General features: G+C 51.8%; 5 protein-coding genes and 1 non-coding gene across 23 annotated transcripts in view; 3 read left to right on the forward strand and 3 right to left on the reverse strand.

Annotated features, from left to right (window-relative positions):
- Positions 1 to 11,247: 11,247 nt before the first annotated feature.
- On the forward strand, positions 11,248 to 79,878 carry PHACTR4 (phosphatase and actin regulator 4). Of its 13 annotated transcripts, none has more exons than XM_075047611.1 (15): positions 24,789 to 24,896; positions 36,415 to 36,461; positions 37,320 to 38,341; positions 64,580 to 64,756; positions 65,201 to 65,281; positions 68,446 to 68,610; positions 68,741 to 69,100; positions 72,482 to 73,058; positions 73,753 to 73,976; positions 74,429 to 74,579; positions 75,222 to 75,277; positions 76,029 to 76,090; positions 76,913 to 77,050; positions 77,699 to 77,775; positions 78,377 to 79,878. In XM_075047611.1, the coding sequence occupies exons 4-15, from the start codon at positions 64,615 to 64,617 to the stop codon at positions 78,390 to 78,392; spliced, it is 2,049 nt and encodes a 682-aa protein (XP_074903712.1). In that variant the 5' UTR covers positions 24,789 to 24,896; positions 36,415 to 36,461; positions 37,320 to 38,341; positions 64,580 to 64,614; the 3' UTR covers positions 78,393 to 79,878. The 13 variants fall into 13 exon arrangements, with proteins under 13 accessions (XP_074903705.1, XP_074903718.1, XP_074903706.1 ...); XM_075047615.1 differs by having other exon boundaries at positions 38,271 to 38,341; XM_075047604.1 differs by lacking the exons at positions 24,789 to 24,896; positions 37,320 to 38,341 and adding an exon at positions 11,248 to 11,295.
- Positions 79,879 to 80,208: 330 nt separating this feature from the next.
- RCC1 (regulator of chromosome condensation 1) lies at positions 80,209 to 91,889 on the forward strand. 3 transcript variants are annotated; one of them, XM_075047620.1, is made up of 14 exons: positions 80,209 to 80,233; positions 80,486 to 80,534; positions 80,983 to 81,028; positions 81,619 to 81,682; positions 84,348 to 84,409; positions 86,093 to 86,177; positions 86,290 to 86,477; positions 87,224 to 87,403; positions 87,489 to 87,585; positions 88,187 to 88,309; positions 88,523 to 88,678; positions 89,047 to 89,166; positions 89,608 to 89,760; positions 90,392 to 91,889. In XM_075047620.1, exons 6-14 carry the CDS (start codon positions 86,105 to 86,107, stop codon positions 90,565 to 90,567), a joined length of 1,266 nt encoding a protein of 421 aa, XP_074903721.1. In that variant the 5' UTR covers positions 80,209 to 80,233; positions 80,486 to 80,534; positions 80,983 to 81,028; positions 81,619 to 81,682; positions 84,348 to 84,409; positions 86,093 to 86,104; the 3' UTR covers positions 90,568 to 91,889. The 3 variants fall into 3 exon arrangements, with proteins under 3 accessions (XP_074903721.1, XP_074903722.1, XP_074903723.1); XM_075047621.1 differs by lacking the exon at positions 80,209 to 80,233 and adding an exon at positions 80,240 to 80,385; XM_075047622.1 differs by lacking the exons at positions 80,209 to 80,233; positions 80,486 to 80,534; positions 80,983 to 81,028; positions 81,619 to 81,682; positions 84,348 to 84,409 and adding an exon at positions 85,547 to 85,608.
- Positions 80,641 to 80,845, forward strand: LOC142040668 (small nucleolar RNA SNORA73 family). The gene has a single exon (XR_012653264.1). It is a non-coding gene; the product is annotated as a small nucleolar RNA SNORA73 family (small nucleolar RNA).
- A 9,610-nt stretch (positions 91,890 to 101,499) lies between the features above and the next one.
- OPRD1 (opioid receptor delta 1) lies at positions 101,500 to 109,227 on the reverse strand. Of its 2 annotated transcripts, none has more exons than XM_075048738.1 (3): positions 108,995 to 109,227; positions 102,737 to 103,086; positions 101,500 to 102,032 (listed from the first exon to the last, which is right to left on the reverse strand). In XM_075048738.1, the coding sequence occupies exons 1-3, from the start codon at positions 109,225 to 109,227 to the stop codon at positions 101,500 to 101,502; spliced, it is 1,116 nt and encodes a 371-aa protein (XP_074904839.1). The 2 variants fall into 2 exon arrangements, with proteins under 2 accessions (XP_074904839.1, XP_074904840.1); XM_075048739.1 differs by having other exon boundaries at positions 109,010 to 109,041.
- Positions 109,228 to 128,015: 18,788 nt separating this feature from the next.
- On the reverse strand, positions 128,016 to 135,589 carry TCEA3 (transcription elongation factor A3). 2 transcript variants are annotated; one of them, XM_075047624.1, is made up of 14 exons: positions 135,285 to 135,589; positions 133,540 to 133,602; positions 133,308 to 133,413; positions 132,812 to 132,959; positions 132,432 to 132,500; positions 132,134 to 132,202; positions 131,923 to 132,006; positions 131,548 to 131,625; positions 131,293 to 131,447; positions 130,807 to 130,874; positions 129,743 to 129,886; positions 128,986 to 129,132; positions 128,829 to 128,900; positions 128,016 to 128,693 (listed from the first exon to the last, which is right to left on the reverse strand). In XM_075047624.1, the coding sequence occupies exons 1-14, from the start codon at positions 135,351 to 135,353 to the stop codon at positions 128,685 to 128,687; spliced, it is 1,281 nt and encodes a 426-aa protein (XP_074903725.1). In that variant the 5' UTR covers positions 135,354 to 135,589; the 3' UTR covers positions 128,016 to 128,684. The 2 variants fall into 2 exon arrangements, with proteins under 2 accessions (XP_074903725.1, XP_074903726.1); XM_075047625.1 differs by having other exon boundaries at positions 129,743 to 129,892; positions 130,813 to 130,874; positions 135,285 to 135,586.
- A 1,011-nt stretch (positions 135,590 to 136,600) lies between these two features.
- The window catches only part of ASAP3 (ArfGAP with SH3 domain, ankyrin repeat and PH domain 3), a 19,037-nt gene continuing 18,605 nt past the window's right edge, over positions 136,601 to 137,032 (reverse strand). For both annotated transcript variants that reach the window (XM_075047627.1, XM_075047626.1), the window contains exon 26: positions 136,601 to 137,032. This exon is cut by the window's right edge and continues 633 nt beyond it. The gene's annotated coding sequence lies outside the window, so the exon portion shown is untranslated.

Here is a 137,032-nt window from a genome sequence, read left to right on the forward strand (position 1 = left end):
AGCTGCCGATATGATCCCCAAGGAGGGCTTGCCTGTCCCCCTGCTCCAGCCCTGTCCCTGCAGACCGAGACACATCCTTGCACTGCGTGCCCGAAAAGCAGCAAGGAGCCAGATCCTGGCTCCGGGGGCTGTCCGGACCCTCCAGCCCCTGCAGACAGGCAGGACCTGCCGTGCTGCCCGTCTGAGTGGGGACACGGGGCTGGGGACAGCGATGCTGGATGGGGCTCGGGCACTACTGGCATGGTAAGGGTTTGCTGGGGGTTTATAGGACAGACCCTCTGTTTGCATCGTGCCCAGGGAAAAAATGCTCTTGGGGCAGCTCAAGGGCACTGGGGAAACTGAGGCAGGAGGGTCGGTCTCGGATTTGCCGGTCCTACCAAAGTCCCTGGACTGGAGTCCCCATCCAGGCGTCTGTCCAGGTCCTCTTCGCATGACGGGTGACCGCAAGCGGGTTTAGCAAATGTCTTGCAGAGGAGAGCTGCAAAAACCGCAGGTAAGGGTTAGTTTAATGCTTCCAAGGCACCAGAAACCCCCCTGGGGTGCAGGGGGGGGCCCTGCCTGTGCTTGCTGGGCTTGCAGGAGGCGTCAGCTGGGGCTGAGCAGTTTTCCTGCGCTGAGTCACAGCTTCCAAATATTTCCCAGCGTGTTTTTCCAGCCCTGGCCGAGGAGGCTGAGCCACCGATGGTGCCTTAGGGCTGCAGAGAAAAAAGCAAAGCTCCCCCCCCGCCCCAAGTGCTGTATTTTTAGGGTGTCACGCTGTAACACCCAGCCAGTGAGGGGACAACACCCTGCGGGGACCTGGGGGTGCTTGGGGACCCCCCCGGGATCCCTAGAGGAGCTCCTGCCAGGGTAAGAGCTCCCTGCCCCAGGGGGTGGTGGGTTTATTCCCCAAATATACTGAGAACGGCAACTATGAGGTTGTTTTTAAGTGAGCCTAGCATGATTTTAGGGAGGGTACTTTGAGATTTTTAATGCTAGTGGCTTTTCTACTGTATACATAGAGGCGTCTGGCTGCGGGGTCTCGGGGACCTGGTGTGGCTGGAGGTCTTGGTGGGGTGGCACCGGCAGTTCAGCTGCAAAGAGGGGAAAATTGTGTTTGTGCGTTGGTTTTTCAAAAGAAATGAGAAAATGGCATCTTTTAGAGACAGCTCAATGACAATCATTAGAGAAGGGTCAAGTCAAGGGGGAGATTCTGTCCGAGGAGGGATTTTTCCTGCTGCCTTCTGGCTCTCTTTGAGGCATGCAAAACATTTTGTTCAAATGGAAGAAATCCTCCAAGTAAAGGCGCCGTTTCTGGTCTCTAAGCCATGCTGGGAGGGGCCGAGCCTTTGGGGAAAGAAAAAAAAAAAAAGAAAAAAAAAGAAAAAATCCTTCTTTGCTGCAGTTTCACCCTGGTGCATCTGGTGAAAACAGCACCAGCGTCTCATGGGGTCACTGCTCTGCATCCCCACTCAGTCTTGCTTTTTGCCACTCAGTCTTGCTTTTCCCAGCAATATCAAATAACCAGGATGAGACTGAGTCCAACCGGGTGTCAGGACACCCAGGGAGCAGCAATGCCCCCCAGCACCCAACCTACAGCCCTGCAAACTCAGGCCAGGCTCATATTTAAACCCCAGCGCCTGGGCGATGCATCAGCAATTGCAAACCCATCAGGAATGGCGACCGGTTTACAACACCCGAGCAAGCGGTGTCCGGCGTGAGTCAGCGCCTTGCGATGATTTTCTCGGCTCTGGGTGCCGTGGGGCAGGTGGAAGGAGGGCTGCGAGCGTGGGGCTGCGCCGCGGCAGCGGCTGGGAGAGGTTTTGGCTTGGGCAAGGCTCCAAGCAGCCGGCTGGAGCTGGGTGCATTGCTCGCTTGCACGGTGCGTGATTTGCATGGTGGTTTGGTTTGGGGAGCAGAGGGCGTGAGCTCAGGTCACCTCCTCCAGTGCTTAAAAATATATATATGTACATGTATTTTTATTTTTATATATATATGTATAAATAAAGTGTATATATATACACAGAGATATATATATGTCTGTGCTTTCGGGGTGGCTGGCAGCAGCCCGAGCTCCAGCACCCCTCTGTACCAGCCCAGCATCCCCGGTGCACCAAGGTTTTCTCCCCCAGCAACGGTTTGCAGCCCAGTGCCGGTGGCATTGCCCACCCAGCAGCGAGGAAGGGACGATATCTGTTTGTGTGACTTTCTATTGTTTCTGCTGGTCTCCTGCTGTGTTTGCAAAAAGATGTGGAGTGACCCGGTCTGGGTGGGATGCCAGCTCCGTGCCCATCGTCCACCCCATCTTTGCTGCTCCTCTGCCCCTCTCCTCCGTTGAGGCCCTATTTAGACACCTCCCAGGCGGTGTCCGTGTGGATGTTACAGCCTCACGTTAACGTAGAGGGAAAAGGGTGCTCGTGGACCCGAGGGGAGAGCCCGTGGGCTGCTCGGGAGCCCCCAGCTCCCTCGTCCCCAGGGTTCAGCCCAGGAGGGAGCTGGTGCCTGGAGCCAGCGCTGCCCTGAGCCTCGCTCAGGGAGCTGCAAAGCAGGAAGGTTCTTGAAAGTGTTATTTTTAATCCCTTTTTTTCCATCCTACAGTCTTGCAAAGCTTGGCCTTAGCATCCAGTCCCGGATTAGGCTCCAAATTTTCCTCCCCGGTTGCCCCAGTTTTATTTTAAATCCACAAAGGGTTTACCATGGGCACTCAGCGCTTCTCCAGACAGATGATGGCCAGCGGCAGGAGCACCCGGGAAGGATCAGTCCCTTGCTTTATTTTTCTCTCCATTTTTCTGCTATAGCATCAAATAACTCAGGGCTGAGCCAGCGCCGTGGGCCTCCTTTAACTCATCGCCTGGGTCACTGTGTCAGTTTAACTCCCTTCCTTTTTTCAGGTGGTCACAATTACAAACCAATAAATTCCTCACCCTGTGTTTAACCAAGGCCTGCAATTTGTATGCATATATATAAATTATCGGCAGCTTTCATTGTCTGTCTTGCAGGGCAGAAAGTGTGTTAATAATCTCCCTACCTGTAGCTTATAGTTATGATCCCGATGTATGTAATCTTTTTGCACTACGCTTGCCCTCAATTTAAAAACATAACACGTTAGCTGTGTTTAAAATGCAGCAATGCAATGGGAAAATAATAATAATAATAATCATGGGCTGTGCTGAATGAGCGCTTTAGGGCTGATGGAGTCCAAAGTGCTTTGCAAAATGGGCATTACTGGGACTGAGCTGCCCTCGCCGTGCCATAACATGGGGAGGGTGCAGCGGCATCGTGCCGTGCCGAGGGTCGTCTCTCGCCGAGCCTGGTGCCCGGCCAAGCTCCGGGAGGGATTTGAGCAGTCAGGAAAGTTCCCACCCTGGAAGTTGGCCAGGATGGGGCTCAGCCTGTGCAGGGGTTCCTGCAGGGCTGGAGATGAGGAGGGATATCTGTGCCCTGAGCATTGGCAGCTCGTTGCCGTGTGGCTGCAAGCAGACACCTGGAACCACTGCATGGGCTGGAGATGGATAAATTCAGGCTGGAAAAAAAAGCAATTCTTCAAGCGTGAGGTGGATGTGGAGGTTCAGCTCAAGCGAGTGGTGGTGGCGGGTGCAGGTGTCTGCCCTGGCTTTGCCCAGCGCCTTTGTCCATAGAGCCGTGGGCAGTCCCCCGTGTCTCCCGTGGGATCGCACATTTCCCAGCGGTGAGCAGCTGCCTTGGCAAAGCCTCTGCCGTGGTCACCCCGGACTGCATGGACTTGAGCCCTGCAGCCCCAGTGCTCCCAGTCCTTCCCAGTCTCTTGCCAGCAGCGGAGCCCCAGAGCTGCCCAGGGACCCTGGTGAGGGTTTTGTGGGGTGGTGAGTGGGAGACAAGGGACCGGCCCCCAGTTGCTGCCTTAGCTCACGGGAACAGAATGTGTCCTGCCCATGGAGCCCAAAATATCCCCTGGCACCATCTGCGCCCGGCGCCAGCGCTGCTTCCTCGCGTAACCCACACCGTGCCCAGCCCTGCCGGCCTGTGGCCGTGCCAGCGGGTCACCGCCGTGGGACCGACACCGTCATCAGGGTGCACACGTGGCGTTGCAGTTTCAGGACGCTGAGCGCTGCTTTTGCAGCCAGGTTTTACCTGGCTACGCCGCTTTGCACCCGGCTGTGCGCCAAGGTGGGCACCTTTGGGTCCCTGGAGTGCCAGGAGCCATCCCACGGGTGGCTGGGAGCCAGATTTCCTCCACAAGCCCCTCCAAAACCAGCTCGATCCCTGCAGGCACAGAAGGAAAGCTTGGCAGGGTGGGAGCGGATGAGCTCCTGGCCCTCTGCTCCTTTGCAGCAGGTAATAAGCTGTTTGCTTTGGATTTAAGAGCGACAATTTGGCTGTCACCGGGAAGCCGACTTGCTGTCCTCGCTGGGGACAAACTGGGCTTATCCCGGGGGGAACTGCGGGCTCTGGGCACCGTGGGCTGTAAATTCCACCTGGCTGCTGGAGCATTTTAGTCCTTGAAAAGCAGCCAGGCAGCAGCGATGGCACGGTGGTGCGCGGGGAGGGCTGGGACGGGAGGCAGCCGAAATTCGTGACCGTGTCCCCGAGCCCTCAGCCAGGCTCTGGGGTGCCACCCAGCACCCCGAGCTCTGCTCCAGCCGGGGGGGGACGAAGCACCCCGATGGGTGCAAAGGGGGTCCCCATCACATGCCGCTGCAATAGAGGGGAACAAATCAGCTCCCCCAGGCACCGCTTGCTGCTCACCCTTCAGCCCCTCGATTTCTTTGCCCGGCATCGGATTTTTCAGCCCCAAACCACCTCCGCTCCGGCGGCCGTTCCCAGCCCCGGTCCGAGGGGAACCTTCCCACCGCCGGGCGGGACCGGCCCGCGGCTGGTGGAGCCGGGGCTGGCCGGTCCCCTCCTGGCCGGTCCCCTCCTGGCCGGTCCCCGCCGCCCCGGCTGCTCCTCCCGCCGTGCCCGGCGTTCCTGGATCGGCAGCGCCGCTCGCTGGGGGCTGGTGGCAACGCTGAGACCCAGCCCTGCTGCAAACCTGCCCCGCATCCCTGCTGCAAACCTACCCCATCGCAAACCTGCCCCGCATCCCTGCTGTAAACCTGCTCCACAAACCTGCCCCACATCCCCCCTGCAGACCTGCCCCATCGCAAATCTGCCCTGCTGCAAACCTGCCCTGCAAACCTGCCTTGCATCCCTGCTGCAAACCTGCCCCGCTGCAAACCTGCCCCATTGCAAACCTGCCCCGCATCCACGTTGCAAACCTGCCCCATCGCAAACCTGGCCCCCATCCCTGCTGCAAACCTGCCCCACTGCAAGCCTGCCTCATCACAAACCTGCCCCACACCCCTGCTGCAGACCTGCCCTGCTGCAGATCTGCCCCATCACAAATCTGCACTGCTGCAAACCTGCCCTGCAAAAATCTGCCCTGCATGCCTGCTGCAAACCTGCCCCACTGCAAACCTGCCCCATCACAAACCTGCTCTGTATCCCTGCTGCAAATGTGCCCCATTGCAAATCTGCCCTGCTGCAAACCTGCCCTGCATCCCTGCTGCAAACCTGCCCCATCACAAACATGCCCTGAATGCCTGCTGCAAACCTGCCCCATCGCAAACCTGCCCCGCATCCCCGCTGCAAACGTGCCCCATTGCAAAACTGCCCTGCTGCAAACCTGCCCTGCATCCCTGCTGCAAACCTGCCCCATCACAAACATGCCCTGAATGCCTGCTGCAAACCTGCCCCATCGCAAACCTGCCCCGCATCCCCGCTGCAAACGTGCCCCATTGCAACCCCGCCCCATCACAAACCTGCTCCGCATCCATGCTGCAAAAGTGCCCCACTGCAAATCTGCCCTGCTGCAAACCTGCCCCATCACAAACCTGCCCCATCACAAACCTGCCCCACACCCCTGCTGCAGACCTGCCCTGCTGCACACCTGCTCCACATCCCTACTGCAAAACTGCCCCATCGCAAACCTGCCCTTCTGCCAACCTGCCCTGCATCCCTGCTGCAAACCTTCCTGCTGCAAACCTTCCCACTGTAAACCTTCCCCAACTGCAAACCATCTCCCCATGTCCCTGCTGCAAACCTCCCTGCTGCAAACCTTCCTCACATCCCTGCTGCAAACCTGCCCTGCGTCCCTGCTACAAGCCCTGCTGCAAACCTTCCCCACAGCCCCACTGCCGGCCCCGCTGTCAACTCTCCCTCTGTCCCTGCTGCCAACCCCACGCAAACTGTCCCCATGTCCCTGCTGCCAGCCCCAGTGCCAACCCTGCCTGTGTTGCTGCCAGCGCTGCCGGGAAGTGCCACCCTCATCCCATTTTCTTGCTGAGTGGCTACTTCACGGGATGGCAGGGGACAAGGACCCACTCCAGCAAACAGAAAATATGACTTGCGTTCTTCCCTCTCCCACGTGGGATATGGAGCATCCTCATCCCTCCCGGGAGATCAGCAAGAGCTGGCTGCCCGCCCTCGGCGTGGGGACAGTTTGGGTCTCAGACCCCGTCCCCAGCACTCTCCCTGCTCTGCCCGTGCCGCAGCCGTTGCACAAAGCCGGGAGCAGAGCCAGGATGGTGGCTGGGACCCGAGCTTCATCCTGCCCGGTGGCTGCTCTGAGCACCGGGCAGCGATGCCCGAGCTCTGCCCACAGCCTGCCTGGATGGCCACGGAGGGAAATGCTCCGTCTTCCTCCCTTCCCACCGGGCACAGGGATTGGGGTACACCCTGGGGACGTGGGGAAAGCGTGTCCTCCAAGGGCTGAAAGCCGAATGCATGAAATGGATGCTCTTATCTAAAAACACCTGGAAGGGGAAGGGGAGGGCTGGAAAGCAAATGTGCTGGGCTCTGCAGAGTCCCAGCTGGGCTTCACCACTCCCCGCAGGGGTTGGTTGCCTTTGAGCAAGCTCTGCAGCACACAGTGCTTTACAGGAGCAAACCCTTTTCCTCTCATTATTTTCCTGACACCTTGAAGAGGTGCCTCTAACCGCCGGGCGCTTTGGGGAGGTGGGTTTGACGTCCAGAGCTGGGGTTTTTAGCAGCTCCTGTGGGCTGTCAGAGCAGCCCGTGCCTCGCTGGAGCTGGGACACAGCCCTTCAGCTCAGGTTTTGCTCCTGCAAAGATGCTGCTCAGCATCCAGGAGCTGTCACGGGGGTTTGTGCCGCATTCCCCACGGCACCTCTGCAGCGGTGGGCGGCTCACCCACGAGTCACACGGGGACGAAGACACAAGGATTTTCCCCGTGTGACGGACCAGTTTGACGTTGTCGCCAGCCATGTGTGCACGGGATGCTGCTCGTGCCGGTGCTGGGAAGGGTGCATCGCCCAGCAGCGGCTTCTCTGGCCGATAAAAACAATTATTCCTGGCTGAGATGTTAGAGGAAGCTCCATGTAAGTGCTGGCTTTGCCTTGCTAGCTCTCCAAGATGGTTTCTCCAGGGTTTAGAGGCCCTAGAACAGGAGCTGCCGCTGTCGGAGGAGGAAGGAGAGGAGTGCGGGAGCTGATGGATGTCCCTGGCTGTTCCTGCTGGGATGGACGGTGAGCTGGCGAGCATCTCACCTCGCTCCTGGCTTGGCTGAAACCAGTGGGACTCCACCATGAGCTGCTTTATCATCCCATGTGTTTAACAAGGGTGTTTTATGGCTCGACCCTCACACCCGGGTCTATCCCAGGGAAGGCTGCCCTTGGGTTTTGCTCTCCTGGGATGAGCAGGGTGGTCGCGAGCACCCAGCCGGCCCCGCTCACCCTCGCCCCGTGCCATGAAGCCGGGCTGGTGCAGACACACAACAGCCATTTCCAGCCGCCCTGGTGGCTTCTCGCTCCGTGGCTGGAATGGGAACCCCAACCGCGACTGAAGGATGAGTCACATTTCCCAGAGCCAGCTACGGAAGAAGGGAATTAAATACATATATTCATGCCAAAGAAGGGAAGAGCGAGCTCTGGGTCGCTTGGTGTGTTTCCAGAGGGGCTTAGCCAAAGCCATGATACCGAAAGCCTGAGGTTTGTCACGGAGGAAGGTGATCTGTGCGTCATGAGGGGATGGTGGGAGCTGGGACGGTGCGGTGACCCCCACCTGGATGATGCAGCCCGATGGGGAGAAGCTGCTGAGCGTCAGCAATGCACCCCCACACACCGTGGGAATGGGGTGCTGTGCCGGAGCCATGCCGGGAGCTGCGGGAGTGATTTCAGTCATGGCTCCCATCATCGCCTGCTTTCTCCTAGCATCCCAGCAGCGCATGATGCCGGCACACCACCTGCCTGGCTCCTCCGGCTCTGCCGGCAGCACCGGGATGCTCCTTGGCTTGCTCAGCAGGGAGAGGCCACCCAAATCGGGGGGGCAGGATGCTGCGGCCCCAGGGTTGCTGGGAGCACTGGTAAGACTTGAAAATAGTATCAGCGTCACCGGGAGAGTAAATGCTGTGGTTTTCCAGCTAGGAGACAGCCCTGGCGCAGCTTTCCCTGCAGAAATCCCTCACAGAGCCTTGAACATCCCAGGATTTATTTGCCAGAGAGCTGGAGGCCACCAATTAATGAGGCTGCGATGGAAATGTTGCGCAGAAGAGCCCGAAGGTGGGGGAGAGGGGGCCTGGGGAAGGGCGAAGTGGGGGGGTCGTAGGAGATCAGGAGTCCCTCGAACAAACCTGCCCTGTCCGGGTAAGCGACCTCCGCTCCCGCCCCGGCTGAGCTCCGCAGCGCGATCGATCGGGCAGGCAGCTGCCTCCTGCCTGCAGCCTTGCCAGCACCATGTCGCACGTGTGTGCAGGCGTGCCGGCAGCCCCCCCCCAGGAACGGCAGGGTTTTGGGGGCGAGATTTCCCTCGCCAGGGTGCTAAGGGCTAAATCCACCTCTCAGGTGACCCCGGGGAACATCACGTCAGGCTTCTGCGGGCAAACCCCATCCCTCTCGCCAGGGATGGGAAGGGAAATTTGGTGCCAGCCGAGGCAGAGCCGCTGCGGGGACAGGAGATTTCAGGTGGTTTTGCAATGATTTAGGATTTGCATCGAGGTGCTGGGAGGTGGGGATGATGGCCGGGTGCTGCCACAGGTCCGCGGGGTGAGGGGTGCCCACCCCGGGATGGGTCTTAATGCCAACGGGAACAAATAGCCTTTGACGTGTGCCCCCCCTTTAGGCTCAGAAAACACGTTAACAAATAAAACCAACCTATGTTTTATTATTTGAAGGTGATGTTTTGCCATAAGGGGATCTGACACATGAGCCTCACCTCTGGATGGACGCTGGGATCCTCTAACAGGGGGAAGCTGAGCGAGACCAGCCCCACCGGGACTCCCTGGAGAGGATTTAGGGCTGGGGTTTGGCGTGGGAGGGCTCAGGGTGGATGCCGGCGTGGGGAGATGCTGCGCCAGGAGGGAATGGCACAGCCAGACAAACAACCGCCCGCTGGGAATCGGACCGCGGCAAATGAGCACATGGCCGGGCTCCCTGGGCACCGGGGTCTTGCTCGCGCCGCAGCACAGCCGGTTGTTAGAAAGGTGGTGTTAAGCTCTTGGTGAGGATGAGGTGTCTGGGTTTTTTTTTCCGGTGTAGCAAGTGTTTGTTTCTGTAATTTGATGTATTACAGCGATTGAAAACTTTAATATAAATATTAATCCAAGGAGAACAGGGGTTTGTTGACATTTGAGCTTTCATCGGAGGGAATGGAAATAAATAAAAAAAATATAAAAAAAAGATATACATATATTTTTTCTTGTTTGGTCGAGGATGTTAAATACTCCCTCCCTCCAGCAGCTCAGATCTGAAGCCCCATGTGTGCCCCAGGAGTGTTTTAATCCTGATTTTCCATCCCTGGGCCAGCTGGTGGCCCCATAAAACCCCTCACCCCGTGATTTAGGGCAATCGTCCAACAGGAAAGGGAACGGGCAGTGAGGTTTTATGTCTCCTGGATGTACTGATGGCTCTGCCCGCTCCTCCCCGCGCCCCGGCTGTGCCCTGCTGCCCGAGAGCCTGTTTGGGGAATGGGGATGTGTCACCCTGTTTCCTCAGGGGCTCCCATATGAGATAACTTGAACGATTAGAGAGTCAAATCTTCACCCCAGTAATTAGACAGACTCATGTGGAGGCTGGTGACAGCGTAAACAGTGTCACGTCCCTTTGGAGCCGTGCTATAGCCCCGCCGGGGTCGGGGTGCGGGGAGGGCAGGGGGTCTGCCCCAACGCTCAGCCCAGGTGGGAGATGTCTTTTGTAGGGTTTTACTCTCGCCCAACATCCCCGGCTCACCCCACACCTCACCCCCACTCTCCCCACAGCCCCCCAACCCCCCACCCCACAGCACCCCCTTGACACATCGGCCCCAGCTTCCCCCAGCCCCGAATCCCTCTATACGATGGCCTAATTAACGCCAAGCCCCCACCCAGCAGTACCCCGTATCCCACCTGGCCCCCAATCCCCACCCCACAGCACCCTCCTATCCGACTGACCCCCAAACCCCACGTCGCCCCAAATCCCTCCATCTGCAGTGCTAGCTCAAGACCCCCACCCCACAATACCCCAGTGCCCCTGCTGACCCCAAATCCCCACCCCACAGCACCCCAACACCCAGATCCCCCAGCCCCAAGTCCCACAGCACCTGGTTACTGACCCCTAAACCTCCTAACCCCAAATCCTTCCTGTCCCCAAATTCCCCCCCCAGGGCACCCCACCATCCCCTGACCCCAAAGCCTCACTCCAATCCCCCCCAGCACCCCAGCACCCCCCACCCCAACCCCCCATGACCCCCCTCACCCCTTGGCCCCAAAATGTCACCCCCTCAGCACCCCAAACCCCACAACCCCTGTCACCCCCTGATGCCAAATCCTCACCCCCAACCCCCCATCACTCCCTACCCCAAATCCCCCCAGCACCCCGTCACCCTCCACCCCAACCCCCCACGACCCCTGTCAACCCCCTGACCCCAAATCCTCACCCCCAACCCCCCCATCACCCCACCCCAAACCCCCCCAGCACCCCAGCACCCCCCACCCCAACCCCCCATGACCCCCCTCACCCCTTGACCCCAAAATGTCACCCCTCAGCACCCCAAACCCCACGACCCCTGTCACCCCCTGACCCCAAAGCCTCACCCCAACCCCCCAGCACCCCAACCCCCCCCATCACTCCATCACCCCCCACTCCCCCCCCCCCCTTCCCCTCCCTCCCACTGCCCCTTTCCGCGGCGAGGGGGCGTGTCCTGCCGCCGGAGGCGTGGCCCGCGGCGAGGGAGGGGCGTGGCCTCCCGGCGGACGGGCGGACTACAACTCCCGGCATGCTCCGCGCGCGCCCCTTTCCCCCTCCCGAGGCTTCCGGCGGGGCCGGCCCGGGAGCGGCGGAGGGAGCCGGCGGCCGCGGGCAGCAGGTGAGGGCGGGCGGCCCGGGGGAGCCCCGCCGGGGGGTGGCCAGGCCAGGCCAGGCTAGGCCCGGCCCGGCTTGGCTCGGCTCGGCTCCTTTCCCCGACGGCAGCGCTCCGGGTGGTGGTGGGGGGGACACGACGGTGTGTGAGCGAGGGGCTGTGAGGGGCGAGAGGGCCCTGTGTGGGGATGTCGGGGGGGGCTGGTGTGGGGAGAGTGTTGGGCGGTCAGTGAGGGGAAACGGGGGACGGGGTGGAGGGGGGCGAGGGGTCACTTCGGGCCGTGCTCTGCCCGGCTGGCCCGGCGGGGACCCCCGGGGCTCCCCGGAGGCTCTGCCCGCTGGGCTGGCTCTGCGGGCCGGGCCGGGCCGGGGGCTTCCTCGGCCGGGAAACTCATCCGACAGCCGGCTCAGAGTCCAAACTCGGGCTCTAAACCCGCTTTAAAAGCAAACAAGCGGCAAGCGCGCCGGCCGGAGCTCCAATTCCTGTGCGGTGCTGTCCTCGGAAGGGCTTGGGCTGTGACTAAAAGTAAAACCTGGTTTTTCATCGGTGTTGCCGTCCCGTTGCGTTCTGTGAGAGCGCTTTCACCTTCCTTTAAGTTCTTTAGCTGAGGCAGCCCCTTTGGTATTTCTTTGTTTGATCTGTTCTCTCTTAATGTTGGCTGAAATTTGAAACGTCCCTGCTGTGCTTTCTCATTTAATTGTTCTTTCCTTCTGTTTGCGTGCAGATGAATTATTTACCTCTTTGCCTTGCACTGGGTTGTGTTTGTCCAGGTGAAGGTAGGTGAGGGCTTGGTGCCCCTCTCTGGGGCTGGAGGTACAGGAAAAAAAAAGAGTGTGATGTGAGAAGGTGCTTAATCGAGGCTGAAATGAAGTAAAAAGCCCCTCTTCTCAAACATTAGGATGTTTAACTGTTGCTTCCACAAGCCTAGAAAGGGAAGTGGGAATGCTTCTGATTGCTTCTCCAATGTGTAAAGAAACCTTGAATTGTATAGGGGTGCGTTTTAAACTTGACGCTTGCCTTTGAAAAATATGAACGTCAGCAAGTCCTAGGTTTACTCACAAAGGAAGGGGAATGATGAAGTTTTCTGTGGTCCATTCTTGGTGGGTAAAAGATTGGTTCAGCCGAATTAGCTTGATGTGCTAGTGTCGTAGAAGTTGCATGGGAGTGTAATTAAATTCATCTGCCTGCTGTGATTTCAGTATAAATGCCTGTTGCTCTTCAAACATACCGTTTGAATTAATCCAAATTACTTTTAAGAGTAGACAAGACCTAAAATTGTAACTTTACGTAGTTTAAATTCCTTTTCAAATGACAGTGCAAAAAAGGTGGAAATAAAGCCAAAATGAGGCCACTTATGAGGGAACCTGGCTGGCACACAGTTATGCCAGTTGAAGTTAATTCCTTGGATGGTGATGGTAACCTCCTTTTCCCATTCAGAGTAGGTTTAAACTTGTTTGTCCCAACAGTGCTGGAAATGACTGCGCTGGTCTGTCCTAAATTAGTGTGGTTTGAAGTGTGTCAGCTTGTACTTTCACAGGGCTGGCTTTGTTATCAGATAGTATCTCAAAGGGTGTTTTTGTAAGGAACGTTTCCTTTCTGGACTACCAAGAAATGGCTGGATGAGCTGTATCTGAGGCACAGACCATCCTCAAATCCTGGAAGATGGGGAGGGGGGAGTCCTGTTGGGAGTATGGGGCAGTGCAGAGAGGCTGCCACAAACAAGGGGAATGTGATTGCATCCTTGTTTTCATGCCGCTGGATCAGTAATCTGTGATTATACAGCCTTCTACTTCATTCAATCACTGGTTAATTTGATTTCCAGTTTAATTTGATGACAGTTTTGAGAGCCAAATCACTTGTATTTAAACAAATGGCGTCTATTTTGATCAAATTTCATTGTGTTTGGCATGTGTTGGGTCATTATATGTATTAAAAATCGCTGACACTGCAGTTCCTGCAGGTCTGTTAGTTGGTGATGAATATTCAGTTACGAGCTATACAAAACCTGTGTCTGGCGGGGAGTGGGGGGGAGGGCTTAAAGCAAAACCCACGCAATGATGGAAGTTGCACTGATACTAGTTTTTTGTCGCTGTTCTAAGAGATGCTGTGCATGAAGCAAGTTGCAGATATCCTTGGGGTCATCTGGGTCATCTCAAAACATGTTCGTTTTCCAGGCAAAACCAGAACTTTGGGCTACAGGGAGTGCAAGGAAGCTGGTACGGCTGTTGGGGGCAAAGATGTCATCTTGTTCCTGCTTCCATTAAAGGTGGGAGTGGAGCGTGCATAGTGAAGAGATGCTTCATGTCATTCAGAATTGGTTCCCTAATTTTGTTTAGTTGGGATTTTCTGCATACAAATGCTGTGTGGGTTTTTTGTGAGTGTGAGAATGCTTTTTTTGCTGGCGGGTTTGGAGCCCATGGAAAACTAATGGATGTGCAACTGCGGCAGCGTTAAGCCTCGGCTTTGTGTCGAGGGGAAAAAAGCCCTTTCAGAGATCTATTTTTATCATTTAATTAGTAGCTCTTGCTGACTTGTCAATGCTGCGGTGATAACTATTTCCAGTTCTTTTCTGCGCAGTGGGGTCACGCATTAGTCAGGCAGTGAATGCACCAGCCAGCAGTCATACCCTTGGCTGGCTCTGGCTGGGGGTTTTTAACTCCTTCCAAACTGTGCCCCCAAATCCAAGGGCAGATTCCGGGTGAGGAGTCAGCATATAGATACACAGAATTTGGGGAATCTTCAGCTGGGGCTCTCAGAGTGCTTTCCAAATGGTGACTGTCCTTAATTTTTCTCTGCCCCAGAGGACCTTTTGTATCTCATGAGGATCTGAGGTGTGGAGGTTGGTGTGATTTGCTGATGGCAGGATGACAGGCTTGGGATCGTAGGTAAAAGGCTGCAGATTTCCCGATTCTCCCTCTTATCTGCTGGTTTTGAGTGACTCAGATCAACCTTTCGGGGCTGGAAGGTGACCACGCAAAACCTCTAGCAATGACTAATTATGCATTGGTATTTATGCTCCTTGCAAATGAGGAAGTGCTGTTTTCCTGATTTCTAAATGAAGCCCTTAATCTATAGATACTGTTCTTGTGTTGCTTGTTCTAGTGCTTGTGGTGTCGACTTGTTTTTGATTATCAGCTGTGCTGTGATACGGAGGTGAGAGGCAGCTCTCTCCCCAGCTACAGCCTGGTTGTCACACTGTTTGAATTTCTTTGTTTACTGATGACTGTATGCTCTTTCCACGTTGCACTGGGGAAGAGATGGGGGAGGGAGGACTAATTATCTCCAGAGAGAGGCTTTTAATGCTATTAGTCAAAGGAACAGGCTTCATCTCCTAACTGAATGAATTGTGTGAAATAACATGAAGCACCGGTGGCAAAGATAGGAAAATTGAGAGCAATCCAAATGATTTCTCTCTGCTGAATCCTGGAAATAGATAATATTTTTTTGTTTCCTCCCAAGCCGTTGGCTAGCTGCAGCAATTGGAGGAGGGGGGAATGGGTAAACAGATTGTTAACTTTATTCTTTTGTGTTTGTGCTTTTGGCATGCTGATTACAAAACACGGTTAAGAATTGCTTACCTACCAGCTGCACAGCTAAGTTCAGAAGTCGTGATGGGCAATACATTATCACGAACTAATTAACCATGGCTGCTGAATGTCATGGGGCAAAATAAGGTGCATACTGATGAGGTTGGTTTGTGCAAGTCTGGCACTTCTCTAGCTCCTGCATTAAGCTCCTTGACTACTCCAGCTGCATGCCTTTTGAAGCAGATTTGGTAAAGATCATTGGACTTTGGTGAAGCCTCATGGCGCTGAAACTAGAGAGTTTGAACCTTTTCATTTTGCCAGCTCCAGAAAGCTTCTGCTACAAGGATGAACCTCTTTGCAGACAAGTGAGGTACTGGCGGCTGGGTTTTCCTTTAGCCAATCCACAGAAGTGAACCCCTAATTAGAGCTGTGTTGCTGTAGATTAGATTTTGTTGTCTAAAATCCATCAAGATTAATTCCCACCATTGATTTTAAACTGGAGGCAGATCCTTTTGGGCTTCCTTCATTGCCTTACACTTGTCTGCGGGAGAGCTGAATCTCTCTGAATGTGCCTGCTTTTCTCCCCTAAAGACAGTTAGATTTTAAGGGTGCAAGCAAGAAAAAATTGGCCTGGGTCCTACTGAGAAGCCTTGATTTGCAAACTTAGATCAAAGTCTGAGAGGCACTGTCTTGATTGGTGTCTGCACAGTGTTTAGCAGCCGGGCATGCTCGGGGCTCGCTCTTGGTGTTACAAACACCATGTTGCAGAGGGTGTCTTAGCAAAAAAAGGGGTTATTGCTAAACGTGGCCTTCAGGTAGGAGGTTAGGATTGCAGGCCATGTCTCAGTGGGTTTGCAGGGACTGTGCTCATGGAGGTGAAGTTTCCAGAGGTGCTTATGGACAGGGGAAAAGCCAAAGGTCATTGCCTTCAGAGAATTTGAGCTTTGAACAAAGCATGTAACTGTCTAAGCCAGTTAAGGGGACTTTGGCATTTCTGTACTCGCATGCTTTTGAAGGTTGTGTTCTGTTGTCTAAATATTCTCTCCTACTTAAAGTCAAATCAGTAGTGTTTATGTCACCGACTAAATTCACCGGTATAGGTCTGGGGTAATCGGCTGTTCTAGCAGGGCCTGCTGGAAGTGTGATTTCAATCAATATCATTTCTGCCTTGGCAAGAGCTCCCCTGCAGATGCGTAAAAGTGCTGGTGGTGGTATGTTATTGATTACTCTCATCTCCAGAGCTGTCTAAAAGTTTTTGCTGGTTTGGTGTACTGCCAAGATCCGCAGGAAACAGGTTTGCAGGTACAGCTATTACCAGCAAGCCTTTGTATCCTAGTGCAGAAGAGACTTCAGTGGGTTTACGCAGGGATAGAAGCAGGGTTAAGAGGGTTTGGACTGGTCTTTGCTGGCTGAACAGTCTGCCTCAGGTTCTGTGGGAATGCATTTTTTTTTTTTAAAGCTGTTCTGCTGCAATGTTGACAGTGGAAATCTGGATGGACCCACAGAATTTCAGTTACTGATCTGTGCTCCTGTATGGAGTGACCTTGTGCTGCCTAGGTTATCTTTCTGGGACCTAGAAGTAGGAGCATAATAATTACTGAAATAAATGATAGACTGTCTGATTTGTGCTAGCAACGGTGGTGGTCTTATTGTTGGGGATAGTAAGTCTAGTCTGTTGCAAACCAGGTGTAATTTACTACTAGGTGGGAAATGGCAGAAGTAGGAAAAGGGCTGTTAAGTCCATTTGGGTTTGTTCCCCTGTAAATGGTGTTTGCGTGATGCAGAAAGACAGAACAAATAATTAGAAGCAGAGTCTTTTTCACTTACATTTTTTGATTAGTAGCAGGCGAGAAGTGGCATGTACCCTGTAGAGTCACTGAAGCTTCATTTACATTGTGCTGAGAGTTAAATTAGTGCTTATATCCTGCTCCTAACTTGATCTGTATCCTGTTCCTCCTGGCTGTGGATCAGGGCCAGAGGTGAGCAAGGTCAAAGAATTTTTCATCTTGTACTTCCAAATCAATTTTTAACATACAGGCCCACAATTATTGACAGAAAAAACTGAGATTGCAGGCATGCTTAAACACGATTTCTCTTGGCTCAGCTGTGCCTTTTTAGAGTAATATCAGCCTTTGGGTGGAATTGTCAAATGAGTGCTGTCAAGGCTCTCTTGGCTTGTGCTGTCTTACGGCAGTTTTGAAATTAGCTATGGCTTTAGGCCATCTGGCTTTTCTGTTACCTGTTCAGAACAAAGTGAAGACAGTTAATAGAGGGCCAGCACTGGCAGAGCGAGGAAACTTGAGGAAAATTCATACCTGCTAACTCAACCTGACACCTAACATTACAAGAAGTGGGGTTTTTGCTGTTGTTATTGTTCTGTTTCACTTGTCTTATAAATACTGGAATTTTTTTTTTTTTTTTCTGAATAAGAAGATAAATAGGGTTTGCAGGGGGGGAAGTTCCTGGGCTGGAAAACTTGGCTCATGCATGGGCTGCTCAGTTGCTGTTGCTGATACCTGAGTTCAGGCTGGCTCCCTCTGTACCTTACCCAGCGAGGCTGTTACTTGGGTGCATTAAGACAGTATCCAGCTTCTCTGCGGTGTGTTGGTGGGCTTACACAGAATGCATCTGGTGGAAATAAATAAGGGAGTTTTCAGGATTAATTTATTAAGCAGGCTTTCTGAGGTGTCTTGAACACATGGCAGTGCATGCAGTCCGGTCACCAGCATTAGGCATGCAGAAACCTGTGTGAACACATCGGGCTTGGAAAGTAGAATGAGAGAGCGCTGCGAGACTGCTGGATCTCCAAAATCAGTTTGACACTAGTGATTACATTAATCAGTACTATTTCTCATCTGCTTTTAGCTTCAAAACGAAGCCTTCAATCTGTATTCTAATGACTGGGTTCTGTCTACCTATCAACTAGACTGAGTACAGGGAAAATAAGGATGCTTGGGTGGACAGGCCTAATTTAGCTTCCAGCTGTGTTGCTGCCAGGCTGTTTGATGTCAGGCAAGTCACTTTTTCCTGTACCTGTTTCATCCTCCTGTCTGTCCTCTCTAAGATTATGTGTACTTAGTGAGGGCGTAGTCATCCTTGTGTTTATAGCTAGAGGGACATATTAATGCATTTCGGCCCTAAGGGCCGTAATTAGCAGCCAGGTTATACTGGTCTGGGTCCCATCGTACTACGTGTGGTACAGTGTGTAGATGGGGCCTTTAGTAAATAGAATATGAATAACAGGAGGAAGCATTTGTCTGAGTAGCAGGTATGTGTTGGGTAAGTCCGGCAATGCAGATGGGTATTGCTGCTGTGCTCTGGTTGAATCAGCAGTGTTCAAGTAGTTGTTTCTTAATGTGCACCATGTCCTATATTTTGTGAATGTGTAATTGGAAGTTTTAGTTCTGCTTTTTTTTTTTTTATTTTATTGTTTTTCCAGGTTTCACACTGGACTTTTCTGCCTGTGGATCTTGTTTTCTGTGTTAAGTTCCTTTGCAGGGGAGGATTTTTCAGAGCTTTCCTAGTGTAATAGGAATAAGCTTGCCTTGATTTTTTGGTAAATTACTGCTGCTCTTGGAAAGTGGTATTTATAAAGCTGCTGTGCTATATTTCAGTGTGGAAAGGGAGGCAGGGGGAGAAACTAGCAGAAATCTGTTTCTCCTTTAGTGTGAAATTGTATAGGTGGTACTCTTGCATGGAGAGAGGAGCAGTCCTTGCATAAACACTGGATATATTAACATTTCTAACTAGTAAATTTATGGATAATCTCTTCTTTTGGAGGATTTATTCTGATTTGAGAGCATTAGTCTCTGGGAAAATTAAACCTCTTTTAAATCCACTTTGTTCAGACTCTAGACTGGGGAACTGCTGGTAAGCCTTGCCATCTTCCTTCAGCTTTTCTGCAGGCTTGATTGGAAATGATGTGCAGAGAGACACAGCTGGTCCAGAGGCATCTGGGGTTTGGTTTTAGGTGCTTTATCCAGTTGTGTCAAAATGGATTTGGAAACTGTTCGCTCTGTTCCTGTAATGAGTGCATGCAGCTTTGAGCACGGCCAAAAAAAAGCAAGCCCCTAAACCAAACAACCCAAAAGGTAAGAAAGATTAAATGTTCATGTGAACTGTGAAGTGTCTTGGTAAAGCTGCTTGCCTGCACGATGCTGCAGTTACGAGATGCTGGGGGGGCTGTCTTTGGTGACTGAAATGTCAGTCTGCCTGCTAGTGCTGGACACTTCGATGATTACCAAGGCATACCTCCATTTCACGTAGCTGATTCATGGCCCTGTATATTTAATCATAGTTTCTATAGCAGTTAAATCTTTAACGAGAGGGTGGAGTTCACTTTCAGTTCATTGCAGGTTTTTTGTGAATATTATGGCCGATTCATTAATGTATTCTGCTGATCAGAGTCATTTTTATAGGGGACTAATGTTGAAGGATATTCTGTGTTTGTGGTGCATGTAATGAGTACTGAAACAACTCTAGCTTTTTTAATAATTGACATGAGCATTTCTTTAGGTTGGTTTGTACCATGCTGTGCGGCTGCATTGCTAAGTAAACGCAGAGTCGATTTCCTCATATTGGTGCAAGATGTTTAGCTTACTACCTTTTGATAATCAGTTAAGATTGTAGAACTACCTGATCATATATGGGCGGATTACGGTGAGTCCTCCTATGCTCTCCACAAATCGTTCCCTCGGGGCTTGACATTATCTGTTGGCTCCGTAAGTTATTGGGACACTCTTTACAACTGCAGTTTAGTCCTGTCTTACTGAAAGCTCAAATTCTTAGGTATTTCCAAGGTGACTTTGCTGCAGGAAGCTGTTTGAGCCTTCATTCTTAATACCAGTAGCAAGGGGTTTGATTTGCATAATCAAGATAATGTGGTGGATAGTGTTTCTTTGTGTTTTTAAAGCCATGTGTTGTCTTGCTGTCATGTCCTATAAAAATATGGTGCATTCTTGAACCTAGAGCACAACATTGATCCTGGAGAAGTGCATTAGGTAAATGGGTCCTCAGTGAGCAGCACTTCTGGGATGGATGACCATGCTGCTAATGAGCCGGGCTTCAACAAAGCCTCATCTGAAGTTGGTATTAGCGGTTGCTTTTGGGAAGGCCTGTGTCGATTGTCCGTTCTGTTCATCCTTGCACCCCTTTTGAGCGTGAACGCTTTAAAAGCAAATAAAGCTTTCTCGTCCAAAATTCTGGTTCTGATATGGCACGTGACGTTCTTGTGACAATGAGGGCGGTTGAAATAGGAATCTGTTGAGAATGGATTTGTATCTGCATTAAACAGGAGGAGAATGTGTCTGTTGCCAAGAGTCTGTCGAGGAGATGCTGGTTAAAAATCATTGTGCTTAGCTTACTGTGTGCAGGGTTTACCAGCAGCAGACTGACTTTTGCCCGTGTCCCCAAGATGAATCCTGTTTGGGGTTAAACTGCTGTTCAAAAACAGCCAATAAAGCGGCTCAGTTCCATCAGTGATATTTTATTGTTTCACCCTCTATGGTGATGAGCTCCTGTATTACTGTAGGTGTCCCTTCCACGCCTGTCCATTGCAGTCGGAGATCAGAGAAGCTTTTCCTGTTACACAGAGACTTTGCAGGTGAAGTGGAGGTCCTGGATTTATTTGTCTGTTCTGTTACAGCCTTGAAGGCAGAAACAGTTTTGTCCTTGCTTTCTGACTGTGGTAGCTTGGACATGAGATCTTCCAAACCTGCATTTGTGGAGCTTTCTTGCAGTTGCAGGCTTGAGTCTTAAATTTAGGGTCCCCACAGGCTCTGTCTTCAAAAAGAATTACTTGCTAGAAAGCTGTATTTCTGATGGCTGATGCTAACCGAGCTGAGCTGTCTTGCAGTTGCTGTTTGACTGTGTTTGAAGTAGCCATTGTGGGGAGAAATATTTGCTGTCTTTTATCAGAGTGCTTGTCAAATAGTTTCATTCAGTGCACTCGGCTTTTTAACAGATGGGATAGATTTTTGTGAGCCTGGGCAACCACAGGAATTGTTTTGCAAGGTGAGACATTTCTGTTGTGATGGGCAGGAGAAATAATAACGTTGTGTGATTCATAAGAGTGATGAGACTTTGGTTTTGGATCGGTGAACCTTTTTTTTTTTTAAGGATATTAGCATTTGTCTTCAAAGAAATCTGAGTTGAAAGCCAAAAGTTAACAGAAACAGTTCCTGAGCGGTGCTGATAGGATGGGTCTTGTGGCTAGAGCTCCCAGTACGCTTGAGGGGACTGGAAGAATTGGTGCTTAGGCAACACGAGCCACACAGTACCGCGCTCACAAATTCCTTCACAAATTCCTCCCCTTGTGCTCGGGATGTGGAGAGGGAGGGTGGCACCAAGGGCAGTGCTGCGTGGGTGAATGAGGGCTCTGCCTGGGTGCAGGTTGCTGCCTTGCCGGTCACAGCTTCTCCAGGGGCCTGGGAGCTATGGCATAGCAGATCTGCTTCAGGTCTGCTGGGGTAATGATGAACCACGCAGGGAATGCAGTCCTGTCAATAGCCAGTGTTTCAAATGGAAGTGTACTGCAGATGGCCAGATTTCCTAAATGGCACATAGAGACTGCAAGTAGGGCAGAAGGGAAGGAGATTGCAGTCTCTGCTTGTTGTGCTTGGTGTGCATTGGAAAGCACTAAAGGAGCGGCCTCTTGCACTGATTTTGTGTCTTGGCAGAGGCAGCGGCAAGTATCTGTTTGAATAATCGGCAGTGGCTCTCTGGTGGCCAGGTGCTCCATTTGCCTAGTGCAGCCCTGTTCCTGCTGAGAATTCAGGTCTAGCCTAAATACCTGCAGACTTGAGGGATTATGTTGTTGGGGGCAGGTCCTGCAGGAGTGAGCAAGGCAGAAGTTAGTCTCCCATTTCAGCATTTTATTGCTGGCTCTCAGGGCTATAGCTTCCTTTGCAAAGAGGTTATTTCCTTCCTGTAACATAGCATTGAATGGGAGGAGGGTGTGCAAGAAAGTGAAAATCTGTAGTTGTTGGTGGTGATGACTGAGCCATTACATTTTAAAATTAGTCACAGTTACTATCTGGGGACATCTGGGGCAGGTAATATGTCAGGTAGATTGCAGGACCTGATCAGCCGGTTGAGAGAGACAGTCCCCAGAAGTCAGAGAGAGTGCATGTGTGTTTTAGCGGATTGCAAGTTTAATTGGCCTACATGTGAGTTTGAGCTGTTTTTGTGGCTGGAGGATTGCTGATTTATGTTGTGATCCCTTAACAAAACAGTTCTTGTGGAGGCAGACTCTGCCATTAGGCTTTGTGTCTCGGGCCGCTGCAGTACAAAGGCTTTGCTGGAAGTGGAGCGGGCTTTCTGTGCGTGCCTGTTGTGTCCATCTGTCTGCGCTGGCTGAGGGAGAGCCGGAATTTGGAAATGCTTTTAATTGTACGGGGGAGCAGGTGGCTTTCCATTGCATGGGTTTACAATGAATTGTTTATTCCGGTGTAGATTGGGGTGGGGTTTTGTTGCTGTCTGTTGTTCCAAGAAAATGGGAGGAATGAGGGGCAGAAAGGGTGGAACTTGTTGGACTGGAATTCCAGGGTCATGCCTGGCCTTGGGTTGTGAACAGCAAGGTCCTGCTCATTTCAAAACCTGGGGCTGGCAAATCCTGGTGCGTTGGGATCTGTTGGTGTTTCAGGTTTTTGCTCCTAAGTGTATCGAGGGAGTTTAATAATAGTTTTGTAGCAGAGATCTCAAATCATCTTATAAATATGAGTAAACAATCCTGTTTTATCATAATACTACCTACTCGAGAGTATCTAGCATAGGTACTCACGACTTGGGTGATCTAGCTGGCTCAAACAGCACAGAAGGGTAAGGATGGCACCTTTCTGTTGTGTTTGCTGTGGGACAGGGAATAGAGGAGTGGGCAGGATCTGATGATTCATGGCAGATCTTTCAAGCCTGTTTGTGGTGCTGGGAAGCCTGACTTGATGCCTCCCTAACCCAGTCTTATCCCTTTCTCTGTGACAGCAAGCTGTGCTCTCCAGTGTAAGACCCCTGTTTTGGGTTGCAGCTGTGTAAACACCTAAAACTGCTATAGCTGCTGAAGAAGAGGTCCTGTGTATTCAATCCCTTCCCTTCCACTGAAACAACTGTTTGTGGGCCATGTGACAAACAAATTGAGGAACTGAATTGAATTAAAACCAGCTGTTTCTGCACCAGGCTGGTTTTGACTGGGGTCAGCTGCTCGGTGAGATTCCTGATGCCAGCAGAAAGGAGGGCAGCAGAGCTGCTCTGTGTGCTGTCAAGTGCCTGTGAAACTGTGGCTCGTTGTCTTCTGCATGGAGCTGTTTTGGGGTGCAAGTGCAGTTGCTGTGATCTGTGTTTGGTGGTTGTGCCTGCATGCCCTCACCTGGTGCTTGCCACTGAATTGCTCCCTTAAGGAAGCTTTCAGATTTAGTTGTTTATCCAGTTTCCTTTTCAGTTCAAACAAACCCAAAAGAGCTGTGATGCTGCAGGCATGGAAGAGCCTCACTGAGCTCTAAATGGTTAGGATGGTTTGTTACTGGGGGGCTTTTACTCAGTCCCGTTAATTTTTGTGGGAAGCCTGTTCTTTCCTTTGGCTCACACAGATGAATGCTTTCTCCTGACAAAAAGCTTATTTTATCCCAAATGCACTACTATGTTATATTTTTGCAAGACATCAGGGAAATTGGTGTGCTTTGGTTCTTATTGTGGTGTGCTCTCTTTGCTGCAAATGCAGGTATGGGACATAGAGACCTCATTAGTTTGTGCTGTGGTAAAAGCCTACTCAAAGCGTGACTCTGCAGCAATTTAATACCCAGACCTAACCCAAGGCTGAAAGGAAGTCTTAGTGATGGGGAGGGCAGTCGAAGAAATCAGTCACTACATTCCCTTTGGCTGCTGAAACTGGGATGGAGCTAGGAAAGTGTTCGGTTGAGTGGTCTGAGCTAGTCCCTGCTGCAGAGCAGTGACAGCTCAGTCCATGGGCTGCCTTTCCCTGGAGCTCCCTGACCCATCTGGAGGGACAGGAGATGCTGCAGAGAAGGTGCAGTTACAGTTTCCAGCAAATAAATTTACAATGAAGCAAATGACTGATAGTCGGCAGAGCTCCTGCAGTTTTCTGCATGCTCAGTCCTCCTGTTGGGATGTGAGAGTGCAAACCTGTTAGCTTAAGTCCCAGTGAAAGCTGCTGCAGGTTTGTGTTCAATTGTGTGTGGGTGTTTTACAGCTCACTGTATTCTGGGGTAGCTGTTTATTGCTGTTATGCAGCTGTTGTGTATCTAAACACTGTTTTTTGTGGACACCTCTTTGTGAATTGAAATGTTCCTCAGATGAAGTCATTTAGGAAATCTCCATTTATAGGCAAACCCCCAAAATGGCTGACAGATACCCTCTGTGGCCTTCAAATGAATTACATCATCTGTCCAACTTTGACTTATGTCAAAGGGGAAAGGATACCTACCAATTCTGAAGATTGCTGTAAGCATCATTAATTTACAGTGTGACGCTGGGTCAGATTGGATCACGCTTCAGTTCCTTTTTACAACAAAATAGCTATTCCTCAATATCTTTTTTTTTATTGCAGAACTGATTTTCCCTTTAATAAACCTGTCACTGTAGGTCATTATAATCTGCACAAACACTTCCTTTCACCATCTTACTATGAGGTGTCCTTTTAGAACAGCTTGGCTTGACATTCGGAAGTGAGAAGTGATGGTGTGCTGGGCGTTCACATGCAGTGTTGCAAGCCCTACATGCAGGGACCAAGCTCCTTACCTTGTGTGGCAGATGTATGCAGCAAGTCTGTTGAATGTGTGCCGAGTCGCAGCGTACGTGCTGGAGATGACTGTCAGCAGTGGCAAAGTGGTGGGTTTTGTTCCTTAGAAGGGCATGTTGTGCTGGGGTAGGGATGGAGAGGGCGTTTGACTGTGTGGCTTTCTGTGGACGTATCTAACAGGGTTAGGTGTTGAATGTGAGTGGGTATGTGTTGTGCAGTCACTCTGTGGTTAACAACATCTCCTTGGAAGCATGGGCCGTGCTGAAAAATCTTTTCTCTCCTTAAAATGGAATATTTTACCACCTGCTACCTTCTCTAAGAACTGAACCAAGGTGTGTTTCACATGACTGATGTCAGCTTTCATTTAAAATGAGTAAGTTTTCCAGCTGTAGGTAAGGATACAATCCTAACATGATTTCAGCATATTTTTACATTTCCAGAAATGCTCTCGGCTTATACTCGTGGCTGCCTGATACGCACGCAGGTTTCTAACTCCTGGGGCTTACTCAGAGCTACCTTTGAAGTCTTAAAAGTGTAGCAAAGCACTTTTTGTTTATTTTGAGTTTACATGCCTCAGTATGGATTTAGGTCCTGCTAGTGTTAACATTTTTCTTAATATGCCTCTTCCATATTACATTGTTTAAGAGATCACATTCTCCTTCAGTTTCATTCCTTTTCATCTACTTTGTTGCTCTGATATTGTTAAGTCTGTTCTCATTTAAAATTTGCTGCAAGTGCTAGTGTGGGTGGAGGGAGTATGGGGTACTTTTGTAACCATTCTTTGTGCTGGCACCTATCAAAAGGTCTTGTTTGCTGAGCAAACCAGCAGCTTCTGGCTAGTTGATAGCTGTGCTTGGGGGAGGGGGTCATGGAGTGTTTTAATGAACCTGCTCTGATGTCCAAGGACACAGCAGTTGAACAGAACAGAAAGGCTGAATGTGGCATACAAGAGAGGTCACCAGAAAGTCATAGCTTACAGTTGAAGCTGCTCGTTTTTTAAGGATTTTTTTTTTCCTTACTGGATTTTAATTCTCTTCTGAAGCTCCTAACAGGCTCTTTCTCCTATTGGACTTCTATTATATCACCTTGTGAGGTGTATATAATTCTCACTTAGCTCTTAGATGGATTTATTCAAGGTGATCCAGAGTCAAGTGATCTGACAAACCACCCAGTTGTGCCGGTTCCCGAGGCAGGGCTATGAGGTGCTGGACGTACCCTGAGCGCTCGTGTCCGAGGCATGTCTCCTTCTGTGTGGGAGATTCTCCACTTGTGAACCAGGAGCTCACTGTGCCAGGTATGCAGACTGGAGAGCTGGCTCCAGTGAGCTTACAGTTAATAGACCCCACCTGAAGGCATTTCCTCAGCTAGCAGCTTCTGTGCCTTGGAAATGTGTTTGAGATACTTGATGCTTTCTCCTTCTGTGTCCTGTCTGTTCACTGATCTGCTCGTTGCTGTTGAAATTGATTCCTCTTGTTTAATTTTGCACAGTTGGTAGGAGAGCAGTTTTCACTGGGTTTACTTTCTTGGACCAGATCAACTTGCCTGCCTGCAGGGCGTGATGTGAGATTTGATTGTTCAGTTGGGTGTTTTTCTAGCCATTGTTATGGTAGAAGGTCCTTTTGTGGCTGAAAAGAAGCTGTGATAATTTGTTGAGCTCTTAATGCAGCTAAATGTGCTGGCTGGAAATTGTCATCTCTAAACTGAGAGTTAGTAGAATGGCAATGAGAGAATGGGAGCAGGCTGAAAGAAACATTCCTGTTCATGGTGGAGTTTCAGGAGATCACCACCGCCTTTTTTAAGATTATCCTCCCTGACGTTTGGGGGCGTGTATCAGTCCAAAACCTCCAACAGGTCTGAAAGATGAATGACTATGTGTGAATTAGCAGTGGTATTGATCCCTATCCGGAGGTGTTTGGAAGAGCCTTAGGAAAGGCACAACTTTCCCCTGAGATTAGAATCAATTTAGGGCATGTGAGGCCAAATTTCTGTAGTAAGCATGATCCTCATGCAAACTGTGTTGCTGCTTCATAAACTTGGTGCACAGCAATGGAGAATTACAAATGATTTTTTTTTTTTAAAGGAAATGTTCTTGTTCAGAAACTTTATGGGCTTGTTTTCGTGGTGGGATGCCTCACTGCCTGTACTTACGTTATAGAGTTTGCCAGATCTGCAGTGGGAATTAATTTCTCTGTTTTCCTAGTTATGGTTGGGGCACCTTTTTATTAAAGCTGGAGCTGTGGAACACAAGAAGAATAAATTGCCTGGGGAGGGCTTCTTTAAGGAAATTCGATATCTTAATCAGATGTTATTAGAAATTACTGTAGTGAAACTGTGGAAGAAAAAATAAGGCTACAACTGAATTGCAAACCCTGCCTGAACTGCATACTGTATGGCAAAATCTGAATGAAAAGATGAAATTTAAGGCTCCTGTAGACGCAGTGACGTGATTCCAGAGTGTCCATTCAGAAAGAGATTTAATTTTAAATAGCTGAGCTGTGTCCAGTTAAGGAGGTTGACTCCATACTTTAGGTTGATAAAGACACCTACACAGCACAGGTTTCCTGTATCTCGCATTTTTTTCAAGTGGGAACATTGCGTTGCCTTTCAGTATGGAATTTGATTAGAGGTGCCTGTTTTATGTACTCGAATGTGCACCAGTGAAAGCGTGGGGTTTAATCAGGTTGTGTGTACCCTGCGGTCTGTTTATCCCAGGAAGCAGTTGGACATGCGGCGGAGAACGAATGTGCGAGGTGCCTTGGGAAAGACCCACATGGCAGGACTGCAAATTTGGCCACTGCCTCAACTGCTGCTGGCTTTTTCAGAGTTCAGGTGAGCTTTCTGACAAATTGGTTTTAGTGCTTTGATAGTGGCTAAGCTCATACCTGTTGCTTCTTAAAAAGAGGCAAAAAGAAACATTTTGGCAACTGGCTTTGCAGTGGCTGTGGCAGAGTGGCCTCATTTTGGTGAGGAAATGGTGGTTGCAAATGAAATCGTCTATCGAGTCATAATTGCAGGGGCATTACCACAGCATTGCAATATGTACTCAGCTACTTTGTTTTCATTGAAAGTTTGACGAAAATGGAAACCACAAAACTAAGGCAAAGGTGGTTTGTATTTTACCCGAGAAGCCAGAGGTAAATAAGTAACCCTATTATTACGCGCCTTTTGGGTGCGTGTTGCAGTGCAATGCAGACACAGATTATATATAGCCTAGATGATATGTGCAACCCACAGTCCTCAACTGCACGCCTTAATGGTACGTTGAGGATGGAGCTTTTTGTTGCTGATACATCTGAACAAGCTCATTCTTATGCTTCATGGCAGACAACTACAAGCAGAGGACTGAGTTCATGTTTTCAGTAGCATTCATCAGGTTAAAATGGATTTTGTTCAATAGATACAGTTTTTTCTTAGGAGGTCCTGTTGGGGTGTAAAAGCAGCTTTTGCTACTTCAAAACCTGTAGGCTTCCTCGGAAACAGTAAAGCCTTTTCACTGAATCAGTGCTGTATGCAGTGCCGAGACCTAATGAATGTGATGATTATCTCTGATCAGTCTCTTGTGGCAGAGGTGTGAGATTCTTCGTTGGTCTCTGTACAAATTCAAAAAGGGTGGAAAATAGTTGTTAAAGCTGGGAAAAAAAAAAGTAACTTAATCCGTACAGTCGAGTGCAAGTCGGCAGATGCATTTATTTCTATCATGAAGTTGCTATTATGAGTCTGCTTACTTTGCAGTATTGGATCTTAGCTTCAGACGAGCTGTCCCATGCTTTTGGGCTGCTGCAGTTTCTTCACCCTGGAGTCAGTAATCCTCTCATTTCTAATCGTGTCCATGGTTCTGTACGGATGGAGTTGGTTAGAGGTTTTTCGAGTAAATTTAAATTGCCTGCGAGGTGTAGTACAAGAACAAACTGTTGTATGAGCAGGTATGTACTGATCACAAAGGAATTTTAATTTCTGACAAGCCCTATTGTGCTGAAATCAGTTGTGCAGAAAGACATGGTGGAAACATGCCAGTTCAGAGTTGAAACAAGTGTGGTACTGCTGGGGCTGGGATTTCACAGGAGCTGCAAGCTGACCTTTAGTTGCTTTTGGAAGGGAGATCTTCTGAGCCTCGTGTCTACCATGTTTTCTCCCTTAAAAAGTGCTGAGGTTAGTGTTTTTGTGGCAATGCAACAAGCTAGAAAAGATCTGGGTGAAAATGAATCCTTTTACTGGTGGTGGTTTAAGGCAATCACGTTGACTTTTGAGTTTGAATCTTAGATGCTCAGTGTTTACTATGTTGTGTGTTGTTTTATAGCCTTTAGGAAAAAAAGGCATCTCAAGACTTTCTGTTCTTAATATTTACAAGTTTGAGGAATGGGGGCCACACTCCTGAATGCTTTCCCTTTACGCTAGTATAACACTCTCTGAAAGGTGAATTGGACTCTAGGCATTTTCTGATCTCCTGTGCGTGCTTCCTATTACTGCACTAATTAATTTATACAGAACTTGCTCTGGTGTGGAGATTGGTCTGTGGTCTAGGCTTGCAGAAACTCAGCTGGTATTTTCGTAGCTAGCTAGGGATGCTCTGGTGCTATGGTGGCTCAAGCAGCAATAACGTTATTCCTAATATGGGACTTAAGTAGTCAAGAATTCAGTTTGTCATTCCATACTTTTTGGAAAGAGGGAGAAGTAGAAAGTAGAGCTTAGATTTTGGGCAAATGAGCTCTGCACTTCAAATATTCATTGTTTTTTTGCCTGCAGTATGCTGAAGCAGGTGCTGGTGGAGCCTGGTTCATTTTCTTAAGTCCCACTGTGCAAAAATGAGTTGGGTACTTGGATAACTGGGATCCTCTGTGGAAACTGCTCTACAAATACATCAGTTCTTTTCCTTCTCTCCTTTTGGTGTGCCCAGACTTTCCTGGTTAATAGCAAAATGCGTGAATTGCATTCTTCAGTATAATAATTTATTAACAATCACATTTAAGGGTTCATATGTGTTGATGGATTAAGTAGTGTGTTTCTAGAACATCTTTAATATCCTGGGTTTAATTATATCAAGCTTGCTCTTCTGGCTTTTTTAAAATGCCAGGCCTGGATTGCTTTTAGTTCTCATCTCTGATCTCCACAAATGGGCTATTTTGTTTATTCTGTGTTATAATTAAATATACATCTTCCTCTACTGAAAAGATTTCTGCAGTAAAATTGTTTTGCAGCGGTGGTGGTGGTGAGTTTTGGCTGTTGTGGTTCTAGTCTTAGGTGTTGAGCCTTCTTGCTGAGCCAAGCTAAAATCTTGTCTTTTATGAAACTTTTCCAAGCTGAAACCTGCATTGCTAAATGTTGGGCAGACAGCTGATGAAATGGAGTTTTGAGAGGATGGGGCACTAAATACCAGCTGCACACAGACGTGTGGTAACCTGCAGGTGATGAGTACATCTGTCAAGCCTTCTAGGGAAAAACTTCCAAATTTACTCAACAGTAGAGGTAAATCTAAAGTTTTACAGTCTAGCTGTCAGTCAGGAATCCAGAGGGTAAGTAGTCTCTTGTTCTTGGTGACTTAGAGCTTCCATCTTTTGGGAGGTTGATCAAGGAATAGCCATGCCTTGCTACCTCCCTTTGGATGCTCTTACTCCTGTGTCAGCTTCCATGATAATGAGAACAAGAGCATCTGTCCTCTGCATGAATCAGCCATTCTGTTTTAATTTTACCCTCTGTTTTTATCAGGAAGATAATTTTGGTAGAGGCGAGCGAGCCCTTCAGCTGCTTCAAGGACAGTGAGTAGGGAAGCTGGTTTGCTATATTCATACTGCAGGTTTTTTCCCCTGCATGCATCCACAACCTCCACAGTGGTTGATCAGCTGCCAAAAGGTCTGGAGGCGAATTTTAAGTGTTTACCGTACTGATAGCTAAATAGAAATAGCATTTGTCACTGGGAGCTGGCTTAGAAGTCATGCTCTGTTCATCTCAGTGCCATGCTTTCCTATAGGCTCTGGCTTTTTGTTTAAGGTTTGGTAAATATGGCTCATTCAATGAACTGAAACAACTTGGAGAGGCTACAGTGGCTTTTTGAGACTTGGTATGATCGTTTCAAGCAGAAATATGAAAAAAATTTGCTGTGTTTGGCTTGTTAGCCGAGTGAGGTGTCCATGTGCTACTGTGGGAGTCCTACATAAGGTAGTGGGTTCTAGGAAATAGAGTATTGCAAGTTTTAATTTGGTTTTGAATTGCTTTACAGTAGGAGTTAATCCCCTCTTGAAGAGGGGGAAACTGAGGCACAGGTAGAGAAAGGGCCTTGTCTGGGGTCCAATGTGCTGGTCAGCAGCAGAGCTGCAAGCGAAGGTGGATCTGGAGTCCCACTTCAATGTTCTGCACAGCGTGTCGATGAGCATTTAAGGTTTACTTTGCGCAAGTGATGAAAAAACCTACTTGCCTACCACATCTCACAGTCACGGAGGATGCAGCTCCCTTTTCCAGTTCCTCTCTGGTAATGTTATATTACTGTGCCACCCACAGGCAGCTACCATGCTGCTGAAAAATATTTGCTGTTTGCATGGGGAGCCAGTTATCAAATGTTAAATCTGTGACAAAAATCTGCTGGTTTCATTTGCTGCGATATCTACTGTATTTAGGTTTCTCAACCCTAGTTATTCTAGTGTTCTATTTAAATTGCATTTATAGTTGTTATACTATTTTTCTGATTTTTCCACTGTTTCCCACTTCTTCCACAAAGCCCTTTCCTTGTGCTAAACAGCTGCTGTGTTCCTGCTTGAAGTGATTGCTTTCCAACAAGTGAAGAAATGCAAGCTGTGTTCCAGTCTGAAGTGTTGGGGTCCTTGCGAAGAGAGAGAAACTGCAGGGCTGTTAATTATTGGTGCACCCTGTTCATTGTTGTGTTGCCAGATTTGGCTGTGAGAACAACTTGGTTTAATCCGTGTCATTTTATTGAGGGGGAATATTCTGATTTACCTGTAGGATGCACAGGAGTTGACCTCTCTGTTGCGCTGTGCGTGATCAGTGCAGAACAAACTGTGTCAGCAGAGGCTGCTTGGAGGATTTTGAAGCCAGCATACCATTTGTAGCAAATGATGTTCAAACCATGATAACTGAAGGACGTGAGCAAACCAAGATTTTTAGGTGGAGTTGATTTGTTATTAGATGAAGTCAGAAAAACAGAGAAGCTTCTTGGCTTCTGCTGACCTGAAGAAGGGCCTGTGCATCTCTCTCTTCCCCTCTACTGCTTGGTGCAACAACAGGTTAAGTCTGCTTTCACACCTTGTCTTGTAATTTATAGTAGTGCATTTGGCATGGTTGATTTGTTTAGGCTTTTTAAGAATCTCCCTTGTGATATTTAAACTCTCATCTGTGCACCCGTGCTATAAGCTGCCCCTTGGGAGAACTGTTCTGTGCTGTTGAGTTATTCTGCTTTGTAGAACAGAATTTTAATATTGTTTACCATGCTTTTAATCTTACGGCTGGCAGATAAATTGAGTTACTTTAGCCCTTCCCCTGGGGACTTCATGGGGCTTCATGGACAGCGTACCCATAGCATTAGGTGGAGTTATCTCAGCTTTGCAAAAATCCACTCATCTGTCTGTCTGGAATGAGTAATTGATTGGTGAGAGAATAAAATGTTGGGATTTTGGTTTTTTGAATTGCATTTATAAAAAGGGATGGACAGACAGATCTGGTGGGGCAGTTGGGAAGTTTTTATTGTGAGTCCAACCTTTCAGAAACATCTGCAGCTGGCTTTGATGCACTGAGAAGAGGCCTTCTGATGGCTTGGTTCTACCATTCGAGTAAAATTTGGTAAGCCAGGGATGAAAACTCAGAACCTCCCCAGATAACCTGTGTGATGAAGAGCAGGTTCCTCTGTGCCTGGCCTCAGCCTCCCAGCTAGCCTTATTCTTCTTGTCCACTTCTTGTTATAATTGTGAGCTCTTGCAGGCAGGAGCAGTCTCATCTGTCATGCGGTCCAGCGGGGACCTGCTCGGGATTTGGGCTTCTGGGTGATGCTGTAGTACATAACAATTTAAAAATGGTGCAAAGCAAAGGACTGAACTAGCATAATGGATTAGTATTATATTTGTTTATTGATTGACTGTTACTAGCACTGTATTAGGTCAAAATAAAATATCTTCTAGGAGGTTGTCAAGTGAGTTTGGTTTCATTTCATGGCTATGCCACTGGAGCACTCGGTAATGGTCTGTATTAATGCAGGACCTTGTTCCTCAGGCTACTGGATGTTTGTTAACACTTCCCTCTCCCTCCAACTGATGGATATAGTTCAAGACTGTTATAAGAACATCCTTTCTCTCCCCCACATGCTTTTTTTCCAAGACAGCCTCCGGTTTTGTCTCTCATTACAGTAGGAGCCCTGTAGTAGCTGCCCAGCTGCTGTTGTGTCCCCCTCTGGAATGGTGATTTAGAGCTGAGCCAGGATGGAAACTGGCTTTCCATGCCTAAGGCAAGCCTGTTAGCAGACGCTGCGGAGAAGTAATGTGCCACTTCTGTTTGGAAGAGTTGTCAGTTTTCTAGTTTAGTTGGGAAAAACAACCAACATTGGCTTGGTTTTTAGTTGGACTTTTGGAAATGTCCCTTAGTCTTTTGCAGGAAGCTGTTCAGTGTTACTGGAGGACATGAGCAGTCCTAGATCAGAAACGCCTGTGAGGACAGAGTGGTACAGCTAATGAGCTTCACTGTGGAGGAAGCTGAAAGCATAATGTTCAAGAGGTCTGGGTAAGCGTCGCTGAAAATGAGACTATGAGAAAGTGGGTAAGCTGGCAATCAGTAAAGCTTGTAGCTGAATGTGGATTGCTCGAGGCTGGAAAAAACAGTGGCACCTTAGTGTGCAGTTTCGTGGTGACTTAGTGTTTGGAGCCAGGGCTGTCAAGATCTTGCCCATCCCAACCCACTGTGTGCTCCTCTGAAAGTGCTTGGTTTGCATCTGGTCAGCTTTGGTCCCCGGGCGGCTGGATCAGTGCTGGCACAAGGAAGGGCTGGGAAGGCATGGGAGGAGGTCCAGAGTCTGGGCTTTGGTCCATTTGGGTTGCTGTGGGACCGCATCCTCAGGAGGATGCAATGGAGCTGAGCACATGCGTATAGAGCTGGGACAGATGAAATTCCATGCTTCAGCAGAGAGCATGTGAAGACTGAAGAAACAGGGTAGAAAACATTGTAGAATATACTAGAGCATGGCTGCAGAGCAGTCATTTTCTATTGTGTGTGGATTAGCTGCCTAGCTGGAAAAAAGCCATCACCTTGCTGCTGAGAGTTCAGAGACGGGTCAATGGAACAAGAATATATTCTTAGATTGGTACGAAGAGGAAAAAAAAAAAAGAGCGAAGTGTTTGAACTAACAAGCCAGACAAAGGCCATGCTTCTGCTCGCTAGGATGCTGAGCAGCAGCAAGGGGCAGGCGGCAGGGCTGCAAAGCGGCGTGTCCCGGAGCGGTGAAAGGAGCTGCGCTGGTAACAGGCGGCTCTCCGGTAACAGAGGAATTTCACACAGCTGTCAGGCCCAGGGAATGTGTGAGCACTTTGAGGACATGAATATTCAGAGGAGCTGTAGCATGTGTCATGCTAAAGGAAATGCAAAATCCGAGTTTTCTCAGGCTTACGTTGTATCTGGGAAACGTCTGACAGTAGGGGATAAAAGGAATTTTCAGTTCTGCGGGGCAGGTTATCTCAAACTGTCTGTTGCAGAATACAGCTTCCCAATTAGCCGGTCCAAGTTAACGCTGGCAGCAGGATCTGCACTACTTAATCCATTGCTTTGGTGAGAAAGTGCCTGTTTCTTAGTGCGGGCAGAGACGTGCGCTCCTGCTTTGGCAGCCTCGTGGCAATGCTGTGGGAGTCCTGACTTTGCTCCCTCTTGCTCTAACCCGGCATCGCTTTTTCTTTCTTCGATGTGCCTTTTATGCTTGTTCTATTAATAATCAGATGATTGTGTATTTAGTGTTTTGCTCAGAAGGATCCCTCCTCGTACAGGCTGAGGTGCTTCCAGCCGTGCTGTCAGGCGATGACAGATGTCCTTGGTGCGTACAGTGAGTGTCCAGCAGCGATGGGCTGCCAGGATTAGTATTCCAGGCACAAATGTGCCCCTTGTAATATGCAAAGCTCAGCGCAGCCTGTGCAGGAATGCCCTTGAAAGGCAAATTAAACCGAACTCCCTGGTGGCTCTGGAGGAGTAGGAGGGTTGCTGTCATCTATGTGAGGTTCAAGTAGGTTTTGAGGTGTCTGCTTTTGTTTCCTTTCTGCTTTCCCTTCCCAGAAGGGCTTACTGAAAGGGCAGGCAGGGAGACCTTACCTGCAAATGCCCTGTACAATAGAGTTGCTACTAACTGGGGGTTTGGGTTTGTGTGAAGATGCTGACTTTATAATGATACTTGTGAAAATCATTATGGCTCTTCCACCTTCAGTGGGGACCATTTGTTCTAGTTTTTGCAAATAGTGTCCTTGATGCAGCCTTCAGGCATGTCATGTGAATGTACCAAATCATGAATCCAAAATGCATGTGAAAGTTAGCTGCGTTTTAACAGTGTTAATGGATTAAGCTGGAGGGATTCTGAGGGTGTTTCCCAAGTAACCTCGTGGTAATCTGCCTCTGAAATGAAGACCATGTGATGTTCTTGGGTGACTGACTTGCTGCCCAGAAGTCCGCACAGATAGCGCTTCTCTTTGCTAAGCTGTTTAAATGCTGTGATTGCCAACGATGTTTTGAGAGTTTAATGGCTTTGTCAAGGTGTTCCTCCCCATCTAAGAATATTGCTGCAATGGTATTCTAGCTGCAACAGAGAGAAGTAGCCTGGAGCATGGTTGTCTGATCAAAAGAAGTGTTTCGCCCACACAGTTCAGCAAAGCAAAGCTTAAAAGCCCTGCTGGCGATAGCTTGTTCAGGCGCACTTCCAGTGATGGTGTGGTAGGGTTATCTCCTCTGACACCACAGCCCTGTGATGCTCCAATGCTGTCGCTCAAGCTGAGCATGTGCTGTAAAGTCAGCAAATTATCAGATGGAGATGATCCATCTGATCTGATGTTGCATTACAGCCAAGAAACTTTGCTGCTGGGAGGTAAGGTGATGTGCTGTCCTAGACTTAGTGGGGAAGGGTTAGGCTGAAATGGGCTATGCATAAAAGCTAGCTTTGACTTCTCAGCACTGGAAGCAAGCTTATTTTGTAGCTGTTTCTCAATCACCCCATGCTGTGCCTGTTGACATTTCCTATTGTGGTTGTCTTAGTTGGAACTGCAAGCTCTTCAGGAGAGAAGCTCCCTTTTTCTAAAATGCTGAGCATGTTTTTACTGTGCTACGTAATATATCAGAAACAAGATGTCTCCTGATTTCCCCAAACTTAGTTCCTCTTGCACCTCATTTCAGAACTTTCTCCAGAGAAAAGCTGAGTTTGCTACTAAAATCCTAGTTCCTCCTTTTTGTCTTCTCCAGTATGTTCAGAACTGTCTTGATGTTGTGTGATATCTACAATACTTCCTGTGCACATGCTATTCTGCCTTTGCTAGATAAGCAATAGCTGTTGCCTTTTACAGCAGACACATGCCTTCTTGAAGAGGCAGATGTGGAATGTTTTCCCTGGGAACAAACATTTGATGCTTTGTAATTATTACACCTTAATTTTGTTTCTCTTTTCTTTCCAACACAGCATGTGTGTGATTAGAGGCTACTGATATCTTCAAAGAGGGGTGAAGATGCCACATGCTCTTGTTCCTAGTTTGCTGGGGCAGGATTTCTACTCTAGGTTCCCTCCACGCTGGTTATGTGTAGACTGAGCAGAGCTGATAGAGAAGTGAAACTAAACCTGAGCTTTGGTCATACTTGGAAATTTAATTTGTGTGTCAATTTTGTTTCCTGTTTTTGTAGGAATTGCTCAGAAAGCTAGTGTGCAAGAGGAATGGAAGAGAACACTGGTGAGTACACTCTTGGATATCTTACTGCATGTTGTGGACTTGTTCTTTCATCCGTGGTTAAGCATCGTAAAGAACCTTATTACTTTAAACTTCATGTCTTCAATTCAAATGTAGCAGATGATTAGAAAACAAGCTAGTTTGGCAGATGAATCAGTTGCAACTGTACTGCACTAATGGTGTGGACCAGATCTGATTAAAGCTGTGTTGTACATCTGGAAGATCTTTTTTGAAATCTCCCATCTGTGAAACCTGGATTACAAGTCTATTGGCTATCCCAAACTCTTGAAAACAAGCAACATCCCCTTTCTTAATAGGTAAGAGGCTAGAAGCATTGAGCTGGTATGCGATTTGAACAAGTCACAGGGCAAGCCATGAAGAAGGATCAGCTCATGGTAGCTCCTGACTTCTCTTTCTGTATTTACTTATTTAGGCTGTTTTTTCTTGCAGAAGATACAGGAATTTTTTACTAAACAAAATTTTGGCTTTAAAGCTCTTGCTTTAGGCACTTTGTACTACTTGCCATGAGGCAAACAAACTCATCACTGTTAGGTTTAACTGATGCAAGGATATGGTTGCAACTAGAACTCATAGATTTTTGGCTTAGAGATTGCCTTGAATAGCTTTTCGATCTGTTTGCTTAAAATGGCTATGGAAGACATGAGTTAAATGGCCGTTTTTTCCCTCCCATTGAAATGAGATTTGCATGAAAGCTCTTGCCTGCACTGTGGGAAGGCAGTCTCCATTAAGCATATTGACCTCTCATCTTGTGGACCATGATGTTGCAGTTAGTGACTTTTAACTCGTAGTGAAGTGCAACTCTGTGACCGTAAATGTTATTTCTAGATTATTCCTATGCAGCTAGGTGATGCCATCCTTAAAACTTGAGAATCGATGGACTCGTCAGCAGTGCGGTGTGCTTGGTGTGGCAGATGTACCAGGCCTGTCTGCTGAAGGCCAGTTTTTGACTTCATACAAAGCTGGTCTGTTGGAGCCCAATGACCTCGCTGGAACAGCTACGAGCCAAGAGTACATGCATAAAAACATGCCATGCTTATAATCCTGGTGGCAAGAACTGCTGCTGTGCCCTCTAATTGTTAGCCTGTAAGGTGCACATTTAATTTGTGGTGATTGCTTTCCCTTATGATTTGCTTGTGGCAAACTAATCCCAAATGATGACTTTCGAGGGGCGAGGATGGGTAAAGTAAATGTGGCGCTGGCAGCTGATGTTGAAGCAGTGGCTGTGGAGATGACAGCTCCCCGCTCAACCCCAGGACAAAGCACAGACAGCAGCAGGGCGAGTTTTTCCATCTCTCCAGCCTGCATTAATGGGATGGCTTTGAGCAACACTGTGAGCTCTGCTTATTCACCAGGACTCAGCCTCTGCTGGGACTGCCAACAACCAGCTGTGTTCATATCACAAAGCTTTTTGTCCCTTTTTATGTGTAGTTGAACTCTGTTTTGGGGGTAGATCAGTGAGACATGGGGTTGGAGCCTGTTGAGGTTACCAAGAGCTTTGACTCCTGATTTGAGCAGCACTGGTGGCCTGGGATGTGAAAGGCCTTATGTTCTGTTTGCATTTTGCCAACTTAAGTAAAATTACCTCCCCTTTCCCTCTGAACAAATTCAGCTGTGCAAGTTTAGGATGGAGTACCTGCACTTGATCTTTGCATGCACAGACACCCCACACAGCTGGTTGTGAAGCTTTACGTGTTGCCTCCTTAGTGCTGGGAGCTGAGAACCCCATATTAAAGGCAGAATAAGCAGATGGGTCTTTTATTATTATTTCCTTAAAATTACTTTGCTTTTAAGGACGCTCATTCTCCAAGTGCTGCTAAGCTCAGGACTCCTGGGTTGTTCCCGGCACTGAGACTGGAGATGAGGTAAGGCGGAGCTGCGTGCAGGAGCTGAGCTGAAGTCGATGCCCTTTGTTCCCTCAAAGCCTGGTGCTTTTTGATGTATTGCTGTCCTTAACTGGTTGTATATTAACTGCATTCACAATGCTGCATGGCTGGCTTTTGTTTTAACTGCATTGGCGCGTGTTCAGAGTTGGTGTGCTTCGAATGGCCACTGGGACTGCACAGTGAAGCATAAATCCTTTTTAGCTGTCAGGCTTCACTAGCCATGGGTGGGTGGGGGAGCCCTCCTTGGCTGGCTGCCCTGGCTAATTAAAAATGAAATTTGCTGTTGTCTTCAGATTTTAATTCATGCTTATCCCTGAAGACTAGTGGAAGCATGGTCTCCAGGCAGCTGCAGTGAAGTTGCAGAGCTTTTCTATACACAGTTATTTTAGAACAGGTATGCAACTTAAAATTGCTCTCAACCCTACCCTGGGTTGTATTTCAAATATAGAAAAGAACATACAGAGTCTTCTTGCAAGCCTTGGGATGCGGCCCTGAGCAGGTGACTGTAGTTTAAGTAACCACATGTCAGTTATCTGCAGTAATTTGGATGTGCATGTGTAGTAGGCAGGGCAGCATCAGGTGGCTTAGTTTTTCACTCTAATGCTGGACTTGAGCAAAACCAAATTACTTCACTATAGGCTGTGACTGGCATTGGCTTAACGAATGTGTAAACTGCTCAAGTCGCAGCAGCTTGTGTAGCTTGTCAGCCTGAGCCCTCAGCTACTGACTCATGCCGTGAAACCTACTGGAGATGGAAGAAGTTTTGAAGTGGTGGGAACCTGCCAGGTTCTGTGTAGAAGCTGAGAGGTGGCGGCGATGGATTGTGCCTTGGTGTGAGGCCGGAGCACAGTGCTGTGTAGTCAGTGCTGGAGGGAGAGTGCTGCCCCCGAGTCGTCAGCGGAGCTGTGTGGCAGGTGGGAGGATGGAGGTTAGTGAGAGGAATAAATGAAATCTAAATATACACACATTGCTGGGCCAAGTTTCCCTGCTTTCCAAGGTCCCACCTACACAAGTGATCTGTTGAAGGGAAATGTCACTGGAATACCTTTCTTTCCCCTCTTCAGATCCTTCCTGTGGTGCGGGTGAAGGATCAAACTCTATTTTCGGAGCCTATTTCCGCTGTTCCATCTACTGCCCACACTGTTGCTGCCCAGACCCCCTTCCAAAGACCACTTATTTATCTTAGCATGATATGAGCTAGGTTTGGACCTTTTTCTTAGGCAAGGGATTGTCGTCTTAGACTTAGAAGCAGATGAAATGCTAGCCATGAGATCTTAAAAAGCAAAATATTGAAGAAGCAGGGAGCTTTGTGCTTGGCAGGGCAAATCTCACCTTGTGCCTGTCGTTCCTTGAAAGCTCTGCTGTGGTGTTGGATTGACCTAACATAGAAGCAGGCCTGCAGTTCACTTGCCTGGTAATGTTTGAGCTAATCACTCATGAACAGCTGTGGAGGGAGCATGGCAATGCCTTTCTTCATGGGAAGGGTTTGCTCTGGGGTCCTTTGACCTCCTGTACTTCAGTGCTCTGTTTACAGTTTCTGCTTGTGGCTACATGCTTCCTCTGCAGGCATTGGAATATGAACGTCTTGGTAGCTTCCCTAAAAGCTAAATCTCTGTGGGACAACTGTGAAGCATTTTGGGAAATTAGTGAAGTAGCCATTGCACACACAGGCTCTTACCCAAAGCTGCTTTTTTAGAACAGCACTTGAAATGCTAAGTTTATGGATGCTTTAAGAATCTTCTGCAGTTATTTCTTTATTCAAGGCTGACTTTCATCCCCTTTGACTTTCATCCCCTGTACCTCCTGCTGTGCTACTTTTTCCCAATTCTTTTCCTTCTAAAAATAGGAAATACTCTTTGAGTCCTTAACCTTTGTGCAAACAAAGAAGTAATTTGGTTTAGCATCTATGCTGACTTCTGGGCTGCATGCCTCATAAGGAAACCAGTGTGATATGAATCTGCTGCTTTTGGAGACTTAGGCTCCAAATATAGTGAGTAGAGGAAGCAGCTAGAAATGTGAGTACTTGCTTCTTATGCCACCAGCTCTGCTACATGCTCCTGGCAGGACACATAGCTGGCTACTTGATTCCCATTTTTATCCTTAAAAATGAGAGCATACCTTCAGATGCTCACAGGTTCAAACCATTATGGAAATGAGTGCATGATCACCACATGTGGATAGGTAACAGGTTTTCTAGATCACTTCTGGTTCAGAGCATGTCTGTAGAAGCAGTACCTTTTAGTATACATCCATTGCTGCTAACTTTCTAGCAGCCCTGCTGTCTGAAAGGAAGTTTGAGATCAGAAAGACATATCAAGCTATCATTCCAGGGCTAGATTGTCGGAGTATGTTCTGGCATTGCTGCCTTTTAAAAGACTAATGCTCAGAAGGGGAGATGGATGCAATGGTAAAGGTGCAGTGACCATGACCTGTCCAAAAGATGCTTTAACCACTGGCTTCCATCAGCCTGCTGCCTTGGGATCTGAAAATAACACTTTGTTTTCATACGGCTGCTGGCCGATGCATGGAATGTGTGTGGGATCCCTCTTGCACTTTGCCAGGACCCTTTGCTGCTGCTCTTTACCAAGGCCCACCAAGCTTGGCATCTCCTCTGGGTAGGCACCATGTACAAGTAGAGGAGAGCAGAAGACTACGGATGTGCAAAGTCTGTTATGAGAAAACAAAACCTGTTCAGGAAAACCAGTTTTCTGCTTCAAAGGTGTCTGCCAAGTGACTTTCTTCTTGATATTCCTTTGTTTATGAAGCCTTTTGTGTTTAGCAGCAGTGAAGGCTGAGGGAGTGGCTGCTAGGATATAAAATATTTTGCTTCTAGATTGTTAGTTTGAACCTAAGGAGAGGGATCACGAATTTGAGTTCCCGTCTTGTACCTCTGGAGTGGAGCGGAGACTGGTGGCAGAGACAAGGACTTTGCAAGGACCACAGCTGCCAGATGGAGCTGCCTGCATGGGAAGAAGGTCTCCACCTGCACCTCCCTCTGATCTGATGGCTACTGCCACAGGGTGTCAGGGTTGAGGAGGAAATATGTGCTGCTCTCAATGTCTTCTGTTCCTGAGAAACCTAACAAGGCTTTAGATCTCTAGGACAGTCATTCCAGTACTTTGGGTGATGCACTTCAAAAAGGAAGGGTCCAAGTAGGGGCAGGAAGGGAGACGGTGAGGTGGAGGGCACTTTGTTTTATTCTTTGCATTTGCTGACGAACTTGGATGAAAGGCCAGCCTCTGATTCATGGGTTCTTCAACTTGCTGCCAATGCTCAAGACTGGCTGTGTGGGAATCCCCTTTTGATGACTAAGTTTCAACTGGAAATCAGCTGCTTCGAGGCTGCTGCCAGGACAGGCATTCAACTAACTGTTCAGCAGCATTTAGGGAAATCTTGTCAAATGTGCACTTTTATGTTGAACTAAAGTGTTTTGATGATGTGGTTCTTAGTTTAAACTAGGCTGCTGGAGATGGCATTCGTTGTTTTCTGGTTTTGATCTGCAGAATCAAGCATGGAGCTTTGTGGTGTTGAGTGCTTCACTGTCACACAGCTCTGAAGTCTGCCGGAGAAGAACAGTTAATGCTAACTAGCCAGTGGAAATCTCTTTATAATGTCTGTTCTAGAACAAAAGAACAGGTTTTTCTTCCAGGAAGACACAGAAGCTGCGATTCCCTTATGAGATGCTGTATATTATGTATATGGCAATATAAGTGCTTTGTGCAATACAATAGAAGAGAGCCAAAGTGGTCAAAGTGCCTGAGATTAAACATTTAATTACAGTTGATGTGTGCTAATTTGCAAGCACACAGAAAGGCAAAATCCTACTGTTCCTTAGTCAGAGTTACCAGAGGGTTGAACTGATCTCAGTGGAGATAGTTTGACTTTTAAAGTGCAGTATAGAACACTTGCTTACCTGTGTGAAAGCATTATTGTAAATAAGTCCGAGTGCACTTGACAAGGTCACAGAATATTTTAGGATGTTATCCTGACAGCCTTTTGTTCTTAAATTTGCAATGGGCGTTCTAGTTGTTCTTAGTGTAATTAATGTGCTGAGCGCTGTCAGGCTGCTTGGGGCAGTTAGTTGGATGCCAGTGCTGCTGTTCTGCCTGCTGTATTTGCAAATGGTTCAGATCAGCTATCCATCTACTAGTTGGTGTGGCATTTAAGAAAATAAATACGCAGTAATTCCACCCCTGAACAAGCCCCTTATGATTTGAGTAGGTGTCTGAATTTTTGCTGCCTTTCCCTCCTGATCTGCAAGCCAAGTGTTTTACAGAGATTATTTGCTGACCTGCCAGAGACCTTGTAATTCCATGGCACCCCATTTCAAGTGACTTTTAAAGCTGTTGTAGTAAATGGCCATGCAGTTTCTACAGACAGCTCTGCCTGGAGGAAAGCAGAGGTTAATTTTGCTGGTTTTGTGGTTTAGTGGCTAAGCTGTGGATGTGCTGGGAATGAGATGCTTTGGCCTCCAGGCTGGCTGGAGCAAGATAGTAGCAAAGGCTGATGTTGAGTGAGAAATGTTGTATCTGCTGAAGTGCTTCATGATTGAATTGAATGATCTTATTCCTTGTATTAAGAGATAAGACCTTGTAGGACATGTAATCAATCCTCTGGATAATTCAGGCCGACTCACTGTAAAACAGTGAGTGTGTAGTTATTGTGGTTCAGTAAGTAGGGCACAGAGCAGAAGGGTCAGATTTCGAGAGTTTCTAGTTTTCATTTTCAACTTGTTGGACCTTAAAATCACCTTGTTCTCTGGAACATTGCTGCCTGTAAAATCTGTCAAAGGGTTTTAGTAGCTGATTTTATTGGGGTTGGGGGTAGAGGAGGAGCCTGCCTGGAACCAGAGGTAAGTGGGTTTAGCATAAATGAAGTGATTTTTGTTATTACTGTTTTTCTTAGTTCACACAGCAGCAATGTGTCCAGGCTGAATGGCAAACCTGGCTTTTTAAGAACAAATACCGAATGTTCTCATTAATGTTGCTGCCCTTGTGAGTTGTAAATAGTGTTAGCTGAGCCATTGCCTGAACAAAGCTGCCTCTCAGGCCCCGCTGGGCTGCAGGGCCGGTGCTGATCTGCAGTCCGGTTGCTAACAGTTGCATGTTGTCACTGCTGATGTCACCGCTTTATCTGTTTCTTTCTCATTTGTCTTGAAAAGGAGCCTGGCTCTGATTTTTGAAAGTGTCTTTTGTCTCCTAAAACACTTGAGTGCAACAAGAAACCAGAGATCTGGTGTGGCTTTTTTACAGGTTGGACCAATCCAGCTGTGATGGGACGAGTGATAACCATGACGTGTTTAGGAAGAATATTGCTCTTCAACCCAGCCTGGTTTTGTCTTGCTTTGTGAAGCATAGATTTTAAGATTTCTGAAGGACCTACCAGCTGGGTTATGATAAATTTGTATTCTCTTGTACAATAATATTTATAGGAGTTACTAAATTCCACTTACAGATCTGTTTAGCCTGTTGGTACTCAGGCTGTTCGGTTGCTGAGCTGAGCTTTGCAGACTCAGGATCTGCAATGGATCCTGGTTCCTATTAGCGCTTGTCTTAAGGCTGTGTAAGATGAAGCTTTGTACGCTGGTGTAACTCAGCTGTACGGTTTCCTTGCAGCGTCTCGCTCCTTTTGTCAGCATCTTCCATTTCAGCCTGGAAACCCGCTTTCGTCTCGGGTGTATGGGGCGTCACTGCTGCTAACCGGGGAGGTCGCGGCATGGTCGCTGGAGAAATCTAGAGCTGGAAATAGCAACAAAGCGTGCTAAAGTTGGCCAGAACGGGTGCAGAGATCTGTGTCTGAGACAGCACCTCTCCTCCAAGGCTTCTCCCGTGGGATGCACACGGGTGCTTGCTGCAGGACCGGCAAATTCCCCTCCCTGCCTGTTGTGGCCGCGTTTCACCCCTCCCCAGAGGGTCCCCGCCGTCCAGCGCTGCCACAGGCCCCCGTCGCGTTTCGTCCCGGGCCGTGTATCCCCACCGACCCGGGGCGGGGGGTCGCCGGCCGCGGCTCTGCTCTGCGGCCGCCAGGTGGCGGGCGGCACCGGGCCGGGCGGCGGGGGAGGACGGGGGGGGCTCGGGCTCGGCGGGGACCCCTCTCCCGCCCCGGCGTGCTGCCTCCCACGGCTTCACCCCCGAGAGGCGGAGAAGTGCGTGTCGCAACCCCTGCCAGGGTGCTTTCCCGGGAAAGCTGAGTTTCTGTAGGGCACCCCCCCCTCCAGCAAAAGCAGGGCCCTGGGGTTCCCCTTCTTTTCTTTTTTTTGGGGGGGGGGTGAGGAACAAACTGAGAAGGTGCAGCCAAGCAGTGGTCATGGATGTCGACTTTCACAGGCCACCGGTGAGCTAGCAGGGTGCTGTGAAGTGGAGGGGTGACTCAGTGGCGTGCTGCGATTGCATCAGGTTAGGGGCAGAATAGTAAGGGTGGCCTAATTGGTGTAGCGTGTCCAAACAAAAGCTGCCTCCTGTGCTTGAAAAGGTGGAATTTAATAACTTTCCGTGCTCCATATAAGAATCCCGTAGAAAAACACGGCCCGGTTCCTGTGGTTCTCCCCAGCTCTCTCCCGCAGGCTAGGAAATGGCTCTGTGTACTGTTTGCTTTGTATGTTTTCCCTGTACTTCCCCAGCACGGCTGCAGTAAGGGACTCATTTCCAAGGCTAGGTGAACAGTGAGTCATGGCTTGGCAAGGAAAATAACTCCTGAAGACTCACTCGGTGGTGATCGTCACTGGACGGATCTACTGGTATCTCTGTTCTCAAAGGGGAGATCAACACCCTCTCCCCATCTCAGGGAGGCAGATGTCTGAGGCTGACCCTTGATCGTTGAGAGAACTATAACCAGCCTCTGCGATGATTTTCGTTGAAATTCAACCGAAATGTTGAAAAAGCTGCCTCCCCACCCCCAGCCCTTTGATCTTAACCTTATATCTCAGAGATGTTAGTGGTGATTAGGAAAGTAAACATCATCCTTTCCTGGAGGGAAGGTAGAAGTTTGTTCTGCTCAAGCCTTGTGCGTTGCAGGGGTTAAGTTACATTTCGCTTTGGGGAGGAAAGGAAAATCTCTCAAAGTAATTAACTTAAGATGCTGACGCTAATGAACGGGCTTTCAAAGCTGAGGCTGGTGGGGGGGTTGATGGGAATCCCCTGTTGAATCAATGACATTAGGGCCTTAGGAGTGATTCTGCAATTATTAGGCTGAAATGATGTTGAACATTAAGTTAATCCTGTTATCTCTCAAATATTGAGCAAACTCCTTGCTCTGGATAACTCTATAATGGGATTATACCAGTCAGTCTGGCACCCTTGACACTCCCTATCTGTTCGGGGCTTTTTCTTATTTTCCTGTTCAGGATAAAGTATTGATCAGTCTTCCTAGAGTTAATTTTGGGATGTGGTGTCTGGAGCACTGTTTCCTAGTGGTGCTGGATTTTTTTTTTTTTTAAATGAGTTTGATAATGAGCACCCTGTTGCCTTATGAAGCCATTGACTCTTCCACAGCAAAGATCCCTTGAGCCCATCCCTAAATAAATGTTTAGGAACTGAAGAACAAGGACGAGTATAAAAGGAGACTTCCCTTCGTCATGCCTTCCTGGCATCAAGAGTCTGGAGTTGAGTGAGTTCCTGTGCTGGAGACTGTTCCCAGGCCATCGTATTTGCAGAATATAATCAGTTCTGGTCTGAAAGCCTGATTTTGCATCTGTGATAGCCTGTAGCAATTGTTCTAAACAAAAGTAACTGGTGGGGTTTTTAAAAACAAACTCAAGGTAATCCTTTTAAGCAGTCTGATATTGCAGGGTAACCAATGTCAGGAAAACACAACCAAAATGATGGCGTAGGGAGGAGAGAGAAAAGCCCTAATGCATGTTCTTTATAGACAGGATTGCTTTCCTGTTGGGCCCACAGACCTCCAAGTTTTAGTGGCCTGACTTTTGTGCAGGGTTTGTCATGAGCTGGAATAATGGCATTTTCGCTGCCAGGTCAAGCTATGTTCTTGGTTGCAGCAGAGCAAAACGTAGCAACTTACGGTTCTGCAGTTATGGACAGAAATCGACTACTGCGTATTGTGCAAGAGGTATAGACCTACAGCCTCGTGAGAATTAGAATTTGAGTTTCAAAGTCAGGGAAAACATTTTTTTCCTCTACTCTGTAGCCAGAGGCTCGATTAACAATAAAACAGGCCTCTTTCTTTCAGCATCACTATAGAAGTGATTTCTACAACACCCACTAAATGAGCAGATGTTTTTGTGCCAAACCAGAAATTTCCATAAATATGGGAAAGTTCCATTAAAGGGTCAGTCAGCTTTTAGTTTCCAAGCTTTGATTCTTCTTTTTTTTTTCCTAAGGCTGATCTGAATCTCGTTAGGAACTGCAGATTTTTTGGTGAGGTTTTTTTTTTTTTCTTTCTACTCCCTTGACGAAGGTGAGGATTGCTTTGGAAGCTATGAGGAGCTCCCTTACAGCAGAAATGGGCTTCAGCATTGCTAATGACTCATGTGTCCGGGCTACCTCAAAGAAGGCAGTGAGAAGACATGGGTGGGTGTAGCCAAGGGGCCATCTAGGATTTTGGACCAGCTGGAGTTTCAGTTTAAGTGCCCAGGGGCCAGCTAGCCCTGCTGTTGAAAAGGTAAAGGATTTAGATGGTGTTGTTGTAGCCTGTAATTTCAGGGACCTTGGGGGAAGCCCTGGGATGGCGTTCTTACAGCAAGGGAGCTAGCACCTGCTGCAAGCTTTTTTAGATGGGAATCCAGCACAAGAACAAACTCCCCATTTCAAACCTAAAGTACATGTAGAAATTGGTTAATGTTTATGTTTACACACCCTAAATTTTGTGCATCAATTCAAATGCTTGCTCTAATGTATCCTCGCTATAACTACTGCTTGAAGAATGTGCTTACTGGAGCCATGGTTTTCAACTTTTCATTTGTGCACCTTTGAACATCATCTGATAGGAGGCACAGACGCCCATGAAGTTAGTTAATCCAAATGTACCTGGTTTTCTCTGTGGCTTCTCTTTGCACCCCTTAAAGATAGTTCTTGCTCATTTTTCCTGCAAGCTGAAAACCCCTGAACTTGAGTTTTGATGCTGCTCTGTCTTGCCTGCTGTGGATCTTGAGGCAGGAACTCTTTGGTGGATGCCACGGTGGGGAGTTTGTACTGATACTTGCCTGTGAGATCTTTCTTCCTCATCACCAGCATTGACCTCTTTGAGCACTGGGAAGTACATTGTAACCTCATGGAGCCATGGGATGTCCCATGGAGCTCTGTGGCTGCCTAATTGCTGCCACGTCATTCTTTGATCCGAGCCCCTATCTCGACGTGTTTAACGTAGGTGTGAGGCTTACAAAGGCTGCCATGGGCAGGAGCAAGGTGAATCACGCTGCTCTGTCTAGCCCACTGACTTGGGGGTTATCTGCGTTGCAAGTGAACGTAGGACTACGGCTCACATAAGCCTTCCTGGGTTGGCTGTAAGCTTGTTAGCTTATGTACTTGAAATAGTAGCGTGCTATAACTCTTACGCTGCAAAATTTGTCTGAGAAGGTGAGTAAATATTTGAGTAGCTCGCCCTTGCAGAGCTCACGGCTGTTATGAGCAGGCGGCTGTTGGCATTTGAGTTGGCTGCTTCAAAGCCAGTCCTGATGGACTGCAGTGGTCATGCTGGGCTACAGTCAAACCTCTTACTGGCAGAAACAGTCCTGTTTCAGTTTAACCACATTTCCTCTCGGCAGTGGTGCTTGCAGCAGTGCTCAGAGATGGTCTGCAGCCCCACATGCAACCATGCCCAGTGTGAGTAGACAGGAGCATTACTTGATAGTGTCAGAAAGGGTTTTCAACCACCGTTTTGGTATGGTGCTACGTGCTCCTAAATAAGGTCACTGCTGGTGCTCTACAAATGCAGGAGCAAGGGAATGAGGTGAAATTCTGTGAAATGAGGATTCTGGGAATGTGTGAAGGGTCGCATCTGCAAGAGAGGGAACAACTCTGGGAGAAACAGCTTCTTACAAGGCTACGATTAGCTGTACCTTCTGAACTGTTGGTGTTATCTCATCTCTTGACATTTCCTTTAATTATATGAAATGTCCTTGACACTGTAAACAATTGCCATGGCATTGTCTCTGCAGCTTGTGTGAGTCAATGTGATGCGTCAACAGCGTTTGGTTTTGGGGACCCAGTCTGTATATGTGTTGGGACGTAAGCTACCTGTTTGCAATTGTCACGTCTGCTTTTTGTGCCTTGTTCTGGGGTGGCTTTTGGTGCTCATGTCTGTCACCGTCTTGTTTTCACAAGAGCTCTTGGTGCTGGCAGAAAACAGAGGAGCATCAGGGCAGGGGCTGGGATTTCAGGAGAAGCCTGAGGGGGTTAGATAGGGTGCTCACATTTTGCTTTCAGCTCCTTTGGGCCTCCATAATTCCCTCCCCAGCGAGCCAGTTCAAAAGGGGTAAGGAAGGGGATGATTCACAACACAAACCCAAGCATTGCTTCAATCACACTAGCAGCAATCTTTTACTTGGTGTGTTTCAGTCTTAAGCCTTGCTGCTGCTTGGAGACACCTTGGTGGTTGAGCAATAGTAAATATTTGGAGAGTTGAGGTTGAGGTTCACTCACTGTCTTGCTGATGGCTCTTGTCTGGGTGTGACCCGTGGTCTGGACGTGCCACTGTTTAGGGTGGTCCATGGTAGATATATGAAACATATTTGGCTAGATGAACTTCCTAAGCGTTATCTTGTTCCTTAAATAGAGAATAAAGCTTGTATCAACATGAATCACAAAGTTGATAAACTGGAATGGTTCCTCTTGGAGTTGTCTTCTTGTATTGGGCAAATATTTATCCACATTGTTTCAAAAGGCATATTTGTGCAATAGAAGGAGGTCAAACCTGTAATTATCTGTTAGATTCACTCTGGTAGAAATGGCTTGTAAAAACACAGTACGTTTGAAAGGAAGCTTTTAAACCTGATGTTTGTGTGTGAATCTAAAGTTGTGGTTTAAAATTTCAAATTTTATGAGAGTTTTCAGTTGCACGGGTGCAAAAAGTATTTTTTTTCTTGCTGAATTTAAGTGCCTCAAGCCAAATCTATCTGCCGTTTCTTTTAATTCCTGAACTGTGGCAGGGAATTTGGGTTTCTCTTCCAAATGTATCTGCTCAAGATGATCAGAAGCTGAGATTGTGTGCCAAACTTGCCTTGCATTTTAATAAGGAGCTTCTAGCCTAGTCAATAATTAAAGCAGAGCAGGTGCGGTGGGGAAGTTGGGTGTTCCCCAAAAGCTAAACCAAGGCGCTTTTGTAAGTCTCCCTGGGCAGAGCCAAGTGAGTGAAGGATGGTAGGATGCCCTGGCACTGGCTGGCTTTGTGCAGTAATTTGGAAAAAATGTAACTTCAGCCTGAAGAGCTTTAGGTGTTGAAGGATAATTTGGCTTACTGGTGCGGTGTGCCTACAATGAGCCCTTTAGGGAGGCAGAGGAAATACTAAAATATTTTGCTGCAGTTTCATCTTCAGATATGAAGAGCAAGTGCACTTGCTGAGATTTTTGTGAAATGTCAAAAAGAGGAAACAGGACTTTTACAGAGGAATCTTGCTGCCTTTCTTTGCAGCTGGCATGTGGGCAGAGAGGCTTTCAACTTAAGACATAGTTTGTCATCTTGAAGGATTAGAGGTAGGAAGAGAAATTTGGGATCATGAATCTCTTAATGAATCAGAGCAGGGATACTAGCCTGTGGACCTTGACCTCTACCTTGCAGAGTAGCTTCTAGAGTTAAATATAGTGCTACCTCTGCCTGTTAATTTCAAATTAATCTTATTTTAGAGGTTTAATATTTACTGCTATTCCTGCTGTTAATTTGCAGTCTCCAGTGTAGTGCTTAACAGAGTTTGTCCTGTCAGTTTTATGGGTAGCATAGATGGACTTACCTCTTTGTGAAAGGACTCGGTTATTTTGAATAATGTCTGTATAAAGCTGTAAAGTCTTGAGCGAGTTAGGTTTGTCCAGTAAGGTGGTTGACATGGAGGACGTGACTGTCTAGCGTGTCTGTACTGCAGCCACTTGCTTAGGAAGAGCACTGTATACTTGTGTTGTGCCAGTCCTAAAAGCACATGCTGGGTACTGGTTTGAAAGAAGGGGAATATGTTTTTGATTTGTGGTGAAGCTCTGTTAGTGTTGTCATGCTTTATCTCCAGTGTTTTGCAATGGGAAGCCTTAGGTGATATCAGTTTTATAGGTTCTTCTCAGAGTAGCTTAGTTTTTGCTGTGGGAGAGGGTTAAACAAGAGTTAAGCTAAATGCCATGCCTGTTTCTTCCCTAAACAATGGAATAATTAATGTAATTTTGTTCTCTGTTTTTGCTTAATGTGTTCCTAATAATATAGCTGGAAGTGGCAGATGGGTATCCTGCCTCCGAGTGCTTCACTGTTGGGAATATGCTGATGCTTTGCTAATGCCTAATGCTTTGCTGGAATGTGTCCTATATCCATGCTTTCTTTGGCTTCTCACCAGTGTTTCTTTTAATGCTGCTTCAAGGTGCTCCAAAAAGTAGTTTGTCAGCTTTGGAGGTTTCCTTGCCTCAAGATGGCATAGCCATGAATCATCGCGGTGATCAAGTTAGCCAAGATGTGACTGAATCTTTAATTTTGTCAGGATTACATTCCTTAGCATTCCCTCACTAGTAAACAAGAAAATATTTAGCATATGTTGTAATTATAGTGAATGGTGAGGAGGCATTGAAGATGATATGTTTTTCAGTACTGGCTAAAATGTGCTCTCATTGAAAGTTGCGCTTCCTCTGCTGGAAAACAAGGCTGGGGGATATTTTGGCCTTAATATCCTCTTGGCCCCAAGACTTACTATGCAATTTTCTTTAGCCTGGTCCTTGTGACAATTAAGCGATTCCTCGTGTTCCAGCCACCCGCTGTGATCACGAGGCTTTCCAGCAGCATGTCCTCAACTTTATTTTCCCTTCCTAAACGTGAGGCCGAACGTGCTGTCAGTCAGCTCGTTGGCAGAGGCTGCTGCTGAGCCCAGAGCAATCCTCCAGCTGTGCTCAGTCTTGGTCAACATCTGGGCTGCTGTAGGACATGGGTTGGTCACCTTCCCCACCACCAGCACATACATGGTGGCACCAAGACAGTCCCTGGTGTGCTAGATCCACTGCCCTTCGCTTTCTGAGATCGAGCAGCTGCTATCGCCATGCTGACTAATTGGTGGGGACAAGGGGACTGGAATGCTCTGGGAAATAGGAGTTTCCCTCTTGGAAATGTCACAGGAAGCACAGAGGAAATCATGTGCTTTAGGAGCGGTTACCTCACTTTTCTGTCTCATCCGAACCAGCGCCCTTTCATTAAAGTATACAGAACCTAACAATGCAATACCAGCTGGCTTACAAATAAACCGTTTTCCATTTCCACACCGGGTATCGGGCTGACTTTTAATACCATGTGAGGAGAAAGGAAGAGCGTCACGTTGTGTTGGCTTGTGACCTTTGAGATTGACTACCCGGCTTCCTACTCACTTGCTTCCCTTTGGTCTGCTGTTGTAGTTAATAACTCTTCCACATGCTCTGTTTCAGAGCACAGCCCAGAAATGATCATCTTTGTAGGTAACCAGAGCTGTTAAATATATATATTTTTTTTCATATTCTCCTTGTTCTGCCAAAGCTGCTGAGGATTGCTAGCAAACAGATTGTGGTGAAATGCATCCAGAGTCATGGTGCAGCCACTTTTTTTTTTTCTCCCTGCCAGCCCTCCTGGTAAGATAGTACCGTGGGCCTGTGTTAGTGTTTCAGGTGGGTGCATCTCCAGCAAGGAAAGAGCCTTGAACATCCTGTAGCTACTGTGGAGTCTTTTGCTGATGGGCTCTAAAGGAAAACACCCAGTATCACTGGTTTTAAATAGACAGCTCCGTGTGCATGGATGGGATAATGCAAGAGTCCTTTTTAATGTTCCTGTGGCTGAATCATGGAACATAAATGTCTGAGTCACAGCAGATGAATGCAGTGTTTCATGTTGGTGTGAACTGAAATGTGAACAACAGTGTCTTTATTAAAGGAGCTAATATTTGTGCTCATTATGGGTTTCATTAGATTTTAAAGTGAAACAATCCAGAAGAGTTCCTTTTACAATGTATATAAACAGACTATTAACATGTGAATGCTGGGTTTTTAATGGGATGCTGGTCTGGATGGAGAGGAAATGAAACTTCAGAGGAAAGCGATGTACCCCACTTCTTGGGTGTTTACTGCCTGTAACCAGTCATCTTGTTTTGTTTTGGCTATCTGACTCTCCTGAAATCCAGTAAAATTTTCATGTAACTGGGATTTCTTGGTTACTACATTTTTAGAAGAAAATATTGAAGGGACTATCAGCTGTATCCCTTTTTGCTTTCCTGTAGAAAGCTCTTTGCTATTCCGAGCTCTTCCTTCTCATAAAGGTCTTCACCTGTCCCTGAGGAGTAAAGGCTTTGCTCTGGTTTCTTCTGGTTGCTGTCAGATGGCCCTTCCGCATTATTATGGGAATTTTGAACATTTGTTACTTGTCCTTACTTGAAGTGTGGATTTTCCTTTATCCGAGATGTCCAGCTGGATGGGGGCTGAGGTTTTGTCTCACTGCTTGTTGGTAGAGCTGAAGCAGCCTTACCTGACGGGGTGCTAAACCCTGAGTGTCGGTGCTCTGTGCTCTTCATGTGCTGCTGGCGGGGAACTTGGACAGATTGCTTTGTCCCATATTTTTCCCTAGCTGTGAAACAAAGCACTATGGATGCAAAGGGTTACTTAAGAGCCCAGTACGTATGGCTGCTTTTACACTCTGTGCTTGGGCTCGAGTTGAGACAGGAACATTTTTTTTGCGTTGTGTCTGCTGGTGCAGAATTTGCACCTTTCCTTCCAGAGATGGAACTGAAGGATGGACTGGCAGGTTTTTCTGGCCAGGAGTCCACCATGAAAATAATGATGTTGGTGTTAGTTTTGGTTTGGATTTCTGCTGTTCTCTGTGTTTTGTCAGCCCTTTTCTGGTGCAGTTTTTGCTCTTTCTACCCCAAAGAGGAGAGAATTGCGGCTGATACTCCTAAAGGATGTTTGAAGTCCAAAGCCAGTTACAATTTGCAATGCAGATTTGTATCTCTCTGCACCTTGAGCACCACAGCCCTGTGTTTCAGAAGCAAATATTAATGCTTCTGGTACAAACCTTATTACAAGTGCCTTTGCCAAATAGTCTTGTTATTCTCTTTGTGATGGTTCGTAAGGCCTGATCAATGATACAGAAATGTGAAAGGGCTTTATTGCATGATTGTGTTTTCACAGCCTAGCGAGTGACTGTGCAGCACCAGAGCCTGAGTAACTGTTGTGCGTGCTCTTGGACTGCAGCCGCTGTGAATTTAAATGCATTCGTTTAAATCTCTTTCAGTGAAATTGAAGCTAACGTTTCATGTTTTACTAATGTAGAAATAAGGGGTCAGGCATATGATTGTGCTGCTGTGCTTTAACAGCCTACCATGTGTCATCTGTTGTGCAGCAGAGCTTTGTGCACTCTTAATTCACAGCAAATGCAATATAAAATGCAGTGGCTTTAATCTCCTTGGAAGTCAGGCAAGTCTAGATGCAGTGTTTAGCGTTCTGTAGCATTCCTAGATGCAGGGATATTTTTTCCAGAGCTCCTTCCAAGCTGGACAGCTGATTTACAGACTTGGAGAAGTCTTCCAGCCTCTATCTCCAAACTTTGTGGGTCCCTGCCAGATGGCAGCATATTTAAATGGCTTTAAAATGGCTTTTTTCTTTGTTTCAAAGCAGAGCCTCTTAAATGAGGTAGAGCATGCCTGTGAATCAGTATGTTAATTGCCCACAGTGAAAATCAAAAGTACTTGGAAGCTGACTGCTGTGGCTGACCAGACAGAAATGCAGGCTCTTCTTCCGAGTACAGAGATGTCTGGTGGTGGGAGGCTGAGAAGAGCAATGCTTTCAGGAACGTCCATATGTTCTGCGCGAGGGAGGAGAGTGCTATTTGCTCTTCCGCCTCCACGTGTCTGCTGATCCCTTGCTCCTCCACCTGCTCCTGCTGCCGTGCTCTTGCTGTCCATGGGGATGGTGGTCGTCTGCTCAGCAGGCAGGGGTTAAGGACAAGCAGGGTGCTGGTGCGGGTGGAGAAGGTGCAGAGGTGTCCTGCTTCCTCCTGTGTTTTTACAGCTGTGCTTTGGAAGAAAGAAATGGATTTGCAAGTTGTCCGATGGCATGTCTAGTATGTTAGTGGAGGAACCAAGAGCATCAACGTCTTCCAGGTGTGTTTGTGGCTGAGGTGGAGTTTTATTAGATTTCAAAACTAGCCCCTTCCCTTTCCTGGGATGTGTTGGCTGCAAAACTGCCTCCCACTGCGACATGCGGCTGTGAATGGTGATCTCTGCCGCTGTGAAGCGGGCGTTCGCTTTGGGTGTCTGACTAATGTGCAGCATTGATTGTTCCCAGCTGCACCAGCCCAAAATGACAATCTGGATTTTGTTGTTTCCCAGAATAGAAGATTTTTACTATTGGGACTGCTGCAGTAGTGAGCTTGTCCTGAACTCTTCCTGGCTGCCTGAGTAATATTCAGCGATATTGAAGCACTGTGGCTGCTGTCCTGACAAGGACAGGGACCTCGAGGGCTGCAGCAAATCTTGGTGTGCTTAAAACTGCTTTTTCCTACAGCCATTCCTACAGTGGGAGAGAGCAAACCTGGATGTGTCAGATGGGTTCAGGTTCCTGATTAGTCACTGGTGTGATGCCGCAGCACATTCCTGTATGTTTTTGAAAATTGTTTTTCCTTTTCCCTTGAGTTAAGATTAAGCTTCTTGATCTTTAAAGGTTTTCCCAGTCCTCTGTGGGGTACAGGGGCAGGAAATGATCTGTAGGTTCACTGAAGTCCTAACGCAAATTTTTATGAAAAAGAATCCAAGTGGACATATTTAAACTCTGGAGATCTTTGTTGTGATGCAAATGTTGGGAGGGCACATTTGTTACCTTACCTATCAAGATGTGACACACAAATGAAAAATAAACTCTTACTTTCCACGTTAAATTTAAATTTTCCTTTGTTAAATTTCAGTTAAACGAGAAGACACATTCCCTGCCCCTATCTTCTTCCTGGTAACTTTAGTGGAGAGAGGAATTGCTATGAAATTGTATTTTTATTATTATATGTCTGGATAGATATGTATCAGCTCAGGCACTCTTTTTGAAATTCCCTTTACTCTTAGGATAGTGCAGCTCCTACAACAGTTAGAGTACCATGCTTTCTCATTCATGACCGCCTTGGTTTGTATTTTGCAGGCTCAGGTACGTTATTACCTCCTTGATCCTTTTTGGGAGGTGAAACCCCTCCGTGTATTGGTATGCATGGTTTCTCCAAGCCCTTCCTTGAGCAAAACACGCCGGTCTCCCCCTCTCCTCGCTCCCAGCTTTTCTCCATTCTTGCTAAACTTGATGCGAGGAAGGAGCGAGGGGTGTTGATGATTTGGATTATGCAGCTAAGTGGCTGGAGCGTGGCTGGCTGTCTCCTCCCCTTCCTGAGCTTCGGCCCTAGCCTGCTCTGCTCTGGAATGACAGGCATTCCTGCGTGAAGGGAGCTGGCACGGCCGCCTATTTATGAGAATCAAGTGCCCGGCCATGGGGTACAGGGAGAACAGGACCTGCGCTGGACTGTCGGACACCCATGTGGTTGCCTGAGAGTTGGCAGCCGCCTCGCGCGCCAGGCTCTTTCCCAGTCCGAAGGGTGGATTTATAATTTTAAAGGACTAAAGTGCTCTCTCAGGGTAGACTTTTTTTCCTCTCTCCCTCTCCTGCCTCCTCCCGGAGAGCTGCTTAAAAAAGAATTTAATGGGGCAGCCGCACTTCTCGAGACCGGTAAATCCAGCTGCTTTTGGTGAGTAATGGAGGGCAAGGGAGATGGAGGAAACTTTGGGGCTGCGGCAGGGCAGGATTGCAGGTGAAACGGAGGAGTTGGGAGGAGTGGAATGTGGGGCTTGTGTAACCTGCGCCCAGCTTGGTAGCTGGGAAGAGAAGCCAGAGAAATAACTCCATTTCCTTCCTTTCTCTTACTCATGTCACATGCAATCGCTGTGCAACACGTTCTGCTGATCTTCAGGCAGGCTCTGAGCTGCCGTTTTTAGGGGTAGCCTCTGTCTTGCGTGGCCAGGTTCAGGGACGCTAGCTTTGCAAAGCACTTGGACAGTGGTAAATTCACCTGAATGGCATAGGAGCCAGCCCCGATAGTCTGACCAGACCAAAGCTGCCCAGAGCTACCTCCTTGTGTGTAATGTCACCCAGCTTTTTGGGGCAGCTATAGTAGTTTTTGGGGGAGAAGGGGCTTGGCAGTGACCTTCCTGCTTGTTTTCTCTCTCTACTCTGTGAGGTATGAGTAACTGGCAGACTGTAGCAAACACAACCTTGCTTTAGTCCTGGAAGTAGCACTGCTTCCAGAACACTGCGTGTAGGTCAGTGTTATTTCCAGGTCTCTGTCTTAGGTGCTGTTCCCAGTGCTGGGACTGCGATATACTCACTATAAGAGGAGACTTTATGCATCATGCTGTTCCCTTTTATCTCATACAGACTTGCTGTCAGCTGTCTGGGCTGAGTTGCTTACTCTCATCTGTACAGTGGAATTATCTGGTTTTTAGAGAAACCCTTGACATTTGCACATGGAGAGCTCCCTGAGATACAGATTTTTTTTTTTCATTCTTTTTCACTTTTATAACTTTACACCTACCAAGTATTTTTAGGGCTCAGATTAAACCAGTGATTCTCTCTTACCCACCCCCAGTTCACTCCAGCTAGTCTTGTTCAAGAGCTGCTAAAAATAAGTGGTATTGAAAGAGTGGAAGGGAGAAGTAAAACTTCAGTTGTCTTCGTACTGTCAATGGAGATTAACAGCATCTTCTCCTTGGATTTATGTGCTGTTAGAAGCTGACCTGTTCAGTCTTGGGCTCTTTTCTTTCTCTCATCAAGTACCAGAGTTGGTGGTAATTTTCAGGGGAGCGGGGGCTCACTTGGTGCAATGACATTGTCCTTTGCCGGAGAGTGGAGTCCAGCAGACCTGGTGTTTCTTCAGCTGGTCATTTGCTATCTGAAGTCTTTTTTCATTGCACAGCTTGCATAGTTCCTACTGAATAAATTGTGAACTTGAAGAGATGGTTCTTGCATTAACTTTGGCAGGATGCTGTTGAAAAGAAAGGTCTTGTGAAGGTTATGGTGATGAGAAACGTACAAAAAACAGGGAAGCTGAGGGCTGGGACTATTTGAGGCAGTTTTGTGACCACAGCCTTTTATTGCTTTGAGGTCAGGATTCATGTCTTCCCTGGACCATTCAGGAAATGTACATGGTTTTTAAAGCTGTTATAGGAAGCTTAAAAACATTTACCTAAAGCGCTTTTTTGATACTTTAACCTTAACAGCATTTCCCTCAAAAGAGCCTTTGTTTGCTTTTTGAGTTGTAGCTGTTTGCTTGAAAGCTTTTTGGATCCTTAACTGCTCTGCCTGGCGAAGACAAGGGAGCTGAACTATTCTCCAGTCTGTGCATCAACACTGTTTTGGCAACGGGAGGGTTTGTTGCAGTCCCACAGTGTTAGCCAGTGCAGGCTCGATGTTGCGAAGCAGTCGGTCCCACTGTAGCCTTAGGTCCAAGCTGTACTGCAAAACACGCTTCTGAAGGTACAGTGAGATTAAGTGTATAATGAGCAGCCACATTCTCAGCAAAAGTTCCTGATGCACCTTCTGGGCTTGTGTGATAGCAGAACTTCAGGTGTGTGCCTAACGTAGGAAAATAAAGGTGATTAAGCAGAAGTGTTCAGAGTTGCTGCTGTGGCATTGAAGTGCCTAATTTGTCTGAGTGCTTTTTAGCTCTCAGCTAAGTGTTTACACTGTCTTTTGCTGTAGCACAGTCTCACTGCTGCAGTTCTGTCTGGATGTGAGCCTTGAGGCTATGACTGTGAGACAGAAATGCCCAGTGAGCTCCTTATGAAGAGAAACTCCTGGGATTTGTGGAAATCCTGTAGTAACTACTACGATAAGAAGTGGATCAGGTTCTGGGTGAACTATGGTTTGCAGATGGAAAGAATCGGGCTCAAGCTCATGGTTTACACGCTATGCAAGTCTGGTTACAAAGTAAAATACTGATGCTTTCTCGTTTCCTTTGTGAGGATGTCTCTTAATGAAGATAGAATTTACCGAATCTTACATCTCTGCAAAGGACTGGGGCAAAGAGCCGGTTGTAGTGCAGACAGTGGTGAGACGCATCTTCTTTTGGAGTTAGTCTGCTCTACCAACTCTTGGATGTCTGCAGAGATATTTCAGGGAGAAAAGCAGCATGTTCTCAGTCTTTTCCTAACAGCTTCAGTCTGCAGTCCTGTCCTGGGGCTCACTGACCCTTCATCCTTAAAGGATTGTGCCATTTTCTTCATGAACACTGGCAATCAGTAGTTTCCCTCCCAGGCTTATAGCAATATAATATGAATTGTCAGCGTCTGGGATGCAATTCTTTGATTTCTTCACAGCCTTCAGTCTTGCTTTGTTAGGGTCTCTAACTTGGATCTTGAAGTGATTTTTTGCTTATGTAATGGTGTGCCAGTTAAAACCAAAACTTCTCCGTAGCCATGCTGGTTTTTGATGGTGTGTGGCCCAAGTTAAAATGGTTTAAAAATTCACCAGAACTAATTCTGCAATCACCTACGCTAGATGCAGCTTGGTTCAACTTTTTTTTTTTAATACTATGCATCAGAGGTCCTGCTATCTCATGTACTGTTGCAGGTATCTTCCCTATGAGAGATGATCCTTAATGAAAGAAAAACTTTTTGTTTGTTCATGTTGGTACCTGAAGTCTCTGCTGTGCCTTTTACTAGGCTGGTGGTGCATTGCTGTACAAAAAGGTATTCTGGGGCTTGATCTCTGAAGGGGGTTAACTATATCTGCTCATGTGATGGCTTTTCCTTGCTTGGACCATGGTGTGACCATTAAACCGTTACATTTGTATTGTGGTATTTCCTAAAGGTCAGCTAGATAGCTGCTTGCTGTTGTGCGTGCATGGCAATGGTGTGAACACATGTGGGATTCATGTATGGCGTTTTTAATTGACCCCATGGATCCTGGCTCTGCTGGTTTGACCGATTGAGAGTAGTGGTAGAAGTGAAAGCGTTACCGTCTTTAATAGGAATAGCAGCCCCAAGCCCGACAAAAGCTTTGGGAGCAGATGACACATGCAGCACCGCAGCCACTTGCTGACTGCGTGACGAGCTTGGAGACCAACTGCAAGTCTCCAGCTTCTTGCACAGAAAGGGTTTCTCTTCTCTGGAAAAAAACATTACAGCAGTAGCTCAACACCACCCATGTTCTTGCACAACAGTTTGTACCTAACACAAGGTGCAGTGGGAGAAGACCTTTTTTCTGCCTGCATCTTAATGGCAAGACTTGAGTGTAAATGTGTGTAGCAGTCTGCAGGGGGAGGGTTTGAAAGACCAGCTGGCCAGGCGTACTGATGGAGAATTGCATCCCTAGCTGCTTGGCACTGCTGGAGCTTTCTGCCGCCTTGTGTCTCCAGGCTGTGCCAATTTTGTGACGTTTCCCTAGACTATTTCAGTCTAAACATTTTGGGTTAACACAAATCTGCTGTTTAAACAGCTCAAATTCACCTGCTTGTTTTGATGGAACAGGATCAGGACATGTTAAGTGTTTCAGAGAGAAGATCTGAAATGGCAGCAGGCTCTGGTAGGGAAGCTGGGAGATAGCAACCAGGGCATAGCTCCCTTCCCAGACCCTGCTGGGTCCTGGGGGTCTGTCGGAGGCATGGCAGGTTGAGTGCTCCAGGCCATCTACTCCAGGAGAATCACCCACGCTTGCCTGGGGCAATGTGCTGAAGTTGCAATAGGTGCTTTATTCTGGAGCTTTTCTCAAATGGGGCTGTGTTGCAGGGCAGTGCGTTAGGCATGGCGTGGTGGTGTCAGGGTGGGCTCTGTGGGGCTCTCCCTACTTCAGGGTCACTCTTCTGAAGTGGGTACTTCATGTCATTCTTGCAGAAAGGTTAAACGAGGTCGTGCTTTGGCATGGGGGCACATTAGGGACCTGCTTATTGGAAAAGCTCTTGACCTTCTAATGAGGACTCCCCTGGGTTCACCTGCATGACCTCATTTAAACTTTTACATAAATTTTAAATGGTTTTTCCAGCCTGGGACCGCAGTGAGGAAGGTGAGGCTGGTCTCTTGGGCACAGACTTGCCATGCAAGTAAACAGCTGCAGTGCTGAGCAAGGGACAGGTTGGGCAAGGCCATCAGCTCTCTGACGCTTCTCACCCTTCACTTAAAAGTGCGGTTCGTCTCTTTTTTGCCCGGTTTCTTTCCTCAAGCATTGCGCTGTGGTTCCTTAGCAGTTTTGAGTGCATGACTCGGGTAAGGAGGGGTTTCTGCCTTGCGTTGCAAAGTGGCTTAGGGACCCTCCTGTACCTCGTAGAGCAGAGCAAGAGGAGGCACAGAGAATCCACCTTGCTGAGGCTTCCTTCACAGTGAAGGCGGCTTGGGCAAGAAATGTCCTCTCTGCGCCATTTCATGGAAATTTGAGCTGGAAATGGGCTGTGAATGGAGAGGACGGTCCTTTTCCAAGGGAGTATGAACACTATCTAATGTGAACAATCACTGAACAATGAGGTTATTTAAAATACAGATCAGTAAAGCACACCTACAGCTGCTGATCCACCTGCTAATTAGCAGTAAATGTAATTCATAATTGCATCACAACAGACTGTTTTAAATGTCTATGTCCATGTGGTAATTATGGATGGTAAAAGGAAGAGTGCCGTGGAAGGGCATTGCAAGCTCTTCTGTGAGCAGCCTGTGCTGCAGAACTGGAAAAAATGAATCCCATTTTGTATTGGGTAGGGAAATTGCTTTCACGGCATCAGTATTGCCCAGTGGGCTGTAGTGGTCTCAGGATGTTCACATTGTTTAGTAACATGTATCAAGTTTTATTCTGCACAGAGCAAAAGGGATGGTGAAAATTATTTGGACTGTGGTTTTATGCTGTGAAGGGGTACCTGGTATGCCTGTCTCCCCCTCTTGTGTGGCTGTTTTTAGACATCGAACTGATTATAAAAACAGCAAAACCAAGCGTTTTCATGTTGGACAAGACCTGATGCACAGCACTAGCCTACAAGCAGTTGGTAGCATGGCTGATGAAGTCACATGGCAGAGAAGCAAAAACTGAGTTATTAGATATTGATGCTGAATGTCATTGTGAAACCTAGCTTTTGGATTAACCTGCATGATTGTAATTAATGGCAGTCAGGCACCTGGTGTGAAACTCCACCCTGAGATGGTATTTGATTCAACAGCCAGACCTGGACTGCAGAAGCTGCTGAAAGAGGTTCTTCTGCCTGGAGTAAAACTCGCATGTGGGCTCTCCCCCACCCTCCCTGCTTTTTGCTGCTCCTGCTTTGGGGATATCGCGTGCCTCCTGCAGTTTCGGCTCATCCTTTCATGTCCACTGTTCCTCCGTAGCTGCTTGGAGGTGACTGTTGCGGGGGAATGCTTGTCGTTCTCCCTCTAATTGGAAATGGAGACATCACAGCTTGCTGAGGTCTCTGTTCATTAATCTGTGGACCTGATGGTTGAGTTTTCTTTTCATAACTTATTTTGCTTAGTACAGCACTCTGACACCTTGGGTGGCAAACAGCACATAAGTTACATTCCTAAGAGCAATTCAGGGAAGGGATATTCATGAAGTGAGCTCGGTACAACTGCCTTCAGCGCTGTCACTGCTCCTTGGAAAGGTGAGGGAAATGCCTTTGCGTGTGGCACTTGGGATCCAAATTTGGTCCACAGATTGTGCCTGACAAGCGGTCTTGCCTGCCTGGTAAACTTTGGGAACGCTCTGTTGAACAAAGTGAATACTGCTTTTTAAAACTACATGTACAACTCCAGGGCTAATGTTCTAGTCTCTGAAGAAAGTGACTCTAAACATCTAGACAATTCCTCTTGGGTTTCTGGGAGCCTGAAGTGTCTTTTTTTTTTGTCCCCACTGCCTGCCTCCCTCCCAGCAGAAAATCATAGAATAGAGTGGCAGAAAATCACAGATCGGTGCTGACATCTTGTATGTTACTTTCCACCCAATTTCTCTCCTGTTATGAAGCCAGATTTTTTTTAAGCAGCTCAGATGCTGAACTGATCTTGCTTTTTCAAATAAATGTTGGCTGGCATCAGCTTTTCACTGGTACTGAGTGAGCTTTCTGTTAGGGGGCTGATATTAAAAAAAAAAACAAAACCTAAAACAACGAACCACCAAACAGAAAAACCCCATCAGCCACCACTGTGTGAAATCCGGAGTCCCATGAGTGAGAGGAGAGATACCTGTACAAAACTGGAAGGGTCATGCAATTTAAGTAAAGTCTGAAATCGCCACAATAGCTTTGAAAAGCCTTTTTTCCTGCTCGTTAGCACAGTGGCACTTCCTTGCCACTCCAGCCTCTCGGTAAACCGGAGTCCTGGGCTGGCTTTCCTCTTCCTCCATCATTTGGTTAGTCTGCACTTCTTGTGGGTGATCTAGATCCTCCTACTGAAATACTCTCTGGTTTCCCTTGTGCTGCTAACATGGTCTCTGTTGCTCTTCTCTTCCCTATTATTCAGTGATCTTCCATTTCATTTGTGCTCAGACTGAAAACTGAGGTCCAATTGTCTTGCAGTCTCGCACTGTGACAGCCTGTCCCCAGCCCAGCTGGTCTGAGGCTGCTCAGGAGCCTGTGGCTGCCGCTCCCCAAGCTTGACGCTTCCTGGGGTCTAAAATATTATGCTAGGCAGCACTACAGGGTTCCAGATAGAGCTCCAACAAACAACTCATTTTTTCCCCGTTTGGTTTTTTTTTTCCCTGTCCTGAACCTGCTCTTCCCCATGTTGACGGGAGTCTGCTTTTTCACATCTGGGTCTGTATCCTTGGTGGATATTTGTAGCATACACCAGATACATTATTAGCCCTTTGTCCTATGTGCAAAATGGCTTTCCCCTAAAATTCCTTTCCCAATCTCTTAGCCTCAGGAGATGGGATTCTTGGCTGAACTTTCTGCGTGGCCTACGGGGTATTGTCTTTTCTGCAGGCACGTCATGCAGGCTTGTCTGAAGTTGACTAAAAGGCCTTTTGTGATCCCAGAAGGCTTGCAAACTCCAGAACATTTGACTTAGAGGCTCAAAATTAAGACGCGCAAGTGCAATTTGTAACACGGCACCTCAGCCTGCGGTATGCGGTGTTTGGCAGGGCTGTGTTGTAGGACTGTAGGAAGTCTCGAGGCTCTGTTCTCGATATTGCGTGTTTTCACGGAGTTCTGCAACGCAGCTTGGGTGCTCCTGTCTTTTGCAGTGCTGAAGCCAAGGGATTCTTGGTCTGTAAATTAAGACCACGAAGTAGGCCACCAGCTGGCTTCACTTAGGTTGTGTGCGCTCTGATTTTTATTTTTTTGCAGGCATTGCTAGATTCTGCTGATTGTAAGTGTTCCCTTATGTTTCATCAAATACCCAGAAAACAGCAACACCAGGCAAGCCAGAATTGATAGTCACCAGCTTAGCGTTGCGTGCTCTGGTTCTGCTTTGCAAGTTGTTTCTTTATGAGCTTTTTTTGTTGTAGCAAGTTGGGGTTTTTTTTTGCGTGTCCCTTCCCAGCTCCGTGTCCTTCTTGTGTTGCTCTCCAGAGACTTCAAGTACAGTAGGTGGAGCGCAGGCCTGTATTGTGTTGCTTTCCTGTGTAGTTGTTGCTCTTGGCTGGCTTTGCTGGCCTTATTTATAGAAGGAAAAATCGGAGAGGCTAAGTTCTAGCACATACAGCTGTTGTAATGGGTCTGGTAATTTCAGTGTGTGTACACAGTCATGAAAGTTGGCTCTGCAGTCTGGAAGGTATTTGTGTTCATGTAATTACTTGTGTCTAGCACCAGTTGCTTCCAGCTGAAGATGAGAAACTGCAGCAGTGATTTGTGTTCCTTGGGCAAAGCTGTGACACTGCAAATTTAAACTAATCCTTGTTTCATTAGAAAGCCTCTTATCGGTTACTCTTTGCACTGTTAACATTGGAAACCCCACTCTTGTCTCCCTAAGCTAATGTGAAATGCTGACGGGTTACGTGAAGGCATGGAGTCTTGCTACCTTCTTTGCATGAACGTGCGCCACCGTTTCCCAGTGTGCAGGGGGCAGGCTGGTGGGAGGTGGCAGCTGCTATCTGCAGCACGAAGGTGACTTCTTTATTCTTTTCTGTGCAGCTGAAGAGGTGGATCACCCCCCAACTGATGCCGGTATGGGGGTAGACGTTTTGGAATCCGGTGACACCACGCCACCTACAAAGAGGAAAAGCAAGTTTTCAAGCTTTGGCAAGATCTTCAAACCCTGGAAGTGGAGGAAAAAGAAAAGCAGTGACAAATTTAAGGAGACTTCAGAAGGTAGAGTAATTGGGGCTGGGTGGGAGTCCCTTCTTCCACTTGGGAAAACTGCCATTAGCCGTCTGGCTAGTGAGAAGGGCTTGCTGTCACGAGCCAGAGTGCTGAGACATGTAAGAACCAAAATGTGACTTTGGTGATGGGCTGGCACCTGCAATCTCTCCAGAAACACCTTGCCATGGAGCAGTAGTTTCAGACAAATAAATTCCTTTCTTGCAAGGAACCTCCCCAAGCAGCTGTGGGGAGGGAGGGTTTGCTCCACAATCACCAATCTAGTATGAAGTGCAGGCCTGAACGTGCAGTCCCTCCTCCCTCCTCTTAATCCATGCAAAAAACAGTGAAATTTGAAGCCCTTTTATTTCCTCCAGAGGATCCCTTTAAAAAAGTATCTTCTTGAACTTCCAGCTTACCCTGTTTTCTGAGTGCTCTTTTTCAATTTAATATCAGTTTTAGAACGAAAGATTTCTATGCGAAAGCCAAGAGAGGAGCTGGTAAAAAGAGGGGTTCTGTTGGAAGACTCTGAGCAGGGTGAGTCTGCAAATGAACTTCTCCTCCTCCTGTCTGTGTTCTGTGTAGCTGATCTTCTTCTGGCAAAACCTCACCCTTGCAGCCATTCTTTTTCGGGAGACAAATTTCAGGGCTCTTTGCTAATGTGGTTCCTGTCTGTTTGTCCTGCCCTTTTCAATCTGGTCTCTTGTCTGACTTTTGCACCTGGCAAGGAAGGCAGCCTGTTCAGTGAGGAAGGTGTTGCTAAGAAAGTGCAATGCCTGTCTTGGACATCTTCCTGTCTGCTGCCAGCGGGGAGGGGTGTTCTGTGTGTCACTTCCTATCCTGTCCCTCTTGTACGTGTCCTGCTCCAGCCACCTTGTCTTGTCCTGCTAAGCTCCTCTGTCACACTTGCACTTGCCATCTCTGGCTCGTTCTGATCACACTCCAGACTGCACTCTAACCGCTGCGGGAGAGGTGCTGACCTCGGAGCTCAGGTTCGAAGGCCTTAGGCTTGGAAAAAGAAACCAATTGATGACTTTTGAGCTGCCTGGGTAGGGCATTTCCTTAAAGAGTTATAGATGAGATGCTTCATGGTATGGTGTCACAGTAGTCACAGCTAAGCTTATTGAAACTTGCGCTGCTGTCAAAGAAGTCTTACCCCTTTTCTATCATCCCTGATGTCTCTGAGTTGGGGCTACCCTGCCAAAATAACTCCTCAGCCAGATCATCATCTAGTCACCTGGCTGCATGTTGGGTGATGTGGGTACAAGGGAGGGGGCAGGAACTTGTGGTGGGATAGCAGCCCACCTTTCTGGGTGGCAGCATGGTCTTTGGCTTAGAGCAATGTCTAATTGCACCTCAAAAGACATACTGCAGAGGCAGCCTTAACCTAATGCAAATTTCAGGGTTCTTCTAAGAACGACGCAGAGTGGAAAAGTGGGGGTGAAAAGGTGGTTTTCAGACCAAACCACTGAAAGCAAAACTGAGAGGTAAAGTCCTAACACAGCTGTTTGCAGCTACGCTGAAATGAAAGCTATCTACAGCTACCCGAGGCTGTAAAAGCTGGGCTGGTGGAAGAGTTCACTGGGGTACAAAAGTTTATGAGGTCACAGGATGAAACTGTGGAAGAGAGATCAAAAGCTTTGGGTAACAAACTTCCAACTAGAGATGACAGAGGAGAGATCTTCCGAACTGTAAGGATGTAACAGAAGCGTGGCTAAGAGCTGGAATTATTTTCTGCTTTGAGTCATCTGATCTGGCTTAAGAAGCAGAAGATGGCTATAATCTGGACAAAGTGCAAACCCAAGGTATGAGGGAGCAGTCAGTATTGTCAGGAGGGTTAGATTAGAAGGTGCATTATCTTAATCCTTTCTATGAGTTTAAGACACTTGGGCAGTCATAAGATGGGGGCGGTAGGTTATTGTATTTGCTTGCAATTTTAAAACCTGCTCTTACAAGCTCAGTTAATTTTCTTAGGCAAGTTCTTAGGGGAAAAAGTGCTGGAAACCCTTTGAGACAAGCAAGTGAGGAGGTAGGGAAGAGGTATAGTGGAGGCTTTCAAACCCCATGCAGCTGGGAGAGGAGGCCCTGCTGCTGTCTGGACTGGCTGTCAGCAGGTTGTGCTGGGCTCACAGGAGGGAAAGAAGATAGTGTTGGACTGTCTTGACCTTGAAGGAGGTCACTGGAACTGAAGTTGAGAGTAAGGTGGTGTGAAAAGGCCATCAGGAGCATTCTGCATGTGTTGCAGCTCCCTGCCAGAGAAGGGCATGCAAGGTTTGAGTGGTAAGGAAAGCTAGATCATACTGTTCCTATCTCCCTTGCTGAAAACTTCAGCTAGCCAGAGGCAATTGCTGCTATAAAAAGCTCTGGCTCACCTCTTGAGTTTCAGCCCTGGCTGGGGAGGAAACTCCCTCTTGGTGCTGTCTGTACTTCCTGCGTTTCAGGGAAGGACAGCTAAGCAAGTGAGGCAGCACAGTCTTCCATCCCCTCTCAGGAACCAAGGCTATTTTTTGCAGAAAAGAAAGCCTGGGGAACTTTTGGCTTCTTGGCATCTTTGCTTTTGGCTTCTGAATAATGCCAGGTTAGGGGAGGGGAGGTAATACCTTGGGAGGGAGAGGAGAGGTGAAGAGGGCTGTGGAATAAATAACAAAAAAATCAGAGCACCAGAGCATGCTGAGGTCTGACACCTGGGTGGCCCATGGTGCCATACACTGCAATTGCTTGAGAGATGGTAGGCTGAAAATGCTAAGGATTTTTAATCAAATTGGTGATGTATCAATTCAAGTTTTCTTGAGTTGGAAAGCAGTTAAAATGGGCATGTCCCATTAGACTGGATGCTAAATCTGATTTGGGAATAATATTATGAAGAGTTTGTCCTGTCAGGGCAATTACAGAGGCAGAGAACGGTTGAGTATTTCCTCATTGTGACTAGGGCTTTAACTGCTCCCCAAAAGCATGGGCTGAAAAAAGGATTTTTTTTTTTCCAAAAGAGGTCTTGCTTCTAACATTTGGGAAACTCCATGCTAGAATCTGTAAAAGCAGAAATAGTCAAGAGGAACTAAATCAGATTCTGGAGATGTATTATTACATCTGATTAAAACAAAGGTAAAAATTGAGGAAATATGCCTTGTTATGGGATATTTTGGGTAGAGCAGTGGGTTTTGCGCAAAATTCAGGGTAGAAGCAGAAGGAAAATAGAGGTGCTTCAACTTAATTTTAAGACTTTGTCAAAATCTATTATTGCATGTCCAGTAGATTACTTGGCTAGTGTTGGAATTTTTATTGCAGCAGAGAATTTGTGAATGCTGTGTAATGGTGGGTAGATACAGAAGCTGCTGGAGGCTTTTAACTGCAATTGCAGCTTTCTTGGGCTGTGGCACAGCATTGGGCATACTAGTCCTAAATGCAGTAGCATTCTTTCTAAACAAGGTGGTAGATTAAGAGGCTGCTGAAGAAAAACACTTGATGGGATACAGTGCTGTACTGTTTTGCTCGTTGATAATGAAATCAAGGGCTCTCAGCTTCAACTAGTTGGTGTTGCTGTGCACTCCTCTGCAGATGGTAGACTGAAGACCAGCTGTTTCAGAAGCCAGAGAGAAGTTGGTGTGGATCGATGGTGGTTCAGTCAGCTCAGCCATATCTCATCTGTCTCCTGCTTTCTGAGTATTTTCTGTTTGCTTCTTTCCCTTCCCATCCCCTTGCAGATGGTGAAGAATCAGACAAGCTGAACTCACCTGCACTGAAAAATGGCCATACAGTCCCAATCGGCGGTCCCGGGGTTTGTAACCTGGCCAGCCAGGAGGAAGAGGCCACAAAGCCACCTAGCCTTAGGAAGCCTGCTCCAGCTGAGGAACCAAAGAAAAGGCAGGGTAAGAAACCAGATGTGTGCAAAATCAATTGCTTCAGATTCTCCCAGGACCAGTTTTGAATTCTCATCTGATTCCTCCCACCCCGCTCTGGGTCCTCCAGTCTCTTAAACCCAGCTGTCTCACTTTGCAGGCTCCTCCAGCAGCCACTCTGGGCCTGAACTGGAACCACCTCAGGAGCCATATGTTCCCAGACAGCCTCTGCTTCCTCCAAAAAGACCTCCCTCCACTTCCCAGGAGACAAATGAAGTGCAGGCAAAGGATCCAACGCCTGCCAGCAGCACTGCAAAAACTGCACCCTCCACCACAGTCCCTGTTGCAGCAAAGACAGTCAATTCCACAGCTGCCCCTTCCCCAGCCCCCAGGACTCTGCCCCCTGCTCTTGCCAGTGCCAACACTACTGCTCCCACAAGTACAACCAGCACAGCTGCTGCCAAACAGCCTCCCGTCCCTCCTCCCAAACCTGTCAACAGAAATAGCAACTCGGTAATAGGTAAGTGCCTCCATAAGCTGTTTTTTGTACCCTGGGATGTTCTGGAGCCCTTGTTCTGAGAGTCTCTTCCCTTCTTAAGGGATGTATGATGTAGCAAATGTTGTATCATGAATGATGATGATGACCATCTTTCCTGAATACAGTCCAGTTTGGACTCAGGAGATCTGCCAGTGTTTAGCCAGGGCACACATGTACTGAGAACAAGGTAATTAATGGAGTCTTCTGCCATGAGCCATCCAATTTGTCAGACGTGCGTGTTTCCAACAGCTACCTGCAGGAGGGAATCCCTCCTGCTTTTGGCAGGAGTCAGGGTGCTGTAAGAGAGAGGGGAAGGCATTTCTCTGTCAACTGTAAGACAGTATCTTTGCATGTTGATGCTTCACTGAGGGCTGGGATTCAGCTATGGACAGGGACAGCTGGGATTGGTGGATGGTGTATGAGAGTTTTGCTTTGTGAGACTATGGTCAGTGAGAATTGATGCTTTCAGCTGGTCTTTGCAAAAAAAAAAACCCAACCAAACCCAAACCACCAAAAAAATCCACATTACACCAAACAATGAAACAATGTCTGTAATGGCTGTCACTGCTGGGCTGTGTGGTTTCCACTTAGTGCAGAGAGGCCAGGAGCTGGCAGGGATAATTCAGACTTTCCTGGTTACATTCAGGCACCTTCTCAAAGGTCTGTGGCTAGGGTATTGCCATATTAGTCATGTCATTAAGTGTTGTCCCATGGATAAATCAGCTCAACCGTAATTTGAGCTGAATCTTCCCACTTAAAGAATTAAATGTTTTTCTCTCTGTAACTTTTCTAAGCAGAAGATCTGGCAAGAGTTTCTTAAAGCTGAATGAGTCCCTGCTCTCTTTAGGAATTTTAGAGGTCTTAAAGATGCAACATTGCTGGAGTAAATGAGACAACCTTCCATCAGTCGATGGCCTGTTCATACTGCACAGACCACCTGCTAATCTTTGGCTTGGATTAGCAGAGGCTAGTACAGGTCAGGAAGGAGGTTCCTGGCAAGATCGATCAGACAGATCTGTGCTTATCACAGAAACTGGAGGCGTTACCCAGGTGTGGTTTGGGAGGCAGTGGTAAAATCTTAGATCGTGTGCAAGTTACCGTTTGAAGGAGCCTGGGCCACTGCTTTCAGTACAAACTACATCTCTGTTCTGCTTGGAGCTTCTCCTTGCTCTAGCAGGTTTTGCAAGTGACCTCGATACGGTATTAAACACTCCTGTATGCCAGACCAGCTTGATTAGTCTGACCATGCCTGAGCACTTGATGAAATACTTTCTTGTTTTCTTTAAGCTGCTGGCACGCATCACAGATGGTATTTGAAATGCCCCAGCGCTAATTGCAGGAGGTACTTGTGGAACAAAAAATGTGGCTGAAGACAGCAGTCTATCAAACCTATGTTCAGACGCAACCTGCCTCTCTCCAACAATACGGGGCTGGGCTCAGTGCACCTGTGGCTGCAGGGGTGTGGAGGAGAGGAGAGCAGCCAGACCCTCTTTTGTCTCCTGGATGAGAATGCAGATGCAGAGAGAGACTTTGCAGCTCTCTGCCTGGCCATGCATCCGGCACGGTGGAGCTGTAACTGTGGCATGCGTGCAGTCATTGCTGTGTGAGCCTTGTTTTGTTGCTGTGGATAAACAACAGCAGTGGAATTGGCTTCATGAGCTCTCCACAGGTCTTTGATGCATGCTCTGACTCGGGCATGTGTGTGCTTCTGTGCTGCTATTATAACCTAAGGCAGGGGAGGACTGTTAATGTGCAGATCGCCCCTTTGCTCCCTTGTGGAGATGTTCCCTTATATTCATTCTCTGAGCAGTTCTGATGCAGCAGCTGAAAATAAGGCTTCCAAAACACTTTTGGGGAGTGGGAATTTAATCAGCATCAGCTTGAAAAAGCAAGCAGGGCAAATGGTGCTGTCCTCACTTACTGTAGCCTGTGCTAGAGCACTGGATCTGGCCACGGTGGCATGTCACAAGAGGTTGTGCCAGTTGGTGTACTGGGTTTATTGCACTGAAGGGAGACAGGCTGGCTGGGGAGGATGCTCTGAGAAGGGCACCCAGCCCTTCTTTGTCTCTTCCTTCTGCCAGCTACTTGGTTCCTTTCAAAATCTATTACTACCCAAAGGTGACTCGAGCCTGGTCCTGTCAGGCTTCAAGCACTGCTGAGGAGATACTGGAATCCCTCTGGGCTGAAGTTGATGGGAGCTGAGGGCACTCGGTGTCTTGCACGATCTGGCCCTTAATCTACAAGGGGAAAGTCTGAAAATGCTAAACATCCCAAAAATGTGCCCACCTCTCTCCAGTTATGCAGCCTTATCTCGGTGAAACACTCACCGCTTGCAGCACCCTCTTGTGGTGTCTGGTACTGCGGATTCCTCCCAGCTCCTTGCTGGGGCCTCTGCTGTGACCATCACCCGCCCCAGGTGAAATGTGCAGTAAATCTGATCCTCTTCAAGCAGGTGGGCAAAACCTTGCCAAGCCCAAGAAGCCATTGATACTTGAATGTTAAAGGCTACAAACTCCTAAAGCAAGAGCAGTTTTTGCTGGTGCAGCTTCTTCCTTAGGAACCGAGGGGTGTTTGAGGAACCTGAGACTGCCTGCTGCAGGCATTTTCCATGATATGACATGGTTTCTGTTTCTCTTCCACCTCTCTCTTCCATCACAAGAGCAGGTAAAGTCTATGTAGACTCAAGGCTCTTAGGTATTTTTGGAAGTTTTACTAGTTATTTTGTAGTTGCAGAGAAGTTTATATGGGGCTTAAGGAACAGAGTGCAGAGGGAGTAGAGCAGAACCTCATCCTGAAACAGGCAGGAGCTGCTGGCAGCAAGGTGTTCTTGGGCTGGGTCTGGCAGATGAATGGAAATGGGGAGAGCACATTGCTGCTTGCAGTTCTGCTGACTTTTGCCACTGAGTGAGAATTCCCAAATAGTTTTCTGATGTGCAAGGGAGCTGTTAACACAACTGGAGTCTGGGATGCCTCAGATTCCTTTGCAAACTAATGCTGTAAATATAGCCATAAAGTGCCCTACATACCTGCATTTCTTGGCTGAGGCAGCGCACTGATCTGGGTGAGCTCCATCTGCTGTCACTTGAGGGCTGGTGCTGTTTTTCGCTCTCCAAAGCAGCAGGATGCACAGACGTCTCCCAGCCTGCTTGTTTCTGGCTGCTCTCCTGTCTTACCTTTGCTGCAGGAAGGACAAACTAGAGGCTTGCAACCTGGTTATTTCTGGCACGATGTTCTAGTAGAAAAGCAGCAGACATTGCTTGGTCCAAGGCTCTGAGTGCTTTGGCCATGCTTATTCCACACTGGTGAAGGGTATCTGGAAAATGCCCGGTTAAACTTAGTGGCTTTTCTGGTTTTTATTTTCAGCTGAACTTTCTCAAGCAATGAACAGTGGTACAGGCTTGTCCAAGCCTTCCCCTCCTCTCCCGCCAAAGAGAGGTCTCCTCCCTAACAACACGTCAGAGGCAGCTATCACTTCCAAGCCCCCGAATGACAGGACAGTGACAGCTAACCGCCCCGCACTGATACCGATGCACATGACTTCTGCTTACCCACCACCCTCGCCTTCACCGCCGCTGCCCACGCACATACCCCCTGAACCTCCGCGCATGCCCTTGCCTGCTTCCACCCCTGTCTTGGACCCTCCACGCTCCCTGGACCTACCCAAAGAGACTCCTCCTCCTGAAGACTTCAGGTCCTTGGAAGTGTCAAAGAGGACGGCAGAGCAAGGGTTTGGCGAACCTCACGTGCTGCCTCGCCTGCCCCAGATCCCATTGCACATCCGTATCCAGCAGGCTCTGGCCAGTCCTCTGCCTGTCACCCCGCCTGCCGATGGGTCACACAGGGCTCACTCGCTGCTCTTCGAGAACGATGGCTTTGGAGAAGACAATGGCACCCTGGGCAGGACGAGGTCCCTGCCTGTCACCATCGAGATGCTGAAAGTGTGAGTACCTCCTGTACATGCGTGCAGTAAACACCTCGCAGTGGCGTGGGTCACACTGGGCTCTGACGTGTTGGTGGTGTACTCCCTGCCTCTGCGAGGCTGTGGTGGTGAGGAGGGCTGTGGGCAGGGCTGGCTTCTTTGCTGGTTTTTGCAACAGCCTACAACCCTTTTTGCCTGTTGGCTGAATCTGTGTTTCAGCCTCTTAGAGGGGGCCTGTGCATCTTCCCCGTGAAATTAACCCTGTTTCTGGGATTTTATTGCTCACAAAGGGAAGTGGGTTGCAGACTACAAGCACAGGCTGATGCCAGGAATCCAGGCCTGGCCTGTCTTTAATTGCACCAAGACAAAACAAGGTCCTGGATTTCTTCCATTTGTGCCCTTCCTTAGCCATTCATTTTGCAAAACAGAAGTGAGAAAAAGTCTGTCTTGTATTATAACAGAGTTGAACCTGCAAGTCCCAAAATAGGGGACTGAGAGGGCTGTTTGGTTCTGCAAAGAACCTGCCTCTGGCATTTCCTCTGCCAGAGCTCCCTGTGCTTTGGAGAGAGGGGACGGTGCAGGATTGCATCTCTGGTTCCTGCGCTACCTGTAGACCTGCCTTCTGTGGGTTGAGGAGACCTAACAAGGTGTTGATCTCAGGGGTATTCCCCAGCCCGTGACATGCATTGAGATGTAATAGTGTGCTTCTCGTTAGTCCAGACGATGAGGAAGAGGAAGAAGATGACCAGGAAGAGGAGCAGAATTCAGGCCCTCGTGTGTATATTGGAGATGTGCCATCTGTCACAGTCATCCCAAAACTGGTACCTCAGGTCCTGCCAGAGGAGCAGGAAGGAGATGAAGGGATGAGCGACTCTGACTCGGAGGGGCCCATCCTGTACAGAGATGATGAGGATGAGGAAGAAGATGAAAGCCATAACAGTAAGGCTTTGACATTGCAGCTGGCTTTTTTTTCTCTGCTGAACTCATGGCTGGCTGTATTGAGATCTGGATCAAAGAGCTGGTTCACACAGTGCTTCAAAGCAGCTGGTTCTTGGTTTCATGATGTACCACATGTCCTCTTCCTCGCTTTTTCAAAGGCTCTACAGCCAAACCTGTATGCTCATCTGCTGAGATGCACCCCCTCCAGTTGCAGATGACTCCTGCAACAGATTGTGCTGTCCCACCCCTTCAGGTGGGATAGCATTAGGTGAGCATGTGGGCATCGCGCAGGAATGCTGGCTGTTACTGTAGTGACTAGCTCTGGAGCTGTAGTGCAGAGTTTGGAAAGCAAGCCCCAGGGGAGAGCACAACTGCCAGGGGCACGTGGCTCATATCACAGTGCTCAGGCACTGCAGTCTTCAGTCGCATCCCGTTGCTCTTCCTCCCCACAGGCACGCTGGCTAACAAAGTGAAGAGGAAAGACACGCTAGCTATAAAGCTGGGGAACACAACCGCACCGCAGGAGGAGAAGATTGTATTCCCTCGGAAGAGCAAGGAGGAGTGGAACGAAATTCGGCACCAGATTGGGACAACGCTGATCAGGTATGAAGAATGGAGGAGGGTCTTACGTTGGAGCCATTGGCACAGCGTGTGAGGGTGGGATCGGACAAAGCGCTTGCCTTGTCTAAGCAGCCTGTGCTGGATATGATGGGTGGTTGGGCACTGCTGCTGGGTCAGGGCTGGGAGGCTAAGTGTTGCTTTTCCTCCTCGGTTGTAAAAGTTGGAAGTTCCTCCTGGAGTTGAGCAGTATCCCCTGACAGGCCTCTGTTTCCAGAGACTGAATGGACTGGGATGGGAAAATCTCAGGGACTACAGAAATGTTACTGCTGTAAAATACGGATGGCGTATAAAGACGTGGATAGATGCAGGCTGAGTGCAGATGCATTAGGTGATGGATTAAGCTGGGGCTGCTGCTAGTCCAGGCTCTGCTATCTGCTTGAGCTTTCTGCAAAGTTGTCTGTGAGGTTTTGAGAGGCCGTAGCACTTTCCTAACCTCTGCCTGTGGGTGAACAGCTGTTGGAGTGGAGGAGAGTGCAAAACAGGGCAGCAGTGATCTCCCTCCATTAGTGAATGAGGGGTTTTGAAGAGGCTTACCAGTGCACTGGAACCAAGCAGTTGTATTCTTCATTGCCTGCTGATGAATGACCAGATAAAACATTATGCACTTGTCATGCTTTTCTTTAGGCGACTGAGTCAGAGACCGACAGCAGAAGAACTGGAGCAGAGGAACATACTTCAGCGTGAGTAATGCTTCTCTAGTGGTCCTAAGTAATAAAGTTTGCCTTTAACATCTTAGTCCAGGCATACCTGGAATCTGCTTGAAGTGTAGTGATGGAGGACTGTGCTTTGGTTATATTGCTGTAGTAAAGCAGTTCCACTGTTTTTTCCTAGTACTTTGTTACCATCAGAAACCGGCTCTGGATAAAATCGGACCTTAGCAGTGGTACCAAGCAATACAGTTCAAAGCATCATATTATAGAAAGGCTACTTGTCCCCTGCCTGACACCTCAGGGAAAAGTATATGAACTGGTTAAGACTCTGATGTTACGCAGCACGGACTGTTAAAGGTGTTTTTGTTTGGGCTGGACTTTTATTTGTGGTCCAGACATTACAGCATTGTATTGCATGATCCAAAAAGCAGCAGTTCATGGCTCAGTCAATGGTGTTTCTGTTGGCCATACCTTGCTCTGCAAAAGTTTTAAATAAACATCTTGAGGAAAGGGAAATGTCAGTTCAGGAAGTTTCCATTTAAAATATTTATCTGTGCTGTTATTCTCTTTAAACTATTTGTATAATAGCTTTGGGGAGGAGCAATCTGCAAAGTGGAGTTGGACTGCACTCTTTGCCTGTAATAAGTGCAGACATGCTACAGTGAGCTTTCAGATATGTGGATAATCTGATATAGCTCGATCCTCTCCTTTGTTCGGGTCCAGAAAGCACTTTTCAAAGCCTGTGATGCTTACAGGAAAAATTTATTTTTTCCCTTGGCAGCGAAAAATGAAGCTGACCGTCAAGCTGAGAAGCGAGAGATCAAACGCAGGCTCACCAGAAAGGTACTGCTGGCCTCCGTGCTGTGATCGCCATCTGGCAGAGCTGTCGGGGATGGTGGTGGCTATGAGCACATCGTAGGTACCTTGCTGTGGGTGAAGTCACGGGGCTATTGTGTAAGTGTCCCCAGTGCCCTCTGACTGCAGTGACTTTGGAACGTGGACTGTCATCAACAGTGAGCCGTTGGCACTGCAGCCATGTTTGTCAGTGATGGATCTGAGCTGGCATCAAGCATAACAAGCTAGATGAGAACTAAATTTGGCACCTGGCACTTGAAAGGTTTGCTGGTGCTGGCCTGGCTGCTTTAACACAGTACTTCAGTGGCCACGACTTTCACACCAGGCTACCTAAAACCTATTTCTAAAGTAACAGCAGTGTGGGAGAAGCTGAGCAGAGCAACAGCTGCTTTTAGCTATTACATCCAAGTTACCTGTGGCTGTTACTCATGGCTGGGAAAAACTTCCCAAGGGCCTGTGGGTCTGAAATGTGAGGGTTGCCATTGCTGAAGTGGGGAATGGGCTTGCTTGGTTTAGGGGTGTCACACAGGGCTCACCCTTGTAATGGCTGTTCCCCAACCCCTCAGTGTCTTCCTTCTCCTTGGCAATGTGGCCTTGGTTCTGCCCTAGCCTGGCCTTGTGATCCAAACAAGATTACATTGTCTGTAAGAGGGTTTGCCTAGTCCCTTGCAGGCTGCGAGCAGGACGTAGTAGTATCTGTGGTTCAGGCCCAATGAGGGAACTGGTTTTAGTTTTGCTTGGGATGCTTAGTCCTGGACTGCTTTGTGGACAAGGCACAAACTAACTTTCTTTGTTCTTGCTGGTGTTCAGCTTAGCCAAAGGCCTACAGTGGCAGAGCTGCAGGCCAGGAAGATCCTGAGGTTTAACGAATATGTGGAAGTAACAGATGCTCAAGACTATGACCGGCGAGCAGATAAGCCATGGACAAAGCTGACACCGGCTGACAAGGTAACAGGGAGTGTCCTGTCCCCAGGTGTAGGGAGGGGAGCTAGATCAGGATGTCCCATGCAAAAGAGCATAAGCCGAGGAGATTTGCTCGGTTCCTTTTGCTTCACCTCCTCATCCTTCCCTCTGCCACCCCACCAGGCGTCACCAGTGTCCCTTCACCCATGTGTGCTGTACCCAGCCCTGCTTTCCTGCCCCCTCCGCGGTGACATGGAGCCTGAGTCAGCATGGTCTGCACGCCAGCGTGGCCTCTGCCTCACCTTCTGAGTGACAGAAGCGAGGTGCAGGGCGTTGATCAGAAGAGTGCTGTTCCTTGCAGGCTGGGGCAGGACTAGGCAAGGAGCTGGCAGGGAAGCCCTCTGTTCTTGTCCTCCCTGGCCACCTGAGGGGACTGCCCAGCCCTCAGTGTGGAGGAGGTGGGGCAGACTAAACTCAGCCTAGTGTGAACAGACTGTGAAACCTGGGGTGGCTGCTGCAGTCAGACCTCCTTTTACCTCCTCACCACTGAAAGGTGGTACAGATCAGCCCTGAGCAGGTCTGTTGGAGGTACAGCAACTTCTTGCCATGTCTGAGCTCACTTGAGATGGGAGAGAGGATAAATATATGCATGCCTTAGCCGGAGATAAAGAACATCTCTCCCTCTTTGTGTAGGCTGCCATCCGGAAGGAGCTGAATGAGTTTAAGAGCTGTGAAATGGAAGTCCACGAGGACAGCAAGCAGTTCACGAGGTGAGTAAGAACATGTTACTCGCTTAGAGTTTCAGTCTTGTTGGGAGAGCTGTGCTGCATGGGTACTGTTGAGAGGCAAAACATTAGAAAAATGACCTGTATGCAGTTGGAGATTTAGTGTCCCTTTCTGCCTTGGTGGTGTAGGGGGACTGGAGGAGTAGCAGACATGAAGTGGGTTGTTCTTCCTTAAACAGGGGCTTTGATCCTGCAAACTCAAAAGTGACCAGTGGCTGGTTTGAGGTATCTGAAACCAGCGTGACCTTGCAGCTGGAGTGTGCTTTTCTGGCGCTAGAGACGTGCAGCAGAAGCCACAGCCACAAAACACCTTGGTAGTTAGCTTGGATATTATCTGTGAAGTAACCTGTGGATCATGGCCCAGGTGATTCTTTCCCCCCCCAACAGTTGCTCTGTGTGGCTAAGATGAGTGCAGAGCACAAGAGCTTTCTAAGGCAGAGGTGAAATTGTTTGATGTTAACAGCTTCAATGAGGGCTGAGAGTTAAGAGATAATTCAGTTTACTCTTTTTGGCTATCTGTAGTGCCTCGGTAACCATTTAACCTGAGTTTCAAGGATGACACTCGGATTTTTCATTTGGCTTTTAGGTACCATCGACCATAGTCTTCCAAGAAGGGAGCAAGAGACCCGAGAGGACTGCAAGTTCTCTGCGTCCCTCTCTTAGGCAATACAGTGAGGTGGAACCTTGGCTCTTCCAAGATTTGCCTTCAAAACATATCCAGAAAAGGGCTTTCGGCCAGGGAAAGGGGAATCCTGTCTGAATGTAGCATTTCACTGGAACAAACACGTCTCGTGTGCCATCAGGCTGGAACTGAACACTATACCTCGCGCGGCTCAGCAATACGCCTCTGCTCCGGCGCCAGCATCTCTGCCAGGAGACCATGCACATGTGAATGAACAGTTCATTCCCCAGCTCCCTTTCTCAGCCCGGACAGGCCCAGTTCTCAGCTGTACATACTCCTTTTGGGAGTGCAACTCCTTCGTTTCCTCCTCCTTACCAAGAGGAGGGGAAAAAAAAGGCAGCTCTAGTGTTGTAAAGCTGAGGAATGGAGAGTGGATGTGCTAGGAAGCATATGTGTATATTAGCTGTGTACAGAGAACCCTGTGCAGATGCTGACCTGGCAGACAACTGACATGTGACTCGTAATTTTTTGGTTTTGCTTGCGTCTCTGTCATGTCTTTAATGTCCTGAATCACTACTGACCAACAGTTTGTTGTCCTGGAAGGGAATTGTATAGATATTAACATATGCTGCATCTTTTTGTAAAAAAAAAAAAAAAAGAAAAAAAGGAAAAACAAAAACCACAGATGTATAAAACATTCCCTCCCCACTCTCTCACACTTGCTGCAAAGTTAACAGATCCTGTCCTGAGGTATCTAGGCTTGTTTAACAAATTACAGAACCAGGAAATGACTGTTGCCTTTTTAAAACTTTTTAATTTGGGGAAGCTGTGAGAGTAGTCAATTCTTTTTATTGTGGCTTCCTCACAAATGTTTTTTACTCTCCCAAATCAGGGTGAAGCTTGCCTTTTCTCATTTTTACAGCTAAACCTACTGGAAACTTGATAATTTCACTGTGTGGGTGGAAGGGAGGGGAAGAAGAGGTTTAAAAAGTGACCTTAAGATATTCTTTCTCTTCTGAGAATGATCTTATATTGGTTCTTCCTAAATGTGGTGTTTTTTAAAAAAAAAATCTGGTTATCGGCCACTGCTGTATCATGCACAAAACCTAACCCATGTGTGAGATGCCACTGAACGTGAAGAAGGGAGTATCGCAGGATGAGGAGGGCATGGGAACGGAGAGAAGGACTTGCCTTGTTCACAAACCTGTCTCCTTCGTTGCTCGGGGTGGGCCTCGCTGTGCCGCCGGTCCCTCCGTGCTGTGCCAACACCGGGGCCTGTCACCCCGGGGCTGCCGTCACCCCACGGCCCCGGCCCTGCCCGTGGGAGATGGCGGAGGGCTTCTTCCCTCACAGCTTCCCCCTGTACAGTACGCCTGTAGACTAAATCATTGCGTTGTATATCAGTCTCCTCATCAACAGATTTTAATTATTGAATAAAAGTATTTTAGGATTTTTTTTTTTTTAAACTGCTTTTGTGGTCGTGTTTTAAACGCCTCGGTGAGGGGAAGAAGGGTTGGGGGGGGGGGTTGCTTAGACTCTGCCCCTCGCCCCTCGGTACCTCACGGCAGGGCCAGGAGCGGGCGCGGGGCCGCCATGGCCGCCCCTCGCCGCCGGCGGCCGCCTTTCCCGCCTTCCCACCGCGCATGCGCCAACCGCCGCCTCCCCGCCCCCGCGCATCGCCCACCTCCCCGCCCACACCCAGTGTCCCACCCCTCTCGCGCGGTGCGCATGCGCCCCCTAGCCCCGCCCCCCCCGCTCTATAAATACCGCGACGCGGGCGCACTCGGTCTCTTTCGCGGCGAGGAGCGGTGGCGGGTGGAGGTAAGTCCTGCTCCGGCGGTGCGACCGCGGCCTTCCCCTTCTCTTCCCCTTCCCCGCGCTGTGGTGCGGGGTCCTAGCGGCCGTGAAGGCCCACGCTGCCTGCGGCCAGCTGTAGGGACGCTGCGTCCCTGTTTCTGTGCTAATAAGAGGCTGTGAGTGGCTTTCGCTGGGTGCTCGGCGCTGCTGAGGGGGCACCCTCGGGCCGCACTGTCCTCAGCCGCTCCTCACCGTCTTTTCCTTCTCTTTCCTAAGGCTGTACTGACGCCTGCCGCGGCCCGGCCTCGTCCAGCTCGCTCCCGACGTGAGTATCCGCCGTGGGGTCACGTCTGAGCTTCGGGGAGCAAGGGAAAGCGGGGACGCGTGTGGATTTGGGGGTGAAGGTGGCCGTAGTGCTTTAAAACGCCAATCCAACGTGGATATCCGGAGAAGTCGCTCTCTCTCGGCTCTGTCCGTGTGGCGCATGGGAGCGTAGGCCTTCGGGCCCGTGACGTACAGTCCCTTTCCACGACGTTGGAGAACAAGCCGGGCCTCGAGTCTGCAGCCTGCATATTCCTACTGCTTCTCTGAGCCCTCGGGCGGTGACAGAGGAGATAAACCATGCAGGAAACAGCTCTGCCACTCAAAATGGCTTCAGGGGTGTGGGGGGGCATGGGGAGACACGTGCCAGTCTGCACGGCTCGGGGGGGAGGGAGAACGGGAAAAGGAGAAACTCCTGAGCAATTGCCTAAAAGACCTTTTATTATTTCCAGTTCCAACTTTTCAAGTTTAGAAGTGAGTGGAGCACTGATGTGGGAGGTGAGTAATATTGCACTAATAATTTAATATTTGTTAGCTGTGCGTAGTTACACAGTTCTCTTAATAGTTTAAATAACCTAGCTATTTTTAAGTGGCTTATGGAAACTGAATTGAAGTAATTGAATACCAGTGCAGGCTTTAGAGGCGTTGTTTTAACAGCAAAAGCTGAGCTTAGGCATTCCCTAGCTTCTAAGTTTTTTGTTGAACTTTGGGTGGATAGGGGAAAGGGAGGCTGATTTCTGAATCTTTTTAAAGTGGGGAGGAAATCCTTGGCAAAGTGGATGTAAAGGATATTTGTTTGATTAGCTTGAGACCTTACCTGTGTGATACAGGAATTGGGAAAGAGCAGAAACAAACTTACTGGAAAGTTGTGAAGGCCCTGGCTTAGACCCCTGTAATCACCCCTTTTGTCTTAATTGGTGCCAGAGCAGACTTTTTACCCCCTGCAAAGAAGGCGGCATCATTGATGTGGGTGGTGGAACACTGGGATAATACTGGGGGAGGGCATGTGGTAGGCACATGTCATGCTTGCTTAGGACTGGGAATGTGTAGCTGGACTTAAAATTTTATTTTTTTCTAAATTGTTGCAGACACTGGTGACTGATGGTGATGAGATGCTAACAGAAAAGAATCTTGTGTGTCTAGTGGGACAGGGTAAGTATATTGAGAGTACTGGCCCACATAATTACAGAGGTGGTAGCTAAGGTTCAGTTCCTGCAGCATGTGCAATCAAAATGTCGCCACAGAGATCGGAACGGGCTGGAAGCAGAAGATGCCTGCATTTGGTGGCCTTCCAAAAGCACATGCTTCTGGCTGGGGACTGTCCATTAAATGGCCTCTTGCGGTGTCAGAATAGAAGGCTGAGGCAGATACAGCTTGAGTGTACCTGGTCATATAGCAAAGGTTGTGGTACAATTAAGCAGGGCCTGGGGCTGAGCCTGTGTGGGTGAGCTACACATGAGGAAAGCAGGTAGAGCCATGGGGCTATGGTGGAACCGGCATGCACATGCCTGAAAGCTGCTGCCATGTGACGAGCAAGACTGGTTGGCCTGGCCCATCTGGAAGGAGCTAGCTTTGGGGTGCTGTCAAAGGGTGGGGGCCTCGGGTGTAAGAAAGGAGTAAGAAGAAGCCACCACATGCTCTGTGTGTGGGCTTGGACTTGCAGTCAGCTGGCCTGCAGACCAACAACCCCAGCCATCAGTGGGGCCACCCTTGATCCCAGCTGCTGGGGAAGATGTGATTCAGCCTGATGGGTGTTGAGGACATTCTATGGGAAGCTGATACTGGAGGGGTGGCTCATAGGATGTGGGTGGGAGCAGTAATTTGTGCATCCCTGTTACCTGAAATAAGACCTCAAAGTACTGATTTGTAAACCTGTATCTAGCTGCAGTAGAGAACTAAATAAACATTTTTTCCTTGGTGTATGTTTCTTTGTGAGCGATTGCTTGGTTAGTCCTGGAGTATGAAAGAAATCCTGGCCATTGCTGTTGGTGCCTCTCACTTGGAGTCAGAAATGGGATTCCTGTGTGCTGTTTGTGTGTCCTGTCTGGAGTGTGATGGTGAAAGGTGCAGAAACCCACTTCAAACCTGTGTTATTAGCTGTTCAGGCTGGATTAGGAGCAGGTGATCTTTGTATCAGCTCTTCAGGGCTAAACCCAGAATGGTTCACCCTCTACCCCAGGTCTTGCTGTGGCGGGAATGACAAGTCCACTCTTGGACTCTTGCGCACAAGCAGAACAATGCTGATGGGTGGCTTTTGTGGAGGTTCTGCTTAAAGGGTTAAAGCAAAAACATGAGTCACTTACTGCCACCCTGCAGCAGTTGGCTAGATATCCTGGCTCTGCCCCACCTGAAACCCAAAGGGAGAGGGTAGGGTATTGGATGTCTTATCAGCTCATCCGAAGAGATCCATGCCTGGAATAACAATTACACAATTAGGAATTTGATTTCTGTTTAAAAAAGGCTATTACATGCTAATAGCTTATGTAGGCCTTTGGTCTAGAACATCTGAGGGGTGGATTTACATACTAACTGGAATAGAACTAAGGAGTGAAACAGAAAAGACTTATCCTGTCAGGCAAAAGATAGCATTTGCTGTTGCAGGCATGGACTGTTGCTTTGCTATCTTGTTATGCCACAAGAAATTCAGTCCGATTCCTGCTTCAAGAATAAAAGCGGGTTTCCCACTTAAAGCAGTGGTAAGGTGGAAAAGCTGGGGTGGTCTGTAACAAAGGATGAGGATGGTGCACCACAATGGGGATGAGCCCTGTAGTCTGCCCTAAACAATCAGTGAACCCCCACTGGAAGCCAAATAAAGCTTTTGGCTTTATCTTAAGATAATTGTAATTATGAGGACCAGCAAGTTCCAAAAGTCCCAATAACTGGACTCTGAGGAGTCCTTACAACTCTAAGGAGTCTGGTTGTGAGGATGAATCTGTGATTTGAAGCGATATTGTGTTTTGAACGAATGGAATCCTGGAACATTACTTGGGACGTTAATGGCACAAGCTGCCAAAAATACCACAAATTAATGGGTCCCAATTCCAGACATTACAATTGACAAAGCAATGGTTGAGTGCTGACAGCAGCTGAGAAACCAGCTGTCCAAACAACATCTGACCCCTTCAAAGAGTCCGAGTGGGTCAAATGTGCTTAATAAAACCCAGTTGCTCTTCCAACAGTTGAAGGCATTCTTTCTGCTGGCATCGCGATGGTTCAAGGCACGTGTGGTGGTGGCCCACCATTCTGATGCCTGGCTCTGTGGCAGAGTGAGTCCTCCACCCCCATGGGCAGGAACCTCTGCTAAAGCCCTTTTTATGTCGTAAACAAAATTATTTTAATCCCCCAGTACAAAGGTCAATGACTCTTCATCAACTCATGCAATCGTTATTTCCACAGTTGGGCATTCCCAAGCTGGAGAAGGCCACTGCAAACAGCTCTGCTACACCTGAAATGGTTCAAAACGCTACTGTAGCTGATTTGAAAAATTCAGTCTGAAATCAGCTCGTGCTCTCACTTAACTACCCAGAATTGATGGACTTCAGACTACCTCCTAGCATCGCAAGGAGCGTGGGTTTTACTGAACTTGTTGTTTTTAGGCAAACCAATCCCAACAGATCAAATAGGGTGTAAATAAGTTAAATAAGGTCATATTTTCATCAAATGGCTCAGGAGCAACCTCTGTTAGATGGCATCTCTGCTGTGGTCCTGGCTGCCAGACCTCAGAGCGTGGACGTGCCGGATTTTGTTAATAGTCTTGCTTCACTATCATCACCCAATTAGTCTCTCCTTGCGTTAAATGTCTTATTTTTTGCTGCAGATCTATTGCTGTGCCGCTGAGCCCATAGCTATGCAGACTGTAGGAATCGCTGCTATTTAGAGGTAGGACGCCAGGACAAGTTAAGTACGCAGTAACCGAGGCATGCCCTGACCGGGAGTCCCTGCAGAAGCCTGCGCAGGGTGGTCAGGGGCCTCCAGGATAGCAGCTGCCTGCCCGCCCTGCCTGCTCTGCCTGCCCTGTCCACTCTGCCCTGCCTGCACTGCCCTACCTTGCCCTGTCCTGCACTGCCTTGCCCGGTCCTGCCCTGCCTGCACTGCCCTACCTTGCCCTGTCCTGCACTGCCTTGCCCGGTCCTGCCCTGCCTGCACTGCACTGCCCTTGCCTGCCCTGCCTGTCCTGTCTGCACTGCCCTGCCTGCACTGCACTGCACTGCCTTGCCCTGCCCTGTCCTGCACTGCCTTGTCCTGCCCTGCCTTGCCCTGCTCTGCCTTGCCCTGCTCTGCCTGCACTGCACTGCCGTGCCCTGTCCTGCACTGCCCTGCCCACTCTGCCCTGCCTGCACTGCCTTGTCCTGCACTGCCTGCCCTGTCCTGCACTGCCCTGCTCTGCCTTGCCCTGCCCTACCTTGCCCTGCCCTGTCCTGCACTGCCCTGCTCTGCCTTGCCCTGCACTGCCCTGCCCACTCTGCCCTGCCTTGTCCTGCACTGCCCTGCCCTGCCCACTCTGCCCTGCCTGCACTGCCCTGCCTGTCCTGTCTGCACTGCCCTGCCCTGTCCTGCCCTGCCTACTCTCCCTTGCCCTGCCTGCACTGCACTGCCCTGCCTTGCCCCCTCTGTCCTGCCCTGCCTGCCCTGTCCTGCACTGCCCTGTCCTGCCTGCACTGCACTGCCCTGCCCTGTCCTGTCCTGCCCTGCCTGCCCTGCTCTGCCTTGCCCTGTCCTGCACTGCCCTGTCCTGCCTTGTCCTGCCTGCACTGTCCTGTCCTGCCCTGCCCTGTCCTGCCCTGCTCTGCCTTGCCCTGTCCTGCACTGCCCTGCTCTGCCTTGCCCTGTCCTGCACTGCCCTGTCCTGCCTTGTCCTGCACTGCCCTGCCCTGTCCTGCCTGCACTGCCCTGCCTGCCCTGCCCTGCCCTGCCCTGCCCTCTCTGCCCCGCCCGGTCGCGGAGCCGCCGGCCGGCAGAGGGCGCTGTGCGCTGTGCCCCGCCGAGCGGCCGGCGCTGCGCTCCCTTCCCTTCCCCCCGCCCCCCACGCATGCGCAGTGAGGGAGCGCGGCAGCGGGCCGGCCGGCGGCGGAGCGGAGGTGAGAGCGCGGCGCGGCCCTGGGGGCGGCGAGGGGAAGGAGGGGGGACGGGGAGAGGAGCGGGGGTGGAAGGGGAAGGGACGGACGGACGGACGGGGGGGGGGTCCCGCCGAGCCCCCGCCAGCCCTCGGTGCGTCCGGCCGTCCCGGCGAGCGGCAGCCGGCGGGAGGAAAAGGCCGGGCCGGGCCGCGGGCCTGCGCGGTCCCACGTGGGGCGGGGGGCGGCGCGGGGAATTCAAACGGCGGGAAGGGCCGGGGAGGGGGGGGGAGCCCGGCCCACGCGGCTCGTGGGGTCGGGACACGCGGCGTGGCGGCACGGCTCGGGCCGGGGACACCCACGGAAGCCTGAAGTGGGAGCGGAGATGGGTGCTCCAGTCCCAGTTCGGTCACTGGTCCCTCGGGTGATCCGGGGAGGGGAGGGGGGGAAGCTCAAACCACTGACAGCCCCGTGGGTGACCCCCTAAGAGGGCGTCGTTGGTGTTTAGGTCCGAGGCACTATGCCAGGGAAACGCACTGCGAAGAAGAGCCCGGTGCCAGAAGACGAGTCTCCTGGAAGGAAGAAGATTAAAAGTAAGAAAAATCCCTGGGAGTTCTCCCTCCCCCTTCCCAGGGGCCACCTTTAATGGAAACGTTGTTCCCCCTGTGCTATCTATATGGCATTTATCTCCCTTCTGCCCCACAGTCTGCCACTCATCCCACCGCACACAGCCCGGCCTGGTGCTGACGCTGGGGCAGGGGGATGTTGGCCAGCTGGGCCTGGGGGAGGACGTGATGGAGAGGAAGAAGCCGGCCCTGGTGCAGCTGCCGGAGATGGTGGTGCAGGTGGAAGCCGGAGGGATGCATACGGTGTGCCTCAGCCAGACGGGAAAAGTGAGTGCAGCGTGGAGGGGGCAGCACCTGGGGGGTGTGGGGAGGCTGAGCCGCGCTTCCCCGCAAGCTCTGGGACGTGTCCTGGAGCAAGGGGTCTGAATCGGACCCTGCTCGGCCCAGACGTGTAGCTCGTGCCAGCACCAGGGATGAGTGTGGTTTCCATGCCATGGACCACTACATTTTAGAGGGTCAAAGGGATAATTCAGCCTGGTGGGTCTCTGTCCCCTGGCTTCATGCTCGACCTGTTGCCCCTCTGAGTCCCATCCTGAGACCCTACGTGGAACACTGCGTCCAGCTCTGGAGTCCTCAGCACAGGGAAGGCATGGACCTGTTGGAGCGGGACCAAAGGAGGGCCACAAAAATGATCAGAGGGCTGGAACACCTCTCCTGTGAGGAAAGGCTGAGAGGGTTGGGGATTTTCAGGCTGGAGAAGAGAAGCCTGGAGCAATAGGACAAGGGGTAATGGTTTTAAACTAGAAAAGGGGAGATTTAGACTAGATATGAGGAAGAAATTTTTTATGACAAGGGTGGTGAAACACTGGCACAGGTTTCCCAGAGAGGTGGTTGATGCTCCATCCCTGGAAGCATTCAAGGTCAGGTTGGACGGGGCTCTGAGCAACCTGATCTAGTTGGAGATGTCCCCCCTCATTGCAGGGGGGTTGGACTAGATGATCTTTGGAGGTCCTTTCCAACCCAAACTATTCCATGATTCTATGATCCTGACCATCTTCACTCTTTATCTGTAGATCTACACCTTTGGCTGCAATGATGAAGGTGCCCTCGGGCGTGACACCTCAGCAGAAGGGTCGGAGACCACACCGGGGCTGGTGGAGCTGCAGGAAAAGGTGGTGCAGGTCTCTGCAGGGGACAGTCACACGGCCGCGCTGACAGAGGACGGCAGGGTTTTTGTCTGGGGTTCTTTTCGGGTATGTTGATTTTTTGGATGCTGGAAGCTCTGCTGATGGTTGCTGCTTCTGTGACTCATGTCCCCACGTCTGTCTCTCCACCCAGGATAACAATGGGGTGATCGGCTTGCTGGAGCCCATGAAGACGAGCTCCCTTCCTGTGCTGCTCCAGCTCAGTGCACCCGTCATTAAAATTGTCTCAGGTGAGCAAGGTCCTGGGGTGTGCATGGGTCAGGCTGGTGCATGAGGCTGTTGCAACTGTTGGGAGAAGGTGAAGGTCCAGAAGGTCCATGTCCTTTTCCTCCCTCTTGGCTGCTCTGAGCCAGGTACAAGGGTGTGCTTGCTCTTCTCTGGCTTTTCAGAGAACAGACCTTGTGTCTCTTCTAGCCCCAATGGTATTGTTAATATTTGACCCAATCTGATGTAAAATGCCTTACAAGAGTGCCCTAACCATGAGCCTGCACGGTCAAACCGCTTACCCTCTTCTAGACTTGGGGAATCTGAGCAGAGCAACCAGGGAACTTGTCCAGGGCCCAGGTGAGGCAGGGAGGGGGCATGTGCCCCTAAACCTTCCCAGAGAAACTTCTTTGGAGTTTCAGTTGGGGAACTGGGATCAGGAAAAGGGAGATCCTGGGGTTTTAATTTGTGCCAGAATCTGGTGTCAAGGTATCCAGTGCAGTAAACCCCACTGAATTCTAGAAAGCTGGGACAGCTGGAGTTTACATGTGGGATCTCAGCCCCTGGGTCTTGCTGGGTTATTGGAGCATGACTCCTGCTTCACTCCTCTCCCTCTTCTCCTCCCAGGGAATGACCACTTAGTGATGCTGACGGTGGACGGTGACCTCTTTACGTGTGGCTGCGGCGAGCAGGGCCAGCTGGGGAGAGTGCCGGCGCTCTTTGCCAACCGAGGAGGAAGGAAAGGGCTGCGTGAGTTGCTTTGGTGCTTGGAGGCGCATAGTGCTGTCTCCTTCATCTCCAGCTCTGTGCTTTGCAGAGGAGCAAAGAGACTCAGTCTCTTCCCCTGCTGCTCATGGGCTTGTGTGTAAATCGGTTGCTTGGATTCAGCGAGCTGGATCTAAGGGGGGATGGAAAGAGTGTAAATCACTAGACCTTGTATGACGCCTTGCCTCCTGCCCCCAGAGCGCCTGCTGGTCCCCCAGCGCGTCCCTGTCAAAGGCAAAGGCAACAGAGGCAAAATGCGCTTCCAGGACGCCTTTTGCGGGGCTTACTTCACCTTCGCCATCACGCAGGAGGGACACATCTATGGATTTGGCCTCTCCAACTACCACCAGCTGGGTGAGCCTCGCTTACGTCTCTCCAGATCTCATCCCTGCTTTGGTCTGGCTGCAGACTTCCAGGTCCCATGCTGCCCTGGCCTGCTGGGGGGATGCTGCTGGGCACCCTGGATCCTGAATACCAAGCACCCACCAGACACACCGGAGCTGGAAATTGGGCTTGGGGGGTCACCCTGCATAGCTCTGGGTTTAGGTCCTGGCCCTTGCAGCTGGTGGGTTTGAGCAGAAATTTGATTTTGGGACTTGGGGGGTCTGTGTTAGTCTTTGGTGGGGTGAGCCCTAGGGTGAATGGCTCAGTGCCGCTGCCTGGCCTGGGCTTTCTGTGCCTGTGGATCTGATCTGCCTGGGTTTGTGTGTCCCACCCCGCAGGGACCCAGGGCACCGAGCCCTGCTTCTCCCCACAGAACCTGACATGCTTCAAGAACTCCACCAAGTCCTGGGTCGGGTTCTCCGGCGGACAGCACCACACAGTGTGCGTCGACTCGGAGGGTGAGCACCAGCATGACTGATGGGCTGGGAGTTGCACAAAGTGGGATGGGGGGGGTGACTCCCATGGCCTTCGTCCCAGCTGGGGGAGGTGTTGGAGTGAGGGTGATGTGCTAGAGCCCTCGCAAGTCCTTGGTGTTGGAAGGCAACAAGGGTGGCATGAATTTGCAGCAAAGGGCGGGGAGGATGACAGGAACCCAGAGTCACTTGTGAACTCTGCTCTCACAGGCTCAATAGTCTGTCCAGGCACCCGCCCACCCTATTGATTTTGGGGAGCTCAAGGGTCTCTATCCCAGCCTGCACCTCCTGGTTGGGATCTAGGGTGTCATAGGGAGGAGTGACGTTCTTCCAGGAGTCAGACCAGCGGGAGAGGGTCTGACTGTGGCCTGCTGCGGGCTTCTGCTCCTCTCAAGTCACCTCTCCTGTGCGTCTGTTGTGCTCCAGGTAAAGCCTACAGCCTGGGCAGGGCAGAGTACGGCCGGCTGGGCCTCGGGGCAGGGGCGGAGGAGAAGAGCACACCCACAGTCATCCCAGAGCTCCCCAGCATCTCTTCTGTCGCATGCGGCGCGTCAGTTGGCTACGCTGTCAGCAGTGACGGTGAGTGCCGGGGCCATGGGCTTGGGAATGTTGTCCTAACTACTCTCCCTACCTCTCATCCGACCATCCTGTTGCTCTGCCCAGCCTGGCCCCCCTGGATCCGGCTGGCCCCGTACAGCTTCATCGCACACTGCTGGCTGGGTTGGGACTGGAGCCAGGTCCTGGCGCTGATCGACCACCCAGCCTTGGTGGCAGCTGGGCAGCAGCTGCTCAAATATTTTTGTGGGCCCTTGGCAGCAAGGTTCATAACAGGGTGTTGACCAGGAGGGGGTCATTGGCCTGCCGGTCCCTTCTCCGCACCCTGAACTCTGCTGCTGCGAGACCTCTGTGCTCTGGTGCTATGCATGCTTGTGCACGGCATCTGCAGCCCACGGCAGGGTGGGAAAGAAGGTTTGTAGTGGGCTGATGGATTTGGTTTGCTCCCCGGGGACAAAACACTGCCTTAGCTGTGTGATGAAATGCCTCTTTGAGTTGCCAAGCACTGCTCCTCTTCCCGCTGCCTGCGTCTCTGGCACCCATTGCTCATCCCCCTGCCCGGGTGTGAAGTCCTCTTGGGTTTGGCTGCTGGGTCCCCTTCCCACCGTATCGTGCAGCCACTTTGAAGTCCAAACTTGCATCACCTCTGTTGCAGGACGAGCATTTGCCTGGGGCATGGGCACCAACTACCAGCTGGGCACAGGGGAGGAGGATGATGTCTGGAGCCCTGTGGAGATGACAGGCAAGCAGCTGGAAAACCGCACGGTCCTGGCCGTGTCCAGCGGCGGCCAACACACAGTGCTGCTGGTCAAGGACAAGGAGCAGAGTTGATGAAGCGACGCCGCGCAGCCAGGCCCAGCGGGATCACGGGGCCCGCACACACCCCCCCACCTTCTGTCTGGGTTGGGTGCCCAGTTTCCAGCTCTGGTCTCCCGCCGATGGCGGTGGGGAGGGCAGGAGGCTCCCGGAGCCGGGCCCTGGCAGCATCTGCGTGGCTGGAGCAGGGGTCTTCAGGGATGCTTGTGTTTTTCTGCAAGCGTGTGTCTGTCTTCCTGCGGTGCCCGGTGCTCTGTCAGCTCCCCCGGGTTGGCTTGGTCCTAAACTGATCTCAGTACTGTGGATGGGTTTTCCACTTCTTGTCTGGCTTTTTTTTTTTTTTTTTTTTTTAATATTTCCTGGCCCAGCAAAACTGAGGGCCTTGTGCTTCACTACACAAAAGGGTTTGGGCATTGGGCTTTCTGAGGTCCCCATGTTCCCCATCTCTGGGTGCTCCTCCATCCCCTTAACCTAAACATCTTTTACCTCTCCAACTTGGATTTGTCTCCTGTTGCCCACCAAAGCCCTCTGGGCTTGTTCCAGGTGAGATCTCTCGGTGCAGCAGAAACGCTCCCAGGGAGCTCTCTCCTCTCGCACCCAACGCTTGTGGCTGCGTTGGGGAGATCCTGCCGGGTGGCTGGAAGCCTGCGAGGGGGAACGCTGCTGGATGATGCCTGCCCCATGCTGCATGCAGAGCTGTGGCTGCTGAAGAAGGGGGGGTCCTGCCTCCCACCCATCACCGCTTACAGATCTGAGCCAAAATCTCCCAGGCAGTGAGGCCGGGAGCAGGTTCCCCTGCTCTCTTCTGCCTGGAGCAGCCGCCTCCAGCACTGCTTTTTGCAGTCCCAGCCACTCCTGCTCTTTCCCATTGCCTTCGGAAACCCAACAAAATCCATCCCACGGGTGGGGACTTTGTTATTTTAATTTTTTCTCTTTCCTTTGCTGAGGAAGGAGCTTCATTTGCTGTTAGGGCCTTACTGAGAAGACAGCCAAAACCCAGCTATGCATTGAATTGCTTGAAACAATGGGACTCCCTCCCCATTGCTGCCGGTCTTGGTCAAACTGGTCTCCCTCCCTGCACCCGGCCTGCCCCATCTTCTTTTTCTGTGCTGCCTTCCAGGTACCTGGACTGAGAAGGGGGGGTCTGCAAAGATTAAATTTTGTATGTTAAGTTATAGCAATAGGGGGAAGCAGGGGGTGTGTGCAGGGTGGGGGGCTGCGACTTGTACAATGGCTCAGAATAGGTTGAATTTTTTTAAAAGAAAATGTAAAGTATTTTGGTTGATTAATTGAGGAAGAGAGGAAAAAAAACTGTAATCTTTTAACATTTGGAATAAACTGAGTTTTTATAAACCCTGGGTTTTCCTGTGGTTTGGAGGGGTGGGCAGCCCTCTTCCCTGGGTGGGCACGTGCCTGCTCTGGGATCACATCTGAGGGTGGTTACGCCAGAAAGGGCTTCTCGTGTCCCCTCCTGCCACCTCTCTCCATAAACCCTGCCGTGATCCTGTCCCTGAGCTGTCACGGGAGCTGCGTTGCCAGCTCAGCTTTGGCATCTGCACCGAGGTGGCCCTGGGGAAGGGGACCCCAGGGCTGAGCAGGCGCTCAGCATCCTTCAGCCCGTGCTCAGGGGGGAGATGGGGACGGACGGAGGACACCTTGGCCTCCTGCCACCCCTGGGCAAGGAGCCGCTGCAGCGTGGGGCCGGTCCTCTGACCGTGGCGCTTGGGGACAGGTCGAGATGGGTGTCTGCTTTGTAGGGGTGCAGAACCACCCTCGGGTGCCATAACCGTGTCCGGTGCCGTACGCGGGTGTACTTGTGCAGTTGTGGGACACAGCCGCGGGATGGCAGCAGGAGAAGGCGCTGGACACTGCTGGACGGCTGGACTGGGAGAAGTGGGGTAGGGAGAGCAGATGGGGTCTGTGGGGACCTGTTTGTCCCCATCACCCTCCCTGCAACACCCTGCCTGTCTGACGGGCCATCCCCGGCATCTCTGGGCTCACCGGCACGGCTGGAAGGTGTCTTGGCTCATCCCTGCCGCAGGTTGGGTGCTGACGGCGGCTCTGTCGGAACTGAGCCGGACGCGTGTGTGTGCGCTCCGGCGCAGATATTGGCACTGACAGAGCAAATTTCTGCATCCTGGTGTGACCGGAGCCGCTGGTGTCTGTTTACTCTTAATTAGTTTGGGATGGAGCGGGTTCCTCAATGAGCCTCCGGCCAGGGATGGGCTTTGGGCAGGTGGTTGGTGGGTGCTGGGAGCAGCTTGGGCTGCCGGCAGCCTCTTGCCTCCGCTGCTCCCACGTCTTATGAGCTTTGATATACAGTCAGGGACAGCCTCGGTGGGCAGCTGGTGAGGGTCTGGCATGAGGCTGGGGGTGCTGCGGGCACCCACCTCTCCCACCGCTAAAGACCGGGTTTGTGTTTGGTGGTTGCAGCGCTGGGCTTGCAAAGGGCTTTGTGTTGTTTTTTTTTCTCCGTGTAAGTGTGAAGTTGGGATGTGGGCCCGTGGGGAGTGTTTTATTGCCAAAGATGGAGCCCGTGATTTGCCGACACTGCGGGCTGAGCTGTCGGCGAGTGTTCACTAATCTCGGGGCTAGTGCTGCTCCCTGGGGACCGTCACCCTCCTTTTGATGCTCGTCCATCAAATGTGACCTGCTGGTCCTGGATACCTGATGGGGAAATTGCTCGTTGTCTTGGGCCTGACTCCCGGTGACAAGCTCAATGTTAATGTGTTGTTTCCAAAACCAACTTCCCCTTCCAGGGGAAAAAACCAACCCCACTCTGAGTTGCTTTGCCACCTTTTTTCCAAGCCCATTGATGCCACCGTGACACAGACGGCTGTGCCGTGCTCTGCAAAGTCCTGCTTCGGCGGCTGCTTTTCATGCGTCTTCACGCCCTTCGCTTCGAACCTCGCCGACCTATTTATAGCTAAGAAATGCAGAGAGACTTAATAAAGGGAGACATGGGACTCCTCCGGCATCGGGGTGATGCTGACAAGCCATAGTGGCTCTGTCGTGGTTTAACCCCAGCCAGCAACTGAGCACCACGCAGCCGCTTACTCACTCCCCCCCACCCAGTGGGATGGGGGAGAGAATCAGGGAAAAGAAGTAAAACTCATGGGTTGAGATAAAGGCAGTCTAATAGGACTGAAAGGAAGAAAATAATAATGATAATAATAATAAAATAATTGGTATATACAGATCAAGTGATGCACAATGCAATTGCTCACCACTTGCTGACCCAGTCAGTTCCCGAGCGGTGATCCGTGACCCCCAGCCAACTCCCCCCATTTATATACTGGACATGACGTCACACGGTATGGAATACCCCTTTGGCCAGTTTGGGTCAGCTGTCCTGGCTGTGTCCCCTCCCAACTCCTTGTGCCCCTCCAGCCTTCTTGCTGGCCAAGCATGAGAAGCTGAAAAATCTTTCAGTTAGTATAAACACTACTTAGCAACAACTGAAAACATCAGCGTGTTATCAACATCCTTCTCATATTAAATCCAAAATATAACACTGTACCAGCTACTAGGAAGAAAATTAACTCTATCCCAGCCAAAACCAGGACAGGCTGCTGGGGTTGGAAGAGTGGCTGCTCACTCTGTGGGGCTCCCAGCGCCCGGGTGGAAGGAGGTGGCTCCGGCCCTGGCTGTGTTGGGGTTGGGGTTGGGGTTAGATGCAGGTGGGTTAAATTGTCAGTTAAACTGGGCTTGGGGTCCAGGGAGTTTGAGGTGTGGGTTTTGGTGCAATTTCTGTGTGGTGTGAATGGCTCCTGAAGAAGGTAAGGACTCTGTAGAGGTGATGTGCTGTTCAAAACCCTGTGGAAAATTATTTTAGGAAGGACAAAACTTGCCCTGGTAAGGGCTGGAGCCCTCCCGAGGTGTCACTGGCAGCATGGAGGGGAAGGGAACACGTGGAACAGCCGGGCAGGGACCCGACCAGCCTGGCCGAGGCACCGCGTCCCAGTGACCGTCCGTCGGCAGCAAACCTTTTTTGCTTTGCAACCTCCCCAGTGCAAACCTGGGGCTGGCTGGGGCTTGGTTCTCCCCTCCTCGTTACCCCTCTGGCTGCTGGTCCCTGGGGCTGGTGTCCCCGGTGGGTTCAGCTCCGCTCCCAGCGTCTCTCACCATCAGCTCAGGGCAGTTCTTCCCGATCCCTCCTTCTCAGTCCCACTGTTGGACATGGAAGAGTTTCATGATGCAAAACTGAACCAAGAAAAGCCAGTGCGAGGGGTCAAGCAGGTACCTGGGGAGGCTTTTCTCCACGGAGCCTGGCCCGGTTGCTCTGGTTGCACCAAGAAGCTCCTGTCCCTCTGAACCGGGGTGTCCCCATCGGGGTGCAGCATCTTTGGGCACATGGCAAAAGGCCAGGCGGATGGAGAGGATTCCTCCTCCCCGAACGGGATTTTCCTTGTTTCCTCAGTTGCCGAAAGCCTCCTGCTTGGTCATCCCGTATCACCTCAGCTGTCGGTGAGCTGGGATCCTCTCACGGTGGCCGGGCTCTGCTTCCCGAACGCAGTCGATAAGCTCTGAGAGCAAACAGCTGCCCAGCATCGTGGCCAAGGGCTGGTTTGTCCCTTCTGGGTAACACCGACCCCGGGGCTGGGACACCTTCATGGAGGGGTTGGCTCATGCTGGTCCTGCCCAACTTCCACCTCCTCCCCAAATTTCCCTGCCATGCGAGCTAGGAGCCCCCATCCCAGTGCTTCCAGTTATTCCCCGGCCCCTTAGCATGGGCAGGTTTTTGCATGTGTCCCCCAAGTTTGGGCAATTTCTTGCAGTACAAGCAGGACCGGGCTGGTGGTACCATCCTGTATGCTTCACCCAGGGCCAGATCCTGCCAGGAGCTCAATGCAATTCCCTCCTCCATCTCCTGCAGCTGGGAAAAAAACCCCAGTTGTTCCCATATGGGATGGGATTTTTGCCATCCACCCCTTCTCAAGGGGCTGCTCCTGCTCCTGGGAAGGGCAAAACATCCCCTCGTGAGTAGGGAGCCTGCTGGTATTTTCAAGAAAGAGGGGAAAACAGGGCTTGGGAGAACAATAGAGTTTAAAATATTCAGAGCTGATGAATCAGCCGGCATTGTCTTGGGAGCCGGAGTGACACTTCAATGGGAAGTTGCTGGAAATTGGGGGAAGGATGAGCCCCCACGCAGGGGGGAGAGGGTGAGCGAAGGAAAACAGCTTAATTGAGGAAAGGGAAACATCTCATTAATGAGGTTTTCACTGGCAGAGCGAGGTGGTGGCATTTTGGGGGATGAGGAGGAGGAATTTGGGTCCTGTGGCAGGATCTGGGGGGGATCCCTGGCTGTGCCAGGGTCCAGCCTCAGTACACGGCAGAGATTTTCCACCGCCGGCACAGCCAGACCCTTTCTCATTGTCAGGGGGTCCCCGATTGGCAGCTCCAACCCCGCACTCCCGATCCCCATCTGTTGCTATTAGAAGTGAGTAAAAGAGTTTTAATTTACAGACAAAAGATGGGACCATGGGATTTGGGGCTTTTAGCATCTGTGGAGGATGAGCTCTGGTGTTGTAAGGCACTTTTGTCTCTGGAATAAAAGCACATTTTGTGTTGTTTGAGCGATGACTGGGGTGGGGTTTTTTCTGTTTTTTTAACGTGTTGCTTTTCTGGGTGCAAAAAAAATCTACCTGTGCAATGCTCCTGCAGGATCTGCCGGGAGGGAATTATGTCTTCATGAGGGTTTGGGGGATACTGAGTTGATTTCTTGTTCTCCTTTTCCTGCCTCAAAGAGGAAACGAGCTTTAATTATTGCCAAGTTGCCTGCTGGCAGGGCCGTGTGGTTTTCCCTGGGCTTTGGGAGCTGGCTAATTAAACAGCCTGCTGCAGTATGTCGGGTCGTGTGGGTCTTTAATGATGGATCTGCAAGCGAAGGAGAGAGTTTGGTCATTGCACGGGGCGGTCTCCCCTCCCTGAGTCCTGTCGTTAAGGCTGGGAACCTGGCCAGTATATCCCAGTAAAACTGGGTTATGCAATGATCTGGTGTTGCTCCTGGTAAAGAAGCATGTTGGGTCTCTTGGAGATGGGAATTGGGTTGAAATAGCGACACGTGGAGCTCTCTGCTCCCTCCCAAAACCACTGAAGTCCTGGTTCATCTCCTTTAGCAACATGCCAAAAGCAGAGAAAACTTCTCACCCGGCTCAGGACATCCCTCCGGAGCTGTGGAATGGGACCTCGGCTCCTTCCCTGTGTGGAAGAGTCCCGGCGCTCCCACGGGACACCAACCACCCCCCCCCACGGCCGGTCCCTGGGCTCTGCGTGTTCTTCCCAGTCTCGCCTGTGCAGGGAATAAAATAGCACAAATTGAGCAGAATTTGTAACTATGAAAGGAGGGGGAAAAAAAAAAAGCCTTAGTAATTATTCATAGTGGGTTTTTTTTCTTTTTAAATGATGAATTGCAAGTCAAGAAGCGTCTCTTCAGGGCTGAGAGCCTGAATCCACCCCAGGCTGCTCCGGAGCAAGGGTGGTGGGAGATATCACCCGCGTCCTTGCCAGGAAAGCCAGATTTACTCATTTCCATATGCATAATAATGCAATTACGAAGTCAGCCTAAACCTGCGGTGCAGACAAAGAAACAGGCGGCTTCATAATTAATCACACGTGTAAGAATAAAGCCTGTTACATTAGGGTTCATTATTTGGTGGATTAATTAAAAAAAAAAACACCCAAGAATGTTTTCTGCAGTAGCAAATGTGTTATTAGACTGCAAAGACGGGCCCTGGAAATAGCTTGTAGGTGCATGGCAGCTCCCGTGTGCTGGCACACGTCACTGCATTATTCACTGGGCTGGCTGCTGGTTTAACTGGGCTGTGAAATCGCTGGAGTCGGTGCCTGGATTTGTTTTCCGAGGGCGCTGGATGATGGAGAGGGGTCTTGGAGGGGTGCTGGAGCAGCGATGCCCCTGCTAGAAATCACATCCAGGCTGGAAATCTGGTTTTTGCATCCATCCCCTGTTCTTTACGGTTTCCCCATTCTTTGGGAACTCACAAAATACTTCACAAATCTACACAGCAGAAGTGATAAATACTGTAAAATCCAAAGTCTCATTAAGTGAGAGCGGAGTTACAGGCTCAAACACCTCTTTCCATTGCGTTTTCACTAAATCCTCATTTGCATTTAAATTACAAATGTAATTTGGACCTGAGTTTGAGCTGCTGGGCTATTAAAATAAAACTATATCTTGACGACCAGCAGCAGAGGGACGCCTCGAATGCCGCCAGTGCGGTGCAAAAGCTTTTTGTTACTGAGGCTTGCAAAATAACCTCAGCTAAAGGGGCTCGGGGTATCATGAAGGTGGGTTTTTTCCCAGTACGGGAGAGTTTTTAAAACTTGAATTTAGAGGTAGTTCTTCTCCCATCACTCCCCAAAACACCACCCTGAGCCGGACCCCGCTCATTCGCAGTGCCTGAGAGTCAAAGGAGAGCTGGAAACTGCTTGCTATCACTTATTTTATTTTATTTATTTTTTTAGAAAGCACGGTTCGTATACAGAAATGCCATCAAAAGCCCAAAATCACAAGGGCTGGGGCTGGAAATACTGGCTGAAGCACTTTGCGAAGTCCCGGCCGGTGCTGCGGACCCGGCGGATTCAGCAGGAGCCCGAGCTCCATCACACGCCGGGTAGCAGGGGGCTGCTTTAGCGGGGGGGTGAGGGCGGGATGGGGTGACCTGTGGTCACTTTAATTTCATACAGCTATAGATAGAGAGATATACATATACATATATATAAGTATACAGAGAGAGCCCTCCGAGCGTCCCAGCTGCGGCATGGCTCTGCGTGGGGAGATATAAGCTCCCAGTGGGGTTTCCCTGGGTCAGGATTCGACCCCCGTTTCCCAACCCAAATGAGGGGCTGGTGGAGCTGGTTTTTGGGGGGTTGCCGTTGCACGGAGAAGCTGGATCAGCCCTCGGGTGCCTGCTGGGATGCTGCTGAAATAAGCAGGCAGGTGATGCTCTAGGTCGGTGTCATCGCAAGGGCTCTGGTGCGGTGTTTGCCATCAGCATCCCCTTTCCCCCAGGAATATTCTTTTTTTTTTTTTTATTCAGCAAAACCTAAGCTAAGAAAAGCCACGATCTTCTCTGTATCCTAGGCTCTGAGCTCTGCCCAAGCGTGGCTGCATTTAAAAAATAATGACTTGAAGCCTTTTAACCCGCTTTAAGGCCATCGCAGGCACATTTCCCAGCGGGGTGGGAATTTGGCAGCTGGCAAAAAGGCCCCGTGGAGATGGGAAATGGGGTGGCTGAGCTTTGGGGAGCTGCCCACGGAGTCCCAAGCCAACCCACAGCCCCCGGCACTTGCGGCTCGGTCCCCCCCAACACGATGGCGTGTCCTCAAAGGGGCTGCGCGGGGGCAGAGATGCCCCATCCATGGATGATGGGGTTCACCTCCTCCATGTCCCCCCGTTTCCTCGCTGTGCTCTTGGCAGCTGCTGCGGTTGGAAACGCTGCTCTCCTTCGTGTCTTTACGAGACTTAATCACAGGCTCGGTGTTTCTAGGGGACACTGAGGCACTGGCTAAGGCGGGTTAAAGAGTTCAATGATTTTGGGTCATCACATTTTTGGGGGTTACCCCCCCAAATTGAGATATCAAGCCAGAATTCAGCTTCATAGTGAAGCCTGGAGTGAAACCCAAGATGTCTTGGTCTACAGCGTGGGACATCCCATCCCTGCAGGGACATCCAGCCCTGCTGGGACATCCCACCATTGCCAAGACCTCGCTCCCAAACCAAGAGCCTTTCCCACCACATGGTACTGAGGGTTTTGCCCCCAGGGTGGGTGGAGGTGGAGAGCTGAAGGGTGGTCAGAGGACCACCTTGGAAACCTTAGTCTCTCTTCTCATGGAGCCAAAGCTCAGCCTCTTGGGACCCTGGGGGTTTTCCCCCAATTCCTGCCCCGGAGCTGATCCTGCTCGCCCTCCTGCACCCGATGCTCTATGAGCAGCCAGGCTTGCAGCAGCAGAGGATGAGGAGACCAAAGGTGGCTCTGCCAGTGGTCCAGGACTCCATTCGTGCCTGCAAAGGGATCCCAAGGAGTCCTGGGTGGGAGCTGGAGATGTCCAGGTTGATGCAACGCCGAGCAAGGGACTTTTGCTCAGGGCAGGAGACACAGTGCAGGCAGACGAGGATCGCTTGCGTGCTTTGGTGGCAATTCATTTGAGATCCAAACGGGCAATTTCATCCTGTTTGATTCCTTTGAAAAAGAAATTGGTTTTGGCTGCCTCATCGGCTCTGCCTTCCTAAAGGGGAGGCTGCAATTTCCACAGGCTCTGGAGAAACGTTGGGCTGGTAAGGAGAGGTAATGACCTTTATTAGGCTAAATTGATGCAACTGGAAAAACCAGAGACACAACCCAGACTCTCCATCCAGCCCACGAGCCCCAGGTGCACCCGGGCACTTGCTTGCTTCCTCCAGCTGCATCAATTTGTCCACTAAATGCTATTACTGCTCCCTCTGAGCCTCCTCCTCCTCAGGTCGTTTGACCTCCCGGCTGCAGCCGCGGCAGTGGGAAGGTGAGAGGAAGAAAAAGTCGCGGCTCCCGGATGCCGCTCGCAGCCGGCGTGGGGCTGGCGGGGGCGTTCAGGGAGCGGAAGCCTGGGACAACCCATCAGTCATCGTTTAGCAGCAGATAATGTGGTCCAGAGGTCCCTGGCCGGTGGCTCCTGCAGGATGCGCTGCCTTCGAGCTCGGCCGCCTCTTCGGAGGGACGGCTGCTCCATCCAGATGAGTGCTGAGCATGAAATCCCAAAATTTCTGCCTCTCGCAGGCTGTGGGTCCTTTCTCAGTGCTTGCACAACCTCTGTCCCTGTTTGGGGAATTATGAAATGATGGTGATGTTTTTCCCATCTCCTACTAAAAAAAAAAACCCCATCCTATCCCTTTTGGCTTTGCTAAAGGAAATCTAGGCAGTGCTGTTGCTCATCCTTCACCTAACGGGCAGGGGGGGGGAGACCTCGCAGCACCTCCCGTTAGTCCATCCTAATTGCTTTAGCACTGTGAGAAACTCCTCAGGTCCCCACAGTTGCTCCCTTAATGAGATCTTTCTCCGGTTTAATGTCTTTGGAGGCAGATGGGCGAGGAGCGGTTCCCCATCACCCTGATGGATGCTGGGCCAGGGGAATTTGGCATCGCCACGTGGACACAGGGTGAGATTGGAATGTGCCCTGCTTCATCCCCCGACCCGTCCCCTGGCCGTATCCGAATTCCCAGCATCACATCTGTGACTACGGCTGCAGTCAGAGGTCTCTAAATAATACAGTAATGGCATTAACAGTACAAAGTTGTCCTCCGGGGCAGTTCTCATTTGAAGGACTCCAGTAAAATTTTTACTGTGGATCCGGAGCTCTTTGATAACAGTGTCTCTGAAGCGGCATCATTTTCTCTTCCCATCTCTGGCCGTTTTTTGGACACAGCTCAGAGGGGGATGGAGTGAGGTCCCATGATGTGGCATCACCCCCCGACACAGCTCCCTTTTGCCATGGGAGTGTTTCCCCTCCTGCCATGGGCTGTGGTGCCATCTTGGCCCATGCAGGAGAAGAAGCGCCTGGTCATTGCAATCATGGTGTCCCACGATGCTTAGGCTTTGCCGATAGCCGCGTGTCGGAGAGTGACAGCCCTGGTTGGGTGTATGGAGGTGCCGGCTGTCCCCGGCCACGGTGGAAGCAGTAGCAGAGCAGCTCTGCCCAGGTTGCCTCTTGTTTTGGTCCTCTCCCTACGTTGCTTGGTGAGTCCCTATTCCCCCGTCCCTGGTTCTCCAGGGTGAAAAAAAGTCTTTGCAGTCACTTGCTGTCAGTCTGAACATAAACCCAGCGGTGTTACTGAGCAGTGCCCGGGCCACCGCTCTGCTAGAGCTCCGTGGTGGTGACCTGGGTCACTTCTGAGCGCAGGTCGTCCCCTCCGTGGCCCCGGCAGCCCCGCTGGAGGCTGCCCACGTCTAGTCATGCCGGCTTGTTGCGGGCTTCAGAAGGGGTGCAGGTGGAGATGCGCTCCCGCGTGGTGTTTCTGGCACGGGAGAAGCTGTTCTGGTCCACGCGTGCTCGGAAAGGCAGGCAAAACTCTCGGAAACACCTCTTGAAATTTTCATCCAGGAAAGCGTAAAGGACGGGGTTGAGGCTGCTGTTGGTATAACCCAGGGCGATGCAGAAATGCAGGCTGGCCACCACGTAGGGGTTCTTCTTGTCTATGTCCACCAGCGTCCAGACGATGACAAAGATGTGGATGGGCGTCCAGCAGATGATGAAGGCCGCCACCACCACCAGCACCATGCGCGTGATGCGCCGCAGGTTGCGGTCTTTCTCCTTGGAGCCCGAGAGGAGGCGGACGCTCTTCAGTCGAAGGATCATCAGCCCGTAGCAGATGGTGATGACCAAGATGGGGACCATGAAGGCGAAGATGAAGACGCAGATCTTGGTCACGGTGTCCCAGTAGATGGGAGGATCAGGAAACTGGAGCGTGCACAGCACCATCCCATCTGTAGGAGAGAGGACGATCAAAGAGGGAACCGGTGGAGCGTCTGCTATGAATACTGCCTGCCTTCTTCTGGGTCATGGCTAGGCATGTGAACATTTGTTAAAAACACAAGGAGATGCATGCCCACCTGCCAGCTCTTTCCCAGGAGCTTTGTGCCACCAGTCCCCTGCCCACAGGGTGCCGAGGGGATGTAGTGGGTGCAGTGACCCAGGCACTCGTTCCCTGCAGAGCCTCCTGGGCCATCCCCACGCTATCTCCTCCCAACCCGCATGGTGGCCACGTCCCCGTGTCACCTTCCACTGAAACCTGTCCACTTCCTCAAGATGCCCAGAGCTCTCCTAGCAGCCAAGGGCTGGTGTCCTCACACAGGAGCTGTGGAGCTTAGTGTGGGCCAGCTGGGGATTTTGCAATACCACTGAGGGTGGTTTGCACTGATTTGCACCCCAGGAGCTGGGGAGAGGCACTGCTTGGACTGGAGATGGGGAAGGGGGAGGACAATTTCTGGTACAGTTTCCAACCTCAGCAGCCAAGATGGAAAATAACACCGTGATGATTTTTCCATGGCAGGGCATGCTTATGATCCCATGGAGGGATGCCCATCACTGAGCTCAAGCCTGCTACAGTACCAAGTGCCTTGGGTTTGCCAGGTCACCCCCGGGATGGACAGATGGGACAGGAGGGGACCTTTCCCCAGAAGCCACTTGCCTTTTGACTTGGTGACTGCCATGGCCATGATGGGCACCCCGATGAGGGAGGAGAGCACCCAGATGCAGACATTGATGACCTTGGCCTTGGCCGGCGTGCGGAAGTCCAGGGCCTTGACCGGGTGACACACGGCGACGTAGCGGTCCACGCTCATCATGGTGAGCGTGAAGATACTGGTGAACATGTTGTAGTAGTCAATGGAGAGCACGACTTTGCAGAGCAGCTCCCCGAAGGGCCAGGTCTCCATCAAGTACTTGGCGCTCTGGAAGGGCAGCGTGCTGGTGGCCAGCGCGTCTGCCAGGGCCAGGTTGAAGATATAGATGTTGGTGGCCGTCTTCATCTTGGTGTACCTGGGGGTGGCAGAGAAGGGAGCCGTTACAGGTGGTCAGGGCTGGCTTACCTTGCTTAAGTATGTGTGTGCACACTCAATATGATGATGAGGGGGCAGAGCCTGGCTTTCTCTGGCTGCTCGCAAAGTGCCCTCACCCTTGGTGGGCAAAGGTATGTGGTTGTAATGTGGCCTTCTGCAGCACCGCTGTGCTCAGCACCTTTCTAGATGGACCAGGGAGCACGTTGAGAAAATACTTGTGTTTGCGCATGGGTTTAGTGTGTGTTGAAGTCCTGGTGCCTGAGCACAGGGTTGCACTGACACGTGCTGAGCTGGGACCTTATCGAGCACCTGCACAACACGGCTTGGACCCTGCCGAAGCCGTTATCCCTTACCTGACCGGGGAGGTGACACTCATTCCCGTGGTTGCCTTTATTCAAAGGAAATCTGAAGAAATTTGCAGAGAAATCAATTCTCCAATTAAATCGATTTACTCCATTTCCCTGAATCAGTTGCGCAATGTCCTTTACCTCCTGAAATCTCCTTTATCTGATTTTCCACCCAGTAAATCGTGATTATCTAGCTTGCTTCCCTGTTGAGCCTACTTGCAGAAATTGGATCGATTACCCCCGGAAACAGGCCATCTGGAAGCAGCCCAATTAGCCAGGCTAGAGCTCTAGAGCCTTTGGGGAAGCCTGGCTGCCTCGGCCACGGCACGTGGCTCAGGGGCACGGTGCCGGGTCCCCTAGGGCATTTGGCAAGGGCTGCAGCCACCCATGGCTGGCATGCCGGCTCTGGTCCCTGTCACATCACGGTAAGAGAAGTGCCTGGTCCTGAGTGCCGAAACCCTTCATGAAGTGATGAGGCGTCGTTTTGGTGGGCGCCGGGGCTGGCGGGGATGAATGAGTGTGTGTCCTCGGAGCATCCAGCCCTGCAGGTGTTGCTCAAGGTGATGCTTTGAATGGTGTGGTTGGTTTGAAATGGATGTACATCCCTGCTGCCGAAGGGGCTGTCGGGGGTCCCCAAAGGGCAACGCGTTGGGGTTGGGTTGGGGCGGCTCTGCGGCACCCTCCGGTTGTTTGCTAGGCTGAGGTCAGGTCTATGCCAGCAGCTCAAACCCTTCTCTTGCACTCCCTTTCCATTGCTCAGAGCATCCTCTGCAGCCCCCAGCTCATTTAGATGCACCCTAATTAATTAACAAAAGTGTCAGTTTGAACACAAGCATCTCTGTGCATGGCTAAACCTGCTGGTAACATCCCCAGGGTGAGTTTCAGCCCTAGACGGAAAGGGGGCTGAATTCGGCCCTGGTGCATGGGGGGGGGATCCCTTGGTTGCCAAATGAAAAGGTAATTGGCACCGCTCATAGAAGAACCCCATCGTGTGATGGGGTACCTGGAGTAAATTGGGGTGAGGGGATTGAGTAGCTCCCATCTCAGATGGTTGCTGCTCTGCTGCCCTGGCTGGAGACCAGGAGAGTGGGTTGGTGTAGGAAAGAGGTTCCTGGCCTCAATGGTAATATCAATTCCCTTCACTTTATCCTTTTCTCCATCTCAGCAGGGTCAGGAGAGTGTGCCAGTGGGGACAGAGACCCATCGAGTTATGCTGTCAGTAGAACTGGGAGGTGGAGGCTGCAAAAACAATTTCTCTCTGGGAGAAAATAGCAGCTCGGAGCAGCATCCAGCGCCAAAGGTGTTCCTTTCTTGTTCACCTTGGCTGCAAATGGCAGCCCCTTGCTCAAGGGTGGAAATATTTGAATTGAACTTTTTAAAATTTTAAATATGGCATAAAAAATGTCTTTTCTTTGAAAAGTCCTTCTCGGTTCTTTTTATTTTCCAAGCTCTTTTGCAAATGCATCTCTTAGAAAAGTTTCATTCCAAGTTAAACAAAAAGCTAAGAATTTGTGTTATTGTCAGGTTTTGCCTCAACTAGATTAAAAAATAGGTGTCCCAGGTAGACTTACACTTCTTTGATCTCTGCTTTTTGAGTAAAGTGGAAAAAATCAGTTATTCACGCCGTGCTCTGCTAGGCGTGCTTGGCTGTGCTGGGTAAGCGCTTCCCCAACCTCCTGCCAGATGTGCCAGGGGTGGGAAGGCTGGGGGGGCTGGGGCTGTAGCCCCCTCCCCAGGCAGGATGGGGCTGTGCTGGTGAGGGCAAAGCAGCAATGGGGATGACTGGGATGATTGGGACGACTGGATCATGGGGATGACTGGATGATGGGGATGACTGGGATGACTGGGATGATGGGGATGAAAACTTAGCCCCCAGAGCTGGGGTTTCGGGGCAGGATTCAGCCCCCTCCAGGATTGGGCTGAGTGTCAAACCCACTGCACAGGTGGGGGGGTCAATCCTGGTGACTCCCCGAGCTGCAAACGAAGCCGATGCTCCAGGAAAGAGGTTTATCACGCGCCGCAGATCAAACCATCCGCTTCTGCTGATGGAGCTCCCCGGGCTGCCAAACCCATCGCAATTAAGTGAGCGCCTTGATTGGGAAGTTATCCACTTGAACAAAACAATCTGGAAGGTGCTGAGGGAGAGATGAGGCTGGAGGTGATGGAGTGAGCGCAGGGCGGCTCTGCATTCCAGCAGCAGTGCCAGCAACTGGACTCCCAGGTAAGGACCCCTTAGCTCTCCAAACCTCTCCAAAAATAAATAAGTGAAAGAAACCACTTGCAAAACTCCTGGAGCTGCTAAAAACCACCGCCTTAAAGAGCCTGGCTTAACAAAACCTGCGCCCAGCATAGGGATGCCCTTGCAGCCTGTGCGGGAGCTGGCGGGGGGTTGATGGGCTCTGCGGGGACGTGGGCACTCACAAGCCTGAGCTTGCAGCTGCAAATTGCTTCCAGGGGTATTTTTAAAAGCTCCTGACAATGCAGTGGTAATTGCAGCGCCGGTCTCCGTCAGAGCTGCTGACGGAGGGTGCTGAGCAGGCTGAGCTCCCTCCGGGCACACGGCTGGCTTTCGGCTGCTCTGGGCAAGAAGAAGTGCTTTGGATTTCGGCTGTGCTCGGCTCTCTGGGGTGCCAGGTGCCCATTCAGGGAGCTCAGCTGGGGGCTGCGGACCAGGATCCTACGTGTACCTGCTCCCTGGCACGCACGGGCTCTGCGGCATCCTCAGCGCTGCATCCCCAGGGACCCCGAGGTCCCTGAGCCCCGCAGGATGCTCTCCAGCCATGCTTGCAGGCTGCCCAGGCACCTGCATGGGCCATAAGGGCGGTGGGACGTGACAGTGGGAGGTGTCCCTAGGGCCGCAAGGCAAATGCTCAGCATCTCCCCAGCAGCGAGGTCTGAACCTGAGCTGATCCCATTTCACAGCCCTATCGTGCGTGGACATGGGTTTGGTGGAGCCTACCTAGTCCTGGCCTAAACCCCGCCAACGTGGAGCAACTCTGCCAACGAACCCCTGTGAAACTCCACGTGGGCTCGGCCACATAAGGGCCAAAGGCACGTGCTGGGCTCCGTGTGTGTCCGCAGCCCCCCTGTCCCAGGGACTCGAAGGATGGTATTTATTCATTCCTTGGGAGATGTGTTTAATTCCAGCATCAGCTGGCGGGTTGGAAAATGGGGGGCTAGAAACCACGGCGATGGGAAGTGTGGATGCTGTAGAGTCAGGTTTTCTAAAGCACGGGTAACGTTAGGTTACTTAGTGAGTTGAATAGGGAGGATGTTGTTTGCACATTAAAGCTTTCTCTTTAAAATGCCTTCCCTCTTCTTACAGAGCAGAACTAGCTGGAGGGGGTCTAATAACACTCATCCTTCACCTTGACACCATATGTGGCGTATGTCTCTGCAACAATTACCTTAATTTGCTTTTTCAGTCTAAGGCTGATTTTTAAAGCTAGTTCGAGTGGATGAGAAATCCCATCCAGTGTTGGGTAGGGTCAGAGAGTGACACCCCCGTCCCGCTACCCATCCGCCCACCCTCTCGGGTGCTGGAAAATACACAGCAGAGCTACCCAAAGAGCGGGGAGCCAGGCGCGAGGGTGATGGGCAGTCCGTTGTGGCTCATGGACATGTTTCAGGCTGGTTTCCTTCCCCCCGGTGAGTCACCACATTTATTTCGTGCGCAGGCAGTGCCAGGCTGTGCTGACCTCCTGTAACCATTGCTATGGACTGAAAGTGCTGGGGGGGGTAGGGGTGGAAATCGTTAAAAATGGGGATTTGGGGGGTTTGCCTAAATCCAGCCACGAGCTCTGGTTTGGCCCCAGGGTTTTGGGTCCGGCTGGGGTTACAGCAACCCCTCCCTGGGGCAATGGGAACTGGGATTAACCCCATGAAACCTGGGCCCCCCAGGACAAGTCCCCTCCGGTGTGGGAGGGGGTGCTGTGAAGCCCAGGCACCCAGCGAGACCCCTGCTCCCTCCTGCCAGGCTGGAGGTGGCGAAGTCTCTGTGCCCGTCGCCGACAGCGGTGTGACGGCGAGCACGGCTCCTGCCTCCGCTGCCAGTGGGGTCTGGGGGCCATGGAGGGCTCTGCCAGCCCCCGTTGCCGGCGGTGGTCCTGTGGTCTGCAAGACTCGGCTTTATTGTCCCGTATTAACAGCAGCCTTGGCCATGTCAACCCATCTTACCCAGACAGCATCAACCAGCATCTCGGACAAAGGGGCTGTTCGTATGGGCAGGAAATTTTGCACCCCGGCACAAGCGCCGGGCTGGGTACAGCAGCGTCTCACTGTGCCCCGTCTACTGAAAAGGGGAGCACTGGGGTCCTGTTGCTTGTCCTGGGGTGCAGAGACCCAGCAGACCCCCTCCCTGCCCAGGGAAAGCCTCGGCAGAGGTGCCCCTGCCAGCCAAGGTCCTGCCTTGGCTCCCGCTTTCCCACTGCAACGCTGGATGGAGTCAAAGTGGGGTTCGGGGTCCCCCGGGACATGAGTGGGTGTCTGCTGCTGGAGCTGGTACCTTCTGTTGGGGGGGCTGGGGAACAGCTCGGCCATGGTGTGAGCTGGGGCTGGGCAATGCGGGCTCCTGCTCTTTGTTAGAGAAAAGCAGGAGTCAGCCGGCTGCGGGAGGTGCCGACGGCACGAACAGGAGCTCGCGGTGGAGCTGGGAATGGGCTGGGGTGGGTAATTTGTGCTCTGTGCATCTCAGGTCCCAGGGATGGAGTGGGGTAGGTACCAGTGGGAGCCCACCAGCCCCTCTCCCCTGGCTGTGGGGTGGGTGCGTGAGGGGCTCGGGACCCTCCCTGAGAACAGGGTAGCTCTTACCATTTGTTTGTTGGAAAGAAACACCCTGCCAGCCTCTCGCCTCTCCCAAACCGCAGTGTGACCAGCCCTGCGGCTCCTCTTCCCCCCCGCTCCCCATGCAGGGGTGAGGAACACGCAGCTGCTGGGGTCGGGGTATGTCCCCCCCAGCTTCTCCCCCAAACGCCGGCTCCCGTGCAACCCCGGTGCTGCTCCGTGCACACGCAGTCTTCGCTTTTTCCTCCCGCACAGCATCTGGTCACCCCCCACTCACGTGTGTGCTTGCACACACATCACGCCCGTCGGGTACACCCATCTCGGTGCTACCTGCTCACAAGCATCTGGTGCACACCCCGCCTCGCTCCTGTTGCTGTCTCACACCCGGTGCACACTCATCCCCGGCGCACACTTCTCCCGCTGTCTCACACACACGGCACACGCTCCGTCCTGGTGCGCATTCGCTCCTGCTGCTGCCTTACCCCTGGTGCACGCTCACTCCTGCTGCTGTCGCGCCCACGGCGCACACGCAGTCCCGGGGCACGCTCGCTTCTCCTGCCATCTCGCACGTGGTGCACGCTCACCCCGGTGCACGCCGGCTCCAGCTGCCGTCTCGCACTTGATGCACGCTCGCCCACAGTGCACGGCTCCCCCCCCACGCACGCTCCCCTCTCTCCCCACGCTCCCTCGCTCGCCCTTTTCACGCCCTCCCCGGGACCCAGGCCGGCGTGGGGTGCCGCCGGGGCACCCCGCTCTCACCTGACGATGCCGTACATGACCAGGACGTTGCCCAGCAGCCCCACCACGCACACCACGGAGTAGAGCGCCGTGATGACGATGGCGATGAGGATGGACGTGGCGTTCTTGGCCCGCTGCGGCCCCGTCTCGTTGACCCCGTGGCCGGGCAGGGGGGCCCAGGCGGTCCCGTTGCCCCAGGTGGTGCCGGCAGCCGTGGGCAGCTCCGTGGGCAGCTCCGTGGGCAGCAGCTCCATCGCCCGCTGCCGGCCGCGGCCCCGCCGTGGCTCCCGGGCGCATCCGAGGTCCGCGGGTTCGAATCCCGCTCCCGGCCAGAGCCGCCGCCGTCTCCCGCACCCGTGCGGTGGCCGGGGACGCTTTATAAACCCGGCGTGTCCCCCGAGCCACGTGGGGCCGGGGGCGGCCCTGCCCGCCCGCCTGCCCCCACCCCTGCCAGCCTCCCACCTCCCTGCCTGCACCCCCCCGCGGCCCTGCCTGTTCCCCCCGCTCCCTGCCCGCTATCCTCCCCCCCGCTCCCTATCTGTCGCCCCCCCCTACTCCTGCCTTCCTCCCCCCCCCCCCCCGACAGGTCCTTGTCTCCCTTCCCGGTCTCTCTTTCCCCCATCCCTCCCTTCCTCCCTGCTTTTCTCCCCCCCCAGCTCCCTACCTGCATCCCCCCCACTGTCGCTGTCTCCCCCCCCGTTGTCTCCCCCCTCCCCATCCCTGCCTACCCCCCCCCGCTCCCTCCCTGACCCCCCCCAATCTCTGCCTCCCTTCCCACCACCCAGCTCCCTACCTGCACCCCCCCCCCGCCTCCCTCCCTGCCTCTCCCCCCATCCCTGCCTGCTTTCCCCGCCCCAATCCCTGTTTTTCTGTGTGTGTCCCCCCCCCTCGGTCCCTGCCTGCCCCCCATCCCTGCTTGCCGCCCTCCTTCGGAGCCGGCGAGGGCTGCGGGGGCGGCCCCGAGCATCCCGGGGGGGGGGCCCGGGCTTGAGGGGGAGTGCGATCTCTCTCGGTGCTGTGGCTGTTTCAGGTTTTCTTTGTCTGGAAGAAGGGGGGGGACACAAACAGCCCCCTTGTCCCCAAAGCAAAGCTGGGGTTCCTCCAATTCCTGCCCCCCCCCCCGTGCCTTTTCTCCCCCCCCATATGCTGGGGGGTGGGGGGTGCTGGATGGGTTTCAGGGATGCTGAGGGGGTTTGGGGGGATGTTGCAGGGGGATTTGGGAGCGTTGTTGTGGGGTGGGAGGTTGGGGGAGGGAATTAGAGGGACACTGTGGGGGGCTTAGGAGGGATGCTGGGGGGGGAAATTTGGGGGGAGATCTGGGAGGTTGCTGTGGGGTGAGGGGTTTAGGGGGGGATACTGAAGAGGGACTTGGAGAGTAATGCTGGGGGGGCTTAGGAGGGATGCTGGGGGGGGCAGGAGGGGTGCTGCTGCAGGGTGAGGGATTTAGGGGGATGCTGCAAGGTGGGGGTGCAAATGCAGACCCATTAGCACCGCCTGCTCAGCAGAGCTGGGCTCTGTGGGATGCTGAAGGTCACCCTCCCCTTACCAAGGATGCTTATCATCCTTGGGGCAGGACCACCCCCCCTCCTCTGAGAGGTCTCCCCCCCTTTCAGGGTCTGCAAAGCAGAGAGGCGAGAGCCTTATTTTTCCTGGAGACCCAGTGGATGCAGGGGCTGTGGGAACCCATGTTTGGGGTGTCTCTGTCGCCTCTTCGCTTTCAGGATGGATTCATTCATTGCCCTGTGCCCTGGGACAGAGCTGGCTCGGCCAGAGAGGATGGTTTGCTGCAATTTTGGGTGCTTTTGGCTCAGGAGGGAACGGAGCAGGCGACACAGGACATGGAGGAGAGGCCAGTAGCTGGTTCAACCCTCAAGATGGGGTTTTCAGTCTGCGTAGTGCTCTGCCAGCATGAAACTCTTGCAGTGTCAAAGCATGCAGATATTTCATCAAGAGCTCATAAAAACACCTAGGAGGGAATTAATAGCTTTTCATTCATCTGATGGTTCAGATGGTAAACAGCTCCTGGGCTGCTGACCGCGGAGGCAGCAATGACATGTGGTGGGTTTCTGCCATCATGGAGCGAGGGTTTTGGTGGCAGTGGTCCTGGCTTTGTCCTGGAACGCTAATGGGATGGGTACAGGGAGGAATTAGGAGCACAGGGATGGTTTTAATGTGCTATATCTGCCTTGGGTCCTGCACTTTGCATCCTCATGAGATGCATCAGCCTCGCTGCCTGGAAGGTGTTTCCATTCCTGTGATGGTTCTGCAAGGAGGCACCGAAAACCCAGGCGGGGCAGAGGGCTATGTGCTGCATGTGCGCGTCCTCCAGCACACAGGCTTTAAACACCTTCCCGGGGTGAAAACAGCCTCCCAGGCCCAGAGCAAGGTGGCGAGTCTCTGCTCAGCACAGCTCTGACACAGTCCGGCTGCTGATCGCTCCCGGTGGGAGGGAAACGTCAGATCGGGGAGTGCAAAATAGCTTTAAGCGCGGCTGAGGAGCTCTTTGGAAGAAGACTCATTCCTTCGCTCAGCTCCCGGCATGGCCGGAGAACCCGTACTGACCCTTTTCCAAGGAGTTATCTGCAAAGGACTAATCATCCTGACAGGTTCCAGCAAACATGTCCTCTCGGCTCAGCTCCGGCATTTATTTATTTTTTTCAGCTGGAATGTTAAAAATAAACCCAGTGAATACATAAAACAAATGGAAAATCTTTAAAGGGCTGTGCTGTTCATCTGCCTGCATTCAGTTGTTGCTGCTCCGCCTGCTGAGCTGGGCTACTGCCATGGATGTAGTTTCCAAAATTGGGGAAACTGAGGCAGGGAGGTCAAGTCTGAGGGGAAAGCATCACCCCATTGCCATGCATGGAGCCCGAGGACCGTGCATACACCAGGTGAAGGGAAGCGATGGCTCCTGCAAGTCCTGACCCCATCGCTGGTGCCAGTCAGTCCCCAGCCAGGAGGGAGGATGCCCGGGCAGCCGGGACTTCTCTCTGCACCCTGAATTTTATCGGTGACACTTTATCTTGGCTTGAGTCCTGCTCTCCTATGGGGATTGCTCCTCTTAGGAAGTTCTCCATGGCATTGCCTTAGCTTGTATTATTTTCTCCTCCACACTCTGGATAACGGGGGGAGGCTGCCTCTCCCACCCCCTCCAAACAGCCCCTGCGCAGAAGAGGAGTTAAATCAAATCGAGGTGGCGAGAGCGATGCTGAGGCTGTTGAGGAGGAAAATTCATGTTGCTCATCTGCCTGGCGAGCTGGGGTCCATCTGGGGGGGATTTACAGCCGCGGCTGCTAACGGCAGCGTTTTGATTTATTCAGAGGCTGCAAACTCGACAAAGCGTATTTCACCATGGGTAGACCCTCTTCCCCTCCGGAATTTATTGGTTTTAATTAAAATGGCCATAAAAATAACATGCGGGAGATATGAATCTGCTCTGGCAGGACTCCAGTCAAAATCCACGGGAATCTCTGGAGGTTAATGGAGGAGGAAACAAGGGGAGATGATTTCTCCCCAAAGATTTTCAGAAACTCAGGAGGACACTGATCCTCCGTACATGCCGCTCACCTTGTTTGGCGTGGTCCTGTCGGAGAGAGCCTTGCGTCAGGGCTCCGGCAACGCTGGGACGGCTGCGTCTTGTGACGATGGCCACAGGGCAGAGGTGTGAGACAGGGAGCCAGGTCACCAGGGCAGCTCGCCAGGTATATAACTATAACATAAATATAATATATAAAAATATAAATATATATTGATATTTATATATTGATACAATTTCCACTTTGGCAGTCAGCCTGAGTCCTGCCTGTGACAATTCAGGGCTGTGATGAATAGAGGGGAAGCTATGATTTTTGTACCGCCTCCCCAGTGCTTGACTTCCCTTTTTACTGGATTTTTGCCCCAGATTTGAAGAAGCGGTGCTGGGCAGCTGGGTGCAATGGCTTTCAGTTGGGCTGAGGGTTGCTTTTGACAAGACGAGCAGCCCCAAGTGTTGGATGCCCGGGCTTTCCCTGGCTTGCATTGCAGTTCCTGTGCTGCTTTCTCACCCTCAGACACTACACAAACAGGTTTTTTTATTTGTGCAGGGTTTTGTATTTAAAGCAAATATCGCTCAGACATGGAGCTTAGCATCTGTGATCGATCCTGCAGAGACGGGGACTGACTGAAATGCCACTGTGGGTGCTGCATCCTGGTCCCATCATTGTCCATGACCCTTCCTAACACTCTGGCATCAACCAGTGCTGGATGATACCCACGGGCAGGGACACACCAAATGTGCAGACACCGTTTTTCTCTACCCCTTTGCCTGCTTTTCCATATGCCCTCAACAAAAGCATCTTGTGGACCTCTTTATCAACAGAGTACCGCATCCCTGGGTGCTCAAGAGGAGCCAAAATAACCCCAGTGTGGCAGCAAATGAATAAACCCCTCAACAAATCCACAGCACCAGAAGTCAAAATCAGATGCTGCTTGGAAAGTTTCCTGAATGTTTCATCTGCACCCTGCCAAGAGAGGGACTTCATTTGCACGGTTTTGCTCTTGGTAGCAAACGCAATCCCTCATGTGGGGAAGGAAGGAACATGGTGCAAGAAGGCAACGGCTCCCGTCGAGCCCACCAGCTCCTTTCCCTTCTGCTCAACAAAGCCGTCTGCCCTCGGGGCTGCGAACCCGTCGCGGGGTTTGTGGGCGAAGCCTTAAAATAGCAGGATGCGTAAGAGGAGCTGGGAGGGGGATCATCATGCGAGGAGGCAGCTGGGCTAAGCGAGGCCGACAGCAACCTGGGCAGAGCAGAGCGAGCTCCTTCTGCTGCAGGAGGAGCCTTGCCGGGATAGCTCGAGGCTGAGCCGCTGGGGTTTTCCAGGTCAAAGATGGGAAGTCGGAGACGAGATCTAGGCTCCCACAAGGCTGGAAATCCAGACGGGTGCTGCAGCACCCAGAAAACCACATGCAAGAAGAGCAGGGTTGTGTTTGCACCCAGTGGGTGCTGTGGGAGGGCTTGGGGGGGTGCCCTGTCCTGAAACCCCCCTCAGGGACGGACCCTGGCCCATCACGTCCCCGAGCCAGAGAGTAAGCGGGCTCTAACCAGCCTGCAGCCTCCCACGGGGAAGCTGCATTGAAAGCAAGGCACAAGAAGCAGTGGGGAAGTGCTCAGACGAATTCTCTGGGATTAAGGAAGTTGCCAGGTCAGGGCGGAATGTGGCTGTGCCCCGGCCACACAGCCAGAGCCACATGGTCCCTGTGGACCCCAGTTCCCCTTTGAGCATCCTGGGGAGGGGATGGGTGCTGGGACCAGCACCAGCCTCAGCAAGAGGTTACATGGTGGTGAGAGCAGTCCCATATGCATGATCCAAACAGGAGTCTGTCTGTCCATCCATCCACCCATCCATCCATCCCCTTCCATAACTGATATACCAGATGGGACTTACCAACCCCACGTGCTCCCCCTGAGCTGCCTTTGTACTTCTTCAGGGCCTGATTCACCCCATCCTAACTCAGCCCCTCCGGGTGGGTTGGATGGATGTGCTCAGAGGATTTCTGTCTCCCATTGCACCTATGAGAAACCCAAGTGGTCTGTGCCATGGAGGCACCTGGATGGAGCCCAGCTTGCGGTGAACCACCTTTGGGCGGGTTCTGTTTGCACCCAGCTCCCCTTGTTTAGAAGGATGCATGTGCAGAATGACACCTTGGGGAATTGCAGCAGAAAACATCGCCCTGTTTTCTGTAGGTCTGAGATGGTTTGGGGCTTGCAAGGAAGGGACCGAATGGACCAGATGCTCCATGAGCATCAGCCCAACCACACTGGTACCCACTGAGCTGCAGGTCCAGGCTGCTCCCCCCGGCTTCCTGGGGCTCATCATTCCCCCTCCCTCCACTGACAGCTCCAGATAAATTGGCCTTGAAGAGGAAAATGGGCTGATTTGTGTGTTTTGTTTTCCCACGTCAACAGATCTGAGTGTTTTCATACCTTGCGGGGCAGCTGCTGGGAAAGAACAAAGCCCGTCCGTCAGGGGAGTTAAAATTAGATGAGATTCTTCTCTGCCTCACCATTATGCGTGGCTGAATGGCGAGAGGGAGATTTTTTTTTTTTTGCAGCGTTATTTCCTCAGCATTGTGTGCGGGGAGGCTGTCTCTGAGGGCAGGCTATTTGCATAGCAGTGGATGTGCTGTGAGATGGCCGGGGTTGGAGCCAGGTTGGGAGGTTGGATGGGAAATCTCAGCTCAGCACTTTGCAGGCACCGATCCCATTCCCAGTCGGTGTCCCCAGGGGTGACGCCACCGGTGTCCCCGAGATGTTCTCAGTGTCCCCAGGACACAAGGGTGACTGTCCCCTCGCCAGGCTCCAGCAGGTGATGGTGCCAGCCTGCCCCGAGCCCCCTACTCCCACCCAGGGCTGGGTGCACCCAGGGTCCTTACAAATACAGGTTGGGTGCATCAGCTGATTCATCCTGTTTCCTTGAAAAATGCCTCCAAACTGATTATGTGATTTTAGGGGTTAGTGAACCCTTTTCCTTCACCCAGGCTTGTACCTGGCTCCATAGCAGGGACTGGGACAGGGACAGCGTATGGCTCATGGGCACCGCCAGCATCCCCGAGCCGTGCAGGCAGCAAAGGATGCTGCACCATACCCCCCCCATCCCCAGGGGACTCAATCCCCACAGCAGCCTTTTTTTTCCCTGATTGTTGCTTATTTAGGTATTTTCACCCCCCTATGCGCGCCGCCGCCTTTGGCTGACAATGGAGCATTGATTGGGAACTGGCAGTGTCTCCCCGGATTTCGGGGAGCTGTGAGCCCAGGCTGTCGTCGTCGTCCCCCCCCCCCCCGAGCTGGCTCTCGGAGGTGGCATCACTGCTTTCCATCTGATGCGTGTCGGGAGCGTTAACAACCTGTGAGTCATCTCGTAAATGAACCATCTTGGGGAAGGGGGGGATCCAAGGCAGGATGCTGCTCCGAGCCGGAGCTGTGATGGAAAATTAAAGCTTTGAGCTGCTGGTGGAGGGAATTGATGTGAACGTGAGCCCTGGGCTCCCCGAAGGGGCTGGGGCTGGGTATTCCTGGGCAGGGAGCAGGTCCTTTGAGGCTGGAACATGAGGACTGCGTGTCCTGGTGCCTGTGACTGATGGTGACATGGTGTCGCGGTTTAACCCCAGCCGGCAACTCAGCCCCACACAGCCGCTCACTCACTCCCCCCTGGTGGGATGTGGGAGAGAATCAAAAGAGTAAAAGTGAGAAAACTCGTGGGCTAAGACAGTTTAATAGGTAAGGCAACAGCCACGCACACAAGCAAAGCAAACCAAGGAATTCATTCACCGCTTCCCATGGGCAGGCAGGTGCTCAGCCATCTCCAGGAAAGCAGGGCTCCAGCACGTGGAACGGTGACTTGGGAAGACAAACGCCATCACTCCAAATGTCCCCCCTTCCTTCTTCTTCCCCCAGCGTTATGTGCTGAGCATGACGTCCTGTGGTCTGGAATATCCCGTGGGGTCAGCTGTCCCGGCCGTGTCCCCTCCCGACTTCTTGTGCCCCCCCAGCCTCCTCGCTGGTGGGTGCTGTGAGGGGCAGAAAAGCCCTTGGCTCTGTGTAAGCACTGCTCAGCAATAACTAAACCATCCCTGTGTTATCAACACTGTTTCTAGCACGAACAGAAAACTCAGCCCCATACTAGCTACCATGAAGAAAACTAAGGCTACCCCAGCCCAAACCAGCACACATGGGGACCGTGTGTCCTGGTGCCTGGGGCCGGTTGTGACATGCTGGAGGGACAAGGGCCCCATGTGCACATGCATGCGTGTAGACACATGTGTTTTATGGCCAGGTTTCCTAAGAGAATAAGGTCCATTTGGCCTTCTCCCAAGGGTCTGACAGGGGATTTGCTGGTGCCTGTTGCTGTACCAGCAGGACAGGGGTTAGACCCTGGCCAGACCTGGGTTAGACCCCCTGGGCCACCTTCGACCACCCTGGTCTTGGAGGAGGCAGTTTTCTCTCTCAGCATATGAAGTATTTACTTTTTCTGCAGCTTCTTAGCTTCCTGCCACAGTGCTTGGGGCAGGGGGGATGCTCCTGCCATGACCCACGGTTCCCACAGCCGAGCCACCACCAGCGCATCCATCACGGAGCTGGTGCTGGGATGGGACGGACGCGTGGGCGTTCAGCCCATTGATTCACCTCCTCTGAGGGCTCCAGAGCTGCCGGGGAGGAAGCGGGTGTTGTCTTTGATGTTGGGAATCCAGGTCAGCACTAACCCAGCTGCAATCCTGCTGCTCTCTGAGCCCAGTGCTGTGCTGAATACTCTCGCCCAGCACCGCTTTGGTGCCTCTTGCTTCGGGCGCAGAGCTCAGTTCTCCCCTCTACTTGTTCATGTTCCTCCAAACGGTTGTGGGATGAGTTGGTTTGGGATTGGGAGAGGAGAGGAAACCTCCTCTCGGTGGAAACCCGGTGGAAAAATACAGGAGGGTCTGACTAAGGTTTGTGTTTGGGCTGAAGGATGGAGATTTGGGTGGCTCAGACCTGGAGGCATCAGCATCAGGAGCTGCAGAAGGAGCATCCAGCTCCGACTGGCACTTTGCTTTTGTGCCAGGTCAGAGCACTGAGATGTGAAGGTTGGGGAAGCAATGGCATACAGTTGAGCACTGGTGGTTTACAGGGTATTTTATACGTGTGATTAAGGGTCTTTTCCTTAGGGAGGGAGCCTGCTTGCCATACCCAGCAAGTGTCCAGCCCTGACAGTGTGGCTGCCTGGCTGTGGGACCAGCATGTCCCCACCGCAGTGTAGGCTTGCAGGCAGCAAGTCCCGGAGTGATGCTGGGGTTTGTGGCAGGATCCTGAGAGGTTTTGAAAGATGCTCAGCAGGTCCTGCAGGCAGGACTTGCTGCAGGGAATCAGGCTGAAGCATCCCTCACCTGCATGGTTTCAGTCAGGAGTGGTGACGGGTGGTTCAACACCAGGGCAGGGCTCGCTCCAAAAAGCTCAGCAAAGCTCAGGATTTTTCCCTGACACTTTGATCGAGCCCTGAAGGCCTCGGGAGTTGGGATCAGCTAGAGCCAGGCTGGACACAGGCTTGACCAGAGCCCAAGCAAAGCCCTTTGGTCACCAGCCAGCCACCGACTTTCCACCCAGCTCATCCCTCGCTTGTCCAAGCTGGATCTCCAGCAGAAGAGTCAACAACGTCACTTGTTGGTTGGGTGTTTTCTTTTGAAATATCCTCCTACATCAGGAGGCATTTCAGCCCCAGGGTCCCTCAAGCAACGCAGGTGCAAGGGCCACTGTGTACCCGCGCACGTCTCCCTGATGGCTGCTGAGGGCTGAATGCATTCGGCTGTAGGTACGAACCCTGCCTGTGTCTTCAAATAAATTGCTGCAGGTTGGGGCTCTGGAGGTGCCCAGCCTCTTCCTTGAGAGCTGCAACTACCAGTGGAAGGTATGGGAAGCTGCGTGTATACGGTGCTGGTCCCTCCAGCCCCGCTGGGTGTTGAACACAGCCGTAAGGTGAGGGTTTGCCCTGTTTCTCACGGTGGCACTTGTGCATCCTCCTTTCCAGGGTGCTGTGAATCGATGCAAGCACCTGGCGAGGTGCAGCAGGCAAGAACCTGCTCTCAGAGCTTTGAATAAGGTATTGAACCTTCCCAGCCTCACCGGAGAGCTGCAGAAGGTGATTGTCAATGTTCACGGCGATGCCATCCCCGCCACGGCTACCTCGGTGGGTTCCTCCTCTGGCCTTTTGCCAGCACGAGGGATTTTGCTTTGCTTCAGTTCCCAGCCTGATAAAATCAGATGCCTGCTGCCATCTGTCCTGGCTTGTCCCGGTGGCCTCGGGAGAGCACCTGGGGAGGGCAGCACCTCCTCCATCCAAAGGGACACAGATGGTGGCTGCCCAATGCTGTATTTTTCCAAGACGGCCACCTGCTTCCCTCGCCGCTGCCGGGAGCGATGCCGAGCCGTGGGGCAGAGTTGCTGCTGGCGTTCCCGGTCCATTGGCCAGTACCGGGAGCCTCCGGAGACCGGGGAGATGGCACAGCTCTTCTGTGGTCATGGTGTTATCCAGGGAAAAGTGAGCGGCGCCAGGGAAAGGAGTGGGAATGCCAGCGAGGGCTGGGCTGGGGGGGGTCCTTGGGGGTTGCTGGCACCCATGTTTCAGTCTTTACTAGCAGAGAGGAGATACCCAGACACATCCAAGCTGGGGTGGCTTAAACTACGAGTTGAATCCCGTCAGTGATGGGTCTTGGAGGAGATCCCTGGCAGTGTGAGAGCCCAACATGTGAGCACCACCGAGGCTCCGGCGGGATGCTGGGTACACCTGAATGGGTGTTTTGGCCGTCCCAAGGGTGGGCTGCCAGCACCACTGTGCTGGTGCAGGGCTGGGAAAGGGCAGGGAATAGATAGGGGCCAGAGGAAGAGGAGCAGTGCCAGCGAAGGCTGCTGTGCCACCTGTCGGGACTTCTCCCAGCTTCAAAAGCAGCTCCCCCTCCTCCAGCCTGCAAAACCTTTGGCAGCTGATCTTAGAAGGTGAATTGTCTCCCCTTTTTCTTTCTTCTCCTGAAAGGCACAAAAATCCCCCCCCTTACCCCACCTTTCACATCTCACAGATGTGCAAGATCTTCCTCCCTCTCGCTCCCACTCTTCCTCCCTAAAGGCACCACAGTCCAGCACAAAGCCGGCGACAGACTCAGCTCTGGGCCACCCTCCTCGGCCCTCCGACCACAACCCCGTCCCCTTCCTGCACACCACAGCCTTGGGAAGACATCTGCAGGGAAGATTTGTTCTCTGATTATCGGGTTGATGTTGGGGTTTTTTCTGGAGAAGCATTTTAGGGCTGCAAACCTGCAGGTCTCAGCTGGCCTGTCCCTGGGGAGCGGTTGGCCAGCCCAGCCTGTGGTTAAATAAAGAATAGTAATAAGGAAAAATTGAAAGCAGTGGTTTAATGATTGGAACAGCTCTTCTTCCATATCTAACTGTCTGCCTATCTAAATATAGACATATATTTTCTAAACACAAAATGCCAGCATCCCCGCTCAGAGCCAGGTGAAGCGGCTGAGAGCCAAACACAAGTACTTAAAAGCAATATTAAATGACCGATGCCTAACAAAACCCTTGGGCTGAAGGAAAAGCTCTGCTGATAGGAGATGTTTATTTATGGGGGAGAGGAAAGCAGGCTGGAAACAGACTTTTTTCCCCCTCCCAAGGTTTTGGCTGCAGCAGTTTTGAGGGTGGGGAGGGGGAGGAGGTTGTGTTTGATGTGTAAATCCCTTCTCGCTCCTTGGCTCAGAGGAGGCAAAGCCACGTCGGGAAGCAGCCCTGGTGCATGGAGGTGTTAGCTTAGCTAAAATGCTGTTGATTTAAGGGATTTTTTTTGTTGGTTGGGTTTTTAAGTCTCCTTTCCCATGCAAACATGGCTGTGCACCTCCCATGGCATGGCAGGGTGCAAAGCTTGGTCAGGGGTGGCTGTGGTCCCCAGGAGCTGGGGACCCTCCTGTCCCCATCGAGGCAGCAACATACACGTGTCCATATGGATGCGGCTGAGCAACTGGGAGCGATGCTGCTGCGGGTGGAGGGAGGCAGCGTCTGCCCGTAACCACCTTCAAGGTGTTGCTCCAACCTGATTCCCAACCCCAGGATGGATTTTTCCCACCAGCCTGATGGAGACACCCATTCTCCTCCCACCTGCAAAGAGATACCACTTACCAGGGGGGAAAAAACACTAATAATTGTGTTCTGTTAATGACTTGAAATGTTCCCAGGCTAAGTGCTCCCATTTCTCTCCTAAACCAGCCTCTCTCCTTGTCCACCCAACAGCAAACACTAAACCCCCTCCACCCCATGGACTGGAGCTGTGGGTGGATGGCAAGGGGCCTTCTTTTTTTTTTTTTTCCTTGCTGTAGCCAAGATATCTTATGAGCAAAGCAATTTTTCCTCTCGCCTTGTGCTTCTACCTTCCTCCGTATCCACTCGCAGACGGGATTCTCGGAGGGCCTGGATGACTCACCGCAGCAGCAATGTAAGGGCATTAGCACACGATTCCTCCCGGGGCTCTGCATCTCCCATCACCAGGAGTTTTTATATTCGGAGCAGCTCTCGTGCCCCAAGGAAATATCATGTTTACCTGCAAACTGGCTGGGCAGAGGGCGAACGTCCCCTTGATGGAGGGGACTGCTCGTGATGGAGATGGGTGCTGGACCGAGGCGGGTGATGCAGGGACCGAAGGGTTGCATGTACACACGCAGAGTGCCACAGCCTTGCCAATGTCCGTGTTTGCAGCGTGACACACATGTCCCCGACACAAAGTCACTGCCTCCACCCTGAGTTATTGCTGCAGAGCTGAAGTGGGTCCCTTCCCAGCGCAGCCGACGGCAGCTCTGTCACCCCTTTAGCCACAATCCCAGCACAGTGGCCGTTGCAGTTAACTCACTAATTGCACGCCGTGCTTGGCCAGGCTGCTTTGCAGAGTGTAATTAATTAGCATTTGCTTCCCTGACGGTTGCTGACCCTGCCAGACTTGGGAGTAAATTGGCTGCTGTGGGTAATGGGTTTGCTAAGAGCGGCTGGCAGTGGTGGCACAGCTCCTGGGTAATCACTTCGTTACAGGACGAGCTATTTATATTTTCACTTTGGAAAGACAAGGCAGCTCGTTGGAAGAATGTGGCCTTCGGTCCCAGCTGCTCTCGGCTTTCAGGCTCGTGGGGACCTTGGAGAAAAGAGGCACAGACATGGCTGGGGTGAATCAGAGCTTGGGCACAACCCCAGCCTGCCATCCTGGGGCATTTTTTGCTCAAGGAAATCATTGGCCAGGAGCTGCATGTGGCTGGGACACGCTGGAACGGTGCAAAGTGAGTGGAAAGATACTTTGGGGACGTTGCAGACAAGCAAATCAGGGTTAGAAAATGCGCAAAGATAATTTCTCTTCTGCAGCGCAAACCCTGCCCAGTCCACGCGGTGGGATGCAGAGAACCAGGGGATGGGGATGAGCCTTGAACATCCAGGTGAGCTCCCCAGCTCCCTCCTCTTTCCCACCACCCTCCCACACTGGGTGCTCTGCCTGCACCCAAACCTGGCCTAAACCATGCTAATCCAGAGAGCAAACCGCCCCTGCTCACCAGCCCTTTCCTCAAGCCGCATGGCACTTCATTATATCACTCAAGATTAATCTGCTGCTCCTAATTGCCAAGTGCCTGAGAGCTCCTGGCAGGGAGAAAAATAAGTGTCAGACGAAAAAGCCAATGTGGTGGGGTTTTTTTCTCCATAATATTTAGGTCGACTTACTGATGTGGGAAGTGCGGGGATGGGAATTCATGTGGTCTGGGGGAGCAGGGGTTGGTCCAATAGCATTTCTTGGGGTGTTTTCCCTGGCGTCTCCTCTGTCCTGGCCCCGAGAGGGAAGAGCATGCATGGTTCCAGCTGAATGTCAAGAAAGACTGGTTTTTGTGGGATTTTTTTTTTTTTGCTTTTAATGGGGGATCTTTGCTCAGTTCTTCCTCCTCTGCCTGTTCAGCTAAGGCAGGGGAAAAAAGTCTCTGCCAAGTGCTGTGATTTTAGGAAGGCTGAGATCAAAGTGCTCTGCAGACTCAGCAAACCTCTTCAGCCAGGAAACAAAAGGGCATGGGTTTTTCTTTAGGAAAAGTATATTCTGTAATTTTCCATGCAGCATGTTTCATTTTAGAAGCAAAGGTTTGGGTCCAATTTGGGCTTATTTGATGCGTCTAATCATCAAAAAGCCCGGGAGGAGGTTGGGGGATGATTTAGGGCACTGTAGAACTATTTCCCACCAACGGATTGCAAACGTTGCAGGTGACAAACTGATTTTTTCCCCCCTTGTTTTGCAGGGAAAAAAAAACCATATACCTAGACAGGCCAAATCCATGGCTTTGCTCCGAGTATTTTGGCTTGGCCGGGTAAGAGCCGGGCTGGGTGGTGGGGCTGGCTTGGGCAATCACCGTATTGTTTTCAGAGCTGCTCCAAAGCAGCTGATTCACTCCCATCACCATAGAACAATGAAGGAGAAAAGAAATTGCTCAGTTTACATCCCAGCCTGGAGCTGGAGCCAGCACTGAGAGGTTCAGCAATTTTTTTTCCCCCTATTTTAATGATGTTTGTATGTTATTCAGTGCCTGGGGTGTCCTGCTCTGATTGCCCCGTACACCTCTGCCCAGCTCCTCCAGGTATTTAGGGACCCACCACACCTCCGCATCCTTTGGCAGACGGTACCAGATCCAGTCCCAAATCCCTGCACACCCCATCCTCCCATGCCCCTTGTACTCAGGAAAACCAGAGCTTTGGTGTTTAATTAAAACAAAGAGCCAGAAAAAAACCCACCAGCAGAGCAGCTGAGCGCTTGAAAGGCTCGAAGAAGATGCAGCAGATGTGGTACCCCTAAAAAATTTAGGGCCTCTATAGCTCTTGCTTTCATCTAGCATCAAGTCCCAGGCTGGAGCCAGGTCTGCTCGGCTTTTGGGGTACTGAGCAGCCCCTTTGGGATTTTGGGAATAGCTGTTAGTGTCCCTGAGCTCAGCAATGCTCTGATGCATCCCTGTACTGGGGAGCACAGCAGGTGCCTTTCCCTGCTCACCGGGGCACGGGGAGTTTTCTGGGCTCCCCCACCCTGCTCAGCACCCTCAGCATCATTCCTGCCCTCCCAAAACAACCCCAGCACTGAGTTTTCCTGCTTTTTAAAGCAAATCAACTCAATTCCTGAGGAGGGCTGGCCCCTTCCCCTGTCCCCCCCACGCCGAGCATCACCTTGGGGATGTCACCCATCGGAGCAGCTCCGATGCGAAGGCGGGAGCGATGTGGCTCTGCGCCAGCGGAGCGGTGGCGTTTTTCCCAGGAGAGCCAAATCCTGTCTGACAACGGCAAAGCGGGTCATGCTGAGATCCTGTGCCTGTCGGGCAGATAAATATTGCATGTGGTTTTTGAGGTCTGGGGAGGCAACGAGTTCCTGTGCCTGGTGGATAATTACCTATTGATTGCTGAGCTTGCAAAGTAAGAACCTCTGCACAGGGTCGGGCAGGGGGGAATCTGCCCAGCTCTGCCAAAGAGCTGGGACATCATTAGCACCAAGCGAGGAGCTGGAGGTGTGGAAATAACATCTGTGAGTCCTCCTGGCTACAGGAGTGGGGATATTCCCTTGGGAGGAGAAAGGACGTCCCTGCAAACAGGGGCTTGGGCAGCCGGGATGGGGCATTTGGGGTCTGTTCTTCACCTTGTGCATCCCCTAGCTTTTACAGCAGAGGTTGCCGATGCTGTCTCAGGTTTTCCCTCTGCCCTTGCAGCGCACTTTGGCACGTTGTTCTGGTTTTTGAAGGCAAATCTTTTCTTTGGGCACTTCTTCAGCTCGTCCCCCTGAGCCTGGAGCAAGTGGAGGGTCAGTTTAATCCATTTAATGCACATTTCCTTCCCCCACCGCAAATTCAAGCAACCCTGAAGTGAAGGAGGACAAAGCAGGATTATACCACAAGGCTAAAAGTTGGGTGCATGGATGGGTCCCATGATGTTGGGGTAAGGAGTAAGGTTGTCACTTGGACAAGCTGCTCTGCGCCGGTGCCCAGAGAGGGCAATCCCCATGGCTCTGCAGCGGGAACATCAGGCAGAGCCTCCTGACCTTTAAGGAGAGTGAAAACAAAACAGCTGATGAAGTTACAGATAAATATCACTGGGGTTTCCAGCTGCTGCAAGGCACACGAGCCGGCGCGGTGGCTCCGGGATGTCAGGACCTGATGGCTAATTGTGGGGCAGCCGTAACGAGGGTCAGACTCGCGTCAAACACAGCTCTTTGGGTGCATCCTTGAGTCGAGAGCTCTGCCATGTCCCACGTCCAGGGCTCGCCCGCAAGCCCTGATGGTACCAGGTGAGCCCAGCGCCGCGTGCTCTGCACCGCACTGGATGCCCCAGCCCAGGGCTTGGTGAGAGGTCGGTGTGAGCCCCACTGTCGCCCGCTGCCCTCCAATTCCTCACCCTGGAGTGAAAACCTGGCAGTGCCAGGCTTTGCTGACGAGGGACGTGTGCTCAGCCATCCTGATGTGCGATGCCACAGCCCAAGGCATGCACAGGATTGGGTTTAATTGGCAGACCCGGGAGCGGATCCAGCTCCCATGGGCCAGAAGTAGCCCCCAAAACACACCAGCCTCCTGGGGAACCATGCAGCCCATGGCATCACCCCAGAGAGGGTCTAGAGGGGCCTGACCCTTTCCTCTGTGCTAAGAGTGGGTCCCACTGCCCAGGGCAGGGGGAGCATGGGGACCCACACTGAGGGGTAAAGGCCAGTTCCAGAACTGCATTAATATGGTTCGATTCCAACACGATTCCCCACCAGCCACGCCATCCTCTTTCCAAGAAGCCCAGGTACGTGGCAAGCCCTGGCTGAGGGTCCTCCCGAGACCAGCCCTCCCAGAGTGGGGGCGTCAGGACCCACCACCTCCCCCTCCACCCCTGTGGACAGGGACCTGCCATCCTGCTTTGGGGGGGCCAGCAACCTGGGCCGGGGGGGTTAGCGAAGCATTGAGCGAGAGGATGGGGAAATGAGGTTGCCAAGGAAACTGCTGAACAGCAAAGCGCTGATTTTTTTTGTCAGGGCTGGAAAAAATGCGGGGGAGAAGGGCAGCGGCGAAGACCCACGATGCGGGCGAGCTGGGGGTTTGAAGTCTGGGCAAGCCGGGATTGCAAAGCAAAACGCGGATGCTCAGGTGTCTGTGTGCTGGATTCTGCATCTGTGGGACAGAGTGTCCCTTGGGGGTGGCTGAGGGCAGGCCATGGAGAAGGGATGCAGTCCGGTGGCAGCAGCGGTGGCTGTCCCCTGTCACTGCGGTGGCACAGGGATCTGGCTGGGGAGAGGGGGGTTGTTTGAAGCATTGCAGGTTGTACATTACAAATAACACCTCCATCACATCAAGGATTCAGCGGCTCACGCAGGGCAAGGCAGGGACAGGCTGGAAGAGGCAGGAGCCTCTGCTGAAGCTTCAGAGCATCCCAAACCTGGAGCTGGGGGGGGGGCGGTGCAAAGCCACCGTGGGAGCCGTCCAGGCTCTCCATGCACCTAGCAAGGACCGTACAGGCCTCGCCATCATTGCAAGGTCATGAACAGCCCCAGGCAGAGCCCGGCCACCCGCTCCCAAGAGCTCAGTTCAACCCAGGGCTGCAAAGGAGCTCCAGAGCTCCTGAGGGCTCTCGGCCGAGCCTCCCCGCCTGCAGAGGCCGTGCAGGCAGCAGAAGGGCAGGGGAAGGAACCAGCATTAGCATTTGCTGTTTGAAGTCATGGCTACGCCTCTTGAGGACTGATGAAAAATCAGAATTGAAGTGCCCACTTCCCCCAAAGTTCAAGAGTGAGCTCCTGGGCTGAGTGCTGGCAAGACAGGCAGCTGCCGGGTTTCTTGCCTGCACCCATTCCTTGCCAGGCTGGGGGATGCAGAGGGAGGAGAGGATCGTCACCTGCGGTGGAGGGAGGGGAAAGCCCTGGGGACATGGCACCTATGGGGCTGAGAGCTGGGGAGGGGACAGCAGGATCTCACAGGGGGCTCAGCCAGACCCCAAATGCCGTCAGCCACCCCAGTTTGGGGACTGGAAATTTGGGAACTGGGGTTTTGTCTCACACACAGCGATGTTTGTGCCCTCCCTGTGGAGCTCAGCCTGGGGCAGTGACCCCAAGAGCCACCCAGAGCCCATTTAAACCCCTGGAAACAGCTGGATGCCAGAAAGCCCCTGGCTGTCCCCTGCCCCAGTGACACCCGCCAGCTGTGTCGCAGGGGGCCGGATCCTGCATCCCCCAGAGCCAGACCATGCTTCAGGGCCAGGAGCTCCCTTGGCCCCAGGCGGGTGGGAAAACCCTCCCGGGGTGTTGGGGGCCCTTGCATGGATGGCAGGGGAGCCTTCAGCAATGCCCAGCTCTCCGGTTTGCCTTCCCTGCTCCCTTTCCTCCACTGGGATTTCTCAGGGGACCTGGTGGGAGGTAGGGTGGAGGGGTGACGTTTCCCCTGGGGACACGTCCCCTGCAGGACAGATGGACACATGGGGATGCCACGAGCTCCATCACAAAGTGTTTGGGGCCAGGCTCCCTCCAGTATTGCTCAGACACCTTTACCGGACTGCACTGCAAAAAATATAGGTCCTAATCTCCCCGTTTCAGCCTTGTCCCACCCAAACGTGCCCTGTTGCACCCTGGGGACAGCACGTGAGCCCCGGTCCTGCACGCTGCTGGCGCGGTGCTGCCCGTCCTGCGCTCCCCTTGCCGCACAAGGTCACGCTGATGTTTTATTCATCCCCCACAATCCACTATATTCCTTAATTGCAGCCACACGCGCTTTGCAAGTGTAAATAATTGCCTCGGAGGCTTATTAATCACTTTGGCGAGCGAACAAGCACCACAGCCCAAAGCACGCTCTCAGGGGGCTCAGGGGTGTCCGACCCTTCCCTGGGCTGCCAGAAGCCCCAGAGACTGAGGGGTTAGCACCCAAATCTGGGTGCAAACTGCCTTGAGCGCTGCCTGGGGAAAAAAATCACACCTCAGCCCAAGAACAAAAAAATTAACGATCCATTAATCCAACAGCTCCACCGTCCTCCTCCGCTCCTGCCCATCGGCTCGCGCAGGAGCAGGACCCTCATGTCCTATCACCTGCCGTCACCGGGACCTTACCTGTGTCCCCGTCACATCTCGCTGCCTCTGAACGGAGCCGCTGGGAGAGGCTGGTGGCAGCAAGGGTCGGGCTCAGTGCCACGAGGCTCCATCCTGCACCTCCTGTAGCCAAAGGTGCATCTCTCGGATGGTCCCCAATGCCCTTTTCCTGGAAAACCCTCCCGGCTGTCGGTGGAGGTGCTGCCCTGCCACGGGACAGCCTTCAGCATCCAGACCCAGCCAGGGAGCTGCTCCGGCCTTAATTAAAGGTCTTTAATCACCAGGCAGGTGATGGATGAGCATCAAGCTACCGTTACATCTCAAGATGGTGGATTCAAGACACATGCTGGAGCTGAGCAGGGGCTCTTGGAGAACCACGAGGCTTGAGCCGGGTGGGGAGTATGAACCGAGACACAGGTCCCAACCCCGCTTCAGAAAGCAGTCTGTGCCGCAGAGACAGTTCACACCTTTATTGCTCTAGCTGAATGGGTTTTCCCCACTCCTTTCCCCCCATCCCTTCTTCTTTCCTGGGGACACAGTGCCCTGAAGCCAGGATGGATGGTCCACGTGTCACAGAGCAGAGGGACACGGTGGCATCCCACCAGCATCCGAACACCTTGCAGCCACCCCGTCTCCCTCCATGTCCTCCCACTGTGTGCACTTAGGTGAGGAAGAAGGTGTTTGGGTTAAAACCTGGCCCTTCCCCAGCCCCAGCCCCCAGGACAGTGGCACAGCCCCACATCCACAGGGTATCGTCCCTCCTGTCCCCAAATCATCCAAGTCCAGGTTTCCCCCAGGGAAGGGCAAGCTGCCCAGGTCAGACCAGTCTCCCTTTCCACAGATGTCTCTGTTCCCAGTGGGCTCCCAGCACACCCCAAGCAAAGGGCAAGTATTTACAGGGAGGAACCGCTTGAATTCACCAGGGTCTTCTCAAGCAAACCCGCCTGTTGCCAGAGCCTGGCTCCCCGGGACATTTGAGGGAGCCCAGCGCAAGGAAACAGGGAGCCGGGGTGTAGGGACCGGCACTGCCCCATCACCCTCCCTCCCCATCCCGGCTGCCCGATGTGGCCGTCACAGCATCCCGTCTCACACCACGTTCCCTCCAGCCCCGTCACTGGGCACCATCAGCAGAACTGCAGGAGAAGCAGAGCCCAAGGTGGGTGGCGAATCCTCATCCAGCCCCCCCGGCATGGTTTCAGGGGGTTCTGCTATCCCCCCGGGCTGGGGAAGGGTTGGGGTGCCTGGAACCCCCCCAGCTGGGCACAGACCTTCCAGCGGTTCCCGCATTCATTGCACAGCACAAATGTCGTCATGGGCTCGTCGGCGCTGCGCGTCTGCACCTAGGATGGAGCGGGCAGCTGGGTCAGCAGAAACCCCTCCGGCATTCCCCATAATCGGGGTCCCCGGGGGCTTTGCAGGGCTGACCTGGTTGTACGTGCAGTTCTTCTTCTTGCACTTGCCGCACTGGAAGAGGTCGGTGACGGTGCCACCCGTCTTGGCCATCTGGTGCTCCCGGATGGCCTCCTGGGTCATGGCGTTCCTCAGCTCCTTCAGCTCATCGCTGGCCATCTCCTGCCACCAGCACCAGCCCGGCAGGGTCAGTGCTGCCGCGGCTCTGCCCGGGGGCTCGCAGCCAAGTTGCCACAGGGCGCAAGCCACAGTGGTCCAGCACCCTCCCCATCCTCTCCAGGACCAGGACCGCTCACTGAGCGTGCTGGAGGGCTCAGGCCCAACCAGATGAAACAAACCACCCCATCCTCAAACCTAAACTGCTGCCTGCGGAGACCTGGCTCCCCGCGGAGGGAGCTGCGCTCCCGGGAGCTTGATTTGGGGACGCCGGTGGAGGGGGAGGAATGAGGACCCTCAAGCCTGACTCCTGCCAGTCTGGCATCCCACACCCGGCTCTGCGATGGGCTGGGGGGCTGCAAGGGTCTGGGGGGACCAGGCAGTGCCCTTTGCTTTCTCCCTATGCCCGATGCTCCCCTGCACCAGGGTGGGACAGGGAGATGCTGGGACAAGCCCAGTGTGGATGCCACCAAGCCAAGACCCAGCCAGCCCTTGGGCAACAGCACAACCTCGGCGAGCAGAGGCTGGGGGGGTGGGGAGGGGGTCTCAGACCCCCCAGAGGCAGCACGGACGTGGTCCACAAGAGCCAGCCCCGTGCCCCCACCCTGCTCCCCACCTCGGCAGTCATGCGGGCGATGAGGCTGGGCAGGATGGCCCCGCACAGCACGTTCCTCCGCAGGCTGGGGTTCTTGGGGTCCTTCAGGTTGCTGATCCTGCTCCGCACCCGGTTGCGATACTTCATGTCCGTGCTCTTCAGCTCCTGGAAGATATGTGGGGTCCGTCAAGGAATCAAGGAGGCAAGGTAGGGGGTTGCCAGCCCCATGGGCACCCGCTGCTGCTTTGGGGTCAGTGGTGTTGATTGCCATCAGGGCCACGTGCATGTGGAGGTGGTCGATCTCCTTGGGGGACCATGTGGGGGGGTCTCCTCCTCCTTGGGTTCAGTAGGATGAAGCACAGCTTGGGATGGGGGGAGGAAAACAACTTTGCATTTCCCTGCTGTGACACCCAAAGGCTGTCGGGGCACAGGGACCGTCACCAAGCCCTGTGCTGGGACGTGAGTTCACGGTGCAGAGGAGTCAGCCCGCTCTCCTCCTCCCAGGCTGGCCAAAAAGCCGGTGGCTGCCTGCATGGATGCAGGCAGGCAGGCTGAGGTGGCAGCTTTGGGGTCCTGCGAGGCCAGAATTTGGGATGCACCAAAATTCGAAGCATACCCAGGAGGAGGAACCATCTTGGGGCTGGTCCCAGTCTCAGGGGGCTGCCAGGAGACCCCCAAGCCTTGAGCTGGGAGTGAACAGAGGTGGCTCCATCCCTGCCAGTGTGGCACAGCCCGGGCACTGCAAAGGACCAGGGCTGGCAAGAGACACCGGCACCCACAGCAGGCTCAAAAAAGAGACTTGGGCTGGGTTTGGGTTTTATTTCCCCAGGGATGAAGGCAGGTCCCTGAACAGAGGGGTTTGGGGGGAACACACAGACCCTTGGACTAAGGCAGGTGCCATGGGGATGCTCTGCTCAGCATCAGCCTCTAACCAAGGTCTGGGCTCCCTCTGCAGGCAACAGGGACAGCAAAGCCCGTCTGTCACCCTGTCCTTGTCCCTGCCACCCTCTGTCCTGTCCCCACCACTGCTCTTGAGCCCACGTGTGTGTGCCCCAACAGATGGAGCCTGGGGACTCCCAGCCCACCCAAAGGATATGGTCTTCGATCTCCGATGCCATCTTCTCGCAGTTGACACCAAACTCCTTGTAGTCATCTAAAGGGCAGAGAGGCCGAGGGGTGACTTAGGCATGAAACCAGTCAGGTCTCACCATGCACCAAGAAACCCCCCAAAAAATCTCACCTCTCCCACTAGACTTGTCCCATGCACCCCATCTCTAAAAAGCCCTTTTTTTACCCAACCTGAACCCTGAATTAACTTCTTTATGAAGACCCCATCCAGTACCTTATTGGACACCCTACCAACCTCCTTTTCTTTCATTTTGGAGCTGAACTTGGAACTATGAGCTAGAGCTGCAGTTTATTTGCCAGTCCAAGGTGAGGTTGCTGCTGCAGGGCTGCGGGTGCCCCAGGACGCAGACCCTCGCTTGTTATCGTAGGGTTGCTCCTATTAGGGCCATCCCGTAGGAAAAACAGCCCAGTTTAGCCTCCAGCACCCCCCCAGACCCACTCACCATCCATGCGGAGGGCGGCCGTCAGCATCTCGATGCACTTGTCCCGCACTGAGTCCCCCGTGAGATAGCAGGGGGCCAGGAGGCAGGGGCTGGGCGAGAAGGGGGGGCTGGTGGGGGTCCGCGGCGTCTCCGGTTTGGCCTTGCTGCTGTTGGCCCTGCAGGGGTGCATGGGGAGGACAGGCAGGTACCAGGGTCCTGGCACAGCCCCAGGGGACCTGCCGGGGCTCCCGTGGCAGTGGGATGGGTCTCTCCTACCTTTCCTCCTTGCTGTCGCTGGAGTTTCTCCGAGAGCCGGTGGGAGCTGGCGAGGGGCTGGTGCCCACAGAGGATCTCCTGGGGGTGGCATGGAAGGGGACAGTGGGAATGACACCAGAGACGGGGCAGGCAGGGCAGGGGGCAGGGGCTGGTGGCAGGACCTCGGGCACCAGCACATCAACGCGAGCGCTTGGAAGCCAACAGGAATCTCCCCGTGGGAGGGTTTGCTCCTCATGGGGAATGTCCCAGTGCCCATGGCAGGATCAGGGCTCCCAGCCATCTCTACCCACCCTGGATGCGGGTCCCATGGTCCGAGCATCCCCAAAGGGGGTCCCCAAAGCATCCCCAGGCTGCCCAGGGACACCTCCTCCTTACCTCTCCCCTGACGGTCTCTTCTGCGAGGAGGAAGAGGAGGAGACGGCCGAGGTAGCGGAGGACCTTGAGTCAGCAGAGTCTCTCCTGGCAGGACGAGCCCCGTGTCAGAAGGCAGCAATAGGGACCAGGCGGTGGGTCCAGACCCCCAACCGCAGCCCGGCGAGGGGCTGGGGTCTGACCTCTCCCAAATCCCTCCAGCCCAGGCACCCACCTCTCTTTCTTGCCATCCAGAGGTGACTTCTTCGAGGACGCAGTGGGGCTGCGGCCGTCACTGGACTCTCTTCACCGCAGAAACCCAAAGGAAGGGAGAGATGCTCTCAGCGAGCCCAGTCCCAGCATCCCCTGGCATGATCTGCTGAGCCAGATCCTGCCTGCCCATCCGCACACCCCATCCCCGGCCAAGTCACCCCCGAGCTCCACCAGCCCCCAGGCTGCCAGCAAAGCCTCCCCCAAGCTGGCAGTGCCCGGCAGAGCCCGGCACAAGGGTCGATGTGCCCTTTGGCAGGTACCTCTCCAAGACGGAGTCGGCAGGGTGGCCCCAGGGGGTGATGGCACGAGAGCCGGACTTGCTGGGCTTCCTAGGGACAGAGAGAGTGGGGCAGGATCAGACAAGCACCGTTAAAACAGCCCTCACCTAGGGAATAAATAGCATTAAAGAAGTGAAAATTAAAAAAAACGCCGTTTCTCCCTCCTCTCACTGAAAGCTGCCCTGGTGCTGCCGTGGCTGCAGGCAACCACCCTTTGGTTCTCCAGCTGTGCTGTCAGCACCCGCAGGTACGGATAAACCAAACAACTCATAAGGAATGAGCAAGAGGGTGTTCTCGTATCGGCCCCACCGATGCCTTGGCCATGCGGCTGGTGCCCCCCAACAGCGGGCAGGAGCCCCCACCTCTCCTTGTGCTTCTCCCTGTGCTTCTCAGCGGAGCTCTTGGGGTGCTTCGCCCCTTCGTTGGGGCAGCTGGGAAAATCCAGCCCCTTCTCTTTCTTCTCCTTCTCCCCATCCGTGTCCTTCTCCTTCTTCGGGGTGGTGGAGGGCTCTGGGGGAAGGATTTGGGTGTCAGAGGCATGGCCTAAACCAGTGCAGGGCACCTGGGGAGCTGCATCCCAGGGTGGGGGGATGCTCAGCCCTTGGGGGGCACACACTGATTTACACCACTCCATCCCGGAGCAAAAATGAGCCCCTGGAAAATCCATCAAGTCTGTGAGTTGCCTGCCAGGACTCAGTTATGGTGGCTGCGAGGCACGGGAGCCTGCACGTCCCAGCTTGGGACCGATCCCACCCCGACCCCCCTGGACAGCATCAGGGGTTTGGGGTGCTGGGATGGGCCGGGGAGGGTTTGGGCTTGGGGGGGGGGGGGTTCCTGCTTCCCCCCGGCATCGCTCACCCAGCAGCCGCTTCCAGTTCTTGATGAGGATTTTGGCCGAGGCCACCACCTCTTCGTCCGAGCAGTGTTTCCGCACCGAGTTGACGGCCACCCCGATCCGCGTGGTCTGGGGATGCACGGCAGGGATGTGTCCTTAGGGATGTGCCGGCTGGCACGGGGGGGGACAGGACAAGCCACCCCATGGGGTGTCCCCCTGCCAGCAACTGCTGCCCTCCACCCCAGACCCCCTCACCTGGAGCAGCTGGATGGTCATGGTGTAGCCTGTGAGGGACTTGAGCAGATCCAGAGCCCCTTCCTAGGGTGGGGAGAAGCCACGGGGGCCCTTGAGGAGCCGGAGAGAAATGGGGGGGGCTGCGCTGAGGCAGCCTGCGTCCCCCCTTTTCTCTTGCCAGCACCAGGCAGTGCTGGGGAGGGGACGCCAAGGGGACACAAAGCAGCCCTGGGTCAGTCCCTGGACGCCTGACCTTCCGCAGCAATGCACTCATAGAAAAATCCCAAACCCAAATCCTGCTGGATCATCCTGGCACGGGGTCACGTCGCCTGGCTGGGAAGTAGGACCTTCCCTTAAAGCTCGGGAAAACCCCTCCATAAGAAAACTCTGGGCTGCCAGGAGCTGGGGACAGCCAGGGGACACTTGAGTGTCCCCACACAGGGGTGTGAGGGTCCACGGGACACCCACCCGCAGGGTTTCAGCCCGACCCTAGGCATGCAGCGGCTGCAGGGCTAAACATAGCCCCGGCACGGAGCCCTCCTCCTCCTCCATGGTATTTTTAGAGCCCCAGTAGCAGACGCCAGCTCCCAGGTATCCCCCTCCACAGGGGACACAGCCCTGCACCGGGCTGGACCCCCATCCCACCATAAGGGGCTGGATCTGGCCCTCCGGGTACGACGGGTGCAGGGGATGTCCCCACGCTGTGGCCGGACCCTGACTCTGTTTCCCTCCCCAGAGCGCAGGCATGGGGCTGTGGAACAGGAGCGGTGGGCAGGATCAGTCCCTTGACCCCGGCGTAATTCCCGGCAGGGAACAGAGCCCGGGTGGCTCCCATGGGGTCTGATTCGGTTCCAAGTGTTGGCATCCCAAAAAAATATCGGATCTGGGGGGACGGCAGTGCTGCTCCCTCCCCACCCCCCCCCGGCACTAGGGAGCCTGTACCTCGTCGGGGCAAAGGCCGGTGGAAATGGTCAAATATTAACTTTAAGGGCCAGGCTCAACTCTGCTCGCCCATGCGTAACCAGACCTCCAGGATCCCCGGATGGATCCTCACCTGGTGCAAAGTTTGGCAGGGCCAGATCCTGGCTTCCCCCCCGGCAGCACGCCATCGCCAAAGCCACCCTGCAGCCCCCACCCCTCCGTTTGCACGCTTGCACGCGCTCGTGCGACAGGCAGGGCTGTGGCTGGGTCGTGTCCCCCAGCCCGGTCCCCCCCCGGGGGAGTTTTCCCTTGCTCGGGGCTGAGCCTACGGCACCGGCCCCGGACCCGATCGGGTGTTGGTGGCCGGGCCGGTGGCCAAGCACCTGTCGCCCACGTTTGCCTGGGGTCCCACGCCACCGAGGGGTGCTGGGAGCGACCACCCCTGGGACAGACCCCCCCCTCTTGCCCCCAACTCCCAACAGCCAGGAGCAATGGGGTGCAGGAGAGCCCCGAATCGGAGCTAAAATAAAATACCCCTGGGTGCTGGCTCCGACGTTGCGAGGCTGGGCTGGGGTGGCACAGGCAGCACCCCGGGGTGCTGGTGGCACCGGTGGGTGCTCAGCACCGCCTGAACCCGCTCAGGTCCTCTGGGACTGCGAGCAACGGGGGGGTTAAAGAGCAAACCCCCCCCCCCCCCTTTTCCCTCCCTCCCCTGTCCTAAGCCACGCTGCCACATCCAAACACGCATGCACACGTATGTAAATATGCACACGTGTGCAAACGTGCACGAGCGTGCAAACACGCACAGGCGTGCACACCCACCCCAAGGGGCTCAGCCACCTTACCGTGCTCTTCCTGGCCACCATCTTATCCAATTTCTTGGCAATCCGGACCAGCTCCTCAGCAGGCCCCATGCCGGCGGCTCGCGGCTCGCCGGGCTTCGGCGGTCGGTGGAGCAAAACCGAGGCGGCAGCGGGCAGAGCTCGGTGCTGCCGGCATGGGGGTTCGGGCTGGGGTGGGAGGGCGGCCGGGTGCTGGGCTGGAAAAGAGCAGAGAAGGGGGGGAAAAAAAAAGGGAAAAGAAAGGGAAGGGAAGGGAGAGAAAGCAGAAAGGAGGTGGGGCTGTCCCGGCCAGTTATAAACTCCTGCCAGGCAGGCGAACTAGCACGGGGAAGGGCTAAATATAGCTAAGAGTGCCGGGCAGGGCCACGATTGCAGGAGCTGGGGGGAGGCGCGTGCCGGGGTGCACCGGGACGCACGCCTGTCCCGGCCGGAGAGGAGCCCATGGGTGCCGAGGGGCCGGAGGAGCCGCTTGCGTCAGGGCTGGAGCCCGGTGTTGGCAAGGAGAGGGCTCGAGACGTGGCTTTGCCGCCGGGATGGCTCAGCCAGGGATTCCCGACGGGCGCGGGTGCGACGCGGCGCAAGTTCTGCACGCCCAAGGGGGTTGCTCTTGCCAAACCCGGTGTCCTGCAGCAGCGAGTTCCCGGGGGGAACAAGCCGCGATAACAAACGACACCCCAACGCCTCCCGCAGCCTTTTAAGCCTGGCAGGTGCTAAGGCTGCGCCAGCATTTGCCCCCCCAGGAGCACCAGGTACACAGCGTGCCAGCCCACCGGGGGGACCGGGAGCCCCCCAAGCACTGGCCGAAGGGGTAGCAGCGGTGGGTACCACGGTGGCGATGCTGTCCCCAGGCTCAGGCGGTTGGGCTGGGTGGGTGATGGCAAGTGTGCCACCCTCGCTTGTCCCTGCTCCACCACCCTACAGGGGTGGCCATAGGGTGAGCACCCCGCTCTGGGCTGGGCTGGCTCCATCCCGGCGCGCAGGGAGGATGCCCGTGCCCCAGCCTGGCCCCACATGGCACGGGAGGGGTGAATGCAATGCTGGGCAGCACAGGAAAACCAGGGCTCGATGGCAGCCTGGCTGCCCAAAACCCAACCTTGTGCACCCACCCAGTCCCCCCCCAAGACAGCACTCCCCGTGCACGATACCCCCAAAGCACAGGGTCACATCCCCAGTGGGCACCGGCAGGTCACAGAGACCCCAGTGCCCGAAAGCCTCCGGGGCCACATCACCGGCATCACCCGGGATAGGGACTGGCAGCCCCAGGGCAGGCGCTGTCCCCCCCCCAGATGCACCCAGGCGCTTACAAAAACGATGGCTTTATTAGAAACCAGAGACAGAAAACATTAAAAAAATGACTATTTTTTGAGATGAAACATTTGATGCACAAAACGAGAAGGAGGAGAGGGTAACTTGGGGTGGGGGGGATGGAGGCAGGTGGCTCCCAAGGGACACCGGCACAGGGGGACATTGGTCCCAGAAAAAGCTGCAAAATCCCCTTGAGAGACCCCCAGGGCCGGGGCAGTGATCCAGCACCCACCCCAGGCAAGGGCCATGGGGCAGGGGCTCTCTGGTGCCACCTGAACCCCCCCCACCCCCAAAATCAGGGAACGGCATTTCGCTACCAGTTTTTGGGGAAGCTTTGAAGCATCCCCAAGCCCCAGCAGCCCGGGCAGCTCCCAGAGCCTGGGGGGGCCAGAGACCATCCAGCCTCCCCAGGAGAGGTCAATAAAAGCCCTTTCCCCTCCCCTGCC

The sequence above is a fragment of the Buteo buteo genome, chromosome 16, assembly GCF_964188355.1.
Source record: "Buteo buteo chromosome 16, bButBut1.hap1.1, whole genome shotgun sequence".
Taxonomy (NCBI): Eukaryota; Metazoa; Chordata; class Aves; order Accipitriformes; family Accipitridae; genus Buteo; species Buteo buteo.

Bases quoted from the DNA above. Each gene is read 5' to 3' on its own strand.
- OPRD1 (XM_075048738.1), bottom strand. From the start codon at position 109,227: ATGGAGCTGCTGCCCACGGAGCTGCCCACGGAGCTGCCCACGGCTGCC. The intron at 103,087-108,994 runs GTGAGAGCGGGG...TGCCACCCCCAG, and splicing joins GTCATGTACGGCATCGTCAG to GTACACCAAGATGAAGACGG. The intron at 102,033-102,736 runs GCAAGTGGCTTC...TCTCTCCTACAG, and splicing joins GGCAGTCACCAAGTCAAAAG to ATGGGATGGTGCTGTGCACG.
- TCEA3 (XM_075047624.1), bottom strand. From the start codon at position 135,353: ATGGGGCCTGCTGAGGAGCTGGTCCGGATTGCCAAGAAATTGGATAAG. The intron at 132,007-132,133 runs GTGGGTGCCTGG...TCGTCCTGCCAG, and splicing joins CTGGATGGCAAGAAAGAGAG to GAGAGACTCTGCTGACTCAA. The intron at 130,875-131,292 runs GTGAGTGGGTCT...TCTGCCCTTTAG, and splicing joins GGCCGCCCTCCGCATGGATG to ATGACTACAAGGAGTTTGGT.
- PHACTR4 (XM_075047603.1), top strand. From the start codon at position 56,182: ATGGGGCAGCCGCACTTCTCGAGACCGGTAAATCCAGCTGCTTTTG. The intron at 68,611-68,740 runs GTAAGAAACCAG...CTCACTTTGCAG, and splicing joins GGAACCAAAGAAAAGGCAGG to GCTCCTCCAGCAGCCACTCT. The intron at 75,278-76,028 runs GTGAGTAATGCT...TTCCCTTGGCAG, and splicing joins GCAGAGGAACATACTTCAGC to CGAAAAATGAAGCTGACCGT.
- RCC1 (XM_075047620.1), top strand. From the start codon at position 86,105: ATGCCAGGGAAACGCACTGCGAAGAAGAGCCCGGTGCCAGAAGACGAG. The intron at 86,178-86,289 runs GTAAGAAAAATC...TCTGCCCCACAG, and splicing joins TGGAAGGAAGAAGATTAAAA to TCTGCCACTCATCCCACCGC. The intron at 87,404-87,488 runs GTATGTTGATTT...CTCTCCACCCAG, and splicing joins TTGTCTGGGGTTCTTTTCGG to GATAACAATGGGGTGATCGG.